Below are 115,206 nucleotides of genomic sequence, written 5' to 3'. Positions count from 1 at the left end.
CACTGTTCATTATGATTAACCAACTACAGCATGTTGCACAAAAGGTAATTGCATGCAAAGTAAAAACCTCTTCCTGAAAGAACACTATACTTTGCTAAACTGAATTTACTTAAATCTAACTCTACCCTGAGACTAGCTTATTAATTTGCCTTTTGATCTTTCACACAAACACAAAAAATCTGTCACCGCAGATCTTAAGAGACACCTCATTTACACTGTATGCAATGCTTTCATGCTCATGTTAACAAAGCACATGCTTATACAGTAAATATTCATTTGAACAAAAATGCTGACTTTTATTCATGTGAAATCCGAAGTCTTCTTTTTAATAAAAAGTTCAATCAGTATGATCTGACATCTGGATACAGCTCAGTTAAAATTGCGTACGCTTTCTATTTAAATTGGCATAATGCTTCTGAATATTTACACAATATTCAGTCACGTATCATCAAAAATATACAAGCTATTTTCCCTGAGCTTCACAATGCAATTTCACGTTAACCCGCAATATCAGTGGCGAGATGATACACACTTGTCATCTCTGCACAAGATTTCAAATACATAATCTATTGATCAAGTATGTAATCACATCTAATTACAATAAGTGGATTTGCTGTGGCTGTGAGAACAGAGAAGTTCAAATTACCATAGAGCCGCTTGCGTTTTCATTCATTTTATTACAGTTAATGGTTACAACTGAGATTATTTGTGAAAATGTCTGCCATTATCAAAGGGAATCAGAAAAAAAATATATTTGGTCATTATTTACAAAGAACACGAAACCTCTGAACTATCCACACAAAAGGGAGAAGGGGTTTAGGGCTCATTTGACAAGGGCAGACATTCGGCTCTGAACATTAAAAAATAAAATAAAATAAAAATCACATTGAGAGGTCGAACTGTGCATGTCCAAGCAGACATCATGATGTTTTCTTCATGCCTAAACAGCACGTCACATGGTGGTGGGTGTTGGTGGTGACGAAGATGATGATGATGAAAACACCAAAGAAACAAAATACACAAATAAAAGATGCAATAAAAAAGTGGGTTAGAAAATGTTCTTCCTTGAAATCCAGTAGTCAACTTTAAAATAGAGTCAGCCATGCACTTCTAAAAGGTTTTTGGTTGTTTTTTTTCTTTTTTAATACATAAGTCATCACCAGCATTTAGGCATCAACAGTAAAGACAGGGAAAAATTACAAGAGCATACTGGTCTTTTTTTTTCCAACAATAATAAATTTCCACACGGTGTTGTCAGCCATTTGAAGAGCTTTTGGAGAAAATGAAGGGAATCAAACTGAAAGTACAAACCAAACCAAAAGAAAACAACAACAACATCAACAACAAAAAAGCTAAAAACAAATATTTAAACTGTGTCCTCGTTTATACTAACCCACCCCCTACCATTTGAATACCTCCCCAAACCATGGCAGAGTGACAATAGGACAGATATACAGGGGTTAAACGGTCAGATCACAATGGGGGGGAGTGCATGTTCAGTCATCATCTTCCTCCCCTTCCTCCTCATCTCTTTTCCTCTTCTCACCCCGCACGACCTCTGTAAACACAACACACAGGAGTTTCGTTTACTCTTACTCTCACCACTCAACTGGCAGGCAGTCAAACTTTACACTTCATCTATTCACTTACCATAATCTTCCTCATCATCTACCTCGCCGTCATTTAACTCCTCTTCCTCCTCCTCCTAAAAGCGTGCGAAAAAGCACAAATTAACACCACGTACATGTATTTGCAATTAAAACACGAATCATCATTATGTTCCGTCAATAACCTCTCCGCTGATGTCCTCTTCTTCCTCCTCTTCTCCCTCTTCCTCATCATCCTCCTCTCCCTCCTCTTCATCTTCATCTCCTGGAGCTGCATCTTCATCATACTCCTCCTCTTCTCCCTCTGCAGACAAAATTAGGTCAATGACAAATGAATTCCTTAATCTCGATTTAAAAACCGATACATCTCGAAGCACGGCAACACTCAGGGACTCTTCAGAAACATACCATCTTCATCATCCTCCTCATCGTCTAGGCCTTCGACGTAAGCTTCAGCGTCAGAGTCTGGTGCTTCCTTATCCTCTTTGTCATAGCCGTCGAGATATGTCAACTGAGGAAGCAGCTTGAAAACATTTTCTCTGTAGTCGTTCAGGTTTGTCACCTCACAGTTGAACAAGTCTAAACTTTTGAGGCTTTCCAATTTTTTCTGTTTGGAAAAGGACCGGAGGACAAATTTGAAACATTTTATCATTTCAAGCCATCTAAAACTTTTTCGTGCCAAGAAACAAGATTATTATCCATAACAATAGTGCCTCTCAACAGTGTACATATAACCAGTTTAAATACACATTCATCAGCAAGTCGATAAACTTCACTAGTTTACGACACCAATGATACTATAAACACATCTTACCAGGGGTTCGATGGTGCTGAGGTCTTTAATTTTGTTGCCGCTGAGGTTGAGATGGGTAAGGTTGGGACATTTCTCTGCCAGTACCTCCAGACCGCCTGAGATTCTGTTATCGCTAAGCTCGAGCTGTGGAAAACATCATTCAGTGTCATATTAATAAGTCTACCACAACCCCAAAAATATTTTTAAGACTTCTTTCGCAGCAGACAAGAAAGCTCCCATTACCTTTTTGAGTTTGTTTAGCTTCGGCAAATTGGCGACTGATGTTAAGCCTACGTTGATTGTGCTTAAAAATTCCAGTTCCTCAAACTCATCAGTGAGGCCCTCAATTTTGCCCTCATTTGACCGACAGTTGTCGAGCACAAGCTCTTTCACCTGTTAAAGGGCACATGAGATGAAATGTTATGATTAATGAGTACAGCATTTGTTGCACCTGACCAACTTAAAACCTACTGGAGAAGTGGACAAAGACGCTTAAATTCAGTCACATCAGAGCTGTTTCTAACTTTTGTAGCACTGTGTGTTTACCTTTATCACGTTGACCCACCAAAACTACCAAAAAAAAAAAAATGCTTGGGAATAAAATTAAGGAAAAATCTTATTTATCAGCAATTACTTAAAACAAATATAAAAACAGCGTTTATTTTATTTTTTAACAAAATAGTAATGTATTAACCAGGTGAGAATGAGTGAGGGGGAGCACAAACAAACACGTAGCCACGACCGAATCGGGCGCCATTCGGTTGTAAAGTTTACTTCAGCATGCGGTCTACAGTAAGAGATAGGGGTGCGTGTTTCGGTGCTTTGACAAAACCCTCACATTTGACTCCCTATCCAACAAAATGGCTGACTCCGCAACAAGCGGCGTACATTGTTTTCTTGTGGGTAGAGCATTTTTACTATAGTGCGTGCGTGCGTGCTCGAACAGCGAAGTAAAGACGCGTAAACGATAGCCTGGGTGTTACACAAATGCATTACATTGTCTTGGAAGAGCAAAGACACGAGGACGGACCCAAGAATTCACGAGTAGGAGGGGCAGAGAGGCGCATGATAATGCAACGGAGTCGCTCTTTAAGCGAAAGGTATTGACTTTGACGGAATAAAAATGAAATTCCCGGCTTCGTACACGCTCGGCTCTCTAAACGCAACGGTTCTGGTCGGTTCAAAGCCTAGAGACGGCGGCAGCGATTCTCTGCTCGATTAAATATCGTGCGTCTTTGTTGCTGGTTAAAATGGCGGCTTGTCCTAGATCTTGCAACTAGAGCAGCGCAGCTTCAAGTTGCGTAGCGCTCACATAAGCGCCCAGTCTATGTCAATAACAAGCAGAGCCACACGGCTGAAAATCTCTTTATCCTGCCAGAGGAGACGCACAGAAGTGCTCAGAACACGGTTATGACATTTTAATTACGGCGTATTTAGGTATGCGTAAAGGGGGCAATAACAGGGACCTTGATAATGTGCCACCGAATCGATCAGAGACGGTAGTTACACTTGTGGGAATTGATATATAGTAAGCAAAAACACGGAGGACGTTTAAAAACGAGAGAGTGCCGATTTGGCGTTTGCATTCTGGCAATGTCGTCGACATATAATGCAGTTTTAAATAGGTTTGGGCACCTTTACGCAACTAGATATGCTGTGACACGATTCCCTTCTATAACGCGATAGAACAACAAATGCGCTCGTTTTCCTATCCTAATCAAATAGGCGACTATTCGTTAACGTGCCAGAAGCCCACGAAAAGATCCCGCCTAAGTATTTACACAACTTTCTTTGATTGCGAACTGGAAATGCTTTCGATGTACCCTCAAATCCGTCAATAAAAGCCTTTTGCTGGAGAGATGCCACGAAATTTATTTGACCGATCGGGTTATCGCAAGCTATCTGTCAAACCGTCTGCACAGCAATTCACAAAATGCGTCCCACAACAAGTTAGCGAACTGGCCAGCGACCACTGTGACTGGCAAGTATGAATGTTGAATTGAAAATGGATGTGCGAAAGTGTGAGAGAGGCATGAACTGACGGCGGGCGACTTTTGCAGCACTGAGGATGCAAAGGAAAAGGGCGCGTTCGGGGGCTACAAAGTTACAAATATGGCTTCTCACGCCGCTTCCCTTGTTTATACACTGAATGCATGGAGCTCTTGCAGTTTCCGAGCCACAGCATCACCAAAAGCTCTCGCGAAAGTTGGGGGAAAATAACCAGTAAAACTGTTCAACTCACGGGCCGTGTAGAGGCACACTGAGATAACAATATCCAAGGCTCTGGGCTTGTAACAAAGTCGCCGCAAACTTTTCATTCAAGACATCAACTTGACGCGTGCACATCTAGCGTTGTCCATCCACGCAGAACTACTCTAACCAACAGTTTTATCAAAATCATACCACTCAGCAATTAATAAAGATGCTTACGTCTGACGGCGTCCGGTTCCGCAACTCCAGGTGAATTCTCTTTTTCATATCCATCTTATTGAACTCTAAATGAGTGATTTAAACCAAAGAGCGCAGTTAGACTTGGAGTCTTTGCTGCACATTCAGCTATAGCCTCTTAACAAACTAGCTATTGCGAGTCTCACAAACATGATGCCTCAGTGGGTGGGAGCTGGGTGTGGGATTGTCGTCACCGGCGACCAATTAGAAGCGCCGAATGGAATGTGAAAACACTCACAACTGCACCGACGACCAATCAACGCTCGGTCACAAACTGGGTGGGGTTACAGGAACTGTTAGGTTGATCCAGCGAATCTGTTTTAGGGTGACATCTATGCGATAAAATCAACCGAACTGTCGAAGGCGCAGAGACTAAACGGGGGTATGGTAGTAACTAGTTTTGAGTGGGCTTATCCACACTTGGACCGGGATACAGGAGTTGGAGGAACACAAAGACTTTTTGAAATAAGCCGACGTGTTGGTTACAATAAAATGCAACGGTCGTGTAAGTGAAGCGGGCTGTTAAACGTAGTAAATACGTTTGTCAAACTGCTGCTTCATGTTTTGAAACACATAGTTTCCTGGCAGGTAAGTTAAGTACAGTCACTTCGGACTGATGGATGGTAGACTGTCAGGAAAACACGACCCCTCCCCCTTTTGGAGGGAATGCACGGCGGCGACCACCGAGACTATCTGCGCTAAAATCTTTATTACTTTTCTAGTTTACGCAGTAAACGCTGGGAATTTTTCACACTGCATCTTACAACAAAGGGGATTTCATGCAGTGAGAGGTCGAAATTAGTTGCTCCTGTTTATGTAAATAGTAAAATGGTTTAAACAGATGATGCATAATATTTAAACGCGAACCGAGGAACGGTTGCATAACAAAACGCACTGGACAAACCATACAAAGACACGACGTCTATAAAGCGAAAAGTGGTCCTACGACGTACGTCGACGTAGTTTAATTATTACAAACGAGCCCCGCTACAGCAGAGCCCATAAGTTATCAGTAGCCACTGGTCTTATTAAAAACAAGTTTGTCACATGCACTTGACTGCCACATCGCACACTCCAACCACGGGCCCACGCTTTTTCCTACAGTTCAAACCAGCCAATCGTATTTCAGGGGCAGCATTCACTTCCGCTTCTCGCTTTGACTATTGTTGGTATTGAGGGGAAAAAAACAAGGTCACCTGACTGTGCCCGGCGCCATCTTGACTCGCAAAATACAACACATTCAAATAATTATAATACCATTTATTGACTCTTAAAACGAACAAAAAGCAATAGACTTTACCTATATTTGATGTCATGTCTGTGTGTCGCTCCGCTACCCCTTAGAAAAAACTGTAGAGCAACTGCTTGGCGCATGATTGTTTTCACAAGTGCACCGGCTGGGTTGTTTGTTGAGAGAGCGCATTTCACTGGCGACTCTGTCGTTTTACAACGTTATTTCGAAATCACTTCATACCAGGACATTTTGCCCTTGAAGAAAACAGAAAAAAAATCTTCTCCTCTCGATCTGGCCACTGACTCCAACCCGCGCAAGCGGGCTATTCTCAAGCCCTTTTGATTGTACTTGCGCATTAGTTGAGACCATTTTTCCTCTGGGTGTGTCTCACTCGTTGTCTGAACGCCCTTGCTAGCAGTACTGCATCAACTGTGTGTGTGGATTGCATTGCAGAGTGCGTGCACGATGTGCGCAGAGCCAAATCGTATTCGCACGCTTTGTGGCACACACACGCACTCAGTCGCTCCTTTTCACACCACCGACGGCTAACTTTTGTGCGTGAATGCCGAGGAACGTCATCAGGACAAAACGTAGAAAATTAGCGAACGTGCACCAACATGTTTGCTCATGCAAGTCAGAAATCACATTCAGGAAACTATTTCTTGCGCGGAAGACTTTATCGTTTGGACAATGGCAATGAAGACCGCGTGCATCATGTGACTCGCCGAGAAGGGTTACATATTTGAATAAAAGGCATTTGGAAGAACCGAGGGCTTATTCTAACAGGAAAGGATTGATGAGCATTTGCGCCATCTGCTATAGTGCCAAAAAGAGTGATGCAAAGGATCATCTCGTGGCGTGTTTAATCATCAACCTTTACGATTCATGTCGGTGTCCCTTTAAAACAACGCTTTTCTTTTTAGTACCATCTTCGTTGCACGAGATCGGTCATTTTGTGAGGCAGTGTCAGTAGTGTTCATTGCGTTTTGCAAAATTGGAGTAGCATGTGTCAAGTTTGATTTGTCACAACAGCACTGTACATGTAAAATGAAATTATAAAGTTCAGAGAACAGTGCAAAACAATAGAATACGACCCCTGATTCTGAATCATAATGTCAACTGTAGCTCTTGCCACTTCCTCTGAGTAATACACACCTCATGACATAAAACAACAAGTTAATCAAATTATTTATTCATTGTCCAGAAATTAGTCATAGCTAACCTTCTCTAACTGTATGCCACATTGAATATTACCATTTCTTTATTCACCTGCTAAAGTTAAACAGACCTCTAAAATACACCTTATTTGATTCACACAATTGCAAATAATACAATTACTAAACAGTTCACTCATGCATTTTCCAGTCAACTCGAATATGTACCATGCTTGTTGATCTGACTAATGTTTCAGGGCGTTTCTGAACTGTCCTGGCACTGTAATAAAGAAACTTAAGATCTGACTAGTTTTCTAAATGACATCCTAACTGAAAATGTTTCTGTAAAACACCCCTCTATTATTGTAACTGTTTTATCACTGTTTTCACAATTGGTTATTTTATTAGTGGTTCCATAAACTCATGAGGCCTTAACTAAATCCTGCTTATGCTGTATGTGCATTTTTGGATGTTTTGCTCTTTGTTAAGAAAGCATCGGATAAGAACATACCTGTAACCTGAGAGATTTGGGGAGTATTCAGTACAGGCTAGTGCAAATATATAATTCCAGAGGCTGTTTAAGCATACTTTACGAGAAGCTGTTTTTTGTACCCGTTTGAGTTGCTTTATGATTTGAAGCATCTCCTGAATGGAGGGTTTTGACAGTAATCTTGTCTCCACACTTCATCCTTTTTGTGTCATGCAGGGCATTGATAGAGGGCAGCTTACAGCCAGTGCTGTGAGAATGCATGCAAAACTGAAGTAGGACTGGTTGTGAAACATTTGCATGGAGAACATCCTGTTTTACACTCTGTGAAGGTGGTCTCATGATGGAGTTATGACACTGGTGTTTGGAAACTTGACTGTCTCAATAGTTCCATGTATCAATAACACGTTAATGGAATATGATGACTTATGCAGTTGCATAAATAATCTAACAACTATTCTTTAGATACAGATGATACAGCACAAGGTTGTTAATCTGACCTGTCTAATCTGATTTAGTAGATTTTTGAAGTGCTGTTAAGGACTCATTTAAGGTCCACTAAACACAGCTATTCAGAAAAAAATATTAGTGAAAGACAGTGACCTAAATGCTGACCCATGTGTTAGGTTGTATAACTATCTTTGTCAAAAGGTTGCATTCTCCTGAAACACCACTAGATGACAGCCTTTCATAGGCTGACAACTATAGCTTGGTGGACCCAATGTTACTGCTACATTAGATTCTGAGTTATGACTTATGAATGAATCATGAAAATACATTGATATTATTTCTAATTTCTAATGTTTCTGTAACCTATTTTCATTAAATTACAAATGTTCAAAGTGCCACGTTCTTAAAGAAAGGTGTTCAGTACTATAATTAGGCCTATTATGAGGATTAATCTGAAAAGGATTATATATTTGGGACTGAACAAATGGAGCACATCCTTTCAAAGACCAGTGAACTGATTATAACCTTTCACTATTAATACGCTTCAAGGTTGACTTTTGTCATGAAATGAAAGAAAAATGTTTTACTTTTTCTGCCGTTTCTCAGCAAGCATATGTAATACACCGATTGCATATTGCTGCCATCTACTGGTCTGTTAGTAAAACTCAACAGACAAATACAGTCACTTGAACATTTTCACCATCTTCTCGCTCTCTGCCTGCAACTGTTTAAGTTTATGAAACCTAAATATGCATTAAACATGACCTTACTATTATAGAGTATTGTAAAATGTTATTTTCCCATTTTTATGAGACAGGCCCATATGTCTAACATTTTTTAGCACACATAAAAGTACAGTCATTGACATGATGGCAGATTTGCTGTTACATCATATGTACACCTAAACACGACCTCCAACCTTATAAATAAACCTTTTTTATTGACTACATGTGCGCTTTGTAGTGTCACCATTGCAGCAAAATATTTTGACCACACGATGGCGGTGTAAGAAAACAAGTTAACAGTCTTTAGGCAAAGTATGAATATTGTTGTTGAAGCCTGTATTTAGAGCTCATAGCTGTCTTTATTTGTCTCGCTAAATATTCCCAGATGAATCTACTGACAGAAAATGAGAATCATTACAAACACTTTATCCATTAGGGTACAAAACACACACACACACACACACACACATATATATATATATATATATATATATATATATATATATATATATATATATATATATATATATATATATGTGTGTGTGTGTGTGTGTGTACTTTCTGAGTTAAGGTAATCAGAAATAAATTGTACAAGCGTATATAATATATATTTATATATACAGTATTTTATATATATATATATATATATATATATATATATTAGAAATATATAAAAATAATATAAAATATTTATATATATATATATATATTATATTATTTTATAATAATCATAATTAGCACAACTTTCTGTCAATTAATATACAGCTATTCAATTTTTAACATTTTTATATGTTATAATTTGTAATAAAAACTGTTCACTCTCAGAAAAAAGGTACAAAAGCTGTCACTGAGGCGGCACCCTTTCAAAAAGTACTAAAAGTTGCATATGAGTCCCTCAGTTGTCCTCAGTGTGAAAAGATGGATCTCAAAATCATAGAGTCACTGTTGGAAAGGGTTCAAAAATGCAAAAGATGCTAGAAATCCAATAATTTGTGGGACCTGAAGGATTTTTCCGAAGAACAGCAGGCAGTAACTGTTCAGGACAAACAAGGAACCCATCAACAACTATCACTAAACAAACTTAAAAAAAAAAAGGTAACAACACAATATTAAGAATCAAGCGTAAACTTTTGAACAGAAACCTTCTTATAAATTCAAATGTTATTTTCTCTTGTGAGCATTTTGCAGATTCTGCAAGGTGTATGTAAACTTTTGACCTCAACTGTATGTACCATTTACCATATTGTACGTACCAATGTGTATTTTTAAGATACAAATGTGAAAATGGTCCAAATGTTTACTTTTTCCAAAGGTCCTGCCCCATTGACAGCGTTTGTACCTTTTTTCCGAGTGAATTAAATAAACGAGATAAAAATGCATTTACATTTTCATTGGGGGTCTCAGAATTTTGGACCAATAGTGGGGTGTATACTGCTAGTCGTCTTCTGAAAATCCATGTCTTTTGGGACTGCATAGAACAAAGACTCTCTGACAACATCAAGTTGGAGTGATGGCCAAGAAGGAGTGGCTTGGTGGGGGCGGCGGGTGTTTGTCAGATGAAACAAACCGAAATAAACCCCTGCATTCATTATTAATGTTAATTGACTCTAGGATCAGATCTACGATGGAGATTGTAATTTGATAGCCACTTAGAGGGCATGGATATCTTGCTCTACAATAGACCGTGTGGCTGAATCAAATTATGCCGTCTCATAGTAACATTACAAGATAGTTTCATGCCTTAGAAAGGCCATGATTTAGATTTTATGAATTGTTATAAATGCACAACCTCTACTATGCAACCAAGGGTTACTCAAAACTGTTGACTAGTGCTCTATGTTTCACAAAATTATTTTTTTGTGCTCCATGAACCAAATATCACCATACGGCTTTATACCGACATGAGGATGAGTAAATAATGACAGAATTTAACACCACATGTTCAGAGAACAAACATAACAGCGTTTGCACACAGATTCAGTGCAATGATTCAGAAACTTGACTCCATGACTCAATCACATGGGCAACATGAACATACCCACATCTCTTTTTTTATGTAGTTTGTATCACATTAATTTCTAAAATGTATTGTTTTGTGATTATGTGGTGCACGACTGATACAAAAGTAACAGATGGCCACAATAAAGTGTTAGAATGATAGGAGAATGCAAGATAAGTATAATGAAAATGTGCCTTAGGGTCATGTTCAGTATCATTAACAGTGCATCTCTCAGCCCAACTTCTCAAACATTCATGACGATTTCTGTAGTCTGTCCCACAGGATCATGAGATGTTGTTTGTTTTCAACTGTTCCGTCTTCCTCCCCCACAATCTTTAAAAATGTTACCTCTCGCATTCTCTCTTTAAATTTTCAGTTTCAGCTTTAATGTGCTTTATTGGCATGGCATAATTGCACATTTGTAATGCCAAAGCTTTTGCAGCTTACAAAGTGGCATGGAGAGCAACAACAAGAATGGTGCAAAACAAAGTTGGGAAAACTATCAAAAGACAAAATGTACAAGTTAACTGAAAAACAAATATTAAAAATGAATAACATTAGACAAAAAGAAGCTGATAAATAAGGGCAAAGAAAATACAGTAATAAGGAAGAAAAAGAAATGAATAAGGATGAACAATAGCCCAATAAGGATTAAAGAAACTCTCTGTTCCCAATCCAGAAATGAAATGCACTTTAGAAATGAGTTTACACTATATATTCTTTATTCTAAGACATTAACAATATATGATAAAAGTTTCCTGCTCCTCAAGACTTGAACTGTATCTGTATCCAGAGTCACCTGGCCAAGCCACTAGTGATCTATTAGCAAGTATTGTCATTCATCTGGTGGAGAGAGACTGGAGGAGAGAACTGTGACGGCTTTCTGTCTAATAACCACAAAAGATTGATCTTTCACTTTGCTTGCTTGCACATCATTTCGTAGGATTCTCTTCTAACACTGCTGTGGTGCACCAGACCTTTTGTCTGTGTGTGCTTAACAGATAGATAATAAATAAAATACATACATAGGGGGAAGTTGCCCCACTTAAGAACCTCATACCACTACCTGGGGCAAGAAGTCCGCCCGGCTAAACTGTCACAGAATGTATAAATAACATTTGATATCATTCTTACTAATATTCAGAAATCAACTATTCTATTTAAAATTGTATTTTGACAAATATTTGAGTAACTGAATAACCGATGACAGACAAATCAAAATTCCAGCAAAAGAGATTCATCTGAGAGGTAAATTTATTCTGTGTACACTTACATAAGATTTTTATAGAGATGTATTAACATACTTAATTGCTTGTATTTTAAAGGAATAGTTCACCCAAACATTAAAATTCTGTCATTAATTATTCACCCTCATGTTGTTCCAAACCCATAAGACCTTTGTTTATCTTTGGAACACAAATATTTTTGATGAAATCCGAAAGCTTTTTGACCCTATAGCAAGGCCCAGAAATCTACACTCTAAAAAATGCTGGGTTAAAAACAACCCAACTTGGGTTATTTGGCAACCCAGCGCTGGGTAAATATTGGACAGAACACATGCTGGGTTATTTTGACCCAGCTGGTTGGGTTAAATGTTTTTTACCAAACATGCTGGGTTATTTTAAGCCAACTATTGTTATATTGCTGGTTTAAAATGGACTGGAACTTATAAACACACACAGAATTACTAGAGGCAACAGCAATAATCAAAAGATGAACATTTCTTATTAAGCAAGAACACATGGACAAAATACAAGACAAATTGAATTTATTTGGGTGAATACAGCATGTTTTACATTGTTACATACATTTAAACACGTTTAACAAGCATTTTAGACATAAAAAAGTAACATTTAAGAGTAGAATTTTGATTTTAGTGTATTCAGTCGTTCTCTGTAATCGCTTTTTACCGAAATAGCGTTAAAGGAGAAGTCCACTTCCAGAACAAAAAAAAATTACAGATAATATACTCACCCCTTGTCATCCAAGATGTTCATGTCTTTCTTTCTTTCTTTCTTCAGTCGTAAAGAAATTATGTTTTCTAAGGAAAACATTTCTGCATTTTTCTCCATGTAATGGACTGTTATGGTGCCCTGATTTTGAACTTCCAAAATGCAGTTTAAATGCGGCTTCAAACGATCCCAGGCGAGGAAGAAGGGTATTTTCATAAATATAATACAACTGATATACTTTTTAATCTCAAACGCTCGTCTTGTCTTACTCTGCCTGGACTGTTTTGTTCCGGTTCATGACAGTTAGGGTATGTCGAAAAACTCCCATCTCACGTTCTCCCTCAACTTCAAAATTGTCTTATATCGCTGTTTTACATTTTCTGTTCAGGCTGTTTGATCTTCTTTGCATGTTCACACAGGAGCAGGCAAAACACACGTATGAAACTTGTAGACCAGACACAGGAGAACTAAACATGAAGGAACTAAAATACACAGGATAATTAGGAACAGGTGGAGGTGTAATCAATTAACCAAACAAGAACATGAACAGAACCAAATATGGACAAACAGGAACTAAGGCTAGGGGGGAAACATGGAAACAAAAGTCCAAACACTGACATGATGTAGGATGATTTTGAAATGATTTTTGAAGTTGAGGGAGAAAATACACTCTGAGTTTTTCAACATACCCTAACTGTCTTGGGCCATAAGCTCAACGAGAGCAAGACAAGACAAGCATTTGCGATTAAAAAGTATTTAAATAGTATTTTTTAATGAAAATAACTGATCGTTTCGCTAGATAAGACCCTTCTTCCTCGGCTGGCATCGTTTACAACCACATTTGGCATCATTTGAAGCCAAATTTAAACTGCATTTTGGAAGTTCAAAATCGGGGCACCATAGCAGTCCATTATATGAAGAAAAATCCTGAAATGTTTCCCTCAAAAAAAAGTAATTTCTTTACAGCTGAAGAAAGAAAGACATGAACATCTTGGATGACAAGGGGGTGAGTACATTATCTGTAATTTTTTGTTCTGGAAGTGGACTTCTCCTTTAATTCTCATGCTGGTGTGTCACCGAAATCTGAGCCGGTGAAGGACTGCTGTTTGCCGGGTTACCTGCAAACGTCAGACCGCGGCCTTGCGTTTCACTCGTAGCTGAAAGATGCCATGACTGACTCCATAACTGCCCATAAACAAACAGTACTCACATTAGAGAACATATTTTAAGATTAAACTCAGTACAATAACGAATAAGATCCATTTATTTTATGCAAGGCAAAAGGCGTTTTCATCATGTGAAACGACTGACATCTCGTCCTTATTTTGCATTGCGTAAAATAATACAATTTACAGCACAGTTAAGACTTCATAAATTAAATAAAATGTATACAAACCTTTAGGTTACACTTCACTATCAATTTTGATAGTCCACTTTAGACATTCTACTAACTATAAGTAACTTTGCAACTACATGTCAACCGATTCTCATTAATTCGCAACTGTCTACTAACTCTCAGAGCAGACTGTTAGGTTAAGGTTAGGGTTAGTAGAATAATATTAATATTAGTAGATTAATATTGACATATACTTGCAAATTTTAGAAGACTGTTAGAAGATATTAAGCTGACAGTCTACTAATACTCTAATGACTAGTTGACATGCAGTTGCAAAGTTACTTACTGTTAGTAGAATGTCTAATATGGACTATCAAAATAAAGTGTTAAAGATGAGCAACTTAGTTACAGAAAAACTACCCAGCACCTGGGTAAAAAATATGTAAAATAACCCAATAAAATGACTCAACAAATTGCACCCAGCATTTAGGTTAAAAAATAACCCAACACTTGGGTAAAAATATTAAAAATAACCCAATAAAATGACCCAACAAGTTGAACCCATTATTTGGGTTAAAAAAAAATAACCCAGCATTTTTTAGAGTGTATTAATATGAATTGGATGATTTCACTCAATTAGCCTATAGATTTTAATGAAAAAATGAAATGTACATCTACTTCATAATAATAACCCCATAAATTACAATTGGTATTACATTTAAAAGCCATTCTATCCTAGTCTGTGCCAATTCCAGGTTGCCATCTTACCCCATGGGTCTAATCTGATCTTTTTACTTCAAAATAAAAAATATAATTTTTACTCCATAATTTCAAATAAAAAACGTCCACAAATCACCCACAAAACTTTAACATTTAACATAATAATGTCATAGATCACAATTTTCCAGAGACACAAAATTAGATCAATTAACATTGAAACTGTTTAGACTAATTTTATTTATGATCTTTCTGTTTTAAAAGACCCCAGTCTGCTGTCTCTATATCAAACTGAATCCTCTGGATTCATTTTTTTTAAATCCAAATCTTTGTCTCTCTCTCTCACTCCATTCTCTTTCCTAATATCTCTCTCTTTATCTGTATTATGTGTATGACTCCATCCTCCAGCTTGTAGATAATCACATTGTAGTGCAGCAGCGGATTCATAATTGTATATTTACTGTCTGCAATACGCCACACTGGTGCCAGAAGGACATGAACCAGACAGACAGTAACTTTGGGTTCTATAAATGGAAATCTGCCAGACAGCATGAGATATTGTAAGTGCGGCTCCTGCTATTCAGTTATCAAGTGATAAAGTTGATGGACTGATTTTTGTTGAGGGAGAAGCTTTTTAAATCTAACAATTCACATTTAAACGGAGGCCAGCGCAAGCTTGTTAAGAGGGTAACCCAAGGCTGAACACAATCATATAGAAAACAAAGGAAAGGGTGATTTCACCCGCTATGAGTACAAACCATCCCATACCGTAATAAATCAGCACTGTCCTCTAAAAGTGTACTAAAGTTTCTCCCTGCAGAGAGCTCAAACTCTTTTTTTTCTCCCAGGTTTACAACCTGGCTTCTCTCCAAATGCTCCCTTGTCCTCTATAGGCTGGCTTCACTATCATGAAAGTGTGATTCACGATTCATGATAAGGCAAACTGATTTACTTACAATGGCAGTCATTGTGTCCTTGAGCACTTTCCTGCTGAGAACACCAGCATGAATGATCATCGCTATGTACTGAGTTGTAGAGACTTGTCTAGAAAAATATATGTAATGTACACAGTGTCAGTCTAACAAAGGTATTGGGCAGTATAGGCTAGTATTTAGTAAAAACATGCTATGAATCAAATATTATTTAATATGCATTCCCTTCACTCTCAAAAATCTGTGAAAATAGAGCATAATGTACTGTATTAATTTGAAGGAATTTTCCGTATTTGTGACACTGGATGACAAAACCAGTCTTATGTAGCAAGGGTATATTTGTAGCAATAGCCAAAAATACATTGTATGGGTTGAAATGATAGATTTTTTTAAATGCCAAAAATCATTAGAATATTAAGTAAAGATCATGTTCCATGAAGATATTTTATGAATTTCCTACCATAAATATATTAAAATGTAATTTTTGATTAGTAATATGCATTGCTAAGAACTTAATTTGGACAACTTTAAAGGTGATTTTGCTTAATATTTTGAATTTTTTGCAATCTCAGATTCCAGATTTTCATGACCCTTATGACTGGTTTTGTGGTCCAAGGTCACATTTAGTTTTTATAAGTGTTTAACTGTATTTTGAATTTTACATTGTATTGTTGATTGAGAACATTTTCAAACTCTGTGGAGTCACCATGAAGGCTGACAAATATCTTCTTTCTGCAGTGGTCTTCACGAAATCTCACAATAAGTGACGTTAAGAATGGGATTTCGTCATTAAATTGATTCAACACATTTTTTGAGTTGAGTTGAGGGGGCAAATAAAAACGTTTTGTCAAGTTGAGACAGTAAAATTTAAAATATTAAGTTGAATGAACAAATTCAGAAGCTGCAGGTTGTGTCAACTTAAAAAAATTAATTGAAACAACTAAACTGTTAAATAATTTTTTAACAGTGTACCTTTTTATTTTATTTTTATTATTATTAGTTGATAATGTCCCGGTAATGAGCTGACAGTAATTTTTCTATTTTTATTTTTTTTTATTTTTTACAGTGTATGTTGAATCTACATTAATTTGGGGGTCCAATATATACATATATTTATGATTGCCAATTTTACTGTTAAGTGTGATTGTAATTAATCACATGTGCAATTAATTTGTTTTATTTGATTCACAGCCATAATAAAAACAACATCAGCAATATTTTACTATAAAATACATGTTGCCTTGTTAAATATGAAACTTTTTTTTATGTTTATATATTTATATATATTTTTTTATTTTATATTATAGAATATAGATTTTTTTCACTGTATGTAGTAAAACTTTTTTTTTAAACTTTTGTTTTTTGTCAGTTCTTGGTATTTTGTGATTGTAAACCTTATGCTGTTCTATAAGTAAGAAATAAGGAGAATTTAATTACCAGACAGATCTGCATGATAACTTGATATCTTGGTATCTGCAATATGTTTTTTTTTATAATATCTTGAGCCAGAGCATTATTTTTGCTTGTTTAGAAAGCAATAAAGAGCCACAAAAGTGATCATCTGTGACAGTGACAGATTATAAGGCCACGGGGCCACATGTTAGGGAGTCGGGCTTGTAAATGAAAAGTTGTGGGTCTGAGTCCCAGGTCCGGCAGGGATTGAAGGTGGGGGGGGAGGGAATAACCAGCACTCTCTCCACCCTCAATACCACGACTGAGGTGAGTCCCTTGAGCAAGGCACCGATTCCTCAACTGCTCCTTGGGTGCCACAGTGATAGCAATATGGCTGCCCACTGCTCCGGGTGTGTGTACGTTTGTTCGCTACTCACTACTGTGTGTGTGCACTTGGATGGGTTAAATGCAGAGCACAATTTCCAAGTATGGGTCACCATACTTGGCCACATGTCACGTCCTTTCCTTTCCTTTTTCCATAATGGATACTTTTATTTTACCTATTGTGCATATTCCTGTAAAATCAGTATTGTTGTTATGAAGCTACTGTTTGTTTTACTGCCATATGTTTCTATTATAAAGTGAAAACAGACACTAGGCACATTATTGGGTTATTAACATTCTATTAATATTCAAGTAATATCACAAGCAATATTTGAATTAATACATTTGTTCTGTTCATAAAATGTTAAATGAATACTGTTGTAGACTAGAGACATTACACAGCTGCTTGTTCCACCCACCTTAGAGATTCTGTGACACTTTAGAGACAAAGTAGAGTACATTTGCATGTTGTATATATATGTAGAGAATTTGTCACTCATGGTACCCTGCTCTAGGAGACGGTCTCTGAGACGCAGAAAGAAGAAAGGAACAGAGAGCTGATGGCAGACTGAGCAATGGATTTGTGAAAAGGCTTGGGAGGGGAGCTCATGATGAGAGTAAGAAAGTAGAATAGATAGACAGCCGAGCTGTCAGACGTATAGACACTGAGGAGAGGATTTAATAAATATGTGCATGTAGGGGGAGGGATGAGAGAAAGATGGAAATTTGATGAGCAGCTTTGGTCCCGTTGCCACCGTCTTCACAAGCTCCCTCACCCCCAAACCTCTCTTTTTCTCTTTCTCTCGCAGCCTTTCTGTGTATCACCCAGGAGAGGAATGCACATCTGCTTAACATGCAGCAGATATAAACAACCACTCACACTGACATTAAGAAAGAGACTCTATAGGGTGAGCAGCTGAAAAAGATCTGCAAAGTCTTTGATGCATTTCTCTTTCATAACAGGGGTTTGAATATATATTTTTGGATATTTTTGGATATATTTTGAATATATTTACAGTAAAAAAAAATATAGGCTGTAAAAAATCTGGCAGCTGTGGTTGCTATGAATTCACCATGAAAATACAGTGGCAATACTAAGCATTTTATGGGATTCTTTTTTGCATGTATATTTTACAACTTATGTTTAGGTAGTATAATGTAAATATACCAATGAACTTCCAAAACCTGCATATACCTTAAAATGTGCACATAACTATACAGGTGGTAAAATATGCCATCAGGGGTGATACACACAAAGACAAAACATCTTGTCAGGTTTGGCATACAGTGCCCTCCATTAGTATTGGCACCCTTGCTGTGAAAATATATCTACATTGTTTATCCTTTTGATCTTTCATTAAAAAATGACAAAATTCTAACCTTTCATTGACCTAAAACAATTGAAAGTGGGGGGAAAATCCATTATGAAATAAATGTTTTTATCTGATGCATGTTAGCCACAATTATTGGCACCCCTACAAATTCCTAACAGTAAAATATTTCTGAAGTATATTCTCTTCCATATATCGTTTTAGAACACCAGGGTGACTAAAAATTGTCCAATCATGAGTTCCTGTTCCACAGGATTATAAATAAGAGGAACACAAAGTCCAAATTCCCTTATCATCTATCACAAGGAGTAAAACCAAAGAATATAGCTCTGATTTTATATACTCACAGCTGGAGAACTGCAGAGATTAGCTGAGTCTTGGGATCAGAAAGCCTAAAAAAAATATCAAACAGCCCCTGCATCACCACATGTTGTTTAGAGGTTTCAAGAAAAATCCTCCTCGCTCATCCAAAAACAAACTCCAGCATATTCATTTGTCAGACATGACTGGAACTTCAATCGCCACTGGCTTCTATCATCAGATGAAACTCAAAAAAGAGCTTTTTGATGGGTTTGGTGCAAACAGGGATAAAACGTACCCCATGTCCACGGTTAAATATTCTGCTGGATCTTTAATGTTGTGGGCCTATTTTTCTGCCGGACGTTCTAGACATTTTGTTCAGACACATGCCATCATAGATTCTATCAAATACCAACAGATAAAAAATCTAAACCTCAGTGGCGGCTCCAGGATTTTTTTTTGTTGGGGGTGCTAAGGGGGGGCTTAACAGTTCAGAGGGAGTGCTAAAAAGCTAATTCAGCTGATAGAATTTAATGAACGCCTAAGCTACGGCTATCTAAATAGCATACAAATTCAGACATAATTGTGTTTTTTTATATACCGCAGCTTTGAAAAAGGCATATTTTACATTTTTTTATTTAGTCATTTTTTCCAAGTGTCAGTCACTCTCAATGCCAACTGGCAGGAAAACATGGTAAATTATAACCTTTATTTATTATTATTTTTTTTTGTTACAATAGATAAAGTGCAACAATTCATAAAACTATTTCCACACAGTGGCACAGCGGATGGGCACGCAGGGGATGCACTGCAGTGGGGCCCTCGATAACCCTTCGTTTGCTGAGTTGCGTCATATCATATGTCAACGATAGCCAGAGATATCGTCAAAAGCATCAACTATTGGCAATATTAAGAGGATTAACTATTTCCAATTAATTTAAGCCTGCTACATTCTTCTTATTATTAGGCCTATTATTATTATTAGATTACTTTTATTATTAAATTACATGCCCGCAATAATTTCATAGCGCATCAGCGCATTACGCGCTGTGAGGATAATAAATTATTAGGCTATTACTCCTCATTGAAAATGTTTTAATTTTTTTAAAAACAGGTCTGTTAATTTATACAATAAATTATAGGCCTATAATTAAAAATATCAACACTGCATAAAAACAATCTTTTTCATAAAGCATAAAGTTTGCGCATGTCTTGTTTGTGTTGGTTGACCCCTCCCCCCATAATCTAAATTGTTGATAGACCACATATTAGGCACTTTTTTTTTTTGTTTGTTTAGGTTTTTAATGTGGGGGGTGGGGGCTGTGCCGGGGCTAACCACATTTCTGATGGGGATATAGCCCCGTCCAGCCCCACCCTAGCGCTGCCACTGCTAAACCTGACTGCCTCTGTTAGAAATCTTATAACGGGCCGTGGTTGGATCTTCCATCAGGATCCAAAACAAACATCAAAATCAACACAAAAATGTGTCACTGAGCACAAATGAAGCTTCACCCATGGCTATCCCAGTTTCCTGAACCCTACAGAAAATGAGAGGGATGAACTGAAGAGAAGAAGCACCAACATCTAAAGCATCTGGAGAGAATCTGTATGAAGGAATGGTCTTTGATCTCTTGTCAGGTGTTTCCAAACTCATCAGGCAATACATGAGAAAACTCAGAGTTGTTATCTTGGGAAAAGGATGTTGCAATAATTGGGTGCCAATATGTGTGGTGAACTAGAGAATTTTTTTTTTTTAATAGTGAGATATTTCTTTTTTTTTTTTTTTTTTTAACAGCCACCTCTGCTCATATTTACCAAGGGTGCCAATATTTGTGGAGGACACTGTGAATTTAACATATTGTGCATTATTATTAATAATAAGTTAATATTAAGTTTGAAAATCATTCAATATACACTGAAAAAAGTGTTTCAATAACACCAGTTAATGACAGATCACATTGGCACAAGAGTTTGGTCTGCTGTTGCTGTTGTCATGGTGATGTCAGTCTTGTTTAAGCAGATGTGACAGGTTGTTCAGCCGCTGTTTTACCTGCTCACTTTTCTTTTATGATTTTTGCAAACAGTGTGTGTTTGTAAGCACACGTGTCTATCCTTATGTATTTCTCACTGACAAATAAGCATGCTGGGTGTTATGAAGCATGTATGCTTTGCAACTGGTCAATATACCTGTGACCTACTTATGAGAAAACCACAACAATTCCTAAAAATGAATATTCTTTTCCGCTCTGTCACCATTACATCCTTTTAGATTGCCATATTGTCAGCCAGTGTCACTTTGGCCCCCTCATGGTGGCGAGATCTCAAGAACAGTGTGACAGCAATAAGCAAAGAAATACAGAGAAGAGGAAAGCAAAAGGAAGAAGAGGCCAGGCGTAGTAAATATTTATGAAGGGGGTGCTGATGCTCTCTGGCTGGGTGATGCGGCGCGTTGAAGTACATTAACAAACACAGTAAGCAGTCCGCATGAATCTTTTATATGCTTGGAGGTCAACGACAATAAAAGACAACAAAGGATTGCAGCAAGCACACACAGCAACCCTGAAATCAATCAGCTGTCAGCCCCCCCTCACTCTCTCTGCAGACCAACAGGATGTACCAAACTAACGGAAACCGAGCTGGAGCTATTGTCTGGAACGTCTGAAAGGATGGGTCTTATGTGCAGAGCCACAAATGTATTCTGACAAAAAACAAAAATATATATAAGAGCTGGATTTTGCAAATTTGCATGGATTATTGTATTGGATTATAAAGTTTATCAAAGAATTATCAAAAATTTACAGGTAATTTACTCACCCCCTTGTCATCATTCATGTCTTTCTTTCTTCACTCATAAAGAAAGTGTTTATATTTCCTGAGGAAAACATTTCAGGATTCCTCTCCATATAGTGGACTTCCATGGTGCCCGTGAGTTTGAACTTCCAAAATGCAGTTTCAAAGGGCTCTAAACAATCCCAGCCAAAAAAAAATAAAAATAAATATTACTATTTACAGGGTAGGTCGAGAAACTCCCATCTCATTTTCTCCTCCAACTTCAAAACCTACTACTGTTTGGTAATACTTTATTTTGATAGTCTGCTTTAGACATTTTACTACAGTAAGTAACTTCGCAGCTGCATGTCAACTAGTCATTATAGTAGACTGTCTGCTTAATATCTTCTAATACTCTTCTAAACTTTGCAAGTATATGTCAACTTATTCTACTAACCCTAAACCTAACCTAAGTCTGCTCTGAGAGTTAGTAGACATGTAGTTGCAAATTAATGAGAATTAGTTGACATGTAGTTGCTTATAGTTAGTAGAATGTCTAAAGTGGACTATCAAGATAAAGTGTAACCCACTGTTTTACCTGTTTTGTAAAGGGCATTTGATCTTCTTTGCATGTTCATTTTGTAAACACTGGGCCAGTACTTCTGCAGCAATTTAGGATGTTAAATAAGAAAATAAGATGGGAATTTTTCAACATACCCTAACTGTATTTACCCGGATTACACAGACTGTGCATGCACATCGCAGAGCTAGACAAGATGAGCATTTGAGTTTAAAAAGCATATAAAGTGTACATTTTTTTTTTAGAAAATAACCCATAACTTAAAAAAATTTAAATTATTAAATTAAAAATTGCTTAAAATAACTTTACTATGTATGACCTTTATTCCTTGGCTGGGATTGTTTAGAGCCCTTTGAAGCCTCATTTAAACATTTTGGAAGTTCAACTTCACGGGCACCATCGAAGTCCACTATATGGAGAAAACTCCTGAAATGTTTTCCTCAAGAAATATAATTTCTTCACGACTGAGGAAAGAAAGACATCTGACAAGACGGTGAGTAAATTATCTGTGCATTTTTGTTCTAGAAGTGAACTTTTCCTTTGCACACACTGCACACACACAAAAGGAGAATGAAAAAATCTAAATAAAGTTTTGTGACTTGTAGTTTTTTGTTTCATTTTCTTTGACTTATTATAGCATTTAAAGGGATAGTCCACCAAAAATTTAAATTTTGTCATTATTAACTCTCATGTCGCTCAAAACCTGTATGATGTTGTTGTATCTGTGGAACATAAAAGAAGATTATTAGAAATTTTAAAAAGATTTTTTGTTTTTGTTTACAATAGTAGCCAATGGTAATCAAACATTCTTCAAAATATAGGAAGAAAATCATACAGGTTTGAAACAATGTGTGGGCGAGTAAACGATAACAGAATTTTAATTTTGGGTCAGCTATTCCTGGAAATGTCTTGTATTTCCTTCTAGATGTGTTCTAGAATTTTATTGGATTTATTGCTTTAAATCATTTCTATCCACAACTCTCTTTTTTCTACGCTGAGTGTTTTCCATTAAGGTGATAATCACAAAAGAACACTGGAGCATCAAAAGGGGCATCATCACTGTCTGAGAGAAAATGAGAAGCTGCAGTGGACTATAAATATCCAGGGTCTATCTTATCTCTGTCATTCAGTTTTCTTTGTTGAATTACTGAAACTACAAATACCTTAAGAACAATGCCCTCTTTTCCTCTCGGTGGCTCAGGTCAGCACACACACACACACACACACACACACAGAGAGAGACACATACACAGAGTGAGATAACATCAGCCATCTTTGTGTTGAGCATTTCCAAACTGCCTTTTTCCTCTCACTTGTAATTCTTCTGCAGCTGTGGAGGAGCAAAGAAACTGCAGTCCCTGAGGATTACTCTGACTGTGGTGACTCAAGAACTGAATGGACCATTTTCCAGACCCAAGACTGCCCTTTCTTCAGGACTGTTTTTGGCTTACAATAAAACGACAGAGGGAAATAGAGTTCATAGACATTATTTCAGCATAAGCATTCCTGTTTGCAGCTGTGGTTTGAGATTGACAGGTAAAGAAGCTATGGAGTAGAAGACAAATCTTTGTTAATCTAGTTCAAAAACAAAGAAACAAACAATAAATAAAAATATTTATATATTATTATAAAAGTTAAATATTATTTTAATAAGAATAAAATGACAGAAAGTAGAACAATAGCTGAGGGCATTTATTTGTGGTAGCTAGGATGACATGTCATATCTAACTAAAACAACCAAACACAGATATAAAAAGACTAAAAAGACTCCCACACTTCCCCGAGAGAGCTGTCAAGATAAAAGATTAGGCTTTTAAAGTTGTTCTAAAGGCTTTTGTTTCTTAGCTTTAGCATATTTTAAAAGGAGGTAGTTAATTCAACATCAGAGCACTGTGTGCTGGAAGAGTGTGTGGGTGCATAATCACAAGCATTTTGTGACTGTTGGCGCAGCTTGACATGTTTTTGCTGGGGAACTCATGAGGGTCATGGGGCTGGTCATTAGGATTGCTTCCAGATGGATCGTGGGTAGTGATGCAGTACAGTGGCAGTGTACATGATCATTGTCATGCTCCTTCACTCTGCAAACTGACTCATTGTGTTAATCTGTGCACCACATGCACATGTTCTACTAAGAGAGATGTCAGTGTCTCTAATAATGGGTCTCTCGGGAAAAACTATTCACAGAGGCAGCAAATTCAAAAAAATAACAATAGCTGATTTGAAGCATGGAAACTTACATTCACTTGTAAATGTTAAATATGCTTATCGAAACCTTCATTGTTTGATTTAATGTGTTTTTTAATAGCTTTTGAGGAACAATGTTGATTATTAAAAGCCATTGATTTTTGGAATGTTGTCTTGAACCTGGAATATTCCTAAAAAGTAATACATTTTTCCAAAGTATATACACAATAGCCTACTTTATTAGCTTAATTAGAGCTTTAATCAGGCAGAACACACACAAATACACATAGCTTCAATAATTTGCTAAACTAATTTCACATAATTTTTTTTTTACATAAAAACATTTTAAGTTGCTAGTTGATTAAAGTTGCAGTTTATTCATTGATTGATTGATTGAAGTTTATTTTAATGTTTTTTTTTTGCCTTTTCTTTCGTTAGCATACATACACATATTTATTTGTTTATTCCCCTTTTTCTCCTATTTCTAGTATATCCTCTTAATTTTTATTCTTTCTCTGTTAAATAAGTGAATTTTATTTAATCTGCCTCAAAATTATCAATATGATCAAAACCTTCCTGAAAAACCTGTAAAGGGCCTTTTAGTATAATTCTAATAATGTCACCTTTAGGTTGTGGTAGCCTTGTGTCTTTTTGCTGTGAAATCTTTAATAATTTCATAAAGTAAACAAGAGAATAACTTTTATATTGTTCGTAAAATTTCAATATACACATTTACAGTACTGAAGCAACTTATTAATTCCTCATACATGTTTTTTTTTTTTAATACATCGCAAAATGTTTCATATATGATACATGAAGTCTATCCCTCAGTCATCATTATATTACATTGCATTGCATGTTTTGCAAACTATACTTTAGAGCTTTAATAATAAAACCATGGATATTTAATGACTATCATCTTGCTAGGCATATTATTGGGTAATATACAGTCAAAACTAATACTTATATGCATTTTATACACTATAAGATTTTTAACGCTTTTTAAAAAAGACTCTTCTGCTTACCATTTATTTGATCCAAAGTACAGCAAAAGCAGTAAAATTTTGAAATACTTTTACTATTTAAGATAACTGTTTTCTATTTGAATGTATTTTAAAATGTAATTTATTCCTGTTATTTTGCTGCTCAAAAAACATTTATTATTATATTATGTTGAAAACAGCTGAGTAGAATTGTTTCAGGTTTCTTTGACAAATTTATCTGAAATAGAAATCTTTTGTAACATCATAAAGGTCTTTATCATAACTTTTGGTCAATTTAAAGCATCCTATTAATTTCTATAATGCCTTTACCAAAAAATAAATAAATTAATAATAATAATAATAATGATAATAATAAACTATACTGACTTTTGAATGGTATAGTGTGTAATGTTACAAAAGTTTTTTATTTAAGATAAATGCTGATCTTTGGATCGTTGTATTCATCAAAGTATCCAGAAAAAAAAAAAAAACTCAGCTGTTTTAAATACTGATAATAATTATAATAGAAAATGTGCTTGAACACAAATCAGCATATTAGAAAGATAATGATTCTGTAAATTTAAATTCACAGGAATAAACCACAGGAATAAATTACATTTTATTCAAGTAGAAAACTTATTTTTAATAGTAAAAATATTTCAGTTTTTTTCTGTTTTTGCTGTACTTTGGAGCAAAAAAAAAAAAAAAAAAAAAAGGCTTGGTGAGCAGAAGAGACTTCTTTAAGAAACATTAAAAGTCTTACTGTTCAAAATTTTTTGACTGGTAGTGTATACTGTATGTAGTCTGTCTGCTATACTGTTATAAAAATCTGTTTTAAAGGTTACATTTAAAGCCATCAGAATTTCATCTTACATTTTGGCCATGTAAATAACAACAGCTGCAGCAAACTGCATATTTTTTGCTCAATTTGTGTCTGAAAGATATTTTTATGACTGTTATTTCACATGTCAGGCTTTACAAGGAGCACAACCTCTTATTTTTCAGGCAAAACAATGCACACTGTAAAGTCTGCAGACTTGCTCATATTTTCTGAAACGTTTACATATTGGTATTCTTACATTTGGTTTGGCAAAACATTTCACGCACTCCGGTTCCATCCGTATCTCCCCAATCCTGTAAACAAACTGCATGATTGAGCTCTGCAAATTACTTTTCAGGTTGTCAATCTTCGTGAACTAACCAATAATGCCTGTGGTATCTTGCCCTCCGCTTTCTTATTGGACGACGTGTCTTGAGTTTGATTGGTCCGTGCAGTGCCGTCAGTAGTGTTGTGCTGTCGCGATATTTCAGGCATATGTTCTGTCGCTGCAGCGCTGAAGCGGGCTGAGTGTGGGTGCTTGACTGCCAGTGGAGCCACCGTCTCTCTCTCAAGCGAAGTGCAACCTGAGATATCGAGGCTGTTTACGTTGTCTTTTAACTTTTGAAGGGCCCGAGGAACAGTGTGCTTGAATGTTGCAAAGGTGAGTGAATACTGCTTCTCTGCGTCCCGGCGAGTATGAGTGTTTTTGCTTATTTAGTTGCAGTGCTAACATGTCGACAGTGTAGTGCCTTTGAGTTGAGCATCAGGACTGCTAGCAGCTAGTCTCAGTCATTATAGTTCGTTTAACTCTTAATTGCTTGAAAATCAATAAATGAAAAACTGTAGTTCCCATAGCAACATCACTGTGCTCGTCCCTTTGACAGCATGTCCTTGCGACTGTCGGGGAATATAAAGAAGTTCCCGCACCCTTGCTAATCAGTGCTAGTGTGGAATAAGCAGAGTTAAAGCTCACATGTGTGTGATGACAGTTCTGTAAAATTGATAGAACAGAAACCTCTTGTTTCTGTACACGCTCTGCCAGTGTTTGTCTTGCGTGGACGTGGCGTGTGCTGTACTGTCAGTGGTCGGACTCTTACTGATAAAGAATCTTTGCAGGATTGCCTCCTTTGGGCATATAATGGTTTTGTTTACAAGATACTATAGATGCTTTGATAGCTACTTTTGGTTTGACTATCTGCGTTTTACCGAGATGACAGCAGTAACAGACTGTTCGGATATGTTACTGTCGCTTTTATAAGCTGAAGTGGTCCTTGGCATTGTGCAGAGATTACATGTTGAATGAGCACATACCTGAAAATAAAATTGACCTTAAGAATTGTGGTGGTTGATTGTTAATGTTTCCCAAAGATGTACTTGGTAATATTTTGATAATAATAATAATAATAAAAATAGACAAGATATGTAATTAAAACCATATGTACATATATATGTACATAAAAGTCTTTTACAAAAAAAAAAAATCTATTTTAATTCTACATGTGAACATGCATCTGTCATGAGGAGGATACAGTTGACTTGAGTGACTTGTTAATAATAATAACAACAACAGAAATAGTATGTTTACTTTATTTATTACACAGCTCTGTGGAATACTTGATTATGATTGGTCAGTGGTCAGTGGTCAGATATTTCCTAATAGATGCTGTCATTCACTGGTTGTTAGATTGCTCATCCAGGAAACTGAAATATAACAATATGTTTTCCAGTTTTCATTTAAATTTTTAGTAGTATTTGTGTTATGTGATTAGTTTTGTTTAGCTTTTTTTTAAAGTTCAGTTTTAGTTATTTTAGTACTTTAGCTTACACTTTAGCTTAAAAATGTTCATCTCTATTTATATATATTTTAATATTTATAATTTATCTGTTCTTTATTTTAGTTGCCAAAAATGATTTTTAACAGTTTTAGTTAACGATAACAACACATTGCTTTCCATTGATTTCCACAAAATTAACATGGTAAATATACAGTGCTTTTGCACCGGTGGAACCTTTTCATAATAACTAGTTCCCGCTTTTTGGCATGTTCGCACCGCAGGAAGTAGGAATGTATTTATTTATAGGATTTCCGTTTAGGGGAACTAAATTAGCTTCAACTTCAGAGTAGGATCTAAAACAGTTTTATAGGAACTAGCAGGGACGTAAGTCTACACTGATTGGCCAAATGCATATGAAACACCGGCTACTCTGCATTTTTAAAAAGCCGTGTAAAAATATTTACTCCACGAATATGGAAAACGTGGATATGTCCTACATGTCTAAAGTGTAAAGAAGGAATAAACCAGTCTTCTAAACTCACTGATTTTGCTTAAACAACTTAAAAATATTCTCCAAGCACAATAAACTGTAATGAAATTTATTCACATCTCTCAACAGAAAGGTTTTTGCAGGTTTTAATAAAATGTTAATTTATAGCAGTAATCATAATAAGCATATTTCCAGTACGTGCATCAGGTTTGCCCAGTATCATCAATTCACTTATCAGAATCCTTGCTCTGTAATCCTCTGCAAACTTCGACAGTTGGTCGAACCTACTCATTTGGTTCTTTTTGAGTCAGACGTGTTACTTCAGCTGTGCATCCTGCGTCATCATCCCGGAACTAAAGTTCAATTTAGTTTGATTTTGTGAACTGACTCGACCGGTTACTTCCTGAGAACCGGCTCAAAAGAATGATTTGTTCAAGAACCGAACATCACTAGTGTTGTGTTCTTTTATCAGCGTCGCTGATATGTAACACTGCAAGTTGTCATAGGAGATATGGTGATTTTTCGTGCGCGTTTAATAGCATAAATTGTGCGTTTACATTCCATCTTCGTTATCACAGAACCCACGACACACAACAAAAACATCTCTGATCATGGCGTCCTCCATTCACCAATTGTTGATGTTTGTAAATGCCGCCAATAAAGACGTCATTATCGGCCACTTCAGAGTTCCTGCGAATGCAACGAGGAAAACGGAGAAAGGGGGAAGCTGGTTCAAGGAAATGCAATAGTGGATTTTTAATTTTTTTTTTGCTGTTGGAGAGAATAGGAGTAATAATGTTTGCTATAGTCTCTCATGTAAATCTTATGAAGTTTAGCCTACTATAGTTTCCAATTTTCCACCTGGAAATGTAAAAAGCAACCATAAAGTGCAAAACCATTACGCTGAGTCTGATGTTGTAGTGAAAGACTTTTATATCAAGAAATGCTATGAATAGTTCATTGTTCATCCAGTTAGATTGCCACTAGAATAGCACCTAGCACCCAATTTTGAGTATGCATGCTCATTTGTGCACAGCAGACACCTGGACCAATAACAAATTGGCTGCGGTATGGGCTTTACATTAGCTAAGTGCTATCTGAAATGGCTACATGAGTCGGTTATAGTTTCAGGGATCAGGTGTTCAAAGGACAGAGCGGAGTCATCATATTTGAGCCGTGTGGAATTGGCAGACTGTCCATCTGATAGCCTCACTTGCAGAAAACAGTCCAGTCCAGTATAAGGTGAGATTTGTGGAGCTGTTTTTTTTAGCTGTAGCTTGTGAGAGCTTGAAAGAAAACAAATAGCTAGTGTGTGCTGCTCTTCTTTAAGTAGAGATCTTCATCCCCTCTCTGGAGTCACCGCTCGAGTGCCGAAGTGTGAATGGGGCAGTGAATGTATAGAAGTAGAGTAGCTGAATTCTTTGAATAAAAACAGAGTATTTTCATTGTAATATTTCACTGTAGGGGTGGGAAGTATGACCAAATTTGTACATCACAATATGAGTAATATAATTTTATAATAATGATAATGCTTTAAGTAGGGTTTTTATGATATCAGAGTTCTTGATACTCTTTAATACTGATTCTATATATATATATTTTAAATAATAATAATTTTATTTCACAATACAGCTATAAAATTACAGTCTTATTTTGTCCTTTTTTTAAACATTAAACCATCCAGTTTTCATTTTGCCAGAAAACTACTGGGAGCTTTTTTAGGTTTTCTTTTGTTGACACCAGCTGGTTTCTAAACACTTCTTAGTACAAGTTTGATAAGTTGTTTGGTGCATGTAGCGTTGCCAAAAATTACGTTATAGGTGACCCAAATGCAGAACCGATGCAAAGAAAAACATAAACTGCATGCATATAAAAGAAGTCTTGCGCTTAAGTGGTGCATATATTTATTAAATTAAATCACAGCCTTCTTAATTTGATAATTGCAGCCACATGACAATTTATTTTTATTTCAGTTTATCGTACCACTCTAATAGGGACAGAGAGTGTTCCTGACTTTGCTAATGCATCTTCAAACCTGTTAACTATCTGCCTAGACCTGTAAATGAGGCAAACAATTCTCAATGGCTCCGTCACGTTTCACTGTCTCTGATCAGCTTTATCGCATGCAGCACATTTGCACTCCAAAGAAAAGAATTAAAACAATCTAAATCCATTTTCTAACGTAAGCGTGACAAGTTGGTCTCCTCTGATAACAAAACACAGACTTCAATTTTGTTCAAAGGTGTGATCTCTTACCTTACTTGTCTTTTTATCAACCTCTTATCACAACTTATTATAATGGGACTGCTTCAAACCCCATAGTTCAGTTTGATTAAGAAGCATATGATATTTCGTCACACTAATTGTACTGGAAAGTGCATGAGGGAATTCTGGTTGATTTTGGCCAGGGGGGAAATTTGGAGCACAAAAGAGTGTAAAAGAGGGCAAGTAAATTGGCAGGAACTCTGACTCATTATGAGGCCTGATTTTCAAAAGGCCGCTGAGAGTACGTCAGTGTTCAGTGTCTCTGGCTGCATTGTTATGTGGGTGGAGGAAGAAGACCTTCAGCTGTTCATAACAAAAAAGCTCTGTCATAGTTATCATGTGGGGAAGTGTCTACAATGATAAAGTCATTGCAGACAAAGCATTCAGGCTGTTATTCACTACTGTTAGTAGTATTCAGGTTTTAACATGGAAAAAGCCACTATTCACCTGTTATAGAAGTAGTAGTTTGTTGATTTAAAAAGGCATTGTGTGCCATACATGAGCTGATGGAGTCTTCTCTCTGTAATGCTGTTGTAAACACATGGCCAGGGCTTCCTGTGGGGACTAATATCAGTCAATTGTGGGAAGTCGGTCTCACTTGGCCCTTGGCTGGACACTTCCTGAGCCCTTGGACACAGGGGCCACTCGTAATTTGGATCACTTGGATGCTCTTGATGACTGGAGAGCTGGCCAAGGAGCAGGGCTGGCGCAGGCCCTCCGCCAGCATCACTAATCCAGCGCTGCCACTCTCTCCCCCCACACAGCCAGGTTTGAAGGAAACTCGAGCGAAAGCTTGCTCTACCAAACTGGGACAGGAAACACTATGTATGTAAAGGGCGCTAATGGATTTCGGGCATCCGAGATCAATAAAACCAGGAGACAGAAAGGTTTATGGCTTTCTTGTAACCAATATGCTAACTGTGTCGCTGGCTTTGAAATTGACGTTTTTCTCAATTGAAGAATAGTTGGTTGTACTTCAGCTGTGTGCAGGGTCTTTTGTTTGTTTCCAATGAAATATATCCATAATTTTTGCGGAATCTGTTTATGAAGTAGGGACAAGATTTTTAAAAATTCATTTAATTTCTGTAGTAACTTTTTAAATGCTGTATTCACATGTTTTTTACACATGACGCTGAGATACTCTAAAGTTTTTTTTCATTGCTTTACATCTTTTGTACCAATAAATACAATGTGTTTAGACTTTGATCAGTTTTCAAAGATCAGTTTTGTTAGACTGTAATAATTCATTTTAAAAGTCATGCAAATGCTGTAAGAATGTAATTCAGTACGTTTGCCCAGGTTTTTTCACCGAATTGCAGTCTGGACATGTTGACACTAGTTTGCCAAAATTAGCCAGTTGATTGCGATTGTAGCTTGGCTTCATCCAGCGTGTATTCACGCTAGAATTGGCCTTGCCATTGTGAACTTGCTCTGATAGACGTATTGTGTAATGTATACTTAAAGGGATAGTTCACCCAAAAATGAAAATTCTGTCATTAATTACTCACCCTCATGTCGTTACAAAACTGCAAGTCCTTCGTTCATCTTTGGAACACAGTTTGACCCTGACCCTGCATAGATGCAGGAGCCGGCGTTCTGACCTAGTACATCCATCTCTCATAGTTCATCATCTGTAAATTCTGGTTTGAATAAGTAAGGCTGGGCAAAAAACTCATCCTCTCTGTCGAAATCTTTAGACACATTTACGAAGAATGTTTTATGTATTGGGTGCGTCTTCCTTGGCTTGTAAACAAAATGCAACTCATCCAGGTTCTATGTAGGGGTGTGTGATATTGACAAAAAAAAATTATATCTCTAAATTTTCTGGGTTTTTACTGAAAACAGTAATTAGACTTTTTTTGCTGAGTGTGTTATTGTGCTGGTATCTTAAAGACTACCGTGGACAGCTGACTCCTGAAGTTTTTAATATTCTCATGGTCAGTTCACACTGATAGAAATGTATCTTTCCCAGTAAATTTAAATAGATTTTTACATTTTTTGAGCACTAGTGTAGACTTCATGTAATGTATGTGTGCACTCTTTCGCACTCTTTTTGCACTCTTTTGAATGGTTTTTGCAAAATACTCGATAATGTCAAATCACACATCGTTAAAACGACAATTAAGTTTTTTTTCACAGACATATTGCACACCTCTAGTTCTACGTCAGATCGCTGGCTCCTGCATCAGCAGCACCACACACAGACGTTGTGGTACTGTTGCGAACACGCATCGAAAACTGACAAAATTTGTTGTGATAAATTGTTGAATAAACTCATTATTTTTGCTTTCTTTGTGCACAAAAAGTAATTTCTGAACCACTGATGTCACATGGACTATTTTAACAATGTCCTTACTACCTTTCTAGGCCTTAAACATGATAGTTGCTTGCTGTCAATGCAGGATCAGAAAGCATTCAAAATATCTTCTTTTGTGTTCTGAAGATGAACAAAGATCTTACAGGTTTGGAACGACATGAGAGTGAGGAATTAATGACAGAATTTTCATTTTAGGGTGAACTAACGCTTTAAATATACAGAACAATGTTGTTGCTTAATTATAACTGTGCAACATGCTCACTGTCACCGGAGGAACTGAATTTAATTCAGTCAGCAACGACAATAATCTTCATCCTCTCTCGTCTTCAGTTTCATATCCCCATTTCAAATATGCATTGACAAGTTTTTTGTGTGCATCTTGGGCTGTCTGTCAGCCTTTTTCTCTACAGTCAGTGTGCATAGCTAGCAGTCACTGCTGGATAATTTCTGTCTGTTTGGTAAATGACACTCATCTCATTGCGTAAGATCTGCTCTTAAAAGTCTTTTAAGCCCTGCATGTCAGAGGCCTTTAATGAAGCTGTTTTAGTGCAGCACTGTCTTCTTTTTTTTGCCTTTCAGGTCTGTTTTTTGCTTCTCTTTGAAATGCTGTGTTCTGTAGGCCACAAATTGGTTGTTAGACTCCTAACTAAATTGCCGCTCAAGTGTTAAGAATTTAAAAAAAAGGCTTTTTTTCTTTGTGTTTAATTTAAAATAAACATGTTCTGCAAGTTGTTCTTTTGCATTTTGCTTTGCAACCTAAATAAACAACAAAAAGCTTGTGTATTGTGATCTGAACTCACAGAGAGACTGTAGACATCTTGTTTGTTGTGCTACAGTACATAAGTAAAGTCATGTTCCTTTGGGATCATCTGAGGGGGGTTTGTTTATTCTGGCAGTTGAGCCCCTTGCTGTGTCACTCGGGGGCGCCTCCAACCCAGTTCACAAACGCACCCATTCTTATTTCAGTAATGCGCAGTCCAACTATCCTAACCTCAACAGTGCAAATCCCACCAGCCCTGTAACAAAGACCTTGGGCCCTGTCTGTTCGGGCATCAAGAAAAACAGTGTTTTAATAACAATACAGATGGTGTTGTTCTTTTTCTTATCTATTGTTTTAGCTGCTGAATGAACAAAGCAAAAGGAGGGGGTGTCAGAGGGTCCAGTCTAGCAATTATTATTTGGCAAAGCAGCCACCAGCCAGACTTTCTAAGTGCGTGCCAGCTTTGTGACGTTCTCAGAGTTATGGTAGTGATCAGACTGCACACACTGGGTTCTGATGGAGGAGTTCTCGTTGGCCTGCTACGTTTCCTGCTGTCCAATAAGCTGTCAAGCTATTGACATGACTGTTGGACATGTCACACCCCACCTGCTCTGCTCCGCCACCCAGCTGAGATCAGATGCAAGGGCCTGGACCCTTCCCAAGCTCTTGCTTTTTCAGTCTTTTTAGTGCTTCAGTGAGTTTTCAGTAGCACATGCCCGCTCGAGCTAGTCGAGGCATCGTTGACGGTTGAGTTGATCTATGAGTTACTGTCACACACCTGCACAGCCTCTGGCTTTTTGACGAAATTTGGTGCTTTAAAACCAAAATATATCACTTACAGGATTCCTGAAGTTCTTAGGAAAGCATTGGGGTTTTTTTCCCTCTAGCTTTCCAATTTTCGGGCCGAGGTGTGTTGCCCTCGGACCTCCTACAAGGAAATACTTTCACGCCATATCGCTTCTCGATAGTTTGCAGGTGTGAAGAGACTAAGAATGTGACCTTCTGTGAAAGACAAGGTGCAACTGTAGAGCTTTGCCTTGATCTTCAGCAAATACTGTACTGCTGATTATCTTAGCTTCTTAAAAACCATCAAAGGCTTGCGTCACATGAGAGCTTCTGTGTCTCATGACAAGCATGAACCCTTTGATTTCAGCTAATACAAAGAGAGTTTTGCAAATCTGTAATGCAGTTTTGATGTGCTGGGTTTACTGACTGAATATGGCGTATTTTTGAAAAGGACAGTTCTGCCCATACACTGCTGTTGGGCATTGTCAGTTCAATTTTGTTATTGCACTCTTCTCAATGCATGTTTTCTGAAAGAAGCTTTAGAAAGATCAATGCTTTAAACCCCCAGTGACAGTAGAAAGAAAAACTCCCTTCCTGCCTATATCATCTAAGGAGAAAAACACCATGACTGGGAACCCATCCTCTGGTTGATGCTTATTTGTCTTTTATAGTTCTAGCCATATAATTAAAGGACTTCAGCAGTTAAAGAGTACTGGAGGAGAGCTTTGAAGTCTTGGTGTTATTGAAGGGATGCAGAAAGTATGTGGCGTAGCTCCAATCACTATTTAGACCTCACAATTACCTCTTGAACAAATTCTTTTAATCAGTCAATAAAAAGATGGTTAAACTTACAATTAAGTTAGCCTCATGAGTCAGACTCATTTACATCAGTTGTTCAGAGTTACTCATTGAACCAGTCATTTTATCTTTCGTTTTGTAATCTTTATTAACCCTTTATGTTGTATATATCCTTTTTTTTATATCAGGAAAACTGTTCAACCTTCTACAACCATCTAAAAAATTGGTCTGCAACAACTGATAGGCTTAACATTATCTAAGATATTAGAGCATTAAATTACCATAATATCACATTTAGTAGAACAGAGATATTGATCTCAGATATCTATTTATCTTTTAAAATGAATAGTCCCTCAGTTTCAGCAATAAGACTTTTAGTATGACTTAAGTCTTATGATAATGCTTTCATATGAATTCAGATGTCCTTGTTTCTAAACTTCTATTTATAAAGTTTGGCAGTTAAAAACACACTTTTTTCCACAGGGGGAAGTAAGGCTTTTTCTTTTTCTTTTTTTTTTTTTTTTTTTTTTTTTTTTTTTAACAGTGCTTCAGAAGGGCTGTCTGAAAAATCCCTTCAAAGTGTGCAGCTCAATCGTTTGCACTTATTTGCCCATCTCTCTGCATGCATAATAGCTCTTTTTTTAAGCGTCCTTTGTGCTCCTTTGGCTCCTTTGGCTGATGGAGTGCTTTGAGGTCAAGAGAACTACTATTTATCAGGCCTTCTTTAGTGAAACCTATAGGAGAGTTCTTGAAAAGCACATTTAGCCAACATTTGATGCTATGCTTAAATGGATCCCTCTCATAAGGAGCCTGCCTAATCAAAAGAAAGTGTTCTTGAGTTGTAGTGTGGCGGTTTTTATTAAAGGTGAATGGAGCTCGAGTTTGTGTGGTCTGTGTGTGATAGGAAGTGGTGTATTTGTATGTCTTTCAACCACAGAAACACAAGCAAAGCCTTGGATCAGTGACGTGTCCTGTTTCATTAGGCCCATGTGTTTGGCCCGCTTGCATCGTTCAGTCTGTTGCAGAGAAGAGGGCCGTGGAGGGACGGTCAGTTGCAGGGTCATATGTACAGGCAAACCAAATTATTGTTATTCAGACACCAGATATCATTTTTGATATTATTTTTTTTTTTTTACTAGTGGGTGCAGGGAACTTTAGTTCATTTATGTAAGTGTGTAAACTGTGACATATTATACACAAAAATTCTTTGCCAGTAAAAATGATCAAATTTGAGACCAAAAATTATTCAGACACTTTGACCTGACCATGTTTTGCTTAAGTGTTTTTTCTTTAATAGCTAATGCAACATTTTTTGTACCACATACTGAAATTAAGCATTGCTTGGTAATTTTTGGTTTATTGTAATGCATTACATACCTTTCTATCAAAGTTTTTTGACATTACCAAGATTAATTTGTTCTGACACAGTTTAACTCTAAATTATTGTCATATTTTATTACAAAATATATATATTTATAGCAAATATGTGATAATGTGAGAAATGTTGAAGGTGTCTGAATACATTTTGGTTTGTATGTATGTACTTGTGCACGCGTAAATGCGTCTAAAAAGTTAAAGCTTCTTTCAAGTGATCTGAACTGAGAACATTTCAGGCAGAGTACAGTTTCCTGTAAGTCTGTGGTGCGGTTCACTTCTAATGCACGGGTTTTGAATGCAAACAAGATTGAATTAGCCTCTAAAACAACAATTTCTTGATTTTAATGGATTCTCATTTTTACAAAACAATATAGATTCTTAAATCCCAAGAATCAATTTTAAACAATGTCACATAACATCACATTTACCTCAGAAAAAAACTCATTCAGTACTTGTTTGTCAGATAGAAAAATGAACTGTTTCTTTAATGTACTTTAATGTTTAATTTGTGTTTGCATAAAGTATTATGACAGCCACCATTTAAATGTTTATATTTCAAAAAGCAAATTATGTAATTGTCACTCTATTATAAAAACTTCATTGAGTGTAATTTAAACATTTGTATACAAATTAGATCATTTTTACCTTCAGTATTATAGTAATGTAGTAGCTTACTTTCGTGTATATTTTACAGCATATTAGTTTATATTTTTTGATAAAATTTAGCATGTACTGTACCTGATATATATCCAAAATAACTGATAATGAATCAGATTGAATAGAATCAGAAACAGAATCAAATCGCAAGCTTGTGAATCAGAATCGAATCATGAAATTTGTGTCAATAGCCTCGTGGTTGCGCATTGACGTGTAGCGCAACTGCGCTCACAGCGACCCTAGTTCAATTTCTGCCCTGAGGTCCTTCGCTAATCCTGCTCCTCTCTCTCCACCCAATACTTTTTCTGTCATCTCTCCACTGTCCTCTTGCAATAAAAAGGCACAAAAAGTCAGTAAATATAACTTTAACCCAATATAATTCAAAACCCAGTCCTACATTTTATGTGAATTTAGTGCCAGTTTGTGTTTTTTTTTTTTTTTTATGCTTTCTTTTAGAAAACAAAACAATAAAGATCAGTGATGGGAATAACGGCGTTATAAATAAACAGCGTTACTAACGGCATTACTTTTTTCAGTAATGAGCGATCAAAAGAATTACTGTTCCCCCCGTTATCGTTACTGACAATAAGATGTGGCATTACTATAGTTTTCGAGGTAAATATATATTTATATATATATATATATATATATATATATATATATATAATGTATTCTGGCTTATTCTTCTCAGCGCGTCATCTTTCAGAAATGAAAAGTAGCCGAGATGAACTTGACGAATGTTCACGTTTGTTTAGAGTGGTGATGTGGGCACTTACATGTCTGCACATCTCACATGGATGTTTAAAATTTGAAAAGCGCCGCCGCTTCCTGGGCGTGATTACATAAGAGATGAGTTTAGACGGGAAATACTGGAGCTTATGTTGGTATCATACAGATTACTTTATCAGAGAGTATTTGTTTTCGATGTGACTTAAAAGTTCTTAAAAGTAGACATTTCAAGCTTTCTATACATATTTTTCTCATGTCTGTGAGGCGCGTATTCACGAAGATTCGGGTTGTTTTATTTACGTGTCTGTGAAGAAAGGTGACAGAGAACGAGACCCTGTTTATTTTATTTATTTTACAAAAGCACATTGTTTTCTTGTTATTATGACTACACACAAATAAAAGTAGACCCTTTGCAGTTTCAGAACAACTGTATTTTTAGTATTTTTAGTTCTTTTCACACCGGTGCGGCCTTCGTGGCCATGAGATGTTTTTCATGTCCGCGGATTGAAGCGACCCCAATAACGTGATATTTAGCCCCTGGGAGGTGTCTTTCACATTGTCCCACAGCAACATTAAAAATATTGTACAATGTTTTATTCATTTACCATATTTTATACTGGGGGCATCTAAGTTATTTGACTTTTTTTTTTTTTTTTTTTTTTTTTTTAAGTCACACAATAGTTACTTTCCCTGGTAATTAGTTACTTTTATAATGAAGTGACTCGGTTACCATCTCAGTTACTATTAGTGAGAAGTAACTAGTAACTATAACCTACTTTTTTTTTTTTTAAAGTAACGTGCCCAACACTGATAAAGATATTTAGTTGATGCCAAAATTAAAAGTTTTACTGAACATGGATACTTGTGCTGGTGATCATTAATTAGGATACTAAGCTATTTGTGTTTTCAGATATTTTTTTTAAAACTTTATTTTATTTGACAGTAAAAAACTGAGACCCTGTCACTAATAAAGTTGATCAAAATGAGATTTGAGCTCAGTTTCAAGGTAAGGGACCATGTGAGTGTAATAACGAAATTCTTATTTATTCGGTTCATTAAAGGAACTGAAGTGAGTTTGGTTCCATTAAAACTTTTTGAAATATGCTATATGACCTCTTTACATAAAAAGACACTCAAATAATTACCAGCTGTGATAATGAATGGAAACAGTATCATCTCTATTTGAAGATTGCTTCCAAAAATAAGCCTGTTGTCTCTTTCTTTGGCAAGAAACGATGTTGTTTCGAAAACTGAGGATTTTCACCAGGAAGTGTTTTCCAAGCAGACAGCCTTGAAATGAACCCTGCTGTGCGCCCTGTCTTTAGATATTTTACACAGAAACACTCATATACACTGGTATGGAAAGCGTAAACCTTGCAAATACGTTTTTGCGCTCACTTTGAAGAGGAGCAACAGCTTGGATATCTGTTAATGTGGTGAGTGCCCTGAAAGCCCTCTGACTGAAACATGTCATTTCCACAGAAGGCAGGAAGTTAGATTCAGTTCCAGCAGTGTACATCAAAGAACGGCTCTGAAATCTGGAAAAGCTCTCTGTGGACACAAGATGATATGACTCATATTGGTGGATGTTTACTTTGCTCTGTAGTGTTTATGCTCTCCCATTAAGTGCCCTTAAAATCCAGCTCAAGGTTTTGTGTCAGATTTGTTTTAATAGTGTTATATTGGCACTTTCTAATTTTAAGTTAAAAGCAGAGTGAGTATTGCATTTATTATTTTTTTTTAACGTGCATGTTTATTTCAGATTTAAAGGCGCTGAAGCACATTTTCACCCCGAAATGACCCACTTTAGCATGGTGTTTGAGTCATGCACTAAAATTCTGCACTTTGCTTCTCATGGTGCTGTACTACAGGCACACACACACTCTTAGAAACCCATTGCACCTAGTTAGTTGTCTCTCTCCCCGCAGGCCTATGTGGAATATTCCAGCCTGTTTGGCGGGTGGGGGGTGGGAAGCCCAGCATGAGCCTCTCTTACTAGGGAACAGAGTTGTTCACAAGCTCAGTAAGAGGATTTTTCTCCCTGTTGACTGCCATGATGCCAGGTAGGGAGCTCACCAATGGAGGGCTGGGTGTTTTTTTTAATTTTTTTTATTTGGGTTTAGGAGACAAGCATGGTGAAGAAGAGTCAAACGGCTCCCTCATATTACCTTTTATTGTTGTTTAGCTCATCGCTTCCCTGGAGACAAACAGAAGATGAAACTGCATTCTGCTTTATGAATATTCATGAATGTTTTGCGCCGTCTCTTGTTAATATCAAGACTAATATTAACTGTAATGATGCCCCAGTGATATTTTCAGACCAGTTGATAGAGCTGTGACTTGGCTCACAGTGCTTATTGTTGCGTTCCTATAATTTGTTCTTAATTTACTGCATTTTTATGCCTTGATTACCAAAACATTAGGATTTCTGGAGTTCTGATGTTAAAAAAAAAAAAAAAAAAAAATCACCAACATTATTTTGTTGATTGACAGTTTTTTGTGAGAATGAGATGTGATAGTCTTGCAAGCATAGGTTTATTCAGTTTTATGATTTGATAATTATAAATAAATAGGTAATTCTGGCACCACATTGTAGTTTTTCAATAGAGTAGTTCATGAGAATATAACTGTCATGGAGTTACATTTGTATGTAAAATAGCTTGTTGTTATTGCAAATTTCATTTCGGTTTTTATGTATTTGACCCTGGACCACAAAACCAGTCTTAAGTAGCATGGGTATATTTGTAGCAATAGCCAAAAATACATTGTATGGGTCAAAATGATACATTTTAATGGCAAAAATCATTAGGATATTATGTAAAGATCATGTTCCATAAAGATATTTTGTAAATTTCTGACCATAAGTATATCAAAACTCTTCATTAGTAATATGTATTGCTAAGAACTTCATTTGGACAACTTTAAAGGAGATTTTTTTTTATTATTTTTTTTAATTTTGCACCCTCAGATTCCAGATTTACAAATAGTTGAATCCCAGACAAATATTGTCCTATCCTATCAAACCATACATCAATGGAAAGCTTGCTTATACAGCTTTTAGATGATGTGTGAATCTCAGTTTCAAAAAACGGACCCTTATGACTGGTTTTGTGGTTCAGGGTCACATATAAAATATTTAATGACGTTAGAAATGTTTAATTTTTCATCTTTGTGTCAATTTAAAAGCTTTTTTTAGCCTTAATTGTTTCTGTAAAATTGATGTGGTTAGTGTTGTTTTTGGGAAATTTTGAGAAGATGCAAATATTTGGCGTCATGCTTGGTGTGTGTGTGTGTGTGTGTGTGTGTGTGTGTTTTATGGTTTCTATCACAGTCACTCATGTTTGGCCTGTGAGAACTTGCCATATGCTGCTGTCTGAACGCATACCAAAGGCTTTATATAGACTCACTCTCTGATGTGTCAGCACTGTTTAACTCTGTTTTGTTTGCTGGTTTGTCGTCTCTAATTAATGTCACTGAGTAGTTCTGAGTTGTCATAATGGTTGTTTGAGCAAGCTCTGAAAACACTGGGAAAGCTCTGAAAAGTGTTACAAGTCCCTGCATTGGGATTAAAGTTAATTCCTAAATGTCACCCTCTGTCACGCGCTCCATCTTATCCATCAGAAAAGACTTCCTTTGTTCAGTAGTTTTTCTTTTTGTCACTGTTAGATAAGCTTGGCTAATCAAGCCGTGGAGGTCCTCTCTGAACGTCTGTCTGTGAACTCTTTCCTGATTCTGCATCTGTTAAGAAACTCTGAGCTGTCATTTCATTTTCCCCTTGTTTTCTAATGGCATTGTAGATTAGATGAGAATTAGGGATGATTTTAGTGACACATTCATCTCACCTCTGGGAATGATTTAAGAAGATTTATATATCTGTAGAAGGAAGGAGAAAATTTTAATAAAAACATAGTGAACCTATTATAAAACATTACACTCGACAGTGCGTTTTTGTCTCTGAATGTGTGAGTTCTTGCAGTACCTCGTACAGTTATATTAAAAGTAGCCATAGGATTCCTCTTTCCATCTTTTTTACTTGTCTTTTGTTTGGTCCTAAAATGTGTTTTGTAGAAATTGCATTCTTTTTAATGTTATCAGTGTTGGTCCAATTTGTAAAATAAGCGGATTAAATTTTTGTGATTAAGCTATGAAGTTTGTATACGGCATAAACTGTTTCATACAAATACCTAGAAACCATATAGTTGCATTTTTTACCATGTTATTAAGGTGCTGTCTATGTGTGGTTATCATAATGTAAATGTATGCTACTGCTATGGAAGACCAGTGGTTAGTTTTAATAGAACAGTCAAAGTAATTACATTTCATACGTTGCTGTTTTTGATGATGAACGTAAATTTACATCTGCATCCTCAACTCAATCTACTTACTACTGTTAGGTAAATGTGCATTTCTGAGAGAAAAAAAAAATATATTATTAATATTACAGCCTGCACTGCAAACTGTGCTGATGATGCTCGTCATCTAAGGCCATGTACACACTGCAAGTTTCAGGAGTGAAAACCGCATTTGTAACCATAGCAACATTTTGGATTCTTGTGAGTGAATAAGAATTTAGCTGTTTGGTATCTTTTTTTTTTTTTTGGCTAAAGACACTTTTTGTCTGTCAATTTTAATTAAACTACCACTGATAGACCTGCTGTATTTTGTTTATGCTCGGGAGGCTGCTTAAGAAAGTGTTGCCATATCCTTATTTAAAAGCACTTTTAGGCATTTTTTTTAAATGCTCATAAAAGCTCATAAAGCTAGGCACTTTATGGAGTTAATAAAGTGGTCTGTTGTGGATATGAGATATTATTTTTTGTACTTGTCCTTTATATATATATATATATATATATATATATATATGTATATATATATATGATCTGGCTACACTGACGCTTTACTGCAGGGCTCGTGAGCACAACTAGTCCCATGTCAAAATGTGCTAAGGTTAAGACTTATTTCGCTGTTATTTTCTTGCGTCTCACTTCCAGAACAACAATTTACAAATAATTTACTCACCCCCTTGTCATCCAAGATGTTCATGTCTTTCTGTCTTCAGTCATAAAGAAATTGTGGTTATTGAGGAAAGCATTTCAGGATTCTTCTCCATATAATGGACTTCATTGGTGCCCCGATTTTGAACTTCCAAAATGTAGTTTAAGTGCAGCTTCAGAGGGCTCTAAACGATCCCAGCCGAAGAAGAAGGGTCTTATCTAGCGAATCATTTTTTTTGAAAAATAAAAAATGTGTATACTATTTAAGCACAAAAGCTTGTGTAGCACAGATTCTGGGATGCGTGTCCACGATGCTATGAATTAGTAATAGGTCGTTCTTGAATGATTCTTTCTTTTTGAACAAATCTTCAATGTGATTCGGGAAGAACGAGTAGTTTCGGGGAGTGATTTGTTCAGTCGCGCATGCGCAACATCCTATTAGGTTCTGTACTGGAATTAGTTCACCTGTTCTGAGTTTTCGGGTTTTTCGAGTTGTTCGTTCATCTTATGGGGCTGTCACGTGATGAACGAACGACTCAAACCCGAAAACTTGTCAGATAAGAAGTGAGGTGAGCTAATCATAGACTAAAGACCCAAGTAAACAATGAATTAATCTTTTCTGTTTCTTATAGCATTACAGTTTTGTTTTGATTGTAATGTGATCAATGTTTGTGTAAGCAGTAGAAGTGTTAGGAAAGTAACACGTAACATTTTAATTATATTTTGCTAAAATGAACGAAATGACTCGAAAAAAGATTTGTTCATTTTGCTGAACGAGTCGGTAAAATGATCCAAACTTCCCATCAGTACTATGAATCACGTGTAAGTTCATCGTCTGTGTACTGAGTATGGCGAAAAACTCCATCTTATTTTCTCCTACAACTTGAGAGGAGGACATCGTTGTACCTTTTTGTTTGTAAACCATGCTTTGTAAACACTGGGTCTGTAGTTCCGCCTACCTTTTGACTACCTTCCGCGTGACCTTTCGACTTGATTCAATAGTACGTAGCATTGTGAACGTGCATCTCAGAGCCTTTGCTACACAAGCTTTTGTGCTTAAAAAGTATGAAAAATTTTATTTTCCAAACAAAATGACAGATTGTTTCGCTAGATAAGACCCTTCTTCCTCGGCTGGGATCGTTTAGAGCCCTTTGAAGCTGCATTTAAACTACATTTTGGAAGTTCAAAACTGGGGCACCATATCAGTCCATTATATGGAGAAAAATCCCGAAATGCTTTCCTCAAAAACCATCATTTCTTCACGACTGAAGACAGAAAGACATGAACATTTTGGATGACAAGGGGGTGAGTACATTATTTGTGAATTGTTGTTCTGGAAGTGGAGATAAGTAAAAGGTAAACTGACAACCGAATTTAGCTGCAGTGTGTACGGGGCCAAAGTCAGGCAACACAAACCTGTTCATGATTTAAAATGATATCACGCATTATAACTAATAAATCATTTTTTCTATTAATATATTTATTTTGTTAAGGAAAAAAATTACTAGAAAAGTGTAAAGAATTCAAAAACATGAAGTGTTTGTAATGTTCTTACCATAAGTAACCATTACCATTAGTAATGTTCACAGTGTGAACAGTAATGTCTGATTTATCTGTTATGTAGACTGACGATAATAAAAAAAAAAAAAGTGTGGTTAAAATGCTTTCTGTACAACTTGTGAGCAGCCCGCAAAACACAACACGAAGCCATGTATGGCTTAATTCAAATTTATAGGCTTATATCTGTCTCTTTCAACATGAATCCAAATGTTTCTGGGCCAGCCATGTAATATTCAGCTGCTAACCAATTATTTCTTTTATAAACAAAGCTTTGTACTTTACTGGTGAAGTAGTGGAGCACCCTACATAGACAGCAATGCAACTGAAATAAAGAATTTTTGAATAAAGTAATTATTTTTTGTCATAAAATTACTGTTGAACCACATGGACTGTTTAACCAATGCCCTAACTACCGTTCTGGGCCTAGGCACATTTCAATTGCATTGTTGTCTGTGCAGGGTCAGAAAGCTCTCAGGTTTCATCAAAAATATCGTAATTTGTGTTCTGAAGATAAACGAAGGTTTTACAGGTTTTAAACGACATGAGGGTGAGTAATTAATGACAGAATTTTCATTTTTGGATGAACTGTCTCTTTAATATTCACATCAATTCACATTCATATATGCAAAAATGTGCTTTGTCATCTTGGTGCGGTGGTTGTCACACTAACCAGCATAGCCTTAGTTTATACTTGACATTATCTATTTTGGTGACTAATAATGAAACACCTGATATTTTCCAACAAAGGCCTTTTTTGCATCTTGGTATCCACTTGGTACCGGAATATTGGTGGATTGTAAATAGTGGATTGTCTTGCACCTCTTTCTCACCAGCTCTGTGTGTGCAGCCTTTTGCATAGAGAAACAGCATTAAGAAACAGAGCAACAGTACAGACATGCTAGAACACTTCCAGCTGTCGTTTGCAGCCTCTGTGCAGCGACGCTTTTTCACCATGACAAGAGTAGAAATTTTAGACAGTTCTTCTGTGCTTGTGGGGTTTTGTTTCAAGCATTTGATTTGTGTGGTGTCAGCCCCAGGCTTGGTAACATCCATTTTCTGCTCTGAAGAGACCTCAGGAGAGACTGATGGGAAGACTTGATTCCAGATGCTCGCCGAAGATCATCTTCATCTATGTCTATGAAACCGCTTCTTCCATCCTCTAGTCTCACTCTCTCTCTGGCTTTGATCCCCCCCCCAGTAACAGTCTCTTTTCATGGAGTATGAATTATAAATCCTGATATGAACACGAAGCCTTTGATTAGTAAATAATGCCTTGCACTTATGCAAAGTTCAGATATGGATGAATAATCCTCCCCCTCTTCCTGTCTGCTTCTCAGAAGCTCTTTCCTGCAGCACTGCACTTTGTCCTTGGCCTCATATCACCCTTGCAGAGATGCTGTGATATGGCTTTTTGAAGCGCTCTTCGCTCAAAGGCTTTTGATTTCAAGCATCAGCTGATAAATATTCCATGCAAGTTTCTTTCATAAGCAAACAAGGTGCAGAGAACGCGGCGCTTATCTCTACGGCGACAGCCGGAAACCGCCCTCCCGCTCTCAGGACTGACACGAGGGTCAGAGGTCGCGAGATGCACCTGTGCTTTTGTGTGTTTTCGGGCTTGTATCTCCGTAATCAGCAGAAGGCTGCCATGAGTAACACTCCGCTCGGGCTGGTGGGAGGCGAGTGGGCCTGCTCTGTGCCGTCACTGAAGCATTAGCCCATCTGAACTCGTCATCAGTGAATAATCGCACACATACCCCCATAGTTAGGCACGAGCCCACGGCCGTCTGACTGAACGTCTGTTTGATTTGTTCATGCGATTGCACATCTTGGTTTTGAAGGGAGGATGAGGCATCCCCCTGAGGCAGAACTTTGAAATCTCATTGAAGCCTCACTGCAGCTGTTTAATGTGTAAGATTCGAGGTTGTTTATGCATCAGGAGAAATGCAGCACATCTAGCCTGGACTTAAAAAGGAACTTCTTTCTTTTTTTAATTTGCAGGGCTTGGGGCTTTGGCGACTCTGATGGAACCAGTCTCTCCTGGATTGTCCTTACAGTCCAGTTCATACAGAGCTTGAATTTGCTGCAGGTTTTTCTGCAGATGTACGGGTCAGGAATAAACATTTAGAGCAGTTTTTATGCATATGAATGTTTCTTCAATTTGAGGCATTTTTTTGTCCCAGAGGTTGATTTTTATTAACATATTTAAAGTGTTTTTTTTGTTTGTTTGTTTTTTTTTTTTTTCACAGAAGGGTCACATTAGCCTTGTAAACTTTTTTTTGTTGTTGTTGTTGTTGTTGTTGTTAAATGAGACAAAGAGTTCAAAATAGTTAACCTTTTTAGCATTAGTTTATTTATTGTTGGTAGATAGTTGAAAAACTGTCTTTCAGCAGAAACATGCACAGATGATCTGTTGACAAAGAGATGCAATTATGTCCTTTTTTGCAGTATTCAAACAATTAATGCCATTTTGGCGCTGTTTAATGTGGAGTAACAGATTGCTGTAGCGCCTCATTTCAGGAGAAGCGCACGTGAACTGATTGTCTCGTCCACTTTTATACCAGTTTCAGCACAAAATAAACATGAATGACCATCCAAAGGTTTAAAAAAAAAAAAAAAAGTACAACTTACTGAAATTCATATCTTGTCTCATGTAATCGCTCAAACAGTGTTTTAACAATATACACTACAATCAAAAATTTCTGAACAGTAAGATTTCTGTTTTTTTTTCTTTCTTTCTTTTTTTTTTTTTTTAAAAAAAGAAGTCTCTTCTGTTCACCAAGCCTGTTTATTTAATCCAAAGTACAGCAAAAACTGTAAAATTGACATATTTTTACTATTTAATATAACTGTTTTCTATTTGAATATATTTTAAAATGTCATTTATTTCTGTGATTTCAAAGCTGAATTTTTAGCATCATTACTCCAGTCACATTATCCTTCAGAAATCATTTTATTTATTTATTAATAATAATAATAAATAAATAATAACATCAATAATATATATATTTTTTTTTTTAAAGAGTTGAGTATAATTTTTTTCAGGTTTCTTTGATGAATAGAAAGTTCAGAAGAACAACATTTACCTGAAATTGAAATCTTTTGTAACATTATAAATGTCTTTATTATCACTTTTGATCAATTTAAGGCATCCTTGCCATATAAAAGTATTAATTTCTATAATTTCTGAAAATGTAGCTTTGATCACAGGAATAAATTACATTTTAAAATGTATTCAAATAGAAAGCAGTTATTTTAAATAGTAAAAATATTTCTCAATATTACTGCTTTTGCTGTATTTTGGATTAAATAAATCCAGGCTTGGTGAGCAGAAGAGACTTCTTTAAAAAACAAATTTTATCGTTCAAAAACTTTAGACTGGTAGAGTCTTGTCACATAACATCACATAATACGTCAGAAAAAAACATATTCGGTAACCATAAAATTGTTAGTCAGCTAGAAAAAGAAACTCTAGAGAGGAGGATTTTGCTAAATACATGCACCATGTTATTTTTAAAAAAACTTCACTCTGTAATTTAAGTGTTTGTATACAAATCAGTTAATTTTAACCTTCAGTATTATAGTAATGTAGTACCAACTAACTCTCATGTTTATTTTTAAGCACTGGTTGAGAGATTTTTTTTTTTTTTTGAGAAAATTTGGCATGTATTGTACATTATATATATCCATATCTATAGTCAATATCGTGTTGAATCGAATCAGAAATTAAACTGAATTGCAAGCTTGTGAATCAGAATCATGAAATTTGTGTCAAAACCCATTTTTAGTGAAAAGTTTGCTTTCAGAAAGTTTGTTCTCTAAAAGTCCTCAGGGCCAGTAGCCCACAGTTAAAAAAAAAAAAAAAACCCATGACAAGCTTATAAAAAATTGTTGATTTGTGAAGAGCTGTCAATGATTCACATTTGCTCTTGGTGTGAATATCCTTTAAGCTTCCTCAGAGCCATGCCTGCACTTGAGCACTCCAAGAACGCTTCCTTCAAGGCTGTTATTTGGATGGACTTGTGTGCATGGCAGGAGCTTTCAGGAGAACGCCTTGGGTCTTCAGTTCACAGTGCTGCTGCTGAAAAGGTCTGCTGTAATATGTGCATAGCATTCTCTCCTTTGAATTGATTTGTACTTCAGCTGAACTCAGTTGTGTGGCATTAGTGCAAGATGTCAAGAAATGAAAGGAAAAATATATTTACATTGCTTTCTATTCCACTCTTTTTTTTCACTTGAAGCTTCCTACTTTACCACTCCTAACTCTCACAGGTAGGGCTTTACCTATCGATTATTTTAGTAATTGAGTATTCTACAGATTATTCCATCGGATAAGAAGTCATTTTTATTTATTAAAGAGCAATACTAAATATACAAGAGAAAATAAGATAGGCTTCTTAAAATAAACAACTCGTTTTTTAAAAAAGTAACATTTTTATTGCTGAAATTGCGTACATTATTAACCATGAAAACTAAACCCAAATTACTATCATTTTCTAAAGTAATGTGAAATTAATTTTTGTATTTTTATTTGTTTATTTAATATGTATATATAAATGTATAAATATAAATATAAATATAAATATAAATATAAATAAATGAATAAAAATACAAAAATGTATTTCACATTACTTTATAAAAAGGTAAACATTACAACCTAAAACGAATGCATAAATCAAGAAATTGAGGCTTGGCATTTAGATGCAGGCCTATTTACCCACTATTTAATTCAGCTCAAAGGGACATGAATGCATTTAACTTGCAGTTACAAATGCATAAATAATATTTTGTTATTTTAAACAAAACACTGAATACTGATATTTACATGTATTTTTAAATTGAAGATGTTTTAAATGTGAAATCAATACCGCCAGTAGCGGTAAGTCACTGTCAAGTAAGTGAGTCTGATTGAACTGAATCATTTAACGGGTGATTCATTCAAGAACGAAGCAGTTATGTTGCTCAAGTGCTGTGGCTGTGTTTGGAATGGTTATTTCTTGGCGAAATATAGCAAAAACAGGCAATATGCTGTCTAAAATGTAAGTCTCTTAATATTAACTTCTTGTTTATTGATGAACTGTTGCATAAAATCAGTATCACATTTGTAATCATACTGAGGCACTCTTCGTTTGATATTCACTAACTTTCTAACTTTCCATGTGCCACAGAGAGAGAATGAGACGATCAACATAAATGGCACTTAGTCTTTCACAAAACATAGCTAACTTGGGGACATCATAACTGACCACCATTAATTTACGGTCTTAAAAATGTCCAGCGTTTATCGGGTTGTGCGTCAGTAATAATGGTCCGTGGGGAAACACAGTGTTGCATGTGTAGTTACAGTAAATGGACTAAATGAAGCCTCGAGGCAAATAATTTGCCTCGATGAATTATTTATTTATTTAGTTTTTTTGTATTCAAGTTACTCGAGTTACTTGAGGAATCGTTTCAGCCCTACTCACAGGGCTCTGAGATTAGATGATGAGAGGAAAGAAAGATCACCGTTATGAGAAACGAAGTTACAGCGTCTACAATAAAGCTATGCAGAAAGAGAGCGATGGATGAATGAATGAGAGGGGGAGGTTATGAGAGAGAGCTGCTAGAAATCATGAGATATCTTTAGGTAGATACGCTCGACAGGGAAGCATTTATGAAGCAGCTGCTAAGGTGTCTCAGGCCTTTCAGAGTGAGGATCTTCCATTTCTGTTCATATGGAGAGATAGCAAGAGAGTGAGTAAGACCAAGGTCCAAAATTAACACTTGGCAACACCAAATGTGAGTATGAATTGACTTAATTGAGTTGTCTGGTAATGCTATTAGAAACTGCAACATTACATGCTTTAAGAGCGACGGACTGACCCATTCTGATTTAAGTGACAATTCAGATCAAACCGTCTAATTACAGGTCTCAACAGTAAAGATGGCCCACTGGCCTGAGGCCAGTGTAATAACATTTCAAGCCAGTTAACAGAACAGTACTTGCTCTTTCAGGCCAGTGCTGCACTGCCATTGAAAAGGTAACATTTATTGATCTTTTAGATCCTGTTTTATGCTTTGCGGACTTAAAAAAATAAACAGTTTCATGGTTGGTTACCAGTGGTGTGCGATTGTGTTATGAAATATGGAGGCAAATTTTATTTTATTTTATTATTATGTGTTTTGATCAAATGTAAATTCATGTCCAAGTTACATTTTCTTAGTTAAATAAACTTTTACTTACACTATCAACAGTTCAAAAACAATTATATTTTATATTTTTACATTTAACAATGTAATCAATATTCTCTTTATTAAAGCCAAGTATGAATCTCATCAAGTTAGTGTTTTTAATCATTTTACATTTATTCCAAAATAATAATTCAAGGCATTAACAATAACTATATATTTTACTTGTGAACCTGTTGAGCTATTCTTTTTTAGTAGTTAAAAGTTTTTTTAAGTTTTCAGATCATCAGTCATCAAAGCTCTGTAAATATCAGTCACAGACAAAAAGATGTACTTTAAATTTCACCAAACTGATTACTAGGGCTGGCCTCATCTACAGATTTTTCTGGTCAACTAGTAGTCATTCATTTTAAGCATTAGTTGACTTCTTTGAACGTTTATTAATAAACCATATAAATTGTAATAATAAGCCTTTAATTGCCTACATAGCCTAACAAGCGCTCAAGCGCATACAAAAAAGCTTGCCACAGCGCACTGGCAGATATAATAATTATGAATGTGTCTGGGAAAAACAGCAAGGAGACTACATTCATATTTTAATAATTTATTGGTAAACTAGCGCTTTCTTTGTTTTCAGTTTGAGAGATGAAGTCGGCGACACTGACTCGTCATCTCTGCAGTAGTGATGTGCGAGAATATTTCTTTTCTATTTGAATTAGTTCAGTTGGAAGTAGACATTTACCTCTCCATAGATATATTTTTCATGTCTGTAAGGCAAATATACACTGGGTTTCAAAGTTTTGCGCTCAAGTTCCCAGAGACCAAGACGGCAGAAAGCGTATCCTGTTTGCTTTTAATTATTTTACAAAAGTCCAACGTTTCGTTGTTTTTGTGAGTGCACACAAATAAACAGTCTTTGTAGATCAAAAGATGTATTACTCTTATCTGTATGAGCAAAAATGAGAGTATTTTAAGAGCAAGTGACCGCACCGGCACCTCCATCTGTCATGCAGGAAGCAAGATACTGTTCAGCTACCACACTCTGCACAGACACTTCTGTTTTTCTAGGTTAACATTAGGTTGAGCTGCCATGTAAAGTTGCTATTATATACATCTTTCAGATGAAAAGCCACATTTGAGGTCATTTGGATGTCCTGCCCAATGTACTGTATTACCACTAAACCAGCCATTAACGATCTGTCTGTCACAGACTGCAGAACTTTGCCAGTTCCTGTGGATTTTTTTTTCTGTGACTAATAAAATTTTGGTCGACCAAGCCTCTTCTCATCAACTAATGGTTAGTTGACTAGGCAGCCCTACTTATTACCCACTAAAACCCACAGATCATGTTTTCATGCCATTTTAAGTCTTATTTTGATGTAACTAAGTGGTTATATCTTAGTGTGTGAGTTGTTTACTTACTTTTTTTTTTTTTTTTAAATTAGTCTTCCCATTAACATAATATTGTTCTCAATGAAGTCACTGCACACTTTAGGAGGTTTTTTAAAACCCAGTGGTCTAGGGACAAAGGACAAAGTTTCTTTAGTGATTTATACACTTTTTAATGTTATATTTTGTAATATTGCCTTTGAGGAGACACTGCCTCCTCATAGGAAACGCCCTTGCCAGTTACCCACCTTTGCATGTGTCGTGAAAAGGTATTTTTGGAGCCTGAGTAAGACTATGAGATGAGACTGAGAATCCTAGGACGCGGTGTGGAGATATTGGGAGAATGTATGCAAAGCCTCTTCAAGAGCTATAGGAATTTTACAGATGAGCACCATATCCCTGAGAGACTATGACAGGCCCCACACATCTCCCCTACTGCGACACTCAAACTCAGAGCTTCTCTTTGTTCCCATAATTCACTGTGACGGTGAGGGTTGCATTTCCACTGCAAAGAGCCTGACTGGAGGAGGGGCTGCAGGATCACACGGGCCATTTATAGGGCCACAAAAAAAGTGCTGGGGCCCTGGATATGTGTCCACAGGGTCAAACAAAGAGGTCTTTCTCCTTTTTGAGACACTTGATGTTGCTTTTGTTGCTGTTGTTTTGGCTCTCTCTCAGTGTTGTCCGTGGTATACATGGAGCAAGATGAAATAAAGCAATTCTGCGCAATTTTCAAGGAGGGGTCGGCTATGACTGCTTTCGGCAGTGTTTGTTCTGTTTTTCTATTTGAACACAAGCCTGAGCGCTTCTAGAATCCTGTGAATCTGATATTAAGATGTTCTTGTCCAATCCATCCTCACAGGCACTGAATCTGCCAGCCCACAGTAAGTTAAGAATGGGGTGCTTTCAAGTGCACATCTGATAACTGGCCATATTTTATCCGCCGCTCCTCTGTCGGCTTCTTTCTGCCGCTCTCCCACCTTCCCCGCTTTCATTCTTTCTGTCATACGAAGCTGAAACCTCCATTACTCTCGAACGCAGAGCTGGGGAGATGAAGTGTGAGATGATTTCCTGTGAATGTAGCCATGTGCTGACTCTCGTTACTCTCGCTCCTAATGGATTCCACACTTCTGCACATTGTGAACGTACTCGACAAGGACTCCTGGATGTGTCCTTGTTCTCAAGAACATCATAGTTGCTTTTGTCGAGTAGACGTGTGTGGGCGTTGTTTTCATATTCAGTGTATTTCTCCCTCTCTGTGTCTGATGAGGGTGTGAGAGCCATTGATTGAGTCTGTAATGCTATGTTTGGGAAATGACCCACATACTGCAGCATAAAGTGTGTTGGTGTTAGTTTATTCTGTCTCTACAAAAGGACAATTGAAAAATCTTCACTGTTGTGTATTGTAGAGAATGAACTCTTCAACCTCAAATTCTTTTTTCCCCACCCCCACCATCTCAACTCTTCTTCAAAATCTCCTCCTCTCCCCTTAGTCTTTGAAACTCCACTCTCTTCTTTAGAGATTTGTTTCAGACTAATTCGATTAGCTTTTTAATTGCCTCTATTCATAAGAGTGTGTATGGAGACGTGTGATGGAGGCTGGGCTTAGAAGGACCTCAGTTTATACACGCATTCCAGTGTGAGAAGTGTCCTGAAGGAGCTGCCACATTAACAAGAGGAGTGCATCTTTCTCCCTCTCTCTCTTTCTCTCAAACATATGGCATGTGCTCTGAACATTAACTAACCCTCTGGGGCTTTTAGCTAAAGTACGTCCTTATTTGGTATATAGAGAACATTAGACGCACCACATGGAGAGGCTGGGCAACCTGTACTTAAATGCATGATTCACTTTGACTGTTTTTCACCTCCTCCATATCTTAACAAACATGAATGATAAACACCTTTGTGTATATAAATGAAACAATAAGGACTGTGTGGGAGTTATGTATGAAATAGTTCAACCCAAAAATGTATATATTTATAAACACTGATGGATGTCTACATAGAGCTCATCAAATATGGTAAACATGGATGCTCCACCATATTTGTTTGACATGCATCAAACAAGCATGTTTTAACTTCCGTTTACCATATTTGATAAGCTTTATGTATGTGCATTGAGAAAAAAAATACAATGGGTCAAAATTAGTGATTTTTCTTTCATGCCAAAAATGATTAGAATATTAAGTAAAGATCATGTTTCATGAATATATTTTGTAAATTTCCTACCATAAATATATCAAAATTACATTTTGAATGTGTAATTCTCAATTTAAAAAAATTGACCCTTATGGTTTTGTCTGAGAAACAGGCTAAAATATAAGACAATCATAATCTGCCCTTTTACAAACCAGAAAGTGTTTACACTTGTAGTTCGGTTCGTTTGGTTCATTTGGTCTAGATCAAAAAGGAAAATGATACATTTGATCCTGGTCTGCTTAGCGTTCACACAATTTTGACAGCGAACCTCAAGATACCGAACCTAAAGGCATATGTTCACAACCTGATTGGTCAGGATGAATGACGTATATTTGTGACGGAACTCACCGAACACTCCAAACAAAAGGAAAAGGTGCATTCGACTTAAAACGACGCTACATATCTATTACGTCAATGTACCCATTCACTGATCGGTCTGCTCAGTGCTGCCGAAGTCGAATACATGCTGTCTGCTGGGTTAAGCGTGCTCATTGTTGCGTGTACATACGATTTTATTTTCACTACCTGCAAACTCACAAAGAGCTCATAAAAGGCACTTTACCTCCTCGTTACTCCATATTTGCCTTCTGCTCATTTTGTTTTTGATGCACTGCTTGTTCCCTGTGTGAAATCATATCGCATAGCATGGCGTCGTCATTACTTCCTGTTTTTGGTTCGATTAGAAGTCTTTGGTCCGTGTCGCATTCATATTTAATTCAAACCACACCAGAGTTCGTTCGGATGTTTGTTTGGTGCGCACCAGGGTTCGGATGGCAGCGTTCAAACTTGCTCAAATGAATCGCACTAACAGAGCAATTGCACCAGAGTTTGTTTTGATCAAACCAAACATGATAAGTGTGAACACACCCTAAGTTTGTCCTTTCGCAGTTGAAACAATACCTTTTGATGCTCATTCATGTTTATTTTGTGCTATAACTAGTAAAGCGGAAAAGATGATCGATTCACATGCTGCTTGTACTGAGGTGCTATAGTGATCTGATGCAACACATTAAAGAGCCACAAAACAGTATTTATTGTTTACATTTCTTTAAAAATGTTTCAGAAGTACGTAACCTGCTCTGTCTTGTCTGTCAGCATGTTGTCAGTTTCCTCTTTGCTCCGCAGTGTATTTTTTCACTGCGTGAGAACATGATGTGTGGCGTGAGATAGGGTTGTGCCGACAGATGATAGTATCGTGTATCGATGATAGAGATGTCAGAGATATCGCCTGTTGCTGATGCCTTTGATGATATCAAGACGATTATTATTATCATTATCCATCAAAAACAGACTAGGCGTCTAACTTTAGCGATGCAGTGCTGAGAGCCACTTCTGGGATGCTTCAGAAACTTGTGGCGTGGTGGCTAGTATAAACACAAAAGCACGTTGAGGGGGGGGAATCACTAGCTGATGCTAGTGAAAGCGCGTAAACGCTTTGTAATGTGCGTTGTTTTTTCGGTTTTACTCATTTTTGGGGAAACGGCCCTCCATAGCACCACAGACGTGTGCAGTGTAAATAAGGGGTAAGAAATGTATTCATCATACAGTGATGTAACTATTGTATTCACAAGGGCATAAACTCACGCTAGGCTAGGCTAGTCAGTGATGATGTTCTTTGATTAAGTAAATGTTCTTTGCTCGTTTTCTCTGTTTTTTGAATAGCTAAGGAAATGTAAGCATTAGTAACTTACAATATTTCTATTAAATTGTTATCATGTTAAACACAAATTAAGTCATTCTGATAACATTAGGCTGCTCTTAGCCTTATGCTGGGGTTGGTTTATTTGCCAGCAATGAAACTAAGTAAATAATTAAATAAATTAGCGCGATTAGTATCGGCGATCTCACAGGCTGATTTAATTTAAACGTTTTTAAATTAACGGTGTACACTACAGTCTCCGTGCTCACAGCGTCCCAAACATAAATCATTTTTATATTTATTTATTTATATTTATATTTTGATGCATGATGAGCTTTGCTCAAGTTCTCATTGTTACTTGATGGCCACTGGGGTAATTTGAAAACTGTTTAATGTCACGCTTCTTTTGTCTGGAGCCCTCCTCCTTTTCTAGTCCGTCAGAGTATGACCTGAAGGAATTAGTAAATTGCTGGAATTTCATCTTTGAGCTTCTTTGATTCGGATGAGAAGCAGGCATGAAAACGAGGCTTTTAATAGTAACTGCCGACAATGCCCTGCAGACAGCCACACGTAAATGAGGTGTTAACTAGCACTGACATGCTGAGATTTTGCTGCTGTGACTCCCAGACAGGCATCCTGAAGATCAGCCTCCGTGACTTTTTATTAAGTACGTGCAGTGAAAAGCATTAAATAAATTTTCTAGAAAGGAAATGTGAAAGTGAAAATGTGTGTTGCTTACATTGTCTTTTAAAGCTCTTCTAGGCTGAATCATCCTAAATTATCTACACCTATCTGAACGTTCCTGGTATACCTATTCTTTTTGTACGCCATAACGTTGTTACATTGTGACGAATGGGAGCCTTGTCAATGAGGCTTGTATACCGACAGAATGTTATAAACTAGCAAATATTTGATTTAAGTGCTTCGTCAATATTCCCATTTTATAAAAAAAGATCAATACGCTCTTTACGGTGTGATTTACTGCAGTTTTTAATTTAACAAGCCTCTCCTCGGGTGCTGGAAGACTGTTATGGCGGAGATTAATTGTGGGGTGAAGAGTTGCAGTCACTCTCCACACACAGCGGCTGATGGATCGTCACTACATTAACGACCGGGCTGTCGACAAGCCTGTAAATTCATCATGAATGCAATTACTAATATGTATTTGTTTCTTCTCCATCATTTATGGTCTATTTAAAGCCTGTAAGTCAGTGTTCCTTGACGTGAAAGTGTACTTAACGCCTAGGCCAAATGTGCTGTGCCAGTTTCATTTGCTCTCACAACACATTTCATTTATGGATAACTGCCTAATTAGCTTGGAGTTGATCTCATCTTAACATCCCACAACAATAGTGCCTTTGCCATTCGTTCGACCGAACAGTCAACTCACACCGTCGCCAGCACCATCAGTTGATATTTGATCGTACGGCTAATCTGCGGTTTGAATAACTTGTCCTCCTGTGGAAGCTGTTAAAGCTGTTTGCAATCAGATGTTTGCCAGAAATGTTATATGCCTTCAACGACGCAAACGGGCAACCAATAAACAGGCTTAGCTGGTGTTAATAGATGATATCTGAAATTGGGCCACCACCTCAGAAGAGATAAGCACACCGAGATGACTTAGTCCTCAGGCTGCAGAAAATGTATTTAGGGAGCTCTGCCATGGATCAGGTTATAAGTTTCTTGAATACAAGAAAAAAAAAATTTCTTTAACAGTTATTTAAAATGTCAGTGTGAATTTTTTTTTTTTTTTTTTTTTTTTTTTTTTTTTTCTTCTATTCACACAGCTCAGCTGGACCAATACCTCATTACTGTTTCTCTTATCTCTGTTTTAGGTATGACAGACTATTTCGTGAGACAGATTCCTAAATGAACCGAAGCAGAGGATCCAAACTGTGGCATAAAGCGCAATGACGGCACAGTCACACGTTCACTGGTGATTGGAGCTGGGTAAGATACAAGAACCATTGCTGTTATTTACAAACCTGAAGTTAGCAACCAGTGAATGTACTTGTTTCTAGATTTGGTTATGTTGAAAACCACTTCTTGGATCTTCTTGAAGATTTCACTGCTTCAGATCAGTTATTTACTTTGATGTCATGCCACATTAAAATCTCTATACAAACAACAAAACAAAAAAGTGTAACTTTTTTTCTCAGAACTGCGTGATGCAAACTCACAATTTAGATTTTTTATCTCAGAATTGTAAGATATAAATTCGCAATTGTGAGTTATAACGACAGAATCGTGAGATAAATTCGGAATTCTGAGAACATATCAGTCTTTTTTTTTCTCCCTCAAAATTTAACTTTATAATTCACAATTGCGAGTTTATATCTCACAATTCTGAGAAAAAATGTCAGATTTGCGAGATACAAACTCGCAGTTCTGAGAAAAAATTGTCAGAATTGTAAGTTTATGTCTTGCAATTCTGACTTTATTTTTCAGAGTTACGACTTTATTTCTCAGAATTGTGCGTTTGTCTCACAAATTCGAGTTTTTATCACACAATTCTGAGAAAAAAAAAGCAAATTTATGAGTTTATAGCCTGGTTTCACAGACAGGGATTAGACTAAACCAGGATTAGGCCATAGTTCAATTAAGTATTTAAGTAATTTATTTATTTTAGTATTTTTATAAACGTGCCTAGGAAAAAAAAAATCCTGGTGTGCATCTTGAGACAAAAACAAGGCACTGATATATTTTAAGATCAGCCAGTGCAAGTTTCTTTTTCATTTGAAACAGCTCAGATTTACAGTTTAGTCTGGGACTAGGCTTAAGCCTTGTCTTAAATATCTCGCAATTCCGACTTTAAACCTTGCAATTGCAAGTTTATATCATGCAATTTTGAGAAAAAAAGTCAGAATTGTAAGATAAAAATTCACAATAACATTTTTTTAAAATGTTTTATTCAGTGACGGAAACATTGCTTAATTTACATATTACAGATCTAAGCTACAAAACAAGGCAAAAGTACTTGCGCAAAGGTGATTTAGCCAGGAAAGGTGGATTTAGCCATACGTCAGTGGAGAAAAGGACTTTTATACCTCCTCATTAGTCAGTCAGTACAACGGTTAGACTGTTAGGTGTGTGTAAATGGGACAGTGTGGTCTGATTTAAGTTTAAGCCTCATATCATGTCAAATCATCCATGCAAGACTCTTACGAATGTCATTCTGTCTTGTTTTACACGCTCCATCTGACTTCAGCTTGATCTGATGATCAGCCTCTTTCCACCCATAAAGCCCCGTTCACACTGACAGAGATTAAATCACTGGAGGTCGCAGTCTCTGTGCTGATGCATGCAAGCTGGCTGTTTTAAGCCTATATCCGGTCTTCATTCCCATTGGTAGTCGCTACTTTTTGTTGCATCGCATCTGCTAAGAATGACTGCGGTATGTTTGCTAGTGTTGTATATGTGTGTGTAGGGGTGGGGGGGTCATAATGGCCCTGTCAGATGGTTTGCTTCTCCTGTCTTCATTTTACGAGAAGTGTTTAATCCCCCCGTTGGCTGTAAAATCGTAAGCTTTTTGGTAATATAACAGCTCTAATCCCTTGACTGCTGATGAATTGGATGAGGGGCATTACCTTCAAAGCAATTTCTCTGTTCACCCACTGCAAGAAGAGATATGCCTATAAACACTGGTTTGTCACACAGACTAGTTTAAATAGACCAGTGACCAGTAAATTTGATTTTAGGTTATATTTTTCATTTTTTTAAAATATCAAATTATGTGTCATAATATGCTGTAATGCTGTCAGTCCTGGGAATGCCGTAATGACCCACTGTTTTGATCCCCAAATTAATTTTTTTTTTCTCATAATGTTTTTTATTTCTCGTATTTTTTTTTTTTTTAAATGCCCCCGATTGAAAAAATGTATAATCCACTATTTCTGATATAATTATGACTAAGCTGCTTATTTCAAATGTTTTTATGGTAACACTTTACAATAAGGTTCATTAGTTAACATGAATTAACTGCATTAGTTAACATGAACTACGAATGAACAATACTTCTACAGAATTTAATAATCTTAAAGTTAATGTTAATTTCAGCATCTGCTTATGCATTATTAAAATCACAAGTTGTGTTTGTTAACATTAGTTAATGAACTAACATAAACTAACAGTGAAAAACTGTAGTTTTGTTAACTAACATTTACAAATATTAATAAAAAGTGTAATAAATGTATTGTTCATTGTGCATTCATGATAGTTAATACATAGGGTAATGTTAACAAATGACACCTTATTGTAAAGTGTTGATATTTTTATTAATAACATAAAAGATCAATTGTATGAAAAATAATGCTTTTATTTTAGTTAATTTGAATAGATCTTGAAATCATCTTTTTAAAATATGAAAGAAAAAAAAGAAAACATGCAATTATTACAAATCTTCTGTGACCCTATCTGCATTTCTGATGACCCCAATTTTGAAAACACCTAGTCTGTTTATAGATTAAATCACTAACCCCATAATTCTGTTTTTTTTCTATTTTAAAAGTTTAACAAAAATTACATTTTAAGGCCCGGTGAAAAACATTTCATTTCATTTAAATTTTATTTTATTTTATTAGATTTTTTTTTACAAATTCTGATTTCTATTAATTTTCTGGATTCCATTTTAGTGGTTTTATTAATTTTAAAAATCGAAAGCTTGTCTATTTTTTTTTTTTTTAAATGAAGATTAATTTATTATTTTTATTTATTTATTTATTTATTTATTTATTTATAGGAATACTGTGCATATTACATTTTTCTGGTAAATATTCCTTAAAAAATGTTTTAGTAGTAGTACTATCATTACATTAAGTAATATATTTGTCATAGTTTCTTCGAGTTAAACTAAACTTTTATTTTGACAGGTTGCTGTGAAGACCTAAGTTTCTGTTTGTATATGATATGACTATAGATTTTCCCTAAAGGAACATTAAAATGCTCGTGAAGTTACTCTCAGAGCAGTTCTAGAGACACGCAGAACAGTAGTAGTGTAGTATTTTTGTGGCTTAATATACACACACACTAGTCTGTATCGTGTTTGGATTTAAATGTACTGACCTACTTTTGATTTATTCATTCAAATTTGGCAAATTCTGTGACATTCCTCATTTATACAGTAAATTCCATTTTTATGACTGGAATCCGCAATTCCATCCACATTTTCTGCATCACAGAAAATCATAAGGCACTCTGTATAGTGTACTAAGAGTAAACAAAGGGAATAATGTTTATTAAGCCTTCTTAATGAAATCTCTCTTTTATCAGTCAGGTATCTTCATGGATTATACAGCACTCTTTCCGGTTGTCTTTAGTGCTGCTTCTGGATATGCTGTGGTTAATTGCGTTCATGTAGAAGCCAAAGTTGTTTTTCCTAAGGCCTTCATGGTGCTGTTGCTGGAACAGGTGTGTTGATTAGATCATGAATCACAGCCAGAAGGAGATCTTTGCAACATCTGCTCTTTGATCATTTTGCTTTTCCAGCTATAAACTGGATTTGCATCTTAGAAGGAGAGTAAATAGCACTGTACCTCAGTCTAATATCAGATCAAACCTGCAAAGAGGTTCAGTTCTATTGCATCTGATTGGCTGGGTTTTACTCTTTTGATATTACACCAAAATGAAGGGCTAATTTTAAGTCTTGACCACAGTTACTGTGTGTGTGTGTTCGTTCATGTGTTGTGTCCTCTATAACTGCCGTTTTGTTGATACGGGAGTTCTCCCCTACTCCCTTTCTAATGAGTATTAGAGTAAATTACATCCAGTGCATTATTATTAGCCTGTCAACTGTGCTTATTATGGGCTGCATCTGTTACACAGGGGGGAATCCCTGTGATGTCCCTCTGGCAATATCTTTTTCTCTAATGAGCCTAATAATGTAGCTGTTTCACACCGGAACAGAGGGGATTGGTGTGTTTTTGTTTCATTGGTTTACTTCTTTCATTTATCTGCACCCATCCTTTAGCTTCAAGGTCTGGCATCAGTAATAAGCTCCCTTTTGAAGCTGCTGATTGCCCTTGATTCATCCCCAGGCTGATCAGCAGTTCAGAGGAGTGGAAATGTCCAGAGTTTAGTTAGATCTGACACACCTGAGCTCAAACACATGACTCGCTTCTCAGTGCTGCCCAGAGGGCGGTGCATCTCCTTGGCATTGGACTTGTACTATTTCTGCTGTTCTTGGCAGGTCAGACTATGTCCTGACTAGAAGTAGGGCCCTATGATATCCATTTTATTTTTTCCCAAATTCGGTTTTATTTTTTTCCAGATTTCATTTTTTTTTAATTAAATTTAACCAAAATTACATTTTTAAGGCCCTATGAAATATATTTTAGTGTTTTACTCATTTTTATTTTTATCAGATTCTATTTTCCAGTAATTTTCTGCTTTCTATTTTAATGGTTTCATTGAATTTTAAAAGCATTTTTAATGAATTGATTTTAGTTCATGAATGAATGAATTCATTTTAGTTCATATATATATATATATATATATATAATTTAATAAATAAAATTTTACGTTTGCTTAGACTTTGATAAGCATTATTGTAAAAGATTCATGAGTGTACATTATTATAAAATGGTTTCATATTTTTTTTTAATCAAATTGTTGACTTTAACCACCTCTGAAGCAACATTTTCTGCTAACTAAAGCTCTGTTAATAGGGAAAAAAAGATATATATATCCTTACATCCTTAAGGGGATTGTGATGTTTATTGCAACTTTAGTTTATGTGAACGTCATCTAACTTTTTTCTGTTTCTTAGTCATAATGGCTGACGAGTGAACTTATGTCGGCCATTGAGCACTCACCACTAGTTTGGTCGCGGTGACCCAGGGTTGTGTTCTGACCGCAAATTTAGCCAGTGATTTCTGTTATGCTAACAATTTTGTGCAGCTGTTTGCATGCAGTTGGCAATGGCCGTCTACGGTTACAGCCAACCAATGAGTGATAGACTTCAACATGGGCGTAACTGCCCTTTTGAGTCTTGCTCTTCTTTTCCAGAGGCCATAATCTATATGATTAAATCTTACCCCAGGAGACTTATTTCCTTCCTGTGTTTAGCTTGAGATGTACGAGCCAGCACAAAGGCTCAAATCTGAGGTATTCTGTGATTAATTTGTTGTGTAATAAAGCAGGAAATCCTATTCCCTGTCGCATTACAAAATGTGGTGGGATACCATTTAACCCTTATTAGGTTTCCTTAAATAGGTCTCAGATTCTCGATCTGTTTCCTTCACTGCCAAGCCGTTGTCACAAAACCTTTTTAGGCTTGACTGAAGTTTCCTAGTGGATTAAAAATGCACATTAGTAAAAACCCTGTGGTTGGATTTGTCACTTTGTTTGGCATTCTCTTATTATATGGAGAAAAATCCTGAAATGCTTTCCTTAAAAACCATAATTTCTTTACGACTGAAGACAGAAAGACATGAACGTCTTGGATGACAAGGGAGTAAATTATTTGTAAATTGTTGTTCTGGAAGTGGAGTTCTCCTTAAAAAAAAAAAAAAAAAAAAAAAAAACATCAATGGGGCTCCAGCTCCTCTCGGCATTGTCTGGTGTTGCATGAAGAGCCCGTGGCAGGCCTGAGTGGGGAGGACAGGCGTGCAGTCTCAGGAGCAGGTCTGTGTGGGTTGTGGTGACAAATGAGCTGAAAGCTTGGTATTCATTGCACCCAGCTCTCCTGTGCCAGCCCTGTCCTCCCTTCACTGACAACCTTTCATGTGTCAACAATTACTCCCACCGTTCCCTGAGCTCAAGGTGCAAGCAGAGGATAGTAGCCGGGAAAGGTGAGGCCTAGGGTTGGGCGCTAAGACTGTATGTATTGTGCGACCGTAGATGTATCAAGCAGCTGAGATTTCACTCTTTCTTTTGTGCCCTGGTAGATCTGTTGTCAGTGGGCTGGACCGCTTGATGTTATTTACACATGGCAATGTGGAAATACAGAGTGGAACGTGTGCCAAAGAGGTCAAGACAAGGAAGAGTTTTTTCATACTAATACCCCAGCCCCCCAACATGCACACACTAGCTGTGTTTACAGGCACCCAAATAATGTTTTTACAACAGCTTGATGTTTCATTCAGACAGAAAAGCCTTCATGTAAACAGCGATTGATCCAAATGGGCTCGAACTGAATGGATTTTTGATTGGAGTGAAAGAGGTGCTGTAGATCTATAAAATTCCAGTCAAAAGGAAAAAGTAAGCATGTAAATGTCTGAATCTGACTATTTTTAATCAGATTCGGATATCTTGTTCAAATGTGCGGAGCTATGATGCATATGTTTACATGTGTTTTACATCATACAAATGTGCATATGTCTCATTTTATGAACTGATCAGTGGATGAGACTGAATATTTACTAAATATTTGCTAAAATTATATTTGCGTTAGCTCCAGTGACATTATTACTGTGGCTTTCTCTTGTTCTCAATGTAGCAACTAGGGTTCCCCTTGACTAAAGATTTTTCTGGTCAATTAGTAGTTGTTCATTTTAGTCGATCATTAGTCGCAGGTTTATTAATAAACCATAAAATCATAATAATGAGCCTTTAATTGCCTACATAGCCTAATAAGCGCTCAACGTGCAAAAAAAGCTTGCCACAGCGCTGGGAGATATAATAATTATCAATGTGTCAGGATAAAACAGCAAGGAGACTTCACTGACATTTTCATACATTTTTTGATAAATTTATTTAAAATTAAAAATGTATAAATTAAAAATGTTCGCGCTCAAGTTCACAGAGACTAAGACGGCAGAATGTGCATCCTGTTTGCTTTTATTATTTTACAAAGCACAATGTTTTGTTGTTATCCTGAGTGCACACAAATAGACGTAGAGTCTTTACAGATTCTAAAGATGTATTACCTTTATCTGTATGGCCAAAAATGATTTGGAGCAAGTTACTGCACTGGAACCTCCATCTGTCATGCAGTTTCCACACTCCACACAGACACTAGCGTACATTTTTCTAGGTTACATTAAATTGAGCTGCCATGTAAAGTAACTACTACTTGCGTAATTTAGATGGAAAGCCATATTTGATGTCGATGAATGATAGGTGAGTGTTTGGATGTCCTGCCCGATGTACTATATTACCACAAAGACCAGCCGTTAACGATCTGTCCGTCACAAACGGGATGATTTTTGCAGAGCTGATTTTGGCAAGGTAAAAAGGGTGTTGTTTTACACTACTATTGAGAATTTTTATTATAGAGTATATTATAGACTTTTCATTAAGACCCTAAAGAATCATATCAAATTGTGGAAAATGGGCATCCGATGACCCCTTCAAGCTATTATCGGTCTATTCTGATAACGTTCCAATATTGCGTATTCCTAGAACATACCTAAAGGCGTGTGAAAATATGTGACCCTGGAACACAAAACCAGTCTAAAGTAGCACGGGTATATTTGTAGCAATAGCCAGCAATACATTGTATGGGTCAAAATAATGGATTTTTGTTTTATGCCAAAAATCATTGGGAATCATTTTTTTTTTTCTATTCTGTAAAGATCATGTTCCATGAAGATATTTTATAAATTTCCTACTGCAAATATATCAAAACTTAATTTTTGATTAATAATATGCATTGCTCAGAACTTTATGTGGACAACTTTAAAAGCAATTTTTCTTGCACACTCAGATTCCAGATTTTCAAATAGTTGTATCTTGGCCAAATATGATCCTATCCTAACCAACCATACATCAATGGAATGCTTATTTATTCAGATGATGTATAAATCTCAATTTCAAAAAATGGACCCTTAGGACTCTCTTATGACTATCCTTTATGACTTATTGACTCTCAGCCTTGATGATATATAGCGCTGCAATTTTGGAGCTCAAATGTTACATTATGTTAAGCTGCTTTTGCAGTAATTTCAGACTAATGGCAAGAGATTTTTTTTTTTTAGTTGAATGAGCAATTATGTTGATTAAGTATGATATGAGATATATAAGTGACATAAGATTACAGTAATACAGCTTTGTTTGTATTGACCAGGGCAGGTTTGGGTGTTGATGTCCTGATCCAGGTAGCAGGAAACAACTGAAGATGTGGTGAATCGATAGTGGCCTGCATTAGATGAAAGAGTTGCTCATGAATCAAAGTGATGAGGATGCAGAGGGGGGCGTGGTCAGCGACAGGTCGTCTCGGCGACGGAGACAGCGCTAAGCGCATTCTGATGGGAACGCTCTACTGAGATGGATGTGCTTGTTTTGAATTCAGTTTTGGAGAGCACTGCGTTTAATAAGTCAGCTGAACCCTGCTTTCCTCATAGGAGCCGATCGGCCACAGCTTTAGCTGTGGGGACGGCACATTGTTAAACCGCATTCATCCCTGACTCCTATTACCAGCTGTAAGCCTCTCTATGAAAAGTCATTTTCTTAAATCTAGCATGGTATGATGCTCCCTAGGACGTGGTGTACTCTTTCTTTAAGTCCACTGTGCCACTTGTTCAGAGAAGGGATTACATCTGTGTTCCTCCTGTTTTTAGTTTGATCTCTGGATTATACAGAGCTCAGCCATATCTCCTGCATATTAGTGGATTTGAATGCAAATTATCCGTGTACACAGATGCACCCTGCACTGCGGTGGGCCGCCGGATCCAGATGCTCCATCAGCGAGGCTTGATCAGGTGCTCTACGTTAGGATTCAGAAAGCACTTTCTGAGCATGTCCCTGAATCTCAGAGTAACGGCGTCTGAACTCTGCCTGCGAAAGCCACAAAGATCAAATTATTTATAGCCTCTGCAAATGAGATGAGCTGCTTATCTTTCACGGTGCAGTCAGACGCTGCTATGCTCTGCACAGAGGATGCCGAGACGACGTGGGGAAGACGAAGTAACAGGGGAGAGATTAGAAAGAGATGGAGCGCAGGTCTGTGAAACAAGTGCAAACTCTGCAAAGAGGATTAAACGGGAAGATTGGAAGAAAGAATGATTCGCTTGCCCTGATCTTCTGTAGCAGTGAATATTTCGGCAGTGTATGAAATCAGGTTTCCACTTAATACATATGTAGGGCAGGCTAAAGGCGTGTACGTATCACTACCATTCATCATACCAGGGTCCTTTTTGCGCAGTTCGTTAAAAATGGAGTGTTTGGCACTATGTGGCACTTCGTTTGGGTTGATGGATTGATGTGTTTTCATTCTCCGTTGACCTTAGACTTAGCTTTACATTCACAGTGGTGTGGACTGCTAATATTGGCATTGGCGTGTTGTCCATGCCAGACCCAGCACAGTAATTAGCTGTAGTGGAAGGCAGTGCTGTTCTGATTATTGATTTTTATTCTTTGTGAGGAAGATAACATGCCAAAGAGAGAAGGGATGATATGAATAAGAGACTGCTGATTCGCATTATGAGCTACTTTTACAAAGTTAATGTGATTTCTCTCCTTAGCACAGAAACCGCAGCAGTAGAATATGATTTGTGAAGGGAAGATGTGTAGAGAATATTGCATTCTTTCTTTTGTATTTTGCTTATGACTGTTGTAAGAATAGTACTCATTGCATAAACTACAAGTTGGGTTTGCATCCACATATTTTTATGCTGGTTTTGAGCTATTGCATCAAAAATGATGAATGGAAAACCAAAATGGGACTGAAGTGAACAAAAAAAACTTGCTTTTAAGTTTTTTTTAAACTGGAGTGGAAACACATTTGTCAAATATGTTCCTAGATGGGCATTTAAAAAATGTGACAAAATAATTCATTTCAAGAAGATGAATGTTATGAGACCAGTGTTAATGTATAGCATCTCAAAAGTTTTATTCACAAATTGTTTTTTATGATTTAATGATGTTTCACGAGTTCACGCTTACATATAATTAGCCTGAGTATAGTAATGCATATTTGGCGTGCTGTCCGGGGAAGGGCTCCGAGCTCGGGAATGGCCCGAACCCAGAGAACCCCCCCTAGGTGTAGTGAGAACTCGTGTGAGGAGTGAGGAGATGGGGTGGTGGTGGGATGCTGATAAACCATCAGATGGATAGAGGCAAGTTCAGCTGTACTTAAATTGTAGCGTTGATTAACTTGAGTGAACTCCTCTTGTGGTAATTAGGCTAGGTATCTGACGCGCTCCTCCCGAACCTTGTTAATAAAACATCATTTCTTCAATGGAAAGGTTGAGTGACTCCCACCGAAATTGTTATTGTCAACATTGTAAAACTAATTATAGTCATTTTCATTCTAAATCAAGTTGAGTTGAATTACATTAAATTACACTGAATTACATTGAATTAAATTAAATTGAATTGAACTGAATTGAATTACCAGTAATAAAACAAAAATTTGAATAAAAAATAAAATTACAAAATTAGAATTGGAATATAAGTTCGAACAAAAATTAGAATTGTTGCCTTGTCTGAAGCTAAATTTAAAAAAAAAACCTTTAAAATAATAGTTAAAAACTAATAAAATGACAGTAGCACAACATAATGACTAAAACATTAAATTAAATTAAATTAAATTAAATTAAATTAAATTAAAAACAAAAAAAAGAAAATTACAAAATTTGAATTGGAATATAATTTAGAACAAAAATTAGAAATGTTGCCTTGTTTGAAGCTAAATTAAAAAAAAAAGTTAAAAAAATACAATTAAAAACTAATAAAATGACAATAGTGCAAATTAATTATAACTAAAAAACAAAACAAAAATTTGAATGAAAAGAAAATTACAAAATTTAAATTGGAACATAATTTAGAACAAAAATTTGAAATGTTGCCTTGTCTGAAGCTAAATAAAAAAAAATTTAAGTAATAAAATTTAAAACTACTAAAATGACAAAAGCGCAACAAGATGACAAAAACCTAAACTACAGTTAAAATAAAAAAATATTAAATGATGGGGGAAAAAAATGAAAATATGAAAAAAATATATATATATATTAAAAATATTGAATATAAATACTATAATAATATATAATAATTTATAAACAAGGCTAAAATAACACAAAACATAAAATAAATAACATGCAAATATTTCTGTTTTAATAAGTCCAGAAACAGGCTCCATTGTGCATGTTTTTGGTCAAATGCTATGCTTTGTACCTTTTAATGAATAAATATGTAGTTAAACCAAAAAAAAAAAAAACTTTTCCTCTGCTGCTATGAATTTTAGAAGCAAATATGCAAAACAGTGTATGCAGTCTCCCAGACAGATATTGAATTTCTCTAATGCTGCATTTGATTATTCATGCAGAGGGAAAAATATTGATTAGACCTTTTAAACTCTGATTAATTCCATGTAGGTATGCATAAAATTTCCTCTGACCGGATTACTGATTACTCGACAGCTTTAATCTGAAATGTCACTGGTGTAGTGTGGGGAGTATAAGTGTGTGATTGCATGTTTGCCTGTTATTTCAAATCAGTTCCATAGGATGTGTTTTAATATACGTTTATGTGTTTGTATTATAGGTAAGCAGTGATGATGCGTTGTCTGTCAGCCCGTGTTCACTACAAGACCCTGATAGTGATCTGCGCTCTCCTCTCTCTGCTCACGGTCGTTCTGTGGAACAAGTGTACGAGTGAGAAAGCGCTGCGCTTCCTGCCGCGGCACCCCCAGCCCCCTCCCAGCCCGAAAATAGACAGCCATCCGCAGCAGCCCCAGCCCCCTGAACCTCCACCTGTGGTCGGCGGAGTGCGCTATGAAGAGATCGACTGCCTGATCAATGACGATGCCACCATTAAGGGCCGGCGGGAAGGCAGTGAGGTATACCTGCCCTTCAGCTGGATGGAGAAGTACTTTGAGGTGTACGGCAAGGTGGTACAGTACGACGGCTACGATCGATTTGAGTTTTCGCACAGTTACTCCAAAGTATACGCCCAGAGAGAGCCGTATCACCCCAATGGAGTCTTCATGTCCTTTGAGGGGTACAACGTGGAGGTGCGTGACAGAGTCAAATGCATCAGTGGAGTGGAAGGTGAGTTATGTGGTAATGGTTACACCTCTTCACTTCTGATCGACCTTTTGTGTTAATGGTTTCTTAGGAATGCTATGCTAAGGTGTCTGAACACATGTAGGCAGTTGAGATGGATTGCAGTTTACAGTTGAGGTCAAAAGTTTACATCCCCCTTTCAGAATCTGCAAAATGTTAATTATTTTACCAAAATGAGAGGGATCATACAAAATGCATGTTACTGTTAATTTAGTACTGACCTGAATAAGATATTTAACAAAAAAGATGTTTACATATAGTCCACAAAAGAAAATAATAGCTGAATTTATATATATATATATATATAAAAAGGGGACCCCGTTCAAAAGTTTACATCCCCTTGATTCTCATTACTGTGTTGTTTCCTGAATGATCCACAGCTGTTTTTTTTTGTTTAGTGATAGTTGTTCATGAGTCCCTTGTTTGTCCTAAACTGCCTGCTGTTCTTCAAAAAAATCCTTTAGGTCCCACAAATTCTTTGGTTTTTCAGCATTTTTGTGTATTTGAACCCTCTCCAACAATGACTGTATGATTTTTAGATCCATCTTTTTACCCTGATCTTTAAATTCAAAAAGTTTTCACCCCTTGGCTCTTAATGCATGTTTTTTCCTTCTGGAGCATCAGTTAAGGGTTTGAACCTTCTGTAATAGTGGCATATGAGTCCTCAGTTGTCCTCAGTATGAAAAGATGGATCAAGTGTATGTAAACTTTTGAACTGGGTCATTTTTATGAGTTCAACTATTATTTTCTCTTGTGGACTATATGTAAACATATTTTATGTGAAATATTTTTTCAGGTCAGTACTAAATAACATGCATTTTGTTTGATCCCTCTCATTTTGGTAAAATAATTAACATATTGCAGATTCTGAAAGGGGGTGTAAACTTTTGACCTCAACTATACACCTGGTATTAACTTGTCTATAAACATGCATCAAAAGTGCAATAGCATTGCACCAAAATTTCAGCAACATTTTTTTGGTTTCGGTCAATTAGTTTTGAATCATTTATTTTACAGTTAATGTTGCATTTTGACTGTTTCAGCATCTATTGGATGCGCACAATGTGGACAAACAACAAGGAGTAAACATGTCAGCACTGTCAACACACTTCACCATGACCAAAAATTATGATACAGTTGCATTTGTAACAGTGGTTTGGCTAAAATATAAAGAGGCAAAAAACTGCACTATGACTGGTTGAATTTATTACCTTAAAACACAACACGCTAAAGAGCCTAAGTTCAATTACCCAGATTTACTTACTAAAACTTTACTTTGGTAATTAAAGTTTCTTTGTTTCTGTAAAAAAAAAAAAAAAAAAAATATTGTGGTGCATCAATATTACTTTACAATATCCATGAGACTGTTTGGACTGTACTTTCAGGACACACTGTCATCAGTATGTATTCAGCTAGCAATAAAAGTGGTCTTTTCTGCACCGTTGGGCATTTTACCATGTTTAAATCCATTCCACTGGTTTTCCGTTTTAATTAGAGCAGAAAATGTGGGAAAAATCAGCAGATTCTGTCTGGGCCTTCTCATAACTGGCTCTCCTAATGTGTCTCACACAGTTACTTTCTCCCTCATCATCAAGATTCACCTAAATACATGTCACATTAAAGCAGCACTTAATTGTGGCACACTGGGAGAAGTGAGAAGCAAAGCGACCTGCCTCATTTCTAACACAACTTGTTAGTGGCCATTAATAGTCATTTAGTGCAGTCCAAGAGGAGTTTCCTGGAAGCCAGGCCCGAATGATCTACGTCTGGTTCTTAGTGAGTAATGCACCCTCAATGGACTATACATTAAGCAAATGAAAGTGGGATTGATTCAGCCAAGAACTGAATCACAAGAGCTGATTTGATGACCTTAAACGTAATGGAGAATAATTTTGCACTCAGACTCCCATGTGTCTTCTGGTGAATGTCAATGAGGAAACGCAAAACCAAATTAAAGCTGAATCATTTCCTTTTTTGTTAAGGAACTCAAAATACAAGCATTTGAAGATGAACTGAGAGATGACTCTCCTTGACAGGAAAAGCTGATTATGGTAGTGTCAGTTGTGTCCTTCAGAGGAGCTTTACTGTCCAGAAACTGCATTTTTCTCTTCACTCTGTCAGTGATCAATCACTGTTTCACTGCCCTGACAGATTACTTTCAACCATTTCCTGCTGGCTTACCTCTCTATCTCTTTGCAAGGACCGTCCTTCAGCAGACGGGGTTAAGTGCCCTATTCGAGGCATCATAGTGATAGAGCAGAACTCTGATCCCAGTCTCACTATAGTTCTTAGATCACCTCTACCTGGAATTAAATCTGCAGCCTTTGTGTTAAAGGAGAAGTTCACTTCCAGAAAGAAAATTTCCTGATAATTTAATCACCCCCATGTCATCCAAGATGTTCATGTCTTTCTGTTTTCAGTCGCAAAGAAATTACGTTTTTGAGAAAAACATTCCAGGAATTTTCTCTGTGTAGTGGACTTCAATAGGGATCATCGGGTTGAAGGTCCAATTTGCGGTTTCAGTGCAGCTTCAAAGATCTCTAAAGAATCCCAGCCGAGGAATAAGGGTCTTATCTAGTGAAACGATCTGTCATTTTTATACCTTTTACCTTAATAACACTAGAAAAGTCACACACGGTTAGTTTTTTTTTCTGTGTGCTCTGGTTCAGAAAGGTAGGGTAGGGTGAAAAACTCCATCTCAAACTCGTCTGACATCGTTGTTTTACGCTTTTTGTAAAGAGTGTTTGACTTTCTTCACACGTTTGCTTTGTAAACACTGGGTCAGTACTTCTGTCTAGAGGTCTGCTACCCCTCGGGTCAGGTTCGGGTTAATATTTGACGAATAGCTTCGAGTTCGGGTCGGGCTCAGATTTGTAGCTAAAACAGCAGGCTACGCTTTCACTGACACATGCACGCATTGCTTGCACATAGAGATCGGAGAACGCTCAGCGCAAACACAGAAACACTGTGTGGCAGAGAAACTTTTATTAATAAAATAGCATCGATACTGACTGGCTACATTGTATTTCTCAGCAATGAGTGGGTAAAATCGCTGTAACTAAATTTAGCTTCATTGTTTGTAGGAGAGATTAAGAGACGCACAGACGCAGGTAATCACACATGCAACTTTCATTCCCTTCTCTCTGGCTAATTAATTCAAATAAATGTTATGTAATAAATGTGATCTTACCACACTTCATCTCTGTGTTTGATTTAAAGAATACAGAATGCTAGAACGAGCCATAAATGATGAAAATGACGAATGAGCCATAAGTGGCAAAAGGCATACACACATTAGCAAGTTGAGAGCAATGATTGCGATACAGCAATCAGGAAAACGTATTATGGTTTGCAAGGAAAATTGCACAGTGGAAGAATTATGATCTTGTCGTTACAACCATTAAAAAACTCTGTGGAATTTATGTGACCATTGCACTGGTTATTTGTAAAATTTCATAACTTGTTTTTGCCTTGTATGTTTAATCAGCTATGAGCCTTAATGAAACTGTTTCTTTGTATTCGTTTACTGGCCGTTGCATGCGATCATGAAATACAGCATATTTAAAAAGTTATTCGTTGTGAAAACCAATTTCGGGGTCAGATTCGGGCTCTAGTGCCGGGCGGGTCGGGTCAGGTTTGGGCTTCAGTTTAAAGCCTGTGCAGACCTTCTGCCTACGTCACGCGTGACCTTTCCAACATGACCATGAAATGTGTAAAGTCGAGGTTGTGCAAGACAAGCATTTGTGTTTAAAAGGTAAATTGTATTTTTCTTAGAAAATGACTGATTGTTTCACTAGATAAGACCCTTGTTTCTCAACTGGGATCGTGTAGAGCCCTTTGACGCTACACTGAAACTGCAATTTGGTCCTTCAACCCACTGGCCACCATTGAAGTCCACTATATGGAAAAAATTCCTGGAATGTTTTACTCAAAAACCTTTTTTCGGCTGAACAAAGAAAGACATCTTGGATGACATAGGAGTGAGTAAATTATGAGTAAACTTCTCATTTGAGTGCCTAGATCTCTGACCATCAGCCTAACACCACCATGTTAAAGCTAATAAAGGGGTTATCGGATGCAAAGTTCACTCTAACGTGCTGTTTGAACATTAATGTGTGTTGGCAGTGTATGTAAAAATCTACCCTATAATGATGATAATCCATGCAGTGGTTTTTAATTAATCTGTAAAAATAATATCCCCTTTTTCAAATCGAGCCATTCTCAGATGCATGTCGGTGTGGCGTCACACCAACAGAGGCCGCTCCCGCGATAGTTAATTGACATGAGCGTCTTACCTCAGATCAGTTGTAACAGTCCGACCTCCATTGTTTTGATGCCGGAGCAGGGATGTAAGTTAGACAAGAATATCTCCAAATGAACGATTGAGGTGTTGTGTTGCTGGATGTAATAATGAACATAGTGGTCCTCATTTACTCCCGACATCTGAGCCGCTGAAGATGCAGTAGATTACATTTGTTTGTGAATGGAATGCGCCTCCCGATCTACATATATCCGTCTATGTTCGCACGAATCATTCGTGGTCCAGCTTCACCTACAGCAGAAGTGAGTCTAAGGGTTTTTTTATGAATCTTTACGATCACCTTTCCTAATAGCGTGTTAGTTAGCAAGTTTAGCGGCTAAACACGGCTAAATGCGGCTAAAGTAAACAGGCTCGTCACTCCGCAGAGAGAAGAGAGGGGCGGGGCGAACAGAGCTCATTAACATTTAAAGCAGCCTCGACCAGAACAGGATGATTTTTGCAGAACTGTTTTTAGCAAGGTAAAAAGGGTGTTGTTTTACACAACCAATGAAAATTTTTAACCAAAGTATATTATAGGCTTTTCATTAACTTGTGGAAAATGGGTACCCGATGACCCCTTTAACCAAAGATCGCTATGCTCTCTAAAAAGAACAGAGAGTCGCTCAGTGCCTTTCACTCTTCTGTATTAAATAATGAGACTGGGTAATGAACTAATCACTTCTTAAGGAAGTATTGAAAATGAGGTCAGTCTGATCAATACTGGAGTATAAAGAATGCCTTCCAAACCACAACTTCATTACTATTCACTGAAGACAGCTCTCACAGTGCTTCACAGGATACTAATGGCAAACAAAATGGAAGAATTTTCCAGTAAAATGAATATGAATCCAATTCAGAGTACAGCGAGTCTGTTTATCTGCATGTGCAAGTGTACATCAGGATGCATGTAAACAAACCATTGCTCACTTTACTTGAGAACATTCTACAATGCTCTGTTTAAAATGCAGAAATTCAACACATCCAGACAAGCTGTTCTGAAAAGCTTTCAGTTTTTGCAAAGTCATTGATCAGCATTCAGGATTAAATCACTTTCTACTCTCTTCTGGTGAAAGCTTTTAAAACATGCAGAGCTTGTTTCTTGTGCGCATTCAAAGGACCCCCTTTTTTGTAGCACCGCAAAGAGGCACATTCATACCATAATCCTTTGTGGCAGGTGGAAAAATGGGGCTGTCTGTGAGTTGAGATGAAATTCTCAATGTCTGTGGCAGCACAAAAGCAAAGAAGTTCCTACCAGTCCCCTACTTTTGTTTCCTTTCTAGGCTCTTCTCCTCTATAATCAAGAACCAGTCCATTACTCTGAGTCTGTTTACATGGAGCCGCTCTCTGTTCTGCACGCTACAAAGAAGCTCTGTAGCAGTAATGACCGTGTAGGAATGAAGGAGCCTGTTGGGAATTTGAAGGTTTGAAGCGTTGTCTCCTCCGGTATCCATGGAAAATTAAAGCTAGCTCTGCCTCAAAGCATAGTGTAACATGTAAGAATAGGCTTCAGTCCAGTGTTTAAGAAATGTTATGGTGCTGGTGTGAAGGACGCTCGAACTGTGGGTTAGCGTGTATTTTTAACATTCAAATTATTCCGCCAACAAAAAGCAGCTTTGATCACCTCCAGAGATTTCATTCACTGTAGTAAAAAAGATATGGGTGTTTTTGAAAGGTGTTGCACATGAACAAAACAAAGATTAATTAGAGCTTCTGTTCCCCTCGTTTTCATCCGGGCTTCAGAGGCACAAAAACAGTGTTGAGCTCAGAGGTAATAACCCACATGAGCCTGCGGCAGTGTGTTAGAGCAGAGAGCCTATTATCAGAGACAGCGGACAGACTCATCAGTCTCCGCTGAAGGAGAGAGAGAAGGAGAGCGAATAAAAAGGAATGAAAAGGAGATGAGTACGGAGGGTGACAGTGAAAGAGAGCTCCTTTTTCCTCCTCCTTCAGTTTGAGGGATGGCGTCTCCTCCAGCAAAGGATCAGAGTGCTCTGAATAGTATCTAGGCCAGAGAGCGCCTCCACAGCGCCCATCTGCCTCCTGATACAGGTCCAGAGCCGGCGTGCGTGTGCGTGCGTCCTGGAAAGCGGGAGGCGGTTTCATTGGTGTGTTTGTCATATATATTGCCTTGTTATGCCTGTGTTTAACCCTGCATGTGGTTTCTTTATGTGTATGTTTGTGAATAGATCCTTTCAAGCCAGCTATAAACCGGCAGCGCGGTCGCTGTGTTTTGCCTGTGGCTTGATTATTGTCATTCCAGGCTGTAGAATAGATGAGCTGTGGTTAAACAAAAAAAGGATAGGAAGAGGGTGAATGAAAGCCTGGTGAACTGTAACTCATAGCATGTCAGTGCCGAAAGCACAATTTCATACTTGAGACCGAGGCTATTTGCTTATGGGCTTTAGTGGATTTTTCCTCTTAGTGTTTACTACTCTTTTGTGTATCTCTGGCTAATTGAAGGTTTATGTGTTTTCACTTGTCGCTGTGTACTTTGTATTGTGTATCTGATCTAATTTGTGTAAAAGTCATGAAACCAGAAACAAGATTATTCATAATGAATGAAGTTGGCATCAGTGCAGAAACCACTGCTTCACATTAGCACACTTGAGTTAAAAACAAAAAAGACTCAGCGTTAAAAGCTAACATTATAAAACGGATAATACGTGAAATAACACATAAAGGTGAAATGTTCGAATTTTCAAAATTCTTCAGATTTGAAGCCAAAAATGATCAAGGTAAACAATCTGTAAATTAACATTTGTGGTTGTTGAATTTTATGTTAATGTGGTGATGTTGCTTGCCAGCCAAATAAAAATTGGAATCTAAAGGTGAATAACCTGCAGTACACAGAGACAGAGGAATAATTATTTATTTATTTATTTATTTATTTATATTTTCTTTTTTATGATTTTACATATGTATTGAACATAATAGTGCTTTTATTTTATTTTTCTGGATTTTGTTTTTTCCATTTTAATATTTCTAGACTCTGCTTCAATGGTTAAATTACTAAATATAAATAAAAAAAGCATGTATAATTAATTGAAATCATGAAATGTACTTAATTTAACAGCAAGTTTTTAAAATTTTTAGGGCCCTATGAAATATGTTTTTTCATTCATTTTCAGGATTGCATTTTATTGGTTTCATTACATTTTAATTAGTGGTGTCATGATTAATCATGATTAATCGCATCCAAAATGAAAGTTTTTGCTCACATAATATATGTGTGGATATTGTGTATATTTATGTATATATAAATACAAACACATGCATGTTTATATTCAAGAAAAATATGTAATGTTTATATATTAGGTAGATTTATATATATTATAAATTATATGAATATAAATATATACATGTAAATACATTTATTTTCAAAATATGTACTGTATGTGTGTCTTTTATATATACATAATAAACACACACAGTACACACGCACATATTATGTGAACAAAAACTTTTATTTTGGATGTGAGTAATTGCGATTAATCGTTTGACACCACTAATTTTAATAAATCAAAAGCATCTCTAATTAATTGATTTTATTTAACTTATTTACTTTATTTATTTATTTTCAGAAACACTGTGTTGCATTTTTGCATTTTTCTGGTTAATATATTCTGGTAAATAACTTTTTCTGGTAAATATTCCTTTTAAAATAATGTTTTAAAAATAATTTTATTATCATTAAATGAAGTCATATATTTATGTCACAGTTTCTTCAAGTTAAACCAAACTTTTATTTTGACGGGTTGCTGTGAAATTTCAGTTTGTATACAATATGATGATTTTTCTCAAAAGAAACTTTAAAATGTTGATGGAATTGACTCTCAGAGCAGTTCTAAAGATTCTTCATGTTATCATCTACTCATATTGAGGCAGCAGAGGCTGAAAACACAGCGAGCGTGACACTCTCTTCAGTATGTGTAGTAAATTAAACCACGTGTCTGCACCATTCATTCACACAGAGACATGCAGAACATATGGGATTTATATTTAAATAGTATTTTTGCGGTTTAATATTCGTAGACACTAGTCCATATCACATTTTGATTTAAGTGTACTGACCTACGTTTGATTTATTCATCCAAAAATGGGCAAATTCCATGACATTGTGTTATACAGTAAACTCCATTTTTATGACTGGATTCTACGCATTGTGGAAATCATTGGGCCCTCAAGTACCAGCACCGAAACAACTAGCAGCAGATGTTTATCACTGTATCAGCTCACAATGAGAAAATGCCAGCTGTACTGAGAAAATGCCAACTTTGTTAGTCATGTTTTGAATGTGTTCAGCTTGCCACCAAAACTTTCCACAGTCACACACCATCCAATATTTCAGACATACACTGCCATTCCAAAGTCTTAAGCGCAGCAAGACTGCATTTATCTGATCAAAAATACAGTAAAAATAGTAATACTGCTTCTAGTAACAAAGCTGAATTTTCAGCAGCCATTACTCCAGTCTTCAGTGTCACGATTCTACAAAAATCATTCTACTATGAATTTTTTTCAGAATTCTTTAATGAATAGAGAAAGCTCAGAACAGCATCTGTCTAAAATAGAAATATTTTGTAACATTATAAATGTCTGTAGTGATCAATTTATTGCATCTTTGCTAGCTAAAAATATTAATTTCTTTTAAATAAAAAAAAATACTGACCTCACACTTGAATGGTAGTGTAAATCTAAATCTCTCTGATATTTCTTCTTCTGTTTTTTCCCTACAGGAGTACCTTTGTCCACCCAGTGGGGCCCTCAAGGGTATTTCTATGCTATCCAGATAGCTCAGTATGGCCTGAGTCATTACAGCAAGAACCTGACAGAGCGACCACCCCACATGGAAGTGTATGACACAGCGGAGGAGAGAGACAGCAGGTCTAGTGCGTGGACTGTCCCTAAAGGCTGTTCTCTCACCAGAATCTATGACAAGACCAGAGCCACATCGGTACGACAGTTCAGCGCTCCAGGTATCAAAGCATATATTGAACTACATGCTTTCAGTTTATTTTGTCTAGTTTCATTCGTCTGGTATTCTTTTGTTCTTCATACACATTCATACATTTTTTATTTTGGATTTGATCTCCTCCAGCTTTGCACCTAGTATGTATACAGTTCAGTATCAGTTAGACTAAAACAATAATTTATCTTATTAAAATGCACTGTAAACCCTTTAGTCTGATGAAATCGAGCCAGTTCAGTTTTTTATTTATTCCTACCTGTTTTCTTATCTCTTCTGTTTCTTCTATCAGCATCCATGCTCCACTGGGCATGCACATAAACACCCTCAAAATGTCAAAACACACTCTACTTACATTGCCTCATACACTACCGCTGAAGGATTTTAGGTCAGTATGATTTATTTCGAAAAAATTAAAGCTTTTATTCAGAAGGGAGGTATTAAATGAAACAAAAAAAATCATTAAAAAATATATTTATAATGCTGCAAAAATTACTATATTAAATAAGTGTTGTTTTATTCATCAAAAAAAAATCCTGGAAAAAATGTATCACTGTTTTAACCAACATATGATACCAAGAAATGTTTTTTGAGCACCATATCAGCATATTAGAATGATTTTTGAAGGGTCATGTGACACTGAAGACTAAAGTAATAGCTGCTGAAAATACAGAAGAAATTTTATTCTTTCTGTCACCAAGTTGCACACACAGGATCAAGGGGTGTAACAGACAGTGAGGGAAACATCTCTGCAGCCTTCAGAAATCGACCAGATGGAGGCATCACGGTAGACAGTACATTCTGTTCCTCCCTCAGGATACTGCATGATAAGGCAGCATTTTGGGGGTTTCGGACACACCACGCTGCTTAGCATTGAGCTAATCAATAGCCATTAGAATTAGCAGGGCTGTCGCGCTGGCAGGCAGTAATTGGTGTCATCACCCGCAGCATTGATTAGAGCGGGGCCAACTAGGACACACTGGGTCCAAGGCTCCAGCAGGGCGCTGCCTCCCTCTTGCTTTCTCTGTCCTCCACATCACTTCTATTGATGGGAGGGTAATCAGAGCAGGACAGTACAAATCCACTTAGTCTCCACATTGCCTTAAGTAATGGATTTATGAGTGCATTAAATAGTAATAGGGGCTGTTTGAGCCAAAATGTCCTTTGCTGCTGTTTTTTTTTTTTTTTTTTTTTTTTTTGCTTTTGTCTTTTATCCTTCTCCTGTCCTATTACTCTGTCTTGCATGTTTTCTCTTGCTCAAGTACTCAGCCTCATTCTTGTTCTTGTGCTCTTTCATGCCTTCTTTTCTCCTCTCAGTAGAGGGTACGAGTTGGTTTTCTTTGTTCTGCATAACCTTGTCAGAAGCAGCACAGACAGAGGCGGCGAGAGGGATTTGGCTCTAACAATGAGAGATGACTTTAGGATGAAGTGTTGAATGTGCATTTCTGTAAAAAGAGAGATAAAGTACTTTGATTGAGAGTTGGGAAACTGATCTGCTCACTTTGCAGTGAGTCGCATTGCAGTGTGTTCAACAGTCTTCTGAAAGAGAAGTGAGTTTTAGCACTGTCCAGTGTGAGTTGGATTGTTTTAGAGTTGTTTCACGCTTGCAGCTTTTCTGCCTCTCTGACATCAACTTGTCTGTGTAATTAACCCCAGGAGAAAGTGACAAGTAAAACCTTGTGCCTTCAAGACAACTTCTACCATCAGTAATCACGAGTACTATATATTGTGTGTGTGAATCTGTACTCGTTTGGGTGCTTGTGTGTTTGTGTATGCAAATGATACTGAAAAGAAAACAAGAGACTAAGTCCCTGTAGACCTGCAAACATGGTATAACTGCTATACCACTACAGTGAACCCAAAAATGTATCATTTGCACAAGATTTGTTACCTAACAACAGTTTGTCAGTTTGGTGTGATGTGCAGCAAATGGCGATAATGTGAAATATAAGTGAAATATGGAACTAACTTGATCTCTATTCCACCAGCACAATTTGAAACTCTGGCTCTGAACCAGCACTCAAACTGCTTTGGTGGAAAAGGGGTGTTTGTGTATGGACAAAACTAAAATGGTGAACCCAACAGCAGCAGTCTGCAAACAATACCACATTTTATGCAAGTCTGCCACTATACACAGGTTGACACTGATCAACAAATTCACACTTTCCTAATAATATCAGAAAACTTCTTAACTGAGCTGCATTAAGCTACCTATTATTTTAGGGAATAATTAATTTAAAATTAAAAATTCTTCAGTGTCATTTTATAATCCATTTAAAGGATTAGTTCACTCCGGAATTAAAATCCTGATAATTTACTCACCTCTGTCATCCAAGATGCTCATATCTTTCTTCAGTTGAAAAGGAATTAAGGTTTTTGAGGAAAACATTCAAGCATTTTTCTCCATATAGTGGACTTCAGTGGGGACCAGCGGGATGAAGGTCCAAATTAGGGCCATCACTAACAATTATTTTGGTAATCGAGTAATGTGTTGATTAATCGAGTATTCGGATAATTATATATATATATATATATATATATATATATATATTTTTTTTTTTGTAGTAATAAAAATAGACCTAAGTGAACAATAGCCTTTAAAATTACTTAATACATATATAATAGCAATTAGGCAATAATAATTAGTTCAAATAAAGTATCAAAAGCAAGTAATCATATGGTTTTATTGAACAAAACTGTTAAAATACATAATGCATTATAAACAATAGAGCTAATGTACATTATGCACTATAACAAATGCCTGCAGAGGGCGCCAACAGACAATTGTTTTTACACTTTACTGCACAATCTAATCCTTGTTTAATATTGACTAAACAACAAATGGCCACTTAATCTTTAATATTTGGCCATGTCTTTATGATAGATACAAAATAAAAAATGTGTGAACTCAGGGTGAGGGATTAAACTTTTATTTTGAAATTGCGATGAACAGTTAGCATATTGAGAAAGATACTGATGTATTCTCCTGTGTTTGTGCAGTTTATAAATGATTTACCTTACAAATCTGATTAAACAAAGTGCATGTTGTTCTGAGATGCACATACGTAACCTACACGCATGTATATAATTAAAGCGCATAGAATCGCTTTTGATGTGTATGTATATTACAGATTGTTTCTCTAGATAAGACCCCTATTCCTCAGCTGGGATCATGTAGAGCCCTTTGAAGCTGCATTGAAACTGCAGTTTGGACCTTCAACCCATTGATCCCCATTGAATGCCACTATATGGAGAAAAATCCTGGAAGTTTTTCTTTAAAAACCTTCATTTCGTTTTGAAAAACATGCATCAAACTTTTGTACTTGCAAGAGTTTATACCGTGCTGTTCATAAAATTGATGTAAGGCTGTTTAGTTGTTGCCTATTGCACTAACAGACATCCTGTTGAACCTGTTGTAACATTTTTTTTCTATTCCTTGTTTCTAGAAAACTCAGAGGGTGTCTCACTTCCTCTTGGCAACACTAAAGATTTCATCATCTCTTTTGACCTGAAGTTTACATCCAATGGTAGCGTCTCTGTCATCTTGGAGACCACAGAGAAAGGTCCTCCATTCGTTATTCACTACATCACCTCCACCCAGCTCATTTCTCTCAAAGACCATGACATCACCTATGGGATCGGCCCTCGAACTGCATGGACCACAGTCACCCGTGACCTTCTCACTGACCTCCGCAAAGGCATTGGCCTCTCCAACACCAAAGCGGTCAAAGCCACCAAGACCATGCCACGACGTGTCGTGAAGTTAGTGGTGCACGGCCACGGGATGATAGACAACATCACAATTTCCACCACTTCGCATATGGCGGCTTTTTTCGCCGCCAGCGACTGGTTGGTGCGCAACCAGGACGAGCGGGGTGGTTGGCCGATCATGGTGACTCGTAAACTCGGAGAGGGTTTCCATGCGCTGGAGCCGGGTTGGTATTCAGCCATGGCACAAGGGCAGGCCATGTCCACTTTAGTGCGTGCCTATCTGATGACAAAAGATGACACATATCTAAAGGCTGCCCTGCGCGCCACCGGACCTTTCAAACTGCCATCGGAGCAGCATGGCGTCAAAGCCGTGTTTATGAACAAGTATGACTGGTATGAGGAGTACCCCACAATCCCTAGCTCCTTCGTTCTGAACGGGTTCATCTATTCCCTCATAGGCCTGTATGACCTGGCTCAAACCGCAGGTGAGAAGCTAGGTCGGGATGCGGGTCAGTTGTACAGCAGGGGGATGGAGTCCTTGAAAGTTATGCTCCCCCTGTACGACACTGGGTCAGGCACCATCTATGACCTGCGCCACTTTATACTGGGCACGGCGCCCAATCTGGCCCGTTGGGACTACCATACAACGCACATCAACCAGCTCCAGCTGCTGGGTACTATCGACAACTCGCCCATCTTCAGGGACTTCGTAAAGCGCTGGAAAAGCTACCTGAAAGGAGGGAGGGCCAAGCACAACTAAAGCGGAGCACACCTCTACGATCTCTTCAGGCCCTCGCATCCTCTTCCCGACTGCCACCATGAAGGCCACTGTGTCTAGCGAGGAGAAAAAAATGGCTGAACACTTTGGTAGCCCTCAGATTTTTCAGTTTGAGACCGTAATTGCAGTGCTTCTTGTGTCTGTGCTGAGGTTTTAATTAGGTACAAACGCAGCTGCTTGCAGCATGTGTCTGGATAAGGAAGAGGGAGGGCTTAGGTATTTAAAATTCAAAGCTCCAGATCTGCAGGTTTGAGTGAGAAACGCGTCCACTGAGATTTGCCACATTTGGGCTCACTTCAGTCAAGATGAAGAATCACGAAGCAGCTTTCAGAACCTTCTTCCAAAGTAAAGCTCAGAAGCTCAGAAGATAATTAGTCATCAGACAGGCAAATTCCTAGAGAACAAACTTCAGCTGCAATAGTTATTTCAGTTCGTAGCCTGTGAGCAGAACATTAATGCATATAAGCTACGGATAAAAATGTCCTCAAGTGTAGCATTGTTATATTTCACAGAACGCTGAAGGTTTACTTGGTCGGTTTGACATCGGAAGGAAACGCAATGCCTTTTGTTCAGTCCACTGTCCAGCCTTCAGTCTGCATTTCATGATCCTTTGCTCCGTCAGACCTTCGCCACAATCAGATTGAGCTGTCACTAATGCAGCCCAGTCCTGCCCATAATGCACTTAAAGCTTTAGAGAGGTGGTCGCAGGTCACTTGCTTCATGTTTACAACCGATTTCAGGAAACATTGCTGTAGTAGTTATTAAGACACCACTGTCCCAGACTAACAAACACAGAGGCTGTTTTTTGAGAAATCTGAGGGACTCTGAATGGTCATGTAGCTGGTGTTCATCAAACCTCAGTTAAATTGTGCAACATGTAGACTGGTCATGCACTTTACTTGTGTGGCATGCGTGTGTGTGGTGAAGATGCGTTTATACAACCATGTGATGAATTACGATTTCATTTTTGACATCAATCTAGTTTTTTTCCTTCTCTTTCATGCCCTAATGGCGGTGAATCATTTATAAGGGAATTTTTGAACTTTTTGCTGATTGCAAGTTTATTGTAGCTGTACCCATTTACTTTTATACACTTTATACACATGTCCTTTTTTGTTTTGAATGTCACTCATGTGGAGCAAAATAATGAGAATATTACTTTCACATTTACAGTTGAGGTCAAAAGTTTACATACACCTTGCAGAATCTGTAAAATGTTAATTATTTGACCAAAACAAGAGGGATCATACAAAATGCATTTTATTTTTTATTTGGTACTGACCTCAATAAGATATTTCACATAAAAGATGTTTACATGTAGTCCACAAGAGTAAATAATAGTTGAATTTATAAAAATGACCCTGTTCAAAAGTTTACATACGCTTGATTCTTAATACTGTGTTGTTACCTGAATGATCCACAGCTGTTTCTTTGTTTAGTGATAGTTTTTCATGAGTCCCTTGTTTGTCCTGAACAGTTAAACTGCCTGCTGTTCTTTAGAAAAATCCTTTAGGTCCCACAAATTTTTTGGTTTTACAGCATTTTTGTGTATTTGAACTCTTTCCAACAATGACTGTGATTTTTGAGATCCGTTTTTCACACTGAGGAAAACTGAGGGACTCATATGCAACTGTTACAGAAGGTTCAAACGCTCACTGATGTTCCAGAAAGTAAAACGATGCGCTAAGAGCCGGGGGTGTAAACTTTTGAACTGAATGAAGATGTGAACATTTTTCTTATTTAGCCTAAATATCATATTGTTTCATTTAGTACTGTCCTTCAGAAGCTAAAGATGCTTGCATGTTTCCCAGAAGACAAAATAAATCTTCAAAATCTTCAAATTCCAAAAGTTTTCATCCCCTGGCTCTTGATGCATTGTGTTTCCTTCCGAAGCACTGCAGTAAGCATTTGAACTTTCTGCAGTAGTTGCATATGAGTCTCCCAGTTGTCCTCAGTGTGCAAAGATGCATCTCAAAATCATAGTCATTGTTGCAAAGGGTTAAAATACACAAAAATGCTGAAAAAACAGAATTTGTGGGAGCTGAAGGATTTTTCTGAAGAACAGCATGTGGTTTAACTGTTCAGGACAAACAAGGGACTCATGAACAACTATCACTAAACAAAACAGGAAAAAAAAATATTAATCATTCAGGCAACAACACAATATTAAAAGTCAAGCGTATGTAAACTTTTGAACAGGGTCATGTTTATAAATTAAAAATAACATGCATTTATATGATCCCTCTTATTTTGGAAAAATAATTGACATTTTGCAGATTCTGCAAAGAGTATATAAACTTTTGACCTCAAATGTAGTTGAATAACTTGCATCTCAGCCAAGCAAAAGATGCTGTTTCATGTATTAAAAGACATTAATGATCAGTACTTCCTCATTAAAATAGTGAAATGATTTGCATGTAGGACTATAGCATCTTTTTTTCAGCTTAATTTCAGCAGTCTTCTGACTAGTGCAGCCAGGCGTCTGAGACTGATTTTTGGCCGTGTCACTTCTCGACATTTCTCAAAGCGGTCACCCACTTGACCTCAGCAGTAGAAGCTCCACCTGGCTGAATGCTGTCGATCTTAAAAACCACAGCTGCGAAGATGCTGAGATATTATCCCATTATCTGGCATCCTGCTGTTCTGAACCATTTCAAACAGATGTTCACATTCCAGTGTGGGCTTTTGGCTTCAGATTTTCAAAAAATAAATGTCAGAGAAGAAAAATGTGGCATTTTGGAATGTTTGATATGAAAGCTTCTGATTTGTTTGGCAGAGATAGCTTTAGAGACTATGGGTGCTTTAGCCCTGAGGCGTAGCTTTTGTGTTGACCCTCTTTTGGTTTAAAAATCATGTTTCCCCATGAAAATCAGGTTGCTTGTAGTCTTGCTGACACGGATCTCACATTTAATACTATGCACATTTCATACTTGTCGCTTAATGGACAGATAGAGGTTTATTTAAAGAGGAAAAGATGTTAACATGAGTGAGGCAGAGAGCTACATTTCATTTATACTGTACCAAAGTCTTTCAAATTTGGGTTATTTTTATCTGAAACTTTAGTTATTGTATTATGCTGTATGGAAGACCATGGAGCATTTGTCTATTTTTTTTTTTTTTTTTCCTAGTTTGGAAAGATGATGTGATTAAAGAAACACTTTGAGGTAGTGGTTACATGCCTTCCTCTTCCGAAGAAATGCCTTTTGATACTGTTTTTTGTTTTTCACCTTCAGTCTAGATTTGTATAAAATGAGTGGGTATAGATGGGAACAGGGAATATTATTAATCACTGCTATCTATGGGGATGTGTGCAAATCTTGAAGTAGAGCTAGCGCTCAGTGCTACATATTTCAAAAGGGAAAGGAGAGACTTGGAACAGCATGTCTGTTCTTAAAAGCCTTGTTTCAAAGCAGCCTCCTTTTGAGTTGGGTTTACCAAACGTTGTTTGCATTTGAGAACTCCTTGGAGTAAAGCAATGTTAAAGCACAACTATAGTTTCTTTAATTAATTTATTCTCATCTCTCTCTCTCTCTCTCTCTCTCTCTCTCTCTCTTTCTGTTTCTCTCTCTTTTAAAAATGTCTGGACTATGTGCAAAGCCTTCCTCTGCAAGCTGCTGCAGTTTAAAATTGTAAAACAGTAGAAAAGAGTATAACAGGTTGATCTTTTTCCCTCCTTTTTTTCAGTTTTGTTTCATCCTTGAGTTACAAGTTGACATGCAAGGTGTATTTCATGTGTATGCAATAAATGGTTGAACTGGATCGCAACAGCTGCACACCCACAGGTTGTACAGACTTTGCAAAGGAAGCACAATGTGCGATCATTTTTATGCAGGACAAATGTTTATTAAACTCTTTGTGCTTTAAATTGCTTTTTTAAAATTGTATAAATAAAGGCATTTCGTTTTATACATATTTGTCCACTGTGTTTCTTTTGTCTTGAGTTTGTTTATTTAGATTTAGATTCATTTGTTAAGTCCTATCCGGTAAGTTTCCTCACTAGCTGAGCAGAAACGACCAGTTTTGAACACAGCCTGAGGTGTCTGCTGCATCACCCTGCAAAAGCATTTATCTCGAACGTCCCTGTTCGCTATAATCCCCACGACATTCTCTCTATCTCAGTCACACATATGGACAGTGCGCTTTAATTACTAGCTACAGCCTGAGGTCTGATCCGGCACATTAAACTCCGTTCTCATTCTTCTGTCCTGTCTCTGCTTCTCTCAATAGTCTGCATGTTATTTTAGCCAGCATTAGCTCAGCTCATAGCTCTGGTAGACAGTGGGTGAAGGCACCCCGTAGAGATCATCTTTTAATGACTGTCTGATCAGATTATCACTGTTTTTACCCAGACTCAGCCAGCTGACGCTTGTGGTCTGACTGCAGGCAGTGAGGTGTTTTTCTTTTTTTTTTTTTTTTTTTTTGGATTGGCTTTGGATAACGACTTTTTTTTTTAAAAGGGGTCATCGGATGCCCATTTTCCACAAGTTGATATGATTCTTTAGGGTCTTAATGAAAAGTCTCTAATATACTTTGGTTAAAAATTCTCAATGGTGGTGTAAAACAACACCCTTTTTACCTTGTCAAAATCAGCTCTGCAAAAATCATCCCATTCTGGTCGAGGCTGCTTTAAATGCAAATGAGCTCTCTCTCTGTGGAGTGACGAGACTGTTTACTTTAGCCGTGTTTAGCCGTTAAACTTGCTAACTAGCACATTATTAGGAAAGGCGACCGCAAAAATTCATTAAAAAAAACCTTATACTCACTTCTGCTGTAAGTGAAGCTGGATCACGAATGAATTGCGCGAACATAGACGGATATATGTAGATCGGGAGGCGCATTCACTTCACAAACAAATGTAATCCACTGCATCTTCAGCGGCTCAGATGTGGGGAGTAAATGACGACCACTACCTTCATTATTACGTCCAGCAACACAACACCTCAATCGCTCAATCGGAGATATTCTTGTCTAACTTACATCCCTGCTCCGGCATCAAAACATGGACGTTGGACTGTTACAACTGATCTGAGGTAAGAGCTCATGTCAATCAACTATCGGGAGCAGCCTCTGTCAGTGTGATGCCACAACAACAGGCATCTGAAAACGGCTCGATTTGAAAAAGGGGATATTATTTTTACAGGTCAATTAAAACCACTGCATGGATTTTTATCATTATATGGTAGATTTGTACATACACTGCCAACACACATTAATGTTCAAACAACATGTAAAAGTGAACTTAGCATCCGATGACCCCTTTAATTCATTTGTCCATATTTCAGTCATCATGTCCATTTTACATGTAAAATATTCTGTTAGCTAATGCTAAAATTGTAGATAACAAATCTCTACTTCAGTATACCTTCACAATGCAGGCAATTTTTTTGTTCACGTGACTCAAATCTGTTTGTAAAAGCATTACAATGATAACTATATACAAGCAAAACATGAGGGCTCGTATTTGAAAAGTTTCAAAACTCTGCTCTCTTCTGTCACATACTTGTCTTATTTTTCATACTGCCTGTGCATAATTGTGCTGGCGTCTGCGAGTAGATCACACATAAATAAACGCATAATCGCTTACTTTATGTCCACCGTGTTTACTTCTGTAAGACAGCGCACTGCCGAAATGTTGCCAAGTCCACAGTTTTCCCTCGGAATTACGCTACTTTTTCCACTGCTGCCGCGGGTTGTTTTTCAGCTTAGTGGATTGAAGAGACGCCATCAACGCGATATTTACACCCCGGAACATGATTGGGCTAGTTTTGGACTAGTTTCGAGAAGCAGTTGGGCGGTTTTTATTGTGAAAACCTGAAAACGTTCTTTTGCGCATGTGGGTCAGTTAAGAACCATGATCTGTTCACACTGTAAATCTGATATTGGCCACATTTAAAACAACACTGTGAACAGCTATACAAAAAAATGGATCTGAGAAAAAATTAAGCACTAAGGCTCACAGTGTGAACACAGCACCAAACATTCTATTCCATACAAAAGTTTGGGATGAGTAGGACTTTTAAGTCTCATGCTCATCAAAGTTCCGTTTATTTGATCAAAAATAGAGAAAAAAAAAAGTTATATTATGAAATATTATTGCAACTGAAATGATAGGAACAGCATTTACTCAAAACAGATTTTTTTCTTAACAATATAACTCTTTAAGTCTAAAACTATTAATTTCTTTCAAAGAAAGTAAAAAAAGAAAAAATGTACTGACCCCAAACTTTGAATGGTGGTGTATATTGTTAGAAAAGTTTTCAAGTTTAAATAATTGCTGTTCTTTTTACTGTTTTATTCATAAAAAAAAAAAAAAAAAGTATCACAGGTTCCAAGAAAAAAAAAAAAAAAAAAAGCAGCACAACTGTTTCCAACACTGATAATAAATCAGCATATCAGAATGATTTCTGAAGTGTCATTTGACACTGAAGACTGGAGTAATGATGCTGAAATTTCAGCTTTGCATCACATGAATAAATTATATTTTAAAGTATATTAAAATAAAACATCACTATTTTAAATTGCAATAATATTTCACAATATTACTGTTTTCTTCTGTATCAAATAAACACAGCTTAGATGAGCAGAAAAGTCTTCTTAAAAAAACATTAAAAATCTTACTGATCCCAAACTTTTGAACGGCAGCGTATATTCTGAAGGTTTTTACAGAGAGATTACGTTCTTTGGTTAATCAATGCGAAAGTATAGTGATATAATATAGTGAATAGTATAGTTATATCTATTAGTTACATTTTTTACCCTGTTCACCTCTGGTGTCTTGCCTTGAAATGTCTTTCACTTGTTCAGAAACCAACTCGCTCACACATACCTGCAATGCACAGGAAAACAATTCCCAGACTAACACTGAACTGTCAAATATCAGTTTATTCTTGAGTGTTTCATTACATTCAACTCATGTCTGCCTCCCTGATGTCTGCAGCAGGCGTTTCAGTTGTCTGTTTGGTTTGGCATTGTAACAGGACACAGTGAGTGATGTGGCTATTTTGTCTGTGAGAGATTCACACACACACACACACACTTGTGTCTTTTCCCATTTATGACCTAATACCTCAGCTATGCAGAGTTCAGACTCGTCTCATCCAGCACTCCCTGAGATGTTCTGATATATTTTACCCTTGGTAATATCACGGTGACCGAAGCGGCAAAGATATCATTGCATCAGTGAGAGACAGACAGATGTGGAGGCAGGAGTTGACGCTAGCATATTGTAGCAGTCTGGGGGGTCGTATAGGCCGTGGCCTCAGCAGCACTGTTTGATTCTGTCTGTCTGCATCTGGCCTCCACATCGCTGATGCTGATGCTTAATTATGCAGTAAGCAAGGCCACACACTCATAGCCCTGCTCACTCCCACACACATCCTCTCATGTTTGCCCTCCAGACGATACACACACACAAACACACACTTAATGAAGCAGATGAAGAGTGTTTGAGCTGAATAGAGAGCGAGAGGTAATGAGAGAGTTGCTGCAGCGATAAAACAAACGTCCTTCTCTGCTCATCTAGAAAGACTGGACAAGTGCCAGCGTTATGGTGGATATGTTTCTTAAATAGCCTTTTACATCATAATTCATATGCAACACACTTCTTAAAAGACAAATCCCTGATTTAGGTTCGGTGTTGACAGTCTTATCATATTAAATTGCAACAGAGAAAAAAAAGAGATGAAATAGCATTACTGATTTCATATCAGTAAACATTAGATTCTGCTCCTCCCAGTCTGTGTCCTTCATTAGAGAATACAGAAACAGATTGAGATGATTACTTTGCCAGTGGTTAGCTTAAAGTCAGGGCTAATGGAGGTTTTCACTTGTGAATTGGGCCTTCAAAAGACCCACCCCACTTAGTTACTGTTATTATGTCTGACAAGCTATCCGCTCTCATGCCACACATCTCAAGCAGTGAAAAATGCATTGCGGAGCAAAGAGGAAATGGACAGCACATTTGATATGAAACAAAGCCTAAACTTTGTAATTTTGTAAAAAAAAAAAAAAAAAAAATTCAAACAATAAATACCGTTTTGTGGCTCGCTGTAGCGTCTCAGTTCAAGCGGGATGTCGACTGATCATCTCTTCTGCTTTAGTACAAATAAAAAAACCTTTGTGTCAGGTCAGATGAGTGTGTGGGCCATTTGTAAATTTTATGGGTTCGACTTCCGGTCTGTGTCCAGCTATTTGTAACTGTACAAAACAGCTCGTTTGGCTGCTTAATATTGCAAATTAATGTGTCTTACCATATTATTTTATTGTATTATCTTTTTTATAAACACATTGTTTTATAATGCAAACATTTTTACCATTTACTGTACGTTGTTATTCTTCCCGCTTTTTCCATGTCCACCTTTTTCCTCCCCAATTGTAAATTTAATAGACCTGTCTCTGGCTTTCAGTCTCATCTGTATCGAACTACTGTTCAAAACAGCTCATTTTGCTGCTTGATATTGCAATTCGGTTTGTCTAATCATATTATTTTAATGTACTATCTTTATTATGAACACACTGGTTTGTAGTGCAAACTGCTCGTTGTTCTCGCCCATAAGCTTACTTCCGCTTTGAAGAAAAGGTGGATACCCTGGTGAAATAACCAGCATATGCTGGTAGCTATGTTTTGATGCTGGAATGCTGGTTAGGTAGGTTTTGATGCTGGTTTTTGCTGGTCATGTTGCTGGTCAAGGACCAGCATGAACCAGCAAAGGACCAGCTTAAACCAGCATGGGGATCATATTTATATTTTTTTTCTTTTTTGTACATTTTACCCCTATTTTTGTCCCTTTTGAGTGACTATATCAATCTAATTTCCATCATCAATGCGTTTGAGAGATCAATGGTAAGGCACGTTTAGTGAGACATTCAGAGAGGATTTAAATAGGAAACCATAAAACCAGAAACCATAAATAAAATGAAAATTGACGACTGACAATATGAATTTTGACGTGACAATGGACACAGAGAGACGTGGTGGATTATTTTACATTAGAAAATGCTGCCATCATGGGGTGACATTTGGCATTACCGTTTAACTGTTAGGCTGCATAACCACTCAGAGCCACTTCACCCACACCTTTACCGACTGTATATTCTGCCTTCTGTGTTGTAATCAGTGTACTTCAAAAAAGTAATTAATTACTAGTTATTAATTACATCTTCAACAGTGTAATTAGATTACTACAAATTACAAAAATACTTAATTATTAGCTACTAATTACTATATCAACCTCAACAAATTAATAAATGATACAAGGATAGACATGAAATTTCTTCTAATCTTCTAACTTCTAATTTCTTCTAATTCTTTCAAATAAATAATAGATAACCACATAAATTATTCTGGTCACACTTTAGATTAGGGTCCAATGCTCACTATTACCTAACTATACTTTTGCCTTAATATAATCCTAAATTTTAATAATACTTAGTAAAGTAGTTGTTGACGGTTAAGTTTAAGAATTGGTTGGATAAAGGATTTAGAATAAGGTCTTGCAGAATAAGACATTGATATGTGCTTTTTAAGTAATAATAAACCAGTAATATTCATGCTAATAACCAACTAGTTAATAGTGAGAATGGGACACTAAAGTGTTAACGATGTTCTTATTAACTCAGCTGTTGATTACATTTTGATGTTAAATCCACTATTGTATTGTATAGAAATGTTCTACAGTCTGTACATAATATTAAGTTCAATTACGTAAGAAGTAACTAATTAAATTACAGAAAAAATAAGAGTAATCCCTTACTTTACTTTTTCAAGGAAAAAGTAATTAAATTACAGTAACTAATCACTTAGTCACTAGTTGCCTGTTTTGCAGTTATTCCATAATTTCATTTTAAAATCTGCACACCAAAATCATAATATGTCCACACTAATATGCTTTAAATGGAAAAACATTTTCACACTCTTTTCACTTGATCATTTGATAGGCTTAGACAATGACACTGTTGTATAATTTTTAAGCAAATCTCTTTTCATGGGAAATATAAATTATTACATACAGAGTAAATGTTACAAATAATCTTACAAATATCCATTATCAAAAATAATAGATATGCTACAACATTTTCATGATGTTCTATAAAGGGCTGACACTATTTTAATGTTACAATAACACACATAATTAGTATTATGTATCTCTTTTATCTAAATATCACACTTAATTTGTTGTAATTGCATTATTATTGAAGGGTGCCAGAAATGTCACACTTAACAAAAGAAATACATGTTACTGATACCGATAATGGCAATGAAGTGTCATTTTTCTCTCTCTTACTCTTTATCCATTGTTTTCATTCTAAGTATGTTGCTTCTAGCTTTCCCCACCAACATTTTTCACATTTCAGCCAAGAGGTAATAAATTCACTACCAATGGTTACAGTTTGCTTAAAATGCGTGCTCTTGAATAGAAATAACGTTTCTGCATTGTCATTGTGTTAATACAGGCAGGAGAATGGTAACGGCTCTGTTTCAGCATGTTATGGATTAGCATTGTAAACATATGTTCATTCACACCCTCCATTCATTATAGAACTTCACCTACACTTCCTGAAACTGCCTTAAACACCCCACCCTGAATGAGCAAGTGGGGTCTGTCCCAGCAGAGCACAACAAGCGCAATTACCTATATAGATGTACTAGGGCAATCCGGTGACCTTGTTTTAAATATAGTAATAATTTTTATTTATTAATTTTTTCCTGTGCTAGTACACCTGCTTAAGTTGGGCAGTGTTACACTTAAGCTTGAGTTGAAAATTCTCAGAGTAACCTGTTTAACCTGTAGAAAGTATTACGTCAAAAAAGGGGAAGTAAGATTTTCTAAATGCTTTCGAAGAATCTTTGCTTACATAATTCTTAAATATTTGTATTTGTCCTTAAGTTGCTTTTGTATACACACTACCATTCAAAGGTTTGGTATTTGTAAGATTTTTTTATTTATTTTTTATTTTATTTATGTAAAGATGATTTAAAGAAGATTCATGGTCAAGGCTGCATTTATTCAATGAAAACACAGTAAATACAGTAATACTGTGAAATACAATTTAAAAATTGCTATTTTTATGTATTTTAAAATGTAAATTATTCCAAAACAGCCAGTCTTCAGTGTCACATGATCCTTCAGAAATCATTCTACTTTGCTGATTTGCTGCTCAAGAAACATTTGTTATTATGATCAGTGTTAAAAATAGTTGTGCTGCTTACCCTAAACTTTTGAATGGGGTTATACACCATGTGCTAAAGTCTTAGACCATCTAAGACCACTATCTTTTGCTGTAGTGTGTCAGTAGGAAATATCAGTTTACATTTCCAAACATTCCTTTTACCATTAGTTATAATGGTATATTTTGTATGCACACAGAGTCTGACAACAGCCAGTGCTCCAGATTTGATCTCACCATCATCCAGTCTGTCTGGAATGACAAGAAGAAACAGAAAAAACTGAAATAAAAATGATTGTGATTTTAACGGTAAAAGACTGTAAAAAATCTACAGTAAAAAATTTAGTTAATGGTAAGTTCTCATACTATATACGGTGAAAAGCTGTAATGGACATTTCATGTAATTTTACGATACAGTTAATACAGTTAGTACATGTTTTTATAAGTGAAAAAAGCATAATTTACAGTGAGAAAAAAAAAAAAAAAAAAAAAACGTAAATTGACATTCCCAAAATTTCACATTTGATGTTTTTACGTTGAAACAACTATGTTTCTTACTTTTCTTTTTCTTACCATCTAATGTTGTTAAATCATGTGTGTTTAGTGTTTATGTGAATGGCGTGCCTCTGCTATATATGTGTTAGTAAAATGTTTTTTACTGTAAAATTCTGGCTTCCACATTATTATTATTATTAACTTCTATTAGCTAAATCAAATCAACATGTTGTGCGCTTTGCACTGAAAACAGCTTTTGTCCTTGGTTCCCTTGCACATAGTTTTCTGGTAGCTTTGCAGGTAGGTTTCTTCAAGTGTGATGGAGACCTTGCCACAGTTCTACTGGATTTAGTTTGTCTCAGTTTTTTCTGTTTCTTCATGTCATTCCAGACAGATTGGATGATGATGATGATGAGATCAAATCTCTGTGTGGAGCACTGGCTGTTGTCAGACTCCTTGTGCATACAAAAATCTCACTGGATTATTACAATTCATATGAAAAGGAATATTTGGAAATGTAAACTGATATTTCCTACTGACACACTACAGCAAAAGATAGAAATAACTGACTTAAACCTATTTTGTTGTTGTTGTTGGTGAAAATATTAATGGACTTTTGCACAGTACTGTACGCTACAGTTCAAAAGTTGCACAATACTATATATGGAAACCTATCTACAAATCAGTTGTGTGCATTCACGTTTGGAGTGAAACTCTATGACCTCTGAAACAATGTGCTCATGAATAGCTCCTGTGAGCGTTCTCACCTAGCCGGTGTGTCGGGTGTGTGTGTGTGTATCTGTGTGAGATGTGTGTTCAGTGCTGTAGGTGTGTATGTGTGTTTATGATAGAGATGTCTGTAGGTGTGATGAAAAGGGCAGGGCTAACCAAGCCGGTCTCTGATCAGGTGGAGTGGAAGAGTGTCTGTATGTGCATTTGTCTCTCTGTACCTGCTAGTGTGTCGATGTATGTTTAGCCTCTCTCTCCTGAGTCAGACACTGAGGGCCGTTCATCTGGGAACATGTTCAGTCTGATCAAACTACGGCGCGTCTTCACTGTCCACCAAGTGCCCAAAGTAAGTTCATTCATTTAACAAACACAAAAACTACCACAACATACAGATATGGTGTGATTTTAACTAGCTGTAGTAGTTTTAGGTGTTCTTGGTATAGGAAAACAAATGATAGGAAGTCAAGAATCTTGATTTTTTTTTCTTTACCCTTTTATTATTGTGCAACCTGATGTGAAACAGTTTTAAAGGTACCCAAATATTTTCATATTAATGCTTTGCATTATTTTGTTGGTTTGCCTTTTTACCTGTAGAGAGAACTGGTTTGCTCTCTTTATTAAATGAGCAGTTTATGTGACTGTTTTTTCCATGGTAGGCATTTCACGAGGACAGTATCATCTCTGGATATCGACACCCTCGTAGTTCAGCCACAGACTGTGTGTTGAGCCTTTTTCAGCTCACCAATGAGACCCTCAATGTTTGGACACACTTTCTACCAACCTGGTACAGTCAAACAAGTTCATTTGTGCAATTGCTGTCACTCTCTCTCTATATGCATATCTCCATGTCTTTGCCACTACTCTGTATGGCTTTTACAACTAATTTTGTTGACTTATAACTCACAGATGATAGTATATGAACTCACACAACTTTAATAGCACATGGCTCTGGGTTCCATGGCAACAGTATTTAGACTGACTGTGTGTATGGTGTGCTGAGACTTACAGTAGTTTGACTTGAAAATCTCCACAGTGGATTGTTACGTCCCTCACTGAGCTTCAGCCCAACTGAGCTGCTCATTGGAGACTTCACCTTGCTGGGATGATGACAGAAGGTCTACCAGCACTGTTAATGAGCTCCGAGTGTGATTCTCACCAGAACTTTCTCTAGACATAAACATGCTGGAGAGTCGCTCATGACACCATTGGTTCTTTAACTTCTGTCGGTCTATCTGGCTTTATTGCGAGCTTGTAGCGTTTTATTTATTTATTTATTTTCTGGCAATTCAATGTTGGCCGTAATGGTCAGTCATATAACTGAGTTAAATTTTTAGATAATTGCCTACTTTCTGTCATTGCATCACTTATTTTTCTATCTGAGGTCTGTGAACGGGACTGGGATCATTTAAACCTCATTCGCACTCATTCTCAGTCATAAATGTTTCAGTCCAGCCTCATTTTAACCAGTGCTTTATAGTAGAAAATAATGGATCTTGCACACTACAGACTTGCATTTCACGTAATAAATGGAAACATACTTTTTAAATAATATATATATATATTTTAGAATTTATAATAAATAATAGTAAGCTTTAATAAGCATATACTATTATTTTATTCATATTATTTATTAATATTTTTATTGTCTCTTTTCTTTTTCTCTGCTGTTTAGCATAAATTGTATACTGTTCTAGCATAACTCACTATTGCAGTATTGGCCGCTGCATGATAAACTGCTTTGAATTTTCCTCTTGCTTTGGATAAAAGCATATACTAAATTATTAAATGTAGATGTAAATCTACAGTTCATTGCAAAAACACTTTTCCATTACTCAGCTATATAAAATACGCCATATCTTAAAGCTAACACATCCTCTGATCCCACAAAATGGTTAAATACACAGTCAACCGACAGTTAATCAATAGGACAAAACTTGGAATCTGTAACCTGACTCTGTGTTAATGTTTGGTTATATTAAACTCACTGATCCCTCTAAACCACGCAAGAGTAAATCAGACGTGTAAATGTGATTCATCTCTCAAAAATCTGAGATTTAAAGACTAGTTTAAACAAGACAACTCTAAATGCCACTTTTTTAGAGGAAGGCTGACATTGCTAAATCTAAGATGCGCTATATAAGTAGTAGATGTTATGTTTCCATGGATTTAGCAAACCCAGGGAATCTGGGTGTTTTTATAGTAAATATATATGGTCTGCAGGGGTGGGAACCCTGTATGTAAGATGTCTTTGGAAAATCTCATTTTATAAAACTCTGTCATCACTATTAATTCTTATCTTTACTGTACATACTGTACAGCATAGAAACCACCCTTACACCCTTACCTGTGTTCTTTAGAGATAAACTATAGAAGCATATGGATAAGAGTGATTTGTGCAATATGTGTGCGTGTTAATGTACATGTGTTCGTTTCTGTGCCCTCCTGTCAGATACATCCCTATAGTAACAAACTCTGCCAGCAAGTATGGGCACGTTAAACATTTGAATACAATCTTTTACTTCTTATTGTCATCCTAATCTTTTGTTTTTGTTGTGTTTCTCATTTCCACAGTAAAACAGGTTCACTTATATATAAATTATGTAGTTTCCATGCGTGGAAACGAGGGCTGGGTTAAAAAAAAAACAATTTCTCGATTTTAATCGATTCTTATTTTTACGAAACAAAATTCTTCAGTCTCAAGAATCGATTAGCCTGTTTTCAATTATTGAATAGAAAATTATAGCGCACCTCCTATGAAAAAAATCGCAATAAGCGTTGTGCTTTGTTACTTTTGATATGAAACAAAGTCTAAGATTTTAAATTATGTAAATTTTATTGCAGTATTCAACAATAGAGGCAATTTTGGCCCTGTTTATCGTGGAGTGACAGATTGCTGTAAGTGCCTCAGTTCAAGAGAAGCAGAGGTGCGACACAGAAGTGAACTGATCATCTCCTCTGTTTTAACTAGTTACAGCATGAAATAAACATGAATAAACATCTGAAGGTATGTTAAAACAAAGAATACAAATGACCAAAATCAGTGTTTCAACCGCGTCGATATAACAGCTTGTAAGGTCACATTCACCTCAGAAAAAAAACATATGCGGTGATCACAAACTCGTTAGCTAGAAAAATTAACTCTAGAGAGGAGCATTTTGCTAAATATATGCACCACACTACCACCTGAGTCTCGTGTACATTTTAGAGCATTAGTTGAGAGATTTTTTCCTTGAGAAAATTATCCACAATAATCAATATCGAATGGAATCAGTCATGAAATTTGTGTCAAAACCCAGCCCTAGTGGAAACTATGCACACAATTGTCCTTTTAGCCTTTCTGTGAAATGTCATAAAGTGAAAAACGTATATTTTTTAAATCTCATGTCTGTAATGTTGATTCCAGCAACAGAAAACTTCATGGAATTATTGTTTCACTGTATAAATAGTTTGTTGTGAATTGCAGCATTGCAGTGCTGTGTCAACATCATTGTCTGTCATCATCTCATCCCTCTCTCTTTCTCTCTCAGGTATTTTTTATGGAAGTTGATGACAGTGTTGTTGATGGAGGATGCGTGGTATGATGCGTACACATGGCCTCTGCTGGTCTTCTTGTTTTCCTGCTGTGTGTATCCACTGGCCTCCAGCTGCGCCCACACCTTCAGCACCATGTCTACCCGCTCTCGCCATATCTGTTACTTCTTTGACTACGGAGCACTCAGCCTGTACAGCCTCGGTAAGAAAGGAACACAAAGGCACACTCCCTTCAATGCTATCAGTTCCTTGGCTGGCTACAGAAAATATTGCTATAAAGATAAATGTCAAGGTTCAAAGTTTTGTACTTAACAACCTCAATGGAATTCTTGCATAATTATGTAAATATAGATTACATTACACTATCATATACAGCATACGCCACAATACTGTACATTATTTCTACTGATGCACTGATAATAGAATTCTGTCTAACGTACATAAGCTGATCATTATTTTAATTTTTGGCCAATAACAAGTAAATAAAAAAATCTAATTCTATGTTCTGTGTAAATAAATAAAAAATAAAATACTAAAAAACAAAATAAATCATTTTCAATGATTTTATAATGTGCAGTATGAAAATGTAATATTTATTTTCAGACTTGTTAAAGATTAAATTTAACAATGTTATTAAATTATTATAGTTCTTAAAGATTAACTTTAAAAAGAAGAGCTTCACAAGATTGCAAAGGTAATCCAAATGTCCAAATACACTGGTAGCCAAAAGGAATGTTGTTTTTTTATGTTTTTGAAAGAAGTCACTTATGCTCACCTCGGAATTTATTAAAAATACAGTTAAAACAATAATATTGTACAGTATTCTTGCAATAAAAAAGAACTGTTTCTATTTAAATAAATTTTAAAATGTTATTTATTCCTGTGATGGCAAAGCTGAATTTTCAGCACTTATTACTCCAATTTTCAGTGTCACATGATCCTTCAAAAATCATTCTAATATGCTGAAAATTCAGCTTTCACATCACAGGAATAAAATATTTTAAAATATACACAAATAGAAAATATTTTGAATTGTATCAATATTTCACACTATTAATGTCTTTACTATATTTTTTTAATCAAATAAATGTGTCCTTGGTGATCAAAAGTGACTTCTTTTAAAAACATTTAAAATTCTTTTTGTCTAAAATTTTGTCTGCCAGTGTAGGTAAAATGAGAATGCACAATTAAACATACAGATGAATGTAAAAATCTTTAATATCAGACATACTGATATATTGCCCATCCTCATCAATTATTAACAGACTTACAGCACCTGTGATTGTGATTGTAATTGCAAATTGTTAACTAATAAGTAATATTTATGTGTATTAATAAACTGTTTTAAAATGAGAAAACCTTACTATACACTACAAATGGACATGCATTTACACATCATTACCAAATCCTTCACACTGCATCAAGCTGTATTCATATGACTGATTGCATGTTGATGCAGGTTCAGCGATCAGCTACTCTGCATATGTGTTTCCTGACGCATGGGTGAACAGCACCTTTCATGCATACTACATCTCTGTAGCTGTACTAAACACCATCCTCTCAACCAGCCTGGCCTGCTACTCAAGGTAAAGCTCCATGTCATTCTATAGTCTTGTTTGCTAACACACCACCATACTGATAGCACAAATGCAGGTTGCAAAAATGTGGGTTACATCATTCTAGTGAGTGAGTATGTAAGTATGTGGAACAAGCTCATTTCATTATTGCATCAATTTGAGTGACAATATCAAACTTGAGCAGGCAAGTTTATACTAACTATATATACAAAAACACCATAATTTACATAAGTTGAAAACAGTAGCTCGGAAATCTAGTTGGTGAATCATTTATGTTGACCTGTTCATTTAAATGAGTTGTCCAAACCACTGTATTCACTACAATGGTTCATTTTTCAGTGCTGGCTATATCTGAAATCACATACTCTCTGAGTATGTGCTTCTTTTGAATAGGTACTTACACTGTGAATGTTTAAAAAAAGTTATTCTACATAGTTTGAATGTGTGTAGTACTGTATGTAATCTTGATGTAGTACATTTGTCATGTAACCTACCAGCATCAGTTGCATCCTTTCACTGCCATTCACAACATATCCTCTCCCATGGCCTTATGGGATACTAATGTGTCCATCAGATGCACACTTCAGAATCTCATAATAAGTCAGTGGGATACATTTTGCCTACTGTTTTACAAATACGGTGAATTAGCTGTAAATTCTGTACTACTATTTTCAGTATTTCGCATACTGTATAGTAGGGAAGTATGCAGCCTATATGTGACCCACCTGGACCACAAAACCAGTCATAAGTAGCACAGGTATATTTGTAGTGATAGCCAACAATACATTGTATGGGTCGAAATTATCCATTTTCCTTTTATGCCAAAAATCATTAGGATATTAAGTAAAGATCATGTTCCATGAAGATACTTTGTACATTTCCTACCAAAAATATATTAAAACTTCATTTTTGATTAGTAATATGCATTGCTAAGAACTTCATTTGCACAACTTTAAAGGCAACTTTCTCAATATTTTGATTTTTTGCACCCTCAGATTCCAGATTTTCAAATAGTCGTATCTCAGCCAAACATTTTCCTATCCTAACAAACCATATACATCAACAGAAAGTTTATTTATTCAGCTTTCGGATGATAAGTCTCAAAAAAAAACAAAAAAAAAAAAAAAAAAAAAAAAATCAACCTTATGACTGGTTTTGTGGTCCAGGGTCAAATATGTGACCCTGGACCACAAAACCAGTCTTAAGTAGCACAGGTATATTTGTAGCAATAGCCAAAAATACATTGTATGTGTCAAAATTATTGATTTTTCTTTTATGCCAAAAATCATTAGGATATTAAGTAAAGATCATGTTCCATGAAGATATTTTGTAAATTTCCTATCAATATAATTTTTGATTAGTAATATGCATCGGATGATGTATAAATCTCAATTTCAAGAAATTGAACCTTATGACTGGTTTTGTGGTCCAGGGTCACATATATGAGAGAATAAATCAGTTTTATTGAGGTGTACTCTGAGATTTATTGAGATGATCAGTTAGATGTGTTTCACTATACCCTCAGATAACATATATGAGCAATATAGCATTTGAGTGCTACATCGCTACTCTTTGGATGAGTGCTACTGGAAGAAGTTAAACTACTATGAAAATAGCTTATGCTATTTAAATATCTATTTAAGTTAGCATCCCATTAAGAAAGAAAATGCTCTGTGCTACCCGATAAAATAAAGACATGTTATAAATTCAGTCTGTGCTACAGTAAGTGTGTGAAATACAAAGCTTGTTATATAAACATAACATGGCAGTTTTATAGTTCAATATTATTTTCATTTTCCACTTTTTTTGTTAAGGCTTGGCTTACCATTCCTTCACTATAACCATGACATCGATGAAAGGTAACAGTTTAAACAGAATGTGTCAGAAACCTCTGGTACTCACTAACATGTTTTTTTAATCTGCCTTTTAACCCATTAAAATCAATGCTTTATAAAATCATTAACACAAAACGCTCCACCTAATTTTGTTAATGACGTGGTTCTGTGTTTTAGTGCTTATGAATCAGCCTCTCTTAAATGTTACTAACAATTACATAACCTCACCACCTGCACTGAAACTGATGTTATCATTAATGAACATAAAAATGTCTTTCCCTCCCTACATGTCAGATTCTCTGAGAGACAAAGCCCACGGCTGAGTAAGGTGTTGCGAATTCTTGCCTTTGCCTACCCTTACCTGTTTGACAACATTCCTCTCTTCTACAGAGTAAGTTTCGGCATACCATGCAGCACATCCAACGCAAATATCCAGGCTGTTTAGACAAAGATCAGCCAGGTTAAATAACCAAATGTCCAAAGGAATGCAGCTGGTAATATTGTGATTTGTATTGAAAATGAGTGTTTTATCTACTATGTATGAGTGTTGTATGTGTTTATCACAGATTTTTATCTAGCAAACTAAGAGTGACTTAAGAATATATGAATACACTACAAGGCGTGACCTGTAATTTTTTTCTCTTGCCTCTTTCTAGTTGCTTCTGTGTGTTGGTGAGGGTTGCACTAATAATGAGGCAAATTCCATTCATATTCAACACACATTGCTTGCTTTTCTTACCGCCTTCCTGTTTGCAACCCACTTACCTGAGAGGCTGGCACCTGGGCGCTTTGACTACATAGGTACGTGATGACCACATGAATAGTATTTTACAGTGCATGTTTGTACCTGTGCATTTTTGTATTTTTCATAATCTTTCCTAAGAAGTACCCATGAGTGTATGAACTAGGTCAGTATTTGAATTATAATGTGTGATCTTTAACAAAAGACCACAAGTACTTCAGGAAGTCTTCAGTGTTCTCAAGTAAATGGCTCTCTTCTGACCCCTACAGGCCACAGCCATCAACTGTTTCATGTGTGTGCAATAATTGGGACACATTTCCAGATGAAGGCCATCGAAGCTGACATGGTGCTGAGACAGACACAGCTGCTGGCCACCGCTCCTCCTATCACATTTAATAACACAGTTGGATCATCTCTGGTCTGTGTCTGCATCAGTCTGGGGATCATTTGTCTTTATAGTCTACCTCTGCTGTACGGCTCCTCAGAAACACACCCAGCAAAGACTGAAGAAAAGAAATGCAAGCACTAAAGGCTCCTTGAGACAGGGGGTCTCTGAAAGATTAATTGCAATCTTGCACAAGCTACCAAAGTTATTATGAAAATATATCTAGGAGGTTCATACTGGATATTACGTTATAAAAAGAAGTCCCCAAGAGGGGTTTGTAGGTTTACAGCAGCTATGCAACCTGAAATTGCAAAGAGTAATGAATGCGTTATTGCATGAATTCTGCTTCTCAGGGAAGAGCAAAAAAAAAAAAGGCACTGAATCTCAGGACAACGCAAGTCGGTGGGGAGGGTGTGTCAAAGTGGTCTTTTATGGTTTATAGAAACACATTTATTAAATGAATGAAGCATCACAATTAGGCATCACTGATACAGTATCAAACCTGAATGGGTAAATGTGTAATAAATACAGAAACCAACATAACTGAATACATAGACTCGAACTGATGATCATTTATCACACAAGAATGCATCACACTTTCCTATGCTATATGAGGGAATCATTTGGGATAAACCAATTCACGAATGAATCTGACTTTCCTACAGTAGGAATAAAGAGGAGACCTTTTATGTGAGCATATTTTCATTTCAATTTTCAGACATTTGGTCATAATCTCAGGACATAAGGGATACATGTCCAGTTACATGTATCAAAATTTGCTGTTAATTTCAAGCCATTAAAGATGTAGATGACTTTTTTTTCTTCAGTAGAGCAGCAAAGAAGATTTTTGGCTGAAACTGTGGTCTTTGGTGATTCATAAAATTCAAGTCAATGGCCACCATTATAAAAAGAGTCAAAAAAAAAAAAAAAAGGCTTATGCAACACAAAATTAGTATCATAAACAAACTTGTGAATCGGCTATTTGAAACAATTCATAGAACCAAACTCAAAAAGAACCATTTCGTGGAAAAGAATTGGATCCCCTTTTGCCTAAGGCTATGGATTACAGGTAATGTTGTAAAAAATGTTCTGTTTCTTGTTTCTTGCACAAGCCAATTATTTTGCTTCATAAGATGTCAATTACGGGTATTAACTTTGTTATGCGTGCGCATAAAAGTGATGGCACCTACATCTTGGATGGTCTAAGGTTGAATTGATTAACAGCAATTGTTTTTGTGTGTGTGTGTCCCGAAATTATGAGCAAATGTTTGAAAATTAAAATGTAAACGTGCTCCACTATACACGTGGTCCTATTTCTTTTATGTATAGACAAACACCTCAACAAATGAACTAGCACTGTGTAAAAATATATGCTTAATTACCTGTGTGCACAGTCTGCCAAAGTCTACAGTGACAGCTTTTGTATATTCTACGTATTTTTTTTTTTTTTCTGTAAAACTGCACCACTTTTTTTTTCCCTGCTGTATCAACAATGGAGTGTGGGAGATATTACGTATTTTCATAACATCAGGTCACACCTTGGTCATGTAGACAAAAATGAAACTATTTATTGTTAGCAGGATTCTTTTTAATAAAATATTTATTTCTAATCAACCTAGACCTGGTTTTTATTTCTTGTTCTTGTCACCGTCAACTGGAGTGGCTGCGGCTCCGCCCATTATAAGAGGAGTTATGAGTGCTTAAACAACAGCTAGACTGACTGTGCTCATTTAAGAGCGTGTTCTTTCACTCCTGGTTCAGTCTAATAAAATGCATTTAGAATGTTCCCAAAATTCGTCAGAAAATGTATATTCATATCATTTCATATAGTTAATCACTATCACACGAAGAGTGCCTTATCATTTTTAAAAAATAATTTCAGATATCAGCATTCAACGGTTTAGGATTAAAATATCAAAACATTATTTATGCATTTAATGCATTCATGTCCTGCATTAAATAGTGGGTAATACATCTGTCTGTGCTTCTCTGCATTGAAAAAGATGAATTTTCTTGATAATTATTTTATTTGTTTGGCAACAGTCTAAAATGTCTTAATATTTGAATTGACTTTATTGATTAAATCTAAGAATTTGACGCAAAATATAATGCATATTTTCAGAAAAAAAAAGACTTTATTAAGGTAAAAAATGCCCATAAAAGGTAAAAATCACTAAACTTATTGGAAAATATTAATTTCTGTCACTGCTGTGAACTGACCACACTAAATATGAAGAATATCAAGAACTTTAGGAGTCAGCTGTCCACGGCAGTGCTGCAGGGCAACACACTCAGCAAAATACCGTCTGATTATCGTTACTGATAAATCTCTCTAAAATATAATTTTTTGTCAGAATCGCAATATCGAATCATATTTATATAAGGTTTTATTTATTGATTAATTTTTGGAAGGGGGAGGGGTGGGGGGACCAAGAGCTTTGACACAATTCGAACACTGGTCTTCAGGCAGTGAAACACAGATTTGCAGTTATCATTTCATGTTAATATGTTGAATTGTGCAGTAAAATCATATCCTATATATTGTGTTATAGTATATCGTATTGACAAGTCATCAACTAAATATTTACCATCTTAAATTCTGCATAGCTGGATGTTTTAAACTATATACATTTTTCAGCTGGACGATATGACGATATATGTGACCCTGGACCACAAAACCAGTCATAAGGGTCAATTTTTCGAAACTGAGTTTTAAACATCATCCGAAAGCTGAATAAATAAGCTTTCCACTGATGTATGGTTTGTTAGGATAGAACAATATTTGGCCGAGATACGACTATTTGAATATATGGAATCTGAGGGTGCAAAAAATCAAAATATTGAGAAAGTTGCCTTTAAAATTGTGCAAATGAAGTTCTTAGCAATGCATATTACTAATCAAAAATGAAGTTTCAATATATTTTTGGTAGGAAATGTACAAAGTATCTTCATGGAACATGATCTTTACTTAATTTCCTAATGATTTTTGGCATAAAAGAAAAATAAATAATTTTGAAACATACAATGTATTTTTGGCTATTGCTACAAACATACCTGTGCTACTTAAGACTGGTTTTGTGGTCCAGGGTCACATATGTAACATTGATTTAAGTGATTACCGGGTTTAGACCAACCTATTTTGTATTTACAAAATGAGTTCACAGGCAAATTCGATTTATTTATTTTCCCTGGCATCAATATCAGACACATTCAAGTGTTAGAAAACACGATTCCTGGCTGCATCAATATCCACTGACCACTGGATATTTGTTTAGCTGTTTAGTTGGAACATTTTATCAAGTTCAGCAACCTTTAGTTTAAACTGATTATCATTTGCTTTACTCGCGTTTTCGCATCTTCCCTATTAAATCCATTCACACTGAAGGCTCTTTTGCCACTCGGTCTGGCTGAGGGGGCGTGTCCGCCGGGAAAGTGACGTCAACGCATACCCTCTACAGTTACCTTTATCAGTGTGATGCCAAGAAAAGTTTATATTGGTATATACACTGCCCTCTACTGCCTAGTGGAAGTAGGACACATTAGAAAAGTCTCACAAACGCTTTAAAGGAGAAGTCCACTTTCAAAACAAAGATTCACATATAATGTACTCACCTCCTTGTCATCCAAGATGTTCATGTCTTTCTTTCTTCAGTCGTAAAGAAATTGTTTTTTGAGGAAAACATTTCTGCATTTTTCTCCATATAATGGACCGCTATGGTGCCCCGGTTTTGAACTTCCAAAAGGCAGTTTAAATGCGACTTCAATTGATCCCAAATGTGGTTGTAAACAATCCCAGCCGAGGAAGAAGGGTCTTATCTAGCAAAACGATCAGTTATTTTCATTTAAAAAATACAAATTTAAATACTTTTTAATCTCAAGCACTCATCTTGCCTTTCTCCCCATGAACTCTGTGTATTCTGGCTCAAGACAGTTAGGGTATGTCGAAAAACTTCAATCGTATTTTCTCCCTCAACAACTACCGACCCAGTCTTTGCAACATGAACATGCAAAGAAGATCAAACACCCTTAACAAAAAAGGTAAAACAGCGATGTAGGATGATTTCGAAGTTGAGGGAGAACATGAGATGGGAGTTTTTCGACATACCCTAACTGTCATGAACCAGAACAAAAACAGTCCAAGCAGAGTAAGACAAGACTAGTGTTTGGCATTAAAAAGTATATCAATTTTATTCTTTTTATTAAAATAACAATCGTTGTGCTAGATAAGACCCTTCTTTCTCGGCTGGGATCTTTACAACCACATTTGGGATTGTTTGAAGCCGCATTTAAACTGCATTTTGGAAGTTCAAAATCGGGGCACCATATCAGTCCATTATATGAAGAAAAATGCTGAAATGTTTTCCTCAAAAAACATAATTTCTTTAGGACTGAAGAAAGAAAGACATGAACATCTTGGATGACAAGGGGGTGAGTAAATTATTTGTAAATTGTTGTTCTGGAAGTGAACTTCTCCTTTAAAACTGTGATTGTGTGTGTTAAAAAGAATGATTTCAGCCATTAAGTGTAACAATGTCACAACACTACACTACACTAGACACAACAATGTCTAGTCAGTTTCTGTATCTACCCAAATACCATTGAAATTATAACGGTGTCTGACAGAAGGGTGGTGGCAATAAAGTATTTGTGTCGGAATTAACATTTATCATATGGTATTTGTTTATCAGTGGAGAAACATAAGACAATAAACAAATATTCTACGTCCAATGTGTCTGAGTTTTGCTAGGTAAGTACAGTGTAGTCAGCAATTTGGCTAAGTTTATCAGAAAACTGATTTTGTTTGTTTCAATGCTCAAAAGCGCAAGTAAATTTGAGTAAATGTCTGTGCAGCTAGGCCTGTCCACCGAGGACCGAAAAAATGCGATTAAATTGTAAAACCACACCATTTATGTTGTAAAAATTCAGTCACTTCTTATGTATTCTACCTTGCACAGTTGAGCTGGCGATTTAGATTTATCCTAGTGCTCAAATTTTCTGATTCAGTGGTTTGTTTAGTGCATTTCTTTATGGTGGCTTACCAGCAAGTGGTGTCTTTTTTGCTAAATTAGTCAATGAATAATAACGAGCATTAATGGATAAAAAAATTATAAAATTATAAATTTGTGTTTTTCTTAGTAAATGACCGATTGTTACGCTAGATAAGATCCTTAGTCCTCGGCTGGGATCATGAAGAGTCTTTTGAAGCTGCATTAACACTGCAGTTTTAGACCTTCAACTCATTGGCCACCATTGAAGTCCACTATATGTTGAAAAATACTGTATTTTTTTCCTAAAAAACTTAAATGTTAGTGGGTCTGTGAGATAGCGCTCAGTCCTCAGTCCTAAAAGCTGCACGGTTTGAGCTGATTTGAGACGTTTTCATTATTTGACATATTGCTTTTAAATATGTAGCCTATGACAAGGGGAATCTACCCTCTCCTTGTGTGTGTAGATGTGCCTCACTTCCTCCCCCACCCTCGTTTTTTTTTGTCACATGGTTTACTGTGCACACACCCTGACTGATGCTGTTTGCTCAGCATTCTCTGTTTTGTTGGCAGAAGATGAAAAATGTCAAAGCAAATTGTGAATCGCAAACACAGGCTGACAAAAGCACACATATACACACCTCTGACAGTATATTTTAGAGCCCCGCTAAGAACGCCTTGTTGGTGGAGGTTTAACTGCTCTTCTGACACTCACACATTGAAAGGGCCTTGGTGAAAGGAGAGCTTGAGATCTTTTCATAGCAGTATTTATATGTTTGTTTTGTTCGAGCGCAAAATAGTGTAAATGGTTTGTTGGCGATACTGTAGGAAATCCATCACGGTTTAGTCCCATGTGAAAAGACAGAATTATCGAATTAGCGTCTTGACAGCGATAGTTCATAAAGTAACAAACAGAATTTACTTAAGAATCTATGATTAATCTGACTTCTGGGACTTTGTAATTAGGAACAGCACCAGCAGGGGGCAGCACAGGACAACGTATGTTTGCTTGTTTATATGCCGACAACAGAAAAATCATTGGAGGGAATTGATGTAGTTACATTATCATTAATGCAGATTTCCTTGTATATTAAAAATAGCTAAAAACATAACAGTTTTTACTTTTAATGCAAGAAAGTGAGCATAAATGTTAGAAAAGATTAATGATAAATATGTAAAGTGTGTGTACTACTTTCTTTTCTTCCCTCCTGATTTAATAGGTGCTAAACCTTCTAATTCATCTTCAAAGTCCTTATTCATGACAGGTAGGAACTGACATCCTGTCATGTTTGATCAGGGAACAGGGAAACAGCTGTCAGTTCTTCCTCTGCTCCATAGTCCCACTGTTCCAAGACCTCCTTGTAATAATATTGACCTTCCCTGTACTGTTTACTCAGGCTGCCTTTAAACACAGCACCAGCAAATATCACACAGGGCTGCCGCTGTCTGCTGCACCATTTCACTCTCACACTCGCTAATTACTGCCTAAATACCCTCTTATCTCCCTGTGCTGCCTGTTTGTGTTAGCGCACAGCACACACATTTGGCCACTTAAACATCCACTGAAGCATTGTGATAAATATGACTGATTGACTCTTCTGTGTCTGCCAGCTGGGTGTTTAATTTCTCATGTATTTGAGGGGTTCAGGAACTGAATTTGGAGACGGCAGACAAATAATGCGGTGGACGAAATTTCAAAACAACAGCGGTAATTAAACTGCTAATAATAGGCCTACATCCTGCCCTGCCTCACCCATTGTGAAGTGCTAAGGACGAGCTGGCATATTTTATTGCTTACTCTGTGGATTAATTTGAGATGAATTATTTCAAGTGACCATTTGATCGGTAGCAGTCAGGTCATTTGCATTCCAGTAGACTGTACGCTGGATCGGCTCCAGCATGCCGCGCTGCTGGTCCTGACGCTCTGTGTTTGTGCACGTTGATGGATTCAGTTTGGCTGTGTTTGTTTAGCCCTTAGCTCACTACTCATATGAAAGCCTACGACTCAGCAGTGATAGAAAATATATCCCCATCCCTTTCCCTCCCCTCTTTCTGTTTCTCCTAATTACACAGAGTGTGTTTGTACAGCCGGCATGATGTTTTCAAAGTACACAAGCAGGTTTTGAAGCTTTTGTTGGCCTGACTTGTTTCCTGTCTCTTTATTCAGAGGCTGCTTTCACCTGTTAAATGGAACACATCCCATGACTGACTGGTGCAATGATTCGCTCTCAGGCGTCGTCAGGATAACTGTCACAGCTGCGGGTCAGCATGAGGAAGAGAACAGGTGTGTGTACGTGTGGAACAACAGTTATGAAAATTACTGCAGTGTAGCTTATTCAATGAAGAGCTGTGGTTCTCCACCTTTTGACTCCCATTGTCCAGTATGACTTTTCCAGACATTCATGATTTACTGGATAAGGATTAAAGATTAGGGATAAAAAATAATATAAACTCAACCAGTTATTTTCACTCAATTTCTACCCAATAAAAAATTTTAGAGCTTGACATAACTACATTTCTAAAAACATCTGTTCTTTTTAAAGAGGTTATCAGATGCAAATTCACTTTTACATGTTTGAACTGAAATGTGTCTTGGCAGCGTGTGTACACAACCACACTATAATGATTAAAAACCACACAGTTTTTAAATCCCCCATAAATCATAACCCTTTTCTCAGATTAAGCTGTTCACAGATTCTTGGAAGTGACTTTAAGACAGTTATTTTTTGCCTTTCCTAAAAATGTACTAGTTAGCAAGTTCTGCGACGAATGCGGCTAAAGTTAACAGTCTCAGGGGCCATTTACACAACAAAGTTTTCAGCCAAAAACAGGAAACTTTTTATGCGTTTTGCCTGTTCGTTTACACAGCAACGTGTTTTGTAAAAGTGCAAGTTTTTGACATCTCCACTGTTATCGTTTCCGTGTAAAAACTCAGTATGGGAATCTTTGAAAATGGTGACGTCATGGTATGTAGAGTATGTGTCGGTTTTGAAGGCAAGCGTGAACAAGCAACGCACCAACTACTAGCCTGGCATAAGTAATACAGTGTTTTTGGAAGTTTTAACAGATGTCTAAATGCAAATCACTTTGAAAACTTTGTTGTGTATACGTGAAACTTTAAAAAGACAGGAAAAACATTTGTGTTTTTGACAATATCTTTGTCATGAAAACGTAGCCTCACTCTGCCCATGGAAGAGAGGGGCGGCGTGAGTAGAGCTCATTAGCATTTAAAGGGACAAGCACCAAAATGGGGCCCTGTGAACAGAGCCGTTTTTGACAAGGTAAAAAGGGTGTTGTTTTACACTACCATTGAGAAATTGTAACCAAAGTATGTTAAAGACTTTTTATTAAGACCCTAAAGAATCATATCAACTTGTGGAAAATGGGCATCTGATGACCACTTTAAAATGGATCTTACTAATTTCCATGACTTTTCCAGCTATAAACCCCACTTTTATAATTAGGTTTCTTCTATAGATTTTTTTTAACCCTGAGAACCCTAATTATAAAATAAATGAATAAATAAATAAATAAAGGGTTGTTGTTTAGGGATAAATTAAAAATGTTTTTTTAATAAATTTGGAAGTTTGCTGTGGCCCCATAATGAGTATCAACTTTTTGTTTATCGGAATGTTGGAAATCAGAAAGAAACTTTTAAAAGTAATCTTTACAAAATGTCAGAGAATGTCCAGAATAACAGTTTTTCACATTGTACATTGTAATGCTTTTAGCAAATGAATGATTTTAGATTTATGTTTTATTTTTAAATTATTTTTATTAAATAGTATAAAATTGTAATATCTGTTGTCTCTTTATTATCATCAATATATTATAATATTACATATTATACATATATATACATATATAATTTTAATATTAGTACATAGTTACTCATTTAGGAACTGTCTACATGTAAAGTTAACACTTGACAATAAGGTTTCATTAGTTAACTACTTTAGATAATATGAACTAAGAATGAACAATACTTCTAGGTTTATTAATCTTCTATTAATTTCACCATTTACTAATGCATTATTAAAATCAAAAGTTGTATTTGATGACATTAGTTAAGACACTGTGAACTAACAGAAACTAGCAATGAACAGCTGTATTACGTATTAAATAACATTAACGTTAACGATTAATAAATAGTGTAATGCATGTATTGTTCATTATTTAATCATGTTAGTTAATACATTAACTATTGTTAGCAAATGACACATAATTGTAAAGTCTTACCCATGTAAATCTAGAAATATTTAGAATGACAGAAGTGTGTGCGCTATAACAAAGCACAGTGTACAAATGTCCCCATGAAGATAGTAATACCAGTCAATTTTGACCTTGTGGGAACATTTTTAAAGTTTCCCGTGAGGGGTAGGTTTAGATGAGGGGTTAGAAATACAGTTTGTACAGTAGAAAAACCATTATGCCTATGGAATGTCCCCATAATGATAGGAATACCAGTGTGTGTGTGTGTGTGTGTGTATTGAGGATATTACCTTGGCTCTATTATTACGTATCGTAATGAATTTTAAGCAAACCTCAAACTCTTGTTAATCTCTGGGCTACAGATATCTGACTGGCTGCCTGTTCTGAACTCCACTGTGTATCTTTACCCCAATCACAGGCAGCTGTGACTATTTAGTGGGCAGGAAACCACCGAAAGCAGATAATTCTCCATTTATAACTTCTGGTTCACTCTGTTTATTTTCTTGTTGAGTGAGCCAGTGCTGGCTGTTCCATTAGCTGGCATGTGTTGACCAAAGGCCGTTGTGAGCTGTCCTCTGTGTTGATTGCTGAATATTGAATATTCTTGAGGTAATATCAGCCAGGCCTCGCTTTCTTTCCATAGTCATTTATCTAGTGAGGCAAACCACAAGTCTTATTTTAACCACCTCTGAAAGGGTTTGCTTTAAGTGGCTCGTAAAAAAGGAAAAAGGAAAAGCATGAAAACTTTGGGGTTTTCGAGGCTAACCATAATAGGGCAAACCACCAAGTGTACCAATTAGCCAGCAATGCTACTGTCAGAGTGACATGGGGACAGAGCTGAGTGAGGGAGAGCGACACAGAAACCAGACACAGACCACACGGAGAAGCAAAGCGCTGCGGGACATTCACAGGAAGGCCCAAATTAGATGAAAAACATTAATCTGAAATATGTTTGAAACATAAGGCACATATCAGAGCTGCCTAGCATGACAGTTTAAAGACAAATGAACGTGAGAGGTTAATATAGCACAGGAAACACAATACCGCATGACTGCACATACTCAATCACGATGACACCTTAGAAATGTATAACAGTCACCTCAGTGACAGAAGAAAGATTTTGTGCCCAAAACTCAGTGCTGGAAACACTGAACAGAACACACGTGGTGTGTTTATGTCATTTTTAATGCGTAGTCACTGTAGTATTCTATTAATCGAAAAGACCCATTTGCAATGGACTCGGAGGTTTCCTTCTCCGCGGAGAATATTAAAGAGATATTAAATTAATCTTTGATTAGTGGCGCATGCTATTGTGGAGGACAGATTTGCAGTGAATGAAGCTGTTAGGCTGTCGCTAAGCCGATTTATTAAGGTCAC

The 115,206-nt window shown here is 36.5% G+C and overlaps 3 protein-coding genes across 4 annotated transcripts; 2 read left to right on the top strand and 1 right to left on the bottom strand.

The window, feature by feature from the left end:
- Positions 1–700: 700 nt before the first annotated feature.
- Positions 701–5,007, bottom strand: anp32a (acidic (leucine-rich) nuclear phosphoprotein 32 family, member A). Of its 2 annotated transcripts, none has more exons than XM_051113953.1 (7): positions 4,831–5,007; positions 2,644–2,793; positions 2,422–2,544; positions 2,016–2,214; positions 1,793–1,830; positions 1,651–1,705; positions 701–1,558 (listed from the first exon to the last, which is right to left on the bottom strand). In XM_051113953.1, exons 1-7 carry the CDS (start codon positions 4,882–4,884, stop codon positions 1,497–1,499), a joined length of 681 nt encoding a protein of 226 aa, XP_050969910.1. In that variant the 5' UTR covers positions 4,885–5,007; the 3' UTR covers positions 701–1,496. The 2 variants fall into 2 exon arrangements, with proteins under 2 accessions (XP_050969910.1, XP_050969909.1); XM_051113952.1 differs by having other exon boundaries at positions 1,793–1,911; positions 4,831–5,003.
- Positions 5,008–27,083: 22,076 nt separating this feature from the next.
- glceb (glucuronic acid epimerase b) lies at positions 27,084–88,082 on the top strand. Its single transcript, XM_051115277.1, has 5 exons — positions 27,084–27,238; positions 58,313–58,427; positions 69,897–70,402; positions 79,454–79,693; positions 83,130–88,082. Exons 3-5 carry the CDS (start codon positions 69,907–69,909, stop codon positions 84,152–84,154), a joined length of 1,761 nt encoding a protein of 586 aa, XP_050971234.1. The 5' UTR covers positions 27,084–27,238; positions 58,313–58,427; positions 69,897–69,906; the 3' UTR covers positions 84,155–88,082.
- Positions 88,083–96,760: 8,678 nt separating this feature from the next.
- Positions 96,761–105,010, top strand: paqr5b (progestin and adipoQ receptor family member Vb). Its single transcript, XM_051113941.1, has 8 exons — positions 96,761–96,908; positions 97,219–97,346; positions 100,090–100,295; positions 101,553–101,679; positions 103,485–103,529; positions 103,800–103,896; positions 104,162–104,306; positions 104,517–105,010. Exons 1-8 carry the CDS (start codon positions 96,855–96,857, stop codon positions 104,774–104,776), a joined length of 1,062 nt encoding a protein of 353 aa, XP_050969898.1. The 5' UTR covers positions 96,761–96,854; the 3' UTR covers positions 104,777–105,010.
- The last annotated feature ends 10,196 nt before the right edge of the window (positions 105,011–115,206 follow it).

The sequence above is a fragment of the Labeo rohita genome, chromosome 7 (genome assembly GCF_022985175.1).
Source record: "Labeo rohita strain BAU-BD-2019 chromosome 7, IGBB_LRoh.1.0, whole genome shotgun sequence".
Taxonomy (NCBI): Eukaryota; Metazoa; Chordata; class Actinopteri; order Cypriniformes; family Cyprinidae; genus Labeo; species Labeo rohita.
This window is presented reverse-complemented; position numbering and strand designations above follow the sequence as displayed.

Excerpts from the sequence above, each read along its gene's own strand:
- anp32a (XM_051113952.1), bottom strand. The coding sequence starts at position 4,884 with ATGGATATGAAAAAGAGAATTCACCTGGAGTTGCGGAACCGGACGCCG. Across the intron at positions 2,545-2,643 it reads AGCTAAACAAACTCAAAAAG|CTCGAGCTTAGCGATAACAG; the intron begins GTAATGGGAGCT and ends TGTTTTCCACAG. Across the intron at positions 1,706-1,792 it reads AAGAGGACATCAGCGGAGAG|GAGGAGGAGGAAGAGGAGTT; the intron begins GTTATTGACGGA and ends GCACGCTTTTAG.
- glceb (XM_051115277.1), top strand. The coding sequence starts at position 69,907 with ATGATGCGTTGTCTGTCAGCCCGTGTTCACTACAAGACCCTGATAGTG. Across the intron at positions 70,403-79,453 it reads ATGCATCAGTGGAGTGGAAG|GAGTACCTTTGTCCACCCAG; the intron begins GTGAGTTATGTG and ends TTTTCCCTACAG. Across the intron at positions 79,694-83,129 it reads ACGACAGTTCAGCGCTCCAG|AAAACTCAGAGGGTGTCTCA; the intron begins GTATCAAAGCAT and ends CCTTGTTTCTAG.
- paqr5b (XM_051113941.1), top strand. The coding sequence starts at position 96,855 with ATGTTCAGTCTGATCAAACTACGGCGCGTCTTCACTGTCCACCAAGTG. Across the intron at positions 101,680-103,484 it reads AGCCTGGCCTGCTACTCAAG|GCTTGGCTTACCATTCCTTC; the intron begins GTAAAGCTCCAT and ends TTTTTTGTTAAG. Across the intron at positions 103,530-103,799 it reads AACCATGACATCGATGAAAG|ATTCTCTGAGAGACAAAGCC; the intron begins GTAACAGTTTAA and ends CCTACATGTCAG.